Source organism: Prionailurus bengalensis, chromosome B4 (genome assembly GCF_016509475.1).
Source record: "Prionailurus bengalensis isolate Pbe53 chromosome B4, Fcat_Pben_1.1_paternal_pri, whole genome shotgun sequence".
NCBI classification, from domain to species: Eukaryota; Metazoa; Chordata; class Mammalia; order Carnivora; family Felidae; genus Prionailurus; species Prionailurus bengalensis.
In genome coordinates this window covers 42,803,334-42,910,000 of record NC_057358.1, presented here as the reverse complement: position 1 = coordinate 42,910,000, position 106,667 = coordinate 42,803,334, and the positions used below count along the sequence as shown (strand labels likewise).

General features: G+C 44.6%; 3 protein-coding genes and 1 pseudogene across 3 annotated transcripts; 2 read left to right on the top strand and 2 right to left on the bottom strand.

Moving 5' to 3' along the window:
* Positions 1-17,019: 17,019 nt before the first annotated feature.
* On the bottom strand, positions 17,020-41,900 carry APOBEC1 (apolipoprotein B mRNA editing enzyme catalytic subunit 1). The gene is made up of 4 exons (XM_043564244.1): positions 41,856-41,900; positions 19,031-19,478; positions 18,069-18,187; positions 17,020-17,253 (listed from the first exon to the last, which is right to left on the bottom strand). The coding sequence occupies exons 1-4, from the start codon at positions 41,898-41,900 to the stop codon at positions 17,104-17,106; spliced, it is 762 nt and encodes a 253-aa protein (XP_043420179.1). The 3' UTR covers positions 17,020-17,103.
* Positions 41,901-45,487: 3,587 nt separating this feature from the next.
* On the bottom strand, positions 45,488-52,369 carry GDF3 (growth differentiation factor 3). The gene is made up of 2 exons (XM_043563565.1): positions 52,064-52,369; positions 45,488-46,317 (listed from the first exon to the last, which is right to left on the bottom strand). The coding sequence occupies exons 1-2, from the start codon at positions 52,329-52,331 to the stop codon at positions 45,488-45,490; spliced, it is 1,098 nt and encodes a 365-aa protein (XP_043419500.1). The 5' UTR covers positions 52,332-52,369.
* Positions 52,370-64,963: 12,594 nt separating this feature from the next.
* On the top strand, positions 64,964-66,244 carry LOC122473574 (annotated as a pseudogene).
* Positions 66,245-74,242: 7,998 nt separating this feature from the next.
* DPPA3 (developmental pluripotency associated 3) lies at positions 74,243-78,624 on the top strand. The gene is made up of 3 exons (XM_043562395.1): positions 74,243-74,604; positions 77,317-77,579; positions 78,496-78,624. The coding sequence occupies exons 1-3, from the start codon at positions 74,520-74,522 to the stop codon at positions 78,601-78,603; spliced, it is 456 nt and encodes a 151-aa protein (XP_043418330.1). The 5' UTR covers positions 74,243-74,519; the 3' UTR covers positions 78,604-78,624.
* The last annotated feature ends 28,043 nt before the right edge of the window (positions 78,625-106,667 follow it).

Genomic DNA, 106,667 nt, shown 5'->3' with positions numbered 1-106,667 from the left:
CCCGCGTCAGGCTCTGTGCTGACAGCTCGGAGCCTGGAGCCTGCTTCAACTCTGTGTCTCCCCTCTCTGCACCTCCCCCGCTCATACTCTGTCTGTCTCTCAAAAATAGAAACATTAAAAAATATAATTAGGGGCGCCTGGGTGGCGCAGTCGGTTAAGCGTCCGACTTCAGCCAGGTCACGATCTCGCGGTCCGTGAGTTCGAGCCCCGCATCAGGCTCTGAGCTGATGGCTCAGAGCCTGGAGCCTGTTTCCGATTCTGTGTCTCCCTCTCTCTCTACCCCTCCCCCATTCATGCTCTGTCTCTCTCTGTCCCAAAAATAAATAAATGTTGAAAAAAAAATTTTTTTTTAAATAAAAAAATATATATAATTAATAAAACCCCACATGTCACAGTATGTATATGTAAAAAGCAAAAACAAACAAAACTCCTTTTTCCCCCCCAAAAAGCTCCCCCCTGTTCACCTCCCTTATTTTTCTTTAAGATTTTATTTTATTTTTAATTTTTAAAAATGTTGGGGCGCCTGGGTGGCCCAGTCGGTTAAGCGTCCGACTTCAGCCAGGTCACGATCTCGAGGTCCGTGAGTTCGAGCCCCGCGTCGGGCTCTGGGCTGATGGCTCAGAACCTGGAGCCTGTTTCCGATTCTGTGTCTCCCTCTCTCTCTGCCCCTCCCCTGTTCATGCTCTGTCTCTCTCTGTCCCAAAAATAAATAAAAACGTTGAAAAAAAATTTAAAAAAAATGTTTATTTATTTATTTTGAGAGAGAAAAGAGACCGTGGGTAGGGGAAGGGCAGAGAGAGAGGGAGACAGAATCCCAAGCAGGCTCTGAGCTATTGGCACAGAGCCTGACGAGGGGCTCGATCCCACAAATTGTGAGATCATGACCTGAGCTGAAATCAAGAATTGGACGCTCAACGGACTAAGCCACCCAGGCGCCCCTTTAAGATGTTATTTTTAAGTATTCTCTACAGCCAACATTAGGCTCAAACTCACAACCCTGAGATCAAGAGTCTCATGCTCCACCAAATGAGCCGGCCAGGCAGGCATTCCTGTTCAGCTCCCAGCGATGTTTTCAAATTCCCCAAAGAGACACAGTTTAATGGCTTTACCTATCTTTTGGGCCGTTCAAAATACGTTTCAACTGAGTTGGTATCAGTGCAAATTAGAAATGAGAGGCATAAACCAGTTTACAGACTTAGAAGGGAAGAGTGATTAGATATGAACGTTGCAAAGGGGACAGTGAATTAAAAGCAAATCACAGATTTCTACACTGACTGGAGTATCACTCCTTGATGATAGTTGTCTTTGAAAGAAATACGTTGTCTCTGAACCCTTACGTCTCACCCAGTGGCCCCAGTTCTTGCCCAACCAGCTGTCTCTCTATCCCTTGACCCCATAAGCCTGACTTGTGCAGGTACCTCACACTTAAACTCTAAACTCAGAGCCCAAATCACAGCTCGGGTTTCTCGCCATCACCAGGACCCAACTGGGCTTATTTCTGTCCTGTCTATGCTCTAAACTTGGTCTCCTTGAATTACCTCAATTCTTAACTTTTCTTTTTTTATGCTTTATTTATTTCTGAGAAAAAAAGAGACAGAGCATGAGCGGGGGACGGGCAGAGAGAGAGGGAGACACAGAACCCGAAGCAGGCTCCAGGTTCCGAGCTGTCAGCACGGAGCTCGGCGCGGGGCTCGAACCCACGAACTGTGAGATCATGACCTGAGCCGAAGTCGGACACCTAACCCACTGAATTCCCTCAATTCTAATCTCTGTTGCCCTAGGCTTTGAATCTGGTATTTGCACGTGGCTTCTCCTCTACCCAACCCTAGCTTAACTCTTCAGTTTCTAGTAAAAGTTGTTGATTTTGGTGGGAGCAGAATTCTATCTCAAAACTCTAGAATCAAATTCCATTTTCTGGTGACTACAATGGATCGGGCTGGCCACATTTCTTCCAAGCAGAAGGAAAGAAGTCATTTGTCTCTGTATCATCTATCTTCTGAGCACTTATTAGTTTGCCAAACACTGTGGTAGGTCCTCCTGTTACAAGGATAATGAGAAATAGTCTTTCCCTTTAAAAAGCCCCTAGAGGAGGGGCGCCTGGGTGGCACAGTCGGTTAAGTGACTGACTTTGGCCCAGGTCATGATCTCACAATTTGTGATTTTGAGCCCCACGTTGGGCTCTCTGCTCTCAACGCAGTGCCCCCTTTAGATCCTCTGTCTCCCTCTCTACCCCTCCCCAGCTCGTGCTCCCTCTCTCCCTCTCAAAAAAATAAACATAAAAAAGAAAAAGAAAGAAAGAAAAGCCCCTAGAGGAGAGAGAGACCAATAACCCACAACTGCACACAATTTGACACAAGTACACAGACATATGTATGGAGGAGGTTAAGCGCATGAATCACAAGTGACAGTTTGAGGATTTTCAAGAATGTACGACAAACACCAAGATGAAGAAATAGAATGTTACTGGCATTCCAGAAACTCCCCTCACGCCCCCTCCCAGTCCTCTTGCTTACATTAAAAGAAGTTAGGGGGACGCCTGGGTGACTCAATCGGCTAAGCGTCTGACTCTTGATCTTGGCTCAGGTCATGATCTGGCGCAGTTCGTGGCTTCAAGCCCCATGTCAGGCTGTGCACTGACAGCATAGAACCTGCTGGGATCTCTCTCTCCTCCTCTCTCTGCCCCTCCCCTGTTCTCACTCACTCTATCTCAAAATAAGTAAATAAAATACACTTTAAAAAAGTAAGTTAGGAGTGAAAAGTGGTGAGGATACACTTGGCAAGAAGAATAATATGTTTAAAGATTGAAAGGTTTAGGGGCGCCTGGGTGGCTCGGTCGGTTGAGCATCCTGACTTCAGCTCAGGTCATGATCTCGCAGTCTGTGGGTTCGAGCCCCGCGTTGGGTTCTGGGCTGACTGCTCGGAGCCTGGAGCCAGCTTCGGATTCTGTGTCTCCCTCTCTGTCTGTCCCTCCCCTGCTCATGCTCTGTCTCTCTCTCTCTGTCAAAAATAAGTAAACATTTATTAAACAATTTAAAAGATTGAAAGGTTTAAAGTAGTGCAGAAGGGGCGGCCTGGGGGGCTCAGTGGGTTGAATGTCTAACTCTTGATTTTGGCTCAGGTCATGATCTCATGGTTCGTGAAAGCAACCCCACCCCGCATCCGGCTCTGTGCTAACAGTGAGGAGCCTGCTTGGGATTCTCTCCCTTTCTCTGTCCTTCCCCTTTGTGAGCATGCGTGTGTGCGTGCTCTCTCTCTCTCTCTCTCTCTCTTTCAAGATAAATAAATAAACATTTAAAAAATAAATCAGCAAAGTAGTACAGAATGTAGAAGAAGGTGTGACTCATGTGGTGGAAGAAGAAAGTGGTTGGAGATAAAGCTCATCTCCTCCATCAGCAGGAGCCTGATTATGAAAATCCTTTCCATAAGTTGAGGAGTTTAATTTTAAACCTAAAGGCTATGGAGGGTCTCTGGAAAGTTTTCCTCAGGGGAGAAATAACTTGATCCAATTTGCCATTCAGAAACATTCTGGGGGCGCCTGGGTGGCCCCGTTGTTTGAGCCTCTGACGGCGGCTCAGGTCATGATCTCGCGGTTCATGAGTTCGAGCCCCGCGTCGGGCTCTGTGGTGACAGTGCAGAGCCTGGAGCCTGTTTCAGATTCTGTGTCTCCCTCTCTCTGACCCTCCCCCGTTCATGCTCTGTCTGTCTCTGTCTCAAACATAAATAAACATTAAAAAAAATTTAAAAAATAAAATAAAAACACAATTGCCGTTAGGCCTGGATAAAAGGGTTGGAGGCTTTCAGGCAAGACTGGGGTCATGGATAAGGGAGGGAGCTGGCGAATGTTAGGGAGTAGCTTCTGCCTTAGCCAATTAGTCTTGGAAAAGGTTGTAGTTGAGGATAACTGCTAGGTTTCCACTTTGAAGAATGACTTGATGGTGATCCCGTAGCGGAGAGAAAAAATAAAGACAATGGGTTTATGTTGAGACACATGTAAATAAAAGGTGTGGGTTGGAAAAAAAATAGATTTGGTAGTCATCAGCCTTATACTTTCTTTTTTTCTATAAGCTTTTATTTTTCATTTTTGAGAGAAGAGAGAGCAGGGGAGAGGCGGGGAGGGGGTGGGCAGAGCGGACAGAGGATCCAAATCTGGCTCTGCCCTGACCACAGTGAGCCCGACGCGGGGCTCGAACTCCCCGCGTGAAGAGGGGTGAGATCGTGACCCGAGCTGAAGTCAGCTGCTTAACCAACAGAGCTACCTAGGTAACCCTAGCCTTATACTTTTTTAAATGAATTCATGCCTGTGTGTGAGGTCCCCAAGGGGAAAGTATACAAAATGCAAATGAGGACTGGGGAGCACAGACATGTAAGATGCAGAAGGGAAAAGAAGAATCTAAGAATGGGTCTCAGAAGAGACATCCGGAGGAAAAAAGGGGAACCCAAGGGAGGGGTATCCATGGAGGCAAAGGAGTGGGGAGTTTTCAGAAAGGCGTGTTTAGAGGCAGATAAGATCATAAATACTGAACGCATTTAGCAAGATGGAAGTGAACAAGGACTTCAGTGGAATGGCGGACCTTTGGGTGGAAGAACTAAAAGTAAAGAATTAGGGATCAAGAGCAACAATCAGAAACTGTTCTCTCATGGGGCATCTGGGTGGCTCAGTTCGAGCCCCGCCTGGAGTCTGCTTTGGATTCTGTGTCTCCCTCTCTTTGCCCTTCTGCTCTCTCTGTCTCTCTCTCTCAAGAACAAACAAACATTAAAAAATTTTTTAAAAAGAAATTGTTCTTTCGTAAAGTTTGTCTGTGAGGGAGAATTATAGGATTTGTAATTTTTTTTAATTTTTAAATGTTTATTTATTTTTGAGAAAGAGAGAGGGAGACAGAGAATCCCAAGCTGGTTCCACACTGTCAGCACAGAGCCTGATGTGGGGCTCAAATCCACGAACAGTGAGATCATGACCTGAGATCATGAACCAAGATCATAACCTGAGCTGAAATCAAGAGTTAGACGCTTAACTGACTGAGCCACCAGGGGCCCCAGGATTTGTATTATTTTGTCCGATATTGTCTTAGAAGAGTGACTGAAACGCGATACTCCCTTGATGCAAGTTGTTCTGATTGACTGATTGATTGAATGATTGTATCTTACACTGGGCTGTATATAGGTCAAGCTCATCAGCAGATTCTTAACTCTACTCAGATTGCCTGCAACCAGGCTACAACTTCTCTTGCCTGGGAGGCCACAAATAATAAGTATCTGCTGTACTGTGAGAGGGCCGGGTGGTAGCCTTACCTTTTCTAGAGCAGATCAGATCAGGTGATGCCTAGTATCACAGCAGGCCATGGGATTGCACAGTGCATTAATCAAGGGTGAATTTGTCTAGTCTTACTGAGTGGAGGGGTGATAAAATACCCATCAAAAGTTGAGACTGCTGAAGTGCCTGGGTGGCTCAGTCGGTTAAACGTCTGTCTGACTTCGGCTCAGGTCATGATCTCGCAGTTCGTGAGTTCGAGCCCCTCGTCGGGCTCTGTGCTGACGGCTCAGAGCCTGGAGCCTGCTTCGGATCCTGTGTCACCCTCTCTCTCCCCTTCCCCCACTTGTGTTCTGTCTCTCTCTCTCTCTCTCTCAAAAATAAAATAAATATGAAAAAAAAAGTTGAGATTACCGCAACCAATTACTCCTAAAAAATGTGAAGGTAGATTAAGTACATCAGGCGATTTGGCAAACTAGGCTATGGTCTGGATTCTGAGCTACCCTTAGGCCTCATAAACTTTTCAAAGGTCTAAAAACTATCTGAGACCTAAAAGCAAACACCTCTAAAATACCCAGCCATCCATTGCCAAATTCCTGAAAAGCAAAGTAAATAAATATTTAATTAAATACCAACAAAACGGGGCGCCTGGGGGCTCAGTCAGTTAAGCGGCCGACTCTTGACTTTGTCTAGGTCGTGATCTCATGGTTTGTGAGTTCGAGCCCCGCACTGGGCTCTGTGCTCACAGCACGGAGTCTGCTTTGGATCCTTTGTCTCCGTTTCTCTGCCCCTCCCCCACTGGTGCTGGCTTTTTCTCACTCTCAAAAATAAATGTTAAAAAAAGCCTCAAATACTGGGGTGCCTGGGTGGCTCAGTCGGTTAAGTGTCTGGCCTCGGCTCAAGTTCGGGCCCCACGTCGGGGTCTGTGCTGACAGCTCAGAACCGGGAGCCTGCTTTGGATTCTGTGTACTCCCCTTTTCTCTGCCCCTCCCCCACTCGTGCTCTGTCTCCATCTGTCTCTCAAAAATAAATGTTAAAAAAAAATTACAGGGGCACCTGGGTGGCTCAGTCACTTAAGCGCCTGACTTTGGCTCAGGACATGATCTTGCAGTCTGTGAGTTCGAGCCCCGTGCTGGGCTCTGTGCTGACAGCTCAGAGCTTGGAGCCTGTTTCGGATTCTGTGTCTCCCTCTCTCTCTGACCCTCACCCGTTCATGCTCTGTCTCTCTCTGTCTCAAAAATAAATAAACATTAAAAGAAATTTAAAAAAAAAATTACAAAAAAAATGCCATACTCTGGTTTCTCTTGAATTTTTAAAAAATGTTTTATTATTTATTTTGGAGAGAGAGGAACTCACGAACCTTCAGATTATGACCAGAGCCGAAGTCGGATGCTCAACCGATGAGCCACCCACCCAGGCATCCCTGGTTTCTCTTGAGATGGAATAAATCTTTCATCTTTTACTAAAAACAAAACAAAACGAAACAAAACCAAAAACCAAAAACAAAACAGCAAAATCATAGCATGCCAATTGGCCGTTACTTAACTTATACATAAATTTAATGTTACATATAAATACAAGCAACTGATACATAGTAGGGTCCCCTGTGTTGTGCATATCTTAAAACTCTTTTGCGTATTATAATATTTTGATAGCTTAAGAAACCTTTCCGGGGTCTCTTGATCTCAGGGTCACGAGTTTGAGCCCCACATTAAGTGTAGAAATTACTTTTTTTTTTTTTAATTTTTTTTTTTAACGTTTATTTATTTTTGAGACAGAGAGAGACAGAGCATGAACAGGGGAGGGGCAGAGAGAGAGGGAGACACAGAATCCGAAACAGGCTCCAGACTCTGAGCTGTCAGCACAGAGCCCGACGCAGGGCTCGAACTCACGGACCGTGAGATCATGACCTGAGCCGAAGTCGGATGCTTAACCGACCAAGCCACCCAGGCGCCCCTAGAAATTACTTTAAAAAATTTTAAATTAAAACAAAACAGAACAACACTTTCTAGCTGGGAAGAGGCTGTCCCTTCCTGAGGCTTGCCAGTTCTTAGAGATAGCAAGGGCTCAGCATGTCCTTGACATGCAAACTCACAAATCCACAACCACACTTCCTTTATTTGGCCCCTACACCCCAGGAGGCAAAATTCCTCTCTTTCATCCCAGGAATGGTGGGGGGGGTGGGGTGGGGGAGGGGGAACTAGGGACCAGTTCTATAGGTTAGAGCCCAACAAAATTATTCAAACTAGATAGTCCTCAACTGTTTACCCTACCCTGCCTTACCTTTCCCCCTGGAAACTCCAATAAAGGCTCTCCCCTAGGGGTGTCCGGGTAGATCAGGTGGTTAAGCGTCTGACTTAACTGTGACTCAGGTCACGATCTCACAGTTCATGAGTTCAAGCCCCTCATCGGGCTCTGTGGCGATAGCAAAGACCCTGCTTGGGATTCTCCCTCTCCCTCGCTCTCTGCCCCTCCCCCATGTGCTCTCTCTCTCTCTCAAAATAAGTAAAAATAAACTTAAAAAAAAAACAAGACCTAGACCTTCTGTTTCCTGCTATCTTCTTTTTTTTTTTAATTTTTTTTTAATGTTTATTATTTTTGAGACAGAGACAGAGAGCAAGCAGGGAAGGGGCAGAGAGAGAGGGAGACACAGAATCGGAAGCAGGCTCCAGGCTCTGAGCTGTCAGCACAGAGCCCGATGCGGGGCTCAAACTCACAGACCGCCAGATCATGACCTGAGCTGTAATTGGCTGCCCAACCGACTGAGCCACCCAGGCACCACTGTTCCCTCCTATCTTCTGCCTTCTGACCACTCCAATGTTCTTTCACGAGGCCCTTTGTGGCATTCTGTGCCTCCTATCTCTGAAACCTGTTAATATAATAAATTTTTCCTGAGTTTCTCAGTCTCCTCTTGCGGCTGCACTTGACCGATCGTCTCATACAAGAATATAAAGCACCAACAGAGGACTGCCTCAGGCCTACAGATGTTAAAATAGTTCCTAGCGATCCCCTTGATTCATCCCTCATGATTCTGTCTCCTACATGCCTCCTTCCCAAAGCCAAGAGTGCATCTAGTTGGTGATCCTGAAAATGCCCCCACCTCCCACCCAGGTCATACACTGCACTGGGCATTTATTCTCTTCTGCCCCTGACAAGGTCTCTAGTTTTATCAAACATGGAGAGCAGAGTCTTATCATTCTCAGGTTTGACATTCTCCGGTTGAAGGAGAGAGCAGAATACGCCACCCCCAAATATGCCACTTGGGCATATTGATTATTGTGAATCAAAAGGTACCTGAGAAACAGCTGGTGCAAATACACTCTGATCCTCTTGTCCCCCGAAGCAGGAGATAAATCTCTCATATAAAAGGCACCCGTCCCACCAGAGACAGGGAATGTAGGGCCAGGAAGGCTGTATAAACAAAAACTGTTAGTTCTTCAACAATTCACTACCCCGGGCACCTGGTTGGCTCAGTTGGTTAAGCGTCCAACTTCAGCTCAGGTCATGATCTCACAGCTTGTGAGTTCGAGGCCCGAATCAGGCTCTGTGCTGACAGCTCAGAGCCTGGAACCGGCTTCAGATTGTGTGTCTCCCTCTCTCTCTGCCCCTCCCCTGCTCAAACTCTGTCTCTCTCTCTCTCTCTCTCTCTCAAAAATAAATGAACATTAAAAAATTTTTTTTAAGAAAAAAATGCCTTAAAATGATATATAAAGCTTTACTGAAGGCTGAAAAGTTTATTACCTTGTGGTATAAGGATATTTGGAGGAAGCATGTGACTGTCTATGGAAATGTGATTTGGGATAAAGCTAGGAAAACAGTTCAAACATTTCTCTCTTCAGGGATTTGGATGTTCAGGAAGGGGAATTTTCCTTATTATTTTAAGACTCGAGACTATTCTACCTCTATTGGTCACCTGGCCAAATAATCTCTCATAAGCTCTCATTTTATATCATTATTCTACAAAACACTGTGCAAGTCCTCTACTTAATGACCAGTCAGAACCTGGGACAATATCCCTGCCATTGATCTCTCAGGGAATATGATTGACTCACCAACCTTACCTTCACAGAAATCCCATGGAATAATTCACTCCTCCACCAAGAGTATACCATACTGCAGCCGTTATAGCTTCGTCCTAGGAACTTGCTCAAATTACTGTGCACTATCACAAGCCCAGGAAGAGCTACAGATCATCCACCAGCTTTTCTAAGATATTTGATAAGTTGTATCATAAAGTGAAAGTATCAAGTACTAACAGAAAATCCAAGCTAGAGAAACTGACTGGCTTGCTTCTTCGTATGTCTCCCCTCCTTCCAGTCCAAGCTGGAAGACTGCCCACCCCTCTTTTAAAGCAAGTATGGTGATTGAGTTAATAAGCCTCTTAGATTCTCTTCTCCAACAACCCCTTCTCTATTCAGATACACCCTTGCTGAATGTTGTAGCTCACCAACTAGCACCCAGTCTCAATAAAAACGAAAAAGAGTAGATGCTTGAGAAAATACTGGCCTTGGCCATCTCTAACACTTGATACAGTGGGAAAGGCACGTGACCCAAAGAGAGGAGGGATCTGGTTGATTGCACTCCATAGTTGGGTATACAAGAGGCATACGTGGATCCCATTCCATCTGGGCATCCAAGTTGAGGGCTGGTGTCTCCTTTATTTATTTATTAGCAAACTAATACATGCATCCACCTGCTGGTTCACAAAGACAATTCACCCAATATTGCCAATGCCTACAAACCTGGGAAAAGCAAGAAGGTATTTCCCACTGATTTTATAAAAATGCTCAGAACGCTGGCAGCAACAGATATACACTTTAACTATTTACAAGGAGAGAACAGGGCTTAAGGGAGCCAAAAAGAGACAGTGAAGTGTCCTGGGGCTAGTATTGAGAGGCAAGGGCAAGGTGTGATTATCAGGATCTGGACAGGTCAGCTGCGCAGAGGCCAGCTCAGGACAGAACTGGTCCGAAGTCACACACCATCGGAGACAGAGGCACAAGGCCTGGCTAGGCTTATGCATAGCAAGCTGTTCTAATCTTTGGACCATGAAGTCTGTACAGCACAAATAACCACCTCTGAGTGTTAATCAAATAAAATCTGCCCCTAGGGTTTTAAAGCTGTCACGGTCCACGAAATTTGGTTTCTTTTTCCTTCTAATTTAGATCCCACAGGGACTTCACGTACCCTTTATCATAGATGAGATCCAAATCCAAAATGAAGCCCAGAGGTATAGAGAATATTGAAACCAGTGAGCTTACAGAAGTTTGGAAAGGCCTCCATAAAGATTGGTGACGTTGACTTAGAGTCTTAAAAACACAAAACCAATGATGGAATGATAAAATGAGAAAGAACTTGTAGTGATCATCTACTTGGAGTACAAACTCTCACACTTTTTTTTTTCCTCCTAAGAAAGTTATAATATGAGGGGCGCCTGGATGCCTCAGTGGGTAGAGTTTGCAACCCTTGAACTCAGGGTGGTGGGTTCAAGCCCCATGTTAGGCACGGAGCATACTTAAACTTTTTAAAAATTAAAAAGAAGAAGAAGAAGAAGAAGAGGAAGAAGAAAGTTACAATACTATTCCCAACAAAATGTTTTCACACTGGCTCACACAAAGATTTCATAAGTACATACTACAAAATAAATAGGCAATAACTTATATGGCAATGGAAACTTAAGCTTCCATTCTATCCTGTGTCCCAGGATGGCTCAGCTGTCCCATAATTTTAATTTATTCAAGTCACTGTTAACTCTTTCTTTGCCGCAGTGCCTGGTACTCTCAGTGCTCTCATTTAGGCTTCTCTTGACGAGTGTGTATTCTTTTTTTTTTTTTTTTTTTTTTAGAGACAGAGAGCCCACCGGCAAGCAGAGGAGGGGCAGAGGGAAAGGGAGAGAGAGAATCTTAAGCAGGCTTCATGCCCAGACAGAGCCTGACAAGGGGCTGGATCTTCCAACCCATCACGAGACCGTGACCTGAGGCGGAAATCAAGAGACAGACACTTAACCAACTGAGCCACCCAGGTGCCCATATCTAGTGCGTTCTTATATGTACATTTGTACTTAGTCTCTGATGATTTAAGTTTGGGAAACACTGCATTGCCAGTTTCAGAAGACGCCGGTTCTCAGCAAGTATAGGGTGAAGCCAAGTGACTATCGTTAATACAAGAAACATGAATAGCATCCTCCCTATTATATTGTGTAAAAATTATGTACGTTTTTATGGGCAGGTCAAAAATTATTATCTGAGTGTGTAACACAGGTACACACATCTGCGTGTTCTGGGATGAGAAGGTAGTTTTTCAGGAAGTGACTCCCCCAGTTTGTGGGTTCCCTTGTCTCCAGCTTTGACTTCGGTTCCTATGGCGTTTGTTTTCTCTTTAATAATTAGGCGATGAAGCAGGGCTTTCTAAGCACACGGAAATGGTTCTGTCTCGGAAAACTAACTTTACACATTAAAGAGTATATCTTTCATGATAAAGGATCCGATGTTTAGAAATGTTAGATCAAGGGGTGCCTGGGTGGCTCAGTTCGTTAAGCGTCCGACTTTGGCCCAGGTCATGATCTCACGGTTTGTGAGTTCGTTCGAGCTTGGCGCTGGGCTCCGTGCTGACGGTGCAGAGTCTGCTTGGGATTCTGTCTCCCTCTTTCTCTGCCCCTCCTCTGCTCAAAATAAATACATAAACATATATATATATATATATATATATATATATATTAGGTCAAACAATGAGTCACTGTTAGGGTACTGATCTCAGATATAATGAAAGGATATACGGTTATATTAACTAGCAGAGGGATATTTTTGAATTGTAAACTCTGGAAGGAAATAGATCTGATATGTAAAGAAAGCTGTAGGAAATGCTCTTTTTGTCACAAACAACTGCTTCCTGTTTAAGTGAGGCAGCATACTGGCATGATGACAAGGAACTTAAACTCTGGAGGCAGAGTCATTTAAAACGTAGCAGCTATGTGACCATGGTCAAATCATTTGAACTTTTTGTGCTTGTTTTCTCATTTATAAGATGGGAAAAATAATAGTACTTACTTGATGGGACAGTTGCTACATATATTATGTATATGTAAATGAATTCATATATAGAAACAACTTATAACAGTACCTGGTACATGATGAGCCCTCTATATATTTGCTGTTTTTATTATTTTCCCCCATTCAACCCAGTACATATAATCAAATATTTATAAAATTTGTTTGCCCCTACTTATTTACAAAGCTACCTCTACTAATTATACTGAAACTTGTAGGTTTCCCAAACATCCATGGTATAATTGGGGGGGCTGGGGGGAGGGGGAAACACTTAATCTGGAACTTTGAAGCTCAAGGAGAAAAAAGTCAGGATTGGAGGCATAGTTGTAGAATAATGAATAATAATACCTTTTGTCTATTGAGTGCTTATTATAGTCCAGGGTGTTCTAAATGCTTTCCGTGTAAATCTCATTCGATTCTCCTAGTGACCCTCTGATGTAAGTACTTTATTATCCCCATTTGGAGGAGGGAATGGAAGCAAACAGGTGAAGTAACTTGCCCCACGTCACACGGCAGGAAGTAAGACCCAGAATTTGAGCAGTCTGGGGGCTCCAGTTTGTTCTCTTAACTACCAGACATCATGTTATCATGTAAAATTTATATATTATCGTTTGGGCTAATATCCAGTGAACATAACAGTGCAACCAGACTAGCTATCTGAATGGCTGGTGCTCTGTTCTGATTAACTTGGTGCTTGGATGATATCATTTGTTAATATATTATTATGACGATCACTTCTGATTATGGGTGGTGGTTAAAGCCATGGAAATGGATGAGATCTTCGGAGAAGTGTGTTTTTATAGTATGAGAAAACTAATATTTTGAGCACCATGAAAGCAAAGGTAGGCTCTGTTTTAGTCACTACTATGCTCCCTAATTGGTTTTACTCAATCTCTGCAAATATGTAAAGGAAGAAAAAGACCGAAGACCGTCTATCGATGTCCTTAGCGTAGGTTTTCCAAAGGAGTTGAGGAGCAAAAGATAAATAAAGTAAATAAAGTAATAAAGTAAATAAAATAATGAGTATACACTATTATTCCGAGAAACTTGGCTGGGAAGAAATGGACCAGGTGACAGCACCACATGACTGGAAAATAAAAGACGACGTGCCTTTTTTATCTGGCATTTACAGCCTCATTAATGACATTTTGAAAAATTCGAACAGACCTTTAAGAATTTCACAAAATTATTCTAAAGCTCGTCTACCACTCAAAGAAACCTGTGAGAACGCCAAGAAAAGTTCTGAAACCCGTAAGAACACCAACAAAACAGCAAGACAACAATGGGGGCTTACCCCTCAGTTACTTGACCTCCTCCGCCTTTCCACTTTTCTGTTCTGACTCAACCACAGGCTTGCTTGGTCACACCCTCAGCGACATTATCAATTGCAGCTACTCTGCTTTCAAAATAGTTAATCCGTTCGGTGTCTGACCGTCACATACTATTCTTCAAGCTTGATTGTTCAAATACGCCCACGATCCCTATTTAATGATCCTATCGAGATTTCCAGTTGGTTGACCATTCTGACTTTTCCCAACCCGCCAGCCTTCTGCTTAGTTTTCTTTCTCACCCAGCTAACTCAAACTCATCTGAAGCTTTGTGGCCCCTGGCTTTTTATTTATTTATTTATTTATTTATTTTTTACATTTATTTATTTTTGAGAAACAGTGAGACAAAGCGTGAGGGGGGGAGGGGAGACACAGAATCTGAAGCAGGGTCCAGGCTCCGAGCAAGCGGTCAGCACAGAGCCCTATGCGGGGCTCGAACCCACGCACTGTGAGATCACGACCTGAGCCGAAGTCAGTCGCTTAACCAACTGAGCCACCCAGGCGCCCCAACTTTCACAGTAGTTTTAAAAAAAAATGCTTAGACAGGCTTCACTGAGATACCTAATAAGTTCCCAGCCCCTCTTTTGGCCTCCCAAAAGACTGCTTTGTATCTCCACGCCAACACAGGAAGACAAGTGAGCAAGTGACTGAGCCAGTCTGACTCCATTATGAAAACTGGGGAGATCCTCGTTACTGGTGTATCCTGAGTGCTCAAACAAAATGTTTTAAAACTTAAGTAATTTTTTAAAAAAGCACACTGACTTTTAGCCCCACAGTGTTCCTTGTCTGACCCCGGCTAAATTGTATAATATTTCAGCTTCCTAGTCTCTTCACGCGGCAAGCACTTTATATGTTCACAAAACTCCATTTTCTTCTCCTCCTGGACTGTGTTTCTGTCTTTCTTAGAGCTGGGTGGAGCCACACGATTGATTTTTGGTTAGTGGAATTGGGTCAAAAGTGACGTTTGCCATATCCAGTCCTTGATTCTAAAAACACTCTTTCGTGCAGCTTAACGCTCTCTTGTCTCTTCTCTGTCCCCTCCTGTGTATGCTGTCTCCTATGAGATGGCCGAATGTGGAGAATTCTGTAGAGAGTTCCAAGGCCACAGGAGATGGTGGAGTCACCAGACGGAAGGAATCTGGGTCCCTGAGTAACTGCAGGCAGCAAGAACATCCTCAGCCGATTTACATTAGGCTTCAGTGTGAGCAAGAAATACCCCTTTTTTGTGTATAACTGCTCCAAGTTTAAAAGGCTGCTAATTACAACAGTACATCATCCTATAAATTTGGGCTAATAGATTGTCTGTTAAATCTTAGGATGTTCTGAGTCAGAATCAAATAAAAACTTGTTCTTTGTTTCCCTTGAGCATCTTAGAAATTGGCTTCATGAAATTGTCCTAAAAACACACAGCAAAAGTCCCTACCGTTAAAACCCAAGATGGCTTCCAATTATTCTCATCTCCTGGGATCCAAGCCCTTGTGTAGTCCCCTCCCACATTGAATCATGGCTGGCTGGTGTTACCAATAGAAGACTGCAGAAGAAATAGCGTATGATTCCAAGACTCAGGCATTAAAGATACGGCAATTTCCACCTTGGTCTCTCTTAGATGCTTGCTCTGTAGAAAGCCTGGTGTCAGGTCGTGAGGACAGCTGAGCAGCCCTGTGGAGAGGGCTACCTACATGGCAAGGAACAGACCTCCCATCAACCACTAGCCTCTACTTTCCAGCCATGTGAATGTGCCACTCGGGAAGCATATTCTCCGGCCTCAGTCAAGCCTGAAGATGACGGCAGTCCTGGCTGACAGCTTGACAGAAACCTCACGAGAGACCCTGAGCCACATACACACTGATAAGTTGCTCCCGAATTCCTGGTGAAGCTGACATAATAAATACTTACTGTTGCTTTAAGCCACAAAGTACTAGAATAATTTGTGATACAGCAGTGGATGACACAACCTGTGATACTACTGTTTGTTAAAATTCCTAGACTCTTTTATTTTTTAATTTTTTTGTAACGTTTTATTTATTTTTGAGACAGGGAGAGACAGAGCATGAACAGGGGAGGGTCAGAGAGAGGGAGACACAGAATCTGAAACAGGCTCCAGACTCTGAGCTGTCAGCACAGAGCTCGACGTGGGGCTCGAACTCACGGACCGCAAGATCATGACCCGAGCCGAAGTCGGCCGCTTAACAGACTGAGCCACCCAGGCGCCCCCCTAGATTCTTTTTTTAATCTCTTTTTTCCCCTTCAGCATTATTGAGACATAGTAACATACAAGGTTGCGTAAGTTTAAGGTGTACAACATAATAATTTGATATAATATATATTGCAAACTGATTACTACAATAAGGTGAGTAAACGCATTCATCACCTCATAGTTACAGGTGTGTGTGTGTGTGCGTGTGTGTGTGTGTGTGTGTGTGTGTGTATAATACACATCACATCTTCTTTATCCATTCCTGGTGATGGACACTTAGGTTGTTTGCATGTCTTGACTATTGGAGACAATGGTGCAATGAACATGGGGTGCAGATACCTCTTTGAGATAGTGATTTTATTTCCTTCAGATATATACCCAGAAATAACATTGTAGAATCATATGATAGTTTTTTTTTAAGCTTTTATTTTATTTTATTTTATTTTATTTTAGGGGCCCCCGGGTGGTTCCGTCAGTTGGGTGCCCGACTTCAGCTCGGGTCATGATCTCATGGTTCATGAGTTGGAGCCCCGCGTCGGGCTCTGTGCTGACAGCTCAGAGCCTGGAGCCTGCTTAGGATTCTGTCTCCCTCTCTCTGCCCCTCCCCTGCTCACACTCTGTCTCTGTCTCTCTCTCTCTCTCTCTCAAAGATAAATAAACATTTAAAAAAATAACAAAGTTTTTATTTTATTTTATTTTGAGAGTGAGAGAGAGAGAGAGCACACAAACAGGGGAGGGGCAGGGAGAGAGGGAGAGAGAGAGAGAACCCTGAGTAGTCTCCTCACTGTCAGCACAGAGCCCTATGAGGGGCTTGAACTCAGGAGCCGTGAGATCATGACCTGAGCCGAAGTCAGACTCTCACCCTATTTAGCGACCCAAGGACCCCTTAATTATTTGTGATGCTCTTGTGAATGGGATTTAAATTTTTTTCGTTTTTAGATAATTTGTTGGCGGTGTATAGAAACACAAGCTGAAATTTTCTACATTCCAATGGCATTCTCTTTTTCGTGGGGCATCAGTGCCTGCTACTGAAACAGAGTACGCAGGAATCATTCTTTTTTTTTTTTTTTTTAATTTTTGAGAGAGAGAGAGAGACAGACAGAGCATGAGGCAGGGAGGGGCAGAGAGAGGGACACAGAATCGGAAGCAGCTGCCAGGCTCTGAGCTGTCAGCACAGAGCCCCGTGCGGGGCTTGAACTCATGGACTGTGAGATCATGACCTGAGCCGAAGCTGGACGCCCAATCAGCTGAACCACCCAGGCGCCCCACAAGGAATCATTCCATTCATCTCCAAGTCACAGGAAGTTGTATCAACCCTGTAGCTAAAAGGATATGGGGGGGAATCATTTGGTAATGGCAATTTTGAAGAGTAAGTCTGAACAATGTAAGCTGATTCTGACATCTTCTTAAAATCTTTAAGCAGGGAGGGAGACTCTGGAAGGAAAAAAAGAATAATGTTTTTCTTGATACTATTGTAACCACAAACATTTTAAAACATTAGTTGGAAGTTTATTGAGCAACTTTCAAGAGAATACAAATGGGACACCTACATTTCTTCAATGGGATGACACACATCAATATGGGAAAAGAGAATATCTGGAATTCTGTAGAGCCAGCAAGTGTTGTAATAATAATAATAATATCAAGTTAATGTGGAGTCCATGTATATCTTAAACCAGTTTGTCTGTTCCCTTCTCTCATTTATTTCCTACAGAGATTGTCTTGCTCTTCTCGCATTTTCTTTTTTGTTTGTTTTAAGTTTACTTATTTATTTTGAGACAGAGAGGGGGTGGGGGGGAAGGGGCAGAGAGAGAGGAAGAGAGAGAATCCCAAGCAGGCCACACGCTGTCAGTCCAGAGCTGGATGAGGGGCTCGGTCTCACCAACCGTGAGGTCATGACCTGAGCCAAAAGCCAAAATCGGGAGTCTGACTGAACCCCTCAGATGCCCCATTCTCACACTTTCTTAAGGTACGTCAAGAAGTTAAATAACTAAATTTCAATACAAATGACAAAGAGATGGTGAAGAAAGACATATCAATTTATCAGAAAAGAAGTTTGAAGAAGGATGTTTCTTTTGGTATCATAACCTTTGTCCCTTAATGTGACCGACTAGAGCGGCTCCTGGCTGGCTCAGTTGGAGGATCATGCAAGTGTTGATCTCAGGGTCATAGGTTCGAGCCCTGTGTTGGGTGTAGAGATTACTTAAATAAAAAAACCAAATAAAATAAAATAAAATAAAATAACTTACTAGAATTATGCAGTGCAGTTCCAGTGCATACAGCTTCATCCATACAACAGGGTATCTGGGCCAGTGATCTTCTTCCCCAGGTGGGTAGTTGACAAAATTCCTCCAGCAGTGATCATACTCTAAGGAGACACAAATTTTGGTTCATTCAGCTAACAGAGCACAAATTTACTTTAAAGAGAGCCCAGCTTATAGATACACATTATATAAAACCCGTCAACCTATTTGCTGTTGGAGATGGACTAACCTCCCCCCTGAATCCCTAAAAACAACAACATAGTTTATTCCAAGATGGCTGACGGGTCACCATGGCAGGTGCAGGCCTGGAGAAGAGAGCCCTCTTTTTCATATTTTCCTTGCTGTGAATATCAGACCTGGTCCTTTCTCGTGTTATTTTGGACTTTTGCTGCTTCTTCTTCTTATTTTTGTTTTTTTTTTAATTTATTCATTTTTGAGAGATAGAAAGAGACAGAGCGGCAGTGGGGGAAGGGCAGAGATAAGAGAGAAACACAGAATCCACGCTGTCAGGACAGAGTCTGATGCAGGGCTTGAACCCACGAACTGCCAGATCATGACCTGAGCCAAAGTTGGACGCTTAACTGAGCTAGCCAGGCACTCTTTAAAGTTTATTTATTTATTTAGGAGAGAGACAGAGAGAGAGAGGGAGGGAGAGAGCACAGTGGGGGAGGGACAGAGAGAGAGAGAGAGACAGAGAGACAGAGAGACAGAGGATCTGAAGCAGGCTCTGTGCTGACAGCAGAAAGCCCGATGCCGGGCTCGAACTCACGAACTGCTAGATCCTGCCCTGAGCCCAAGTCAGACACTCAACGGACTGAGCCACCCAGGCGCCCCCAGACTTTCACTTCTGAGACTTCCGAAGTGGGATAGTCACTCTTCTGGCCTAGAAACATGCTACCAGCACAGTCTCGCATCAACACTTAAGGTCCTCTGTTTGTTGTTTTTACCTGGGACTCTCATAACCTGGATGGTCACACCACTGTTGGCGAGGTCCCTGAGTCCTTGCCGGTTTTGTTGATCCAGGTGCCAGAAGAGCCGAGATACATAAATAACCAGAGTCACGCTAGGGTGTTGACTCAAAAATCCTCTGATAGCCTTGGAGCATTCCCAACAGGGACTCCAGGACAGGAACCAGGTGATGGAACAGCTGACGGAGGGGCAAAAATGCCTTTCTGAAGTAAATTTTTCTATAAAATTGAGCTCAACGTGGTTGGCGGTGTTTCTGCCCGAGTTTCGCCAGATCCTATGGTTTGTGCCCCACTTAATTTCATAGAGCAGACAGGCCTCTTTGCGGAGTTCTCTGGGGTCAAAGAAGACTTCAAACTCCCAGGGTTCAATTCTTCTCCTGAAACACAAAAAGCGCCCCCATGCTATCAGGCAATCTTTAGAGGGACCCTAGGAATGATTTCGTGTTCCCCTCTCCTATCACACCGATCTCAAACATGACATCTCAGGGGGCGCCTGGGTGGCGCAGTCGGTTAAGCGTCCGACTTCAGCCAGGTCACGATCTCGCGGTCCGTGAGTTCGAGCCCCGCGTCGGGCTCTGGGCTGATGGCTCAGAGCCTGGAGCCTGTTTCCGATTCTGTGTCTCCCTCTCTCTCTGCCCCTCCCCCGTTCATGCTCTGTCTCTCTCTGTCCCAAAAATAAATAAACGTTAAAAAAAAAAATTAAAAAAAAAACATGACATCTCAGGACATTTTCTTTTCTAATCTGTCTCCCAAAGGTATCTAGGTGGGCCCGTCTGAATCATCAGAGTTTCTCTCACAAGCATAGTGAAGAGAGTTTTCCCACCTCACGTCATGGAGTTACCACTCTCTCTATACCGTTGCTTGGTAGTTTTGAATTCAGGCATAAATATGTAGAGACGCCACGTTCCGATCCCTACACCTCACCGTTCCTCAGTGGGACTCTAATTAAATCTTAGGTAGGAGCCTCAAGCTGCCAACAAGACTCTATTGCCAAGTCTGAAGAGAGAAGAAGCCTCAGAATTCCTCGGCATGAAATTCTGCGTACTAATTCCTCATAAGAAAAAAATTCAAATTGCTCCCAATGGCATCTTTATTTATTTATTTTTTAAAGATTTTTGTCTTTAACAGTCTCTACACCCAGTGTGGGGCTCAGACTTACCACACCAAGACCAAGAGTCACATGCTCCACTGACGGAGCCAGCCAGGCGCCCCTCCCAATGACATCTGTAGATTTAATACTTTCCACGTCTCAGAGCTGTAACTCAGGGGAAACTCAAGATCGTGATGAGTACTCTTCTTTGCCATATGGTTGAGTCATCAGCTTATTACATCCCAATATTTCCACTCATCCCTAAAGTATTACATTTATTGACCACACAGATCAGTTCTCCCACCCATCGTGAGATAATTTATTCCCTGACAAAAGTCCCCCTGTTATAATGCTACGTCTGAAAAATGGGAATATAGTATAAAATAAAAAGATGAACTCAAAGTGACAAATGAGTTCTCTGGACCTTTCGCTAATGGCTATCAAGTCATGTGATTTAAACAGAGAAGTATGAAGATAAAACAGTAACAGAACAAAGCTGGAAGGTAATTTATTTAAACAGAAACCAAAAGACATACAAACAAAGATATAGGAAGCAATAATCATAGGGCGCCTGGGTGGCTCAGTCAGCTGAGCATCCAACTCTTGGGCCCACAGCAGGCTCCGCATGGAGCCTGCTTGGGATTCTCTCTGTCTGCCCCCAGCCCCTAGCTCGTGTGTGTGCTCTCTCTCTCTCTCTCTCTCAAAATAAAAAAATAAACTTTTAAAAAAGCAATAGTTATAGAGAATGAAGTTAGAAAAGGCAAAAGGTGGGACGCCTGGGTGGTTCAGTCGGTTGAGCGTCCAACTTCGGCTCAGGTCATGATCTCGTGGTTTGTGGGTTCGAGCCCCGCATTAGGCTCTGTGCTGACAGCTCAGAGCCTGGAGCCTGCTCCGGATTCTGTGTCTCCCTCTCTCTCTCTGCCCCTCCCCTGCTTGTGCTCTGTCTCTCTGTCTCTCTGTCTCTGTCTCTCTCTGTCTCTCTCTCTCTCTCAAAAATAAATAAATAAATGTAAAAAATAAAATTAAAAAAAAAAGAAAGAAAAGGCAAAAGGAAAGAGTGGGAACATGATACAACAAGAAAGGAAAAATATGGAAAGCTATAGTCCTACAGCTCTTAAATCTACTTTTTCTTGCTGAATTAAATGCTCACTATGGTAGTATTCTTTTCTTTTTTTTTAATGTTTATTTATTTTGGAGAGAGGCAGAGAGAGAGCAGAGGAAAGGCAGAGAGAGGAGACACAGAATCCAAAGCAGGCTCCAGGCTCTGAGCGGTCAGTCCAGAGCCTGATGCAGGGCTTGAACTCACCAACTGTGAGATCATTACCTGAACTGCACTCGGATGCTTAACCAACTGAGCCACCCAGGTGCTCCTATGATAATATCAGTCTTACCTCAAGGTGGCATCTCCAGCGGAAGGCCCTGTTGACCAAGAGACGATTATGTCAAATAACACCCACACACATATTTAGCTCAGAAAAATACTCGGTTTTTCTAAACCTGCAAACCATATCAGAAAATGGGGTTAAGGGGCGCCTGGGTGGCTCAGTCGGTTGAGCGTCCGACTTCAGCTCAGGTCACGATCTCACGGTTTGTGAGTTCGAGCCCCCGCGTCGGGCTCTGGGCTGACGGCTCAGAGCCTGGAGCCTGCTTCCGATTCTGTGTCTCCCTCTCTCTGTGCCCCTCCCCCATTCATGCTCTGTCTCTCTCTGTCCCAAAAATGAATAAACATTAAAAAAAAAAAATTAAAAAAAAAAAAAGAAAATGGGGTTAAAAGAGTCTCTCCTATATTAATTGGATTGGACCCTCAAGAAAAGCCACATTTTTAAGGGCTCTGCCAAAAATCTATTTTCCCAATCCCAAACCAGAAAATCCTCCTTCAGGCTCCAGCAAGAGTGATCAAGTGCAATGAGACAGTCATTCCTCAGAGGCTCCTATGTGTAATTTCTACCTGCTTCCATAGCACCCTGTATGTCCTTCGTCACAGCAATTATCATGTTACATATATATATATATATATATATATATATATATATATATATTTTATGGAGCTATTTTTCTTATATTTTATTTATTTTTTAATTTACATCCAAGTTAGTTAACATAGAGTGCCACAATGAGTTCAGGAGTAGATTCCAGTGATTCATCCCCTAGCTATGACACCCAGTTACACCTAGGTATCACTAGGTATAAGGTAGGTATAAGTTATATCTAGGTATAAGCACCCAGTGTTTATCCCAAGTGACTTCCTTAATACCCCTTACCCATTTAGCCCATCCCCCTCCCACAACCCCTCCAGCAACCCTCAGTTTGTTCTCTATATTTAAGAGTCTCTTATGTTTTGTCCCCCTCCCTGTTTTTATATTATTTCTGCTTCCCTTCCCTTATGTTCATCTGGTTTGTCTCATAAAGTCCTCATATGAGTGCAGTCATGTGATTTTTGTCTTTCTCTGACTGACTAATTTCACTTAGCATAATACCCTCCAGTTCCATCCACGTAGTTGCGAATGGCAAGATTTCATTCTTGTTGATTGCTGAGTAATACTCCATTGTATATATATACCACACCTTCTTTATCCATTCATCCATCGATGGACATTTGGGCTCTTTCCATACTTTGGCTATTGTCGATAGTGCTGCTATAAACATGGGGGTGCATGTGCCCCTTTGAAACAGCACCCCTGTATCCCTTGGATAAATCCCTAGTAGTGCAATTGCTGGGTCGTAGGGTAGTTCTATTTTGAATGTTTTGAGGAACCTCCATACTGTTTTCCAGAGTGGCTGCACCAGTTTGCATTCCCATATCATGCTATATTTTGATTGGTATTTACACGACCATAATAACAATGAATTATAAATTATGTGAGATACGGATTATGAATATCTTGTTCTAGACTCTATCATCACACTGCCTGAAACGTGTTGGCAGTAGATATTTATTGAACAACTGACTGAACGAGTCTCACTACTATCAATTATGGGAAACCTAAATATATACACAGAGAAATGAAGAGACAGAAAGAGAACAATATTATGCGGAGAGAGTGGCTCTCTCATACGTTGTTGGTGGGAACGTAAACTGGCACAGCCACTCCAGGAAACAGGCAGTTTCTTAATCGTTAATATTATTTTATTTTTATTTTTAAAGCTTACTTATTTATTTTGAGAGAGGATAGGAGCAGAGAGAGGTCCCAAGGAGGGTCCGTGCTCAGTGAGGAGCCTAATGCAGGGCTCGACCTCACAAATGAGAGATCATGACCTGGGCTGAAATCAAGAGTTGGTTGCTCAACTGACACCCAGGTGTCCCAGAAGTTTCTTAATTGAAAACAACAACCGGGGCGTCTGGGTGGCTCAGTCGGTTAAGCGGCCGACTTCGGCTCGGGTCATGATCTCGCGGTCCGTGAGTTCGAGCCCCGCGTCGGGCTCTGTGCTGACAGCTCAGAGCCTGGAGCCTGTTTCAGATTCTGTGTCTCCCTCTCTCTGACCCTCCCCTGTTCATGCTCTGTCTCAAAAATAAATAAAACGTTAAAAAAATTTTTTTTAATAAAAAAAAAACAACAACCTTAATTCTTTTTCTGTATTAAAAACCTGGGTAGCTCTGTTGGCCCATCCTCTGACTCCTGATTTCAGCTCAGGTAATGATCGCAGGGTTGTGGGAGTCTGCTTCAGACTCCACGCTGAGTGGGGAGCTGGCTTGGGATTCTCTCTTTTCCCCTCTCTCTCAGCCCCCCCCCCCCCACGCTCTCTCTCTAAAATAAAAAAAAAAGAGGGGCGCCTGGGTGGCTCAGTTGGTTAAGCGGCCGACTTTGGCTCGGGTCATGATCTCGCGGTCCGGGAGTTCGAGCCCCGCATCAGGCTCTGTGCTGACAGCTCAGAGCCTGGAGCCTGTTTCAGATTCTGTGTCTCCCTCTCTCTGACCCTCCCCCGTTCATGCTCTGTCTCCTGCTCTGTCTCTCTCTCTCTGTCTCAAAAATAAATAAACGTTAAAAAAATAAAATAAAATAAAGATTAATTAAAAATTAAAAAAAAAATAAAAGCAACAACAATAATTGAAATGCAACTGCCATATAACCCAGCAACTGCACCCTGGGCATTTATCTCAGAGACACGAAAATGTAGACTCCCACAAAGGCTGTATGCAAATGTTTCTATCGCTTTGATTTGTAATATCTAAAGACTGGCATCAACCTAGATGCCCAGATGTTAAACAATCCGTGGCAAATGGAATGGAATTTAGCAATAAAAAGGAACAAACTATTGATACATGTAATAACTTGGATGAATCTCCAAAGAATTATGCTGGGGGAAGGGGGGAGCAATTTCAAAAAGTTGCATTCTGCATGATTCCATTTGTCTAACATTTTGAGTGGCAAAATTTTAGAAGTGAGGACAGATCAGTGGTTCTCAGGAATTAAGAACAGGGGTGGGGCAGGAGGAAGGAGGGTTCGGTTATAAAAGGGCAATAAAGGGCGCCTGGGTGGCGCAGTCGGTTAAGCGTCCGTCTTCAGCCAGGTCACGATCTCATGGTCCGTGAGTTCGAGCCCCGCGTCAGGCTCTGGGCTGACGGCTCAGAGCCTGGAGCCTGTTTCCGATTCTGTGTCTCCCTCTCTCTCTCTGCCCCTCCCCCGTTCATGCTCTGTCTCTCTCTGTTGAAAAACGTTGAAAAAAAAATTTTTAAAAATAAATAAATAAATAAAAGGGCAATAAAATATCTCTGTACTGTTGGAATGATCATGGAGGTGAAAACACAGACCTCTGCAGGTGACAAAATTGCCTACAACTAAATACACACAGAGGCGCCTGGGTGGCTTAGTCGGTTAAGCGGCCGACTTGATTGCAGCTCAGGTCATGATCTCACGGTTTGTGGGTTCGAGCCCCACGTCAGGCTCTGTGCAAACAGCTCAGAGTCTGGAACCCGCTTTGGATTCTGTGTCTCCCTCTCTCTGCGCAACCCCCTCCCCCCCAACTCCTGCTCATGCTCTGTCTCCCTCTCTCTCTCTCTCTAAAATAAATAAACATTTTTTTTAAAATTCAAAACAGGGGCGCCTGGGTGGCGCAGTCGGTTAAGCGCCCGACTTCAGCCAGGTCACGATCTCACGGTCCGTGAGTTTGAGCCCCGCGTCAGGCTCTGGGCGGATGGCTCAGAGCCTGGAGCCTGCTTCTGATTCTGTGTCTCCCTCTCTCTGCCCCTCCCCCGTTCATGCTCTGTCTCTCTCTGTCCCAAAAATAAATAAATGTTGAAAAAAAAATTAAAAAAAAAAATAAAAATAAAATTCAAAACAAAGAAATAAACATTAAAAAAAAGAAAATCACACACATAAATGACTACACGCGCAACTGGAGAAATCTGAATAAAATAGGTGGGTTGTGTCCATGTTAGTATTCTGGTTGTGATATTATTCTACACTTGACCTTAGCCACAGGCTGAGAAGCCATAGGTTGTGAGATTATTCTATAGTTTTGCAAAACGTAACCATTGGGGGGAACTGAGCAAAGTGTATAAGGAACCTCTCTATTATTCTTAAAGCTGCACGTTTTTAAACTTTGATTATCTCAAAATAACTACTTAAGGAGTATTTAGTAGTATGGAGAGAAGCCAGGGCACCACTGGCTTAATATAGATGTACTTTTGGGGTGCCTGGCTGGCTGAGTAGGTAAGGCATGCGCCTTTTTTTTTTTTTAATTCTTGTTTATTTTTGAGAGAGAGACAGAGAGACAGAGACAGAAACAGAGCAGGGGAGGGCAGAGAGACAGGGAGACAAGAATCCGAAGCAGACTCCAGGCTCTGAGCTGTCAGCACAGAGTCTGACGCGGGGCCAGAACTCACAAACTGTGAGATCATGACCCGAGTCAAATTCGGACGCTCAGCCGACTGAGCCACCCAGGCCCCCTATGCGCACATGTACTTTTTAAACCACAAATCAAGAGGAACGAAGAAAGATCTGCATCAGTGAGAGGAGTGAAAAAACATTTGCAAAATACATATGGAAAGATATTCTTTTTTTTTTTTTAAGTTTATTCATTTAGTTTGACAGAGAGTGGGGAGGGGCAGAGAGAGAGGGAGAGAGAATCCCAAGCAGGTTGCATGCTGCCAGCGCTGAGCCTGATGCGGGGCTCAGACTCAAGTACTATGAGATCATGACCTGAGCCGACACCAAGAGTGGGACGTTTCACCAGCTGAGGCACTCAGGTGCCGAGATATGAAAAGATCTTGTTGAACCAGCAGAGGAGAAGCTGACTTCACCTGGAGCCCAGTGGGTACTGAGGGCATTGACGGCAAAATGCTGCCGCACAAAGGATCTCAAAGGTGGCAAAAGTCTCCCTCTGAATCAAGTTAATGCGGAAGGAGGGAGAGAAAGAAGCAACACTCACTGCCCTTAGGAAAAGAAAAGAACAGTAGAGTTAGCAGCAGAATTTGGAGCTAGGATGTAAACTGAGTCAACATGGGGCACGACTCAGTCATCTGAGTTCCCAATGTACAAAGTTTCAGGGAATGGAGATGATCCTTCGGTCAAAAGAAACAGCTAAGAGGGGCATCTGGGCGGCTCAGTCAGTTAAGCATCCGACTTCAGCTCAGGTCGTGATCTCACGATTCGTGGGTCCGAGCCCTGCGTCGGGCTCTGTGCTGACAGCTCAGAGCCTGGAGCCCGCTTCAGATTCTGTGTCTCCCTCTCTCTCTCTCTCTCTCTGCCCCACCCCCCTGCTCATGCTCTTTTTCTGTCTCAAAAATAAACATTAAAAAAAAAGACTTTCTTTTTTTTAACTTCATGTACTTATTTTTTAAATTAATTTTTGACAGAGAGAGAGAGAGAGAGAGAGAGAGAGAATGAATGGGGGAGGGGCAGAGAGAGAAGGAGAGAGAGTATCCTAAACAGGCTCCTTACTGTCAGTGCAGAGCCCGACGTGGAGCTCAATCGCATGAACTGCGAAATCTGAACCTGAGCCCAAATCAAGAGTCAGACACCGACTAGGCCACCCGGGCGCCCCCACTGCTATTTTTCAAACTGTTATTTAACAGTCGTGTTTTTCACTGAACTTTTTATTACGGTGAAACAAGCATCGATTTGGTGTCATTTGATCAAAATCATTTGTGGATGTGAATAGTTAGTATTAAGAATAATAATAGGGGCGCCTGGGTGGCGCAGTCGGTTAAGCGTCCGACTTCAGCCAGGTCACGATCTCGCGGTCCGGGAGTTCGAGCCCCGCGTCGGGCTCTGGGCTGATGGCTCAGAGCCTGGAGCCTGTTTCCGATTCTGTGTCTCCCTCTCTCTCTGCCCCTCCCCTGTTCATGCTCTGTCTCTCTCTGTCCCAAAAATAAATAAACGTTGGAAAAAAAAAAATTTAAAAAAAAAAAATAAATAAATAAATAAAGAATAATAATAAATCCCGTTTAAGAGCCGTATGAATATATTAATACACAGGAAAGTTGAAAAACACTCAAGGACGACACAAGCAAAGGCAGGGCACGCACACACATGCACACACATACACACACACACAGAATATCTGCCCTTTTCATGAATATAGAGCTTGCCAGGCCCCCCGGTCCGTTTTACCTTTGTCAGAAGCCATGGTGCTCTGTCACTGGACTTTTCCCCCCCGGAACCGTATATTGTGCTGATCGCTCTTACCAACAACACGCCTGGACATCATAGGTGTGGCCGCTGATACCTGGCTGGGGCAGCGGATGACTCAGTCCTGAGTCTCAGGCAATTGCTGGGTATCTCGACTGTGCAAACGGTGAGCAGATTAAGAGGGGAGGAGGTGTGGGGAATTCACATCAATTGAATTCACATCAATTTCTTTGATAAGAAAGCTTAGGAGTCTGTAGAGTAAATCACCGGGGATATCTGCATTTCCAAGTTCTTCCCCGGAAACCTCTGAATTTAGGAACGTTTTCCTCTTTTAAAAATGAAGGGTCAGGCAAGACTGATCAATCATTCTTCATTAGAGAGCGCGAAGGAAGAACAAAGAGAAGAGAGAACCGACGGGTTGTAGAATCTGAAGGCTTTCAACGTTACCTGGTGCAGACGCTGAGGATTACTTACTTATTTCTTTACTTGAGCGACCATTTGCTTATATCTTTAGCGATTATTTACTTATTTCTAACTTCCTCTTATTTTGTTCTTTGCCCCCAATCTTGTTGGAACGGGGAGGGGCACCGACAGATGCAAAATCAGGAGGACTTTGGCCTCTGAGTTGGGTAATTAGTGCATCTAATTACGTCTTTGGTGATCCCTCTTCCGTTTTGAAGCTAAGGTTAAGTGTACGGCCAGGTCCACTCCTGCTTTCTCATCCTTCTTGAGGAAGTGAATACTGTGCTCCAGACTGCCGTTGCCTCCTGCTGCCTGAACCCTGGCTCATGCATCTCTGAGGCTCAGCACACACTCGCAGAATTGAGGGCATTTTCAAGACCCAGGGCTCCCTCCCTCTAGGGTCTCATAACTAGAGCTTCTGAACTCTGAATCTCAAGGACCATCCACCCCTATTATACCTAAGCCCCTACATATAAGATCTTCCTTAATTATGAAAGTCAAAGTAGAGCCTCCACAAGATAAAGCAGTTGTTTGAGTGGCGGTTAAAGAGTTATGAAGAAGAGGGGCACCCGGGTGGTTCAGTCGGTTGGGCGTCTGACTCCAGCTCAGGGCACGATCTTGTGGATTGTGAGTTCAAGCCCCCCTGTCAGGCTCTGTGCTGACAGCTCAGAGCCCAGAGCCTGCTTCGGATTCTGTGTCTCCTTTCCTCAATCACATTCTCTCTCTCTCTCTCTCAAAATGAATAAACATTTTAAAAAATCAAAAAAGGAGTTACGAAGAAAGGGCAGAAGTGCCACCTCATAAATGAAGGTCCTTCAGAATCCAAGTGTTTCTTTTTTTTTTTTTGCTTTTAAGTTTTCTTTCTTGATTTTTTTTTTTTTTTTTTTTTGAGAGAGAGACAGAGCATGAGCAGGGGAAGGGATAGAGAACGAGGGAGAGAGAGAGAATCCCAAGCAGACTCTGGGCTGTCAGTGAACAGTCCAAGGCAGGGCTCAAACTCACGAACCGTGAAATCGACCTGAGCTGAAATCAAGAGTCGGATGCTTAACCAACTGAGCCGCCCAGGCGCCCCAGGAGCCAAGTGTTTAAAAGTTATGTGGGTGCTAAGTAGAATACCAACCCCCCCAGAGATGGCCACATCGTAACACCTGGAACCTTATAATATGGTACCTTACAATGGCGTAAGGGACTTTGCAGGTGTGGTTAAGTTAAGGATCTTGAGGTGAAAAGATTATCCCATCCTGTGTGGTCTCAATCTACTCAAAAGTACCCTTATGAGAGTGATGCAAAAGAATCAGTCAGAGAAGGGTGCCTGGTGGCTTAGTCAACTAAGTGTCTATCCAACTCTTGGTTTGGGCTCAGCTCATGATCTCATTTTCAGGGATGGAGCCCCACACTTGGGATCTGCACTGATAGCACAGAGCCTACTTGGGATTCTCTCTCCCTCTCTCTCTGCCTCTCCCCTGCTCACACTTTATCTCTCTCTCAAAATAAGTAAATATTAAAAAAAAAAAAAAAAAAAAAGACGCCTGAGGCGCCTAGGTGGCTCCATTAGTTAAATGTCCGACTTCAGCTCAGGTCACGATCTCGTGGTTTGTGGGTTTGAGCCCTGCGTCGGGCTCTGTGCTGACAGCTCGGAGCCCGGAGCCCGCTTCAAATTCTGTGTCTCCCTCTCTCTCTGACCCTCCCCCACTCACACTCTGTCTCTCTCTCTCTCTTCAAGAATAACTAAACACTTAAAAAAAAAAAAAGAATCTGGCAGTTGAATTGCTGGATCAAGTAGGTAAAAGCATATATTTAACTCAAGAAAATGCCGAATGTTTATACCAGTTCACATTCCCACCGAGAGGGTGCAAGAGTTTCAGCCTTTGGGAGTGTCAGCTCTTAAAGTAGCAATCATTTTTGTGGGTATGGTAGTATCTAATTGTGATTTTTACTAGCATTGTCCTGATGTTGACCATCCTTTCACGTGCTCATTAGTTATTTACATATCTTCTTTTCTAAAGTCTGAGCATTTTATCCATTTCTGACGGGTTGTTTGTCTTCTGAGTTATAAGAGTTCTTTATACATTGTGGATACACTTCCTTTGTTATATATGTAAACACACTTGCCTTTTCATTTCCTTAATGGTGTCTCTTCTGAAGAAAAGAAGTTCTCCACTTTGACGAAACTCAATTTGTCAATTTTTTTTTTTTTTTGTGGTTAGTGTTTTGTGGATCGTGTCTGTAAAATTAGTGCCTACTCGAAGGACAGGAAAATAGTTTCAGTTTTTAGCTTTCTGGGTTTTTGAAGATTTTTCTTTTTAAGTATTTTAAAATAACTTAAGAGTAATTTTTAAGTCACTTGAAAGTAAGTTTTAAGTAATCCCCACTCTCAACGTGCGGCTTGAACTCACAACCCCAGGATTGAGAGTTGCACCCTCAACCGCCTGAGCTAGCCAGGTGCCCCACTTTTATATTCGTTCTATAATCTGTTTCTTTCAGTTAATTTTTGCCTATGGTATAATATAAGGGTCAGGGTTCCTTTTTGTCCATGTGGATATTATTAGCTAGAGCTGTCGTAACAAAATACCACAGACTGGGTTGCTTAAACAACCGAAGTTTCTTTTCTCACAGTTCTGGAGGCTAGGAGTCCAAGATCAAGGTTCCAACCAATTTGGTTTCTGGTGAGAACTCTCTTCCTGGCTTGTAGACACTGCTTTCTTGCTATGTTTTCACGTGACCTTTCCTTGTGTTCGCAAGTTCAGAGGGCTCAGACCGTTAGTAGGTAGCTTGTGTAGGTCTCTTCTTATAAGGACGTTGATCCTGTTAGATCAGGACCCCATTTGACTTTAATTACTTCCTTAAAGGCTCCTCTCCACATGGGGAGGATTAAGACTTTAACAGGGGTTAAATGTGGGGGGGGGTCGGGGACACAAACATTCAGTTCAAAGTAGATTTTTTATATCATCTCCCCCCACATGGATGCTTGGTTTTTAGCACTATTTGTTGAAAGGTCTGTACCTTTCCTACGGAATTACCTTGGCACCTTTACTGAAAAACCAGTCAATCATACAGTGTGGAATCAAATCTCTCTTTCATTCCATTGATCTATATGCCTATCATTCTGCTTATACCACACTGTTATAATTATTGTAGATTTATAATAAGTCTTAATATTAGTAGTATAAATTTTTATTTTCCCAATGTTTCCAAGTTGCTTTGGCTATATAGGGGTGCCTGGGTGGCTCAGTCAGTTACGCTTCTGACTTTGGCTCAGGTCATGATCTTGCCGTCCATGAGTTCGATCCCGCATCGGGCTCTGTGCTGATGGCTCAGAGCCTGGAGCCTGCTTCAGATTCTGTGTCTCCCTCTCTCTCTCTGCCCCTCCCCTGCTCACCCTCTGTCTCCCTCTCTCTCAAAAATAAGTGAACATTAAAAAAAAAATGTAATAAACTAAAATAAATAAATTGCTTTGGCTATATAAATTTAAGTCTGTCGATTTTTACAAACATTCCTCCTGGGATTTGGATTGGTATTGTGTTGAGTTTCTAGATGTACTTGAATAGAACTGAAACATTAAAATATTGGGTATCCAGAGACACCTGGTGGTTCAGTCCGGTAGGTGTCTGACTCTGGATTTTGGCTCAGGCCATGATTTCACGGTTCATGCCTTCAGAGCCCAGCATCGGGCTGAGCATAGAGCCTACTTGAGGTTCTCTCTCTCCCTCTCTCTCTCTCTTTCCCTCTCTGTCTGTCCCTGTCCCCAGCTCATACTCTATCTCTAAAATAAAAAATTTTTTTTTAATTTACAAAAATATTGGGTATTCCAAATCACAAACATGGCTTATTTTTTCGGTTATTTAGGTCTTGAACTCCGCTCAGCAATGTTTTGTAATTGTTAGTAACATGTTGTACAGTTTATGAAACGTATCCCTTAAAAATGTAATGTTTTTCATTGGATGGTAAATGGTATTCGTTTTTCAATTTTATCTTCTAACTCTTCATTGACAGTGTTGTTGAAGGAAATTTCTGGATCACGATGGAGCTGCGGCCGCCCTCTCTGTCATGTCAGCAGACCAAACTGTAGGTACCTTCTGTGACCCAGTAAATGCTCCCCTTGCCAGAAACACAGCATATCCAGAGCAGCCGATCTCCAAACCCCAAGCCCACTCTGTGCCTTCTCACCCCAATGTGGACTATGTGGCCCCAAGCAATCAGATGTTTTCATTTTTTTTTTCCTTGTTCTTTATCCTCTAAAAGCTTCCTGCTTTCTGCCCCATTTTGCAATTCCCCAAAAGGAGACCATTTGCTTCATCAAGGTGTTAAAGTTTGTTTGCATCACTCTAAACAGTCTTCTTTAATCATTTTTTAAGAGGTTATAGAGGGGCACCTTGGTGGCTTACTCGGTTAAGCGTCGGACTCTTGATTTCGGCTCAGGTCGTGATCTCGAGGTTCGTGGGTTGGAGCCCCACGTTGGTCTCCGTGCTGACAGTGAGGAGGCTGCTTGGGATTCTCTCTCCCTCTCTCTCTGCCCCTCCCACATGCTCTCTGTCTCTCTCAAAATAAATAAACAAACTTAAGAAAAACGCAGGGGGCACCTGGGTGCCTCAGTCGGTTAAGCATCTGACTTCCGCTCAGGTCACGATCTCATGGTTCATGGGTTCGAGCTGGCGTCAGGCTCTGTGCTGACAGCTCAGAGCCCAGAGCCTGCTTCGGATTCTGTCTCCCCCTGCCTCTGCCCCTCCGCTGTTTGTGCTCAGTCTCTCAAAATTAAATAAATGTTTAAACAAATTATTAATGAAAATAAATAAATAAATAACAGTATACGGAAGTAGAATTGATTCATTTGTAGCTTCTAACCTTGTCAGCTTGTTAAATTCACTTACTTCTAATGGTTTTATGGGGCGTGTTTGTAGATTCCTTAGGATTTCCCAGGCACATAATCATGTTATCTACAAACAAACAGTTTTACTCCTTCTTTTCCAACATTTGTGCCTTTTCATTTCTTCTTACTGCCTTACTGGGATGGCTAAAGGTTCTAATAAATGTTCAATACAGAAGATAAGAATGAGTATTCCAAACTTGTTCAAGATCTTTGGAGAAACGCATTCAGTTATTCATTAGTTGTAGGTTTTTTACAGCTGCCCTTTATGGGGCTAAAGAAGTTCCTTTCTAGCTTGTTGAGAATTTTTCCCACAAATGGCCATGAACTTTGCCATATTATTCTTTTGCATCTTTGGGGATGATTATGATTTTTCTCTTTATTCTGTTAATGTCAAACTGCCACCTAATATTGTCTTATATTTTTATAATTGTCTTATATAATTGTTTTATAATTTTAATATTGTCTTATATTGTCTTATAGTTTTATAATTTTATTCACATCTGTGGTTTTTATTGCCTTTCCTTTAAACTTGATTTTTTTTTTGTTTTTCTCTCTTTTTATCCCTTGACCAGTGGGAGGCAAAAAATTTCCCTCTACCCTTTCACATTCTTGGCTGAGACCCCTGTAACAAAAAAAACAGATTAACGGGAGGATATGTACGTACATACAGGAACCCCACAAAGATATGAGACTCAAAGAAGTGACTGTTATGCCCAGAATTCGTGATCCCCAAAGCCCACTAGGGAGCCGAGTCCGATGCAAAAGCAAAGAGCCTTTATTCGAGCTAGCTCGAGCTCAATCCCCTACCTGCACCGACGCAGCGGTAAGATACCAGGGAAAGAGAGCGAGTTTCAAAAGCATAAAGGTTTTATAGGGGTCTAGGGGCAGCCGATTGGCTGGGGAAGTGGCGTGTTTTGATCAGGAAGCTTGAATGGGTGAGCGGGACGTCACTCAAAGGGAGGAGGCGTGGTCTAGGTGAAGGACACAGAACAAGATGGAGTCGGCTGGCGTAGGCCCGCCCTTTCAGTGACCAAGGCAGGGGACTTTCATACCTATTTCGCAAAGAAACAATAAATTTGTGAAGAATTGACAAATTGACGAGACAAAGGAATTTTTTCTGAAATGCCACTGACTCATTACTTTATATATTTTTTTAATTTTTAATTTTATTTTAGAGAGAGAGAAAGGGTGAGCAGAGGAGAGGGGCAGAGCAGGGAGAGGGGGTAGGGAGAGAGAGAAAGAGAGAGAGGTAATCGTAAGCAGGCTCCACGCCCTCCTGGGGCCCGATCCCGCGACCCTGGGACCATGACCTGAGCCATAATCAAGAGTCAGATGCTCAACTGACTGAGCAATCCAAGTGCCCCTAGACAAAGGGGTTTGAGCTTTAGATAGTGAAATGCTGAAGAGGTAACAAGACTTGTTTATACAGCCTTCTCAACCCGAAACTGCCTGTCTCTGCTTTCCACCCTCCTGGTACAGCAGGGCACTGTTCACATGAGAGATTTATCTCCTACTTTCAGGGGCACAAAGGAGGGTCAGAGTGTCCTTGTGCCCACCGTTTCTCAAGTACCTTCGACTCAGGATAATCAATATGCCTAAGTGGCATATTTGGGGAAGACATTTTCTGAACCCCTATAGAAACATATGCAAGATCTACCACAGAAATAAATCCATACATCTAGAGTGTGGGTAAAATTGATTTTACTCTTTTTTAAATTTTTAATTGGGTTAAAACCCACATAACATAAAATGTTGTATTTGAAGAGGAGGGATAGTAGGTGAGAGCAACACTATCAAACTCTTAGGAAGAAAATGTAGGCGGGGCCCCCGGCTGGCTCAGTCAGAAGAGCATGTGACTCTTGATCCCAGGGTCTAGAGTTCAAGTTGTACATTGGGCATAGGGATTAAGTAAATCAACAAACTTCTAAAAAATTTTAATTTTGGGGACGCCTGGGTGGCTCAGTCGGTTAAGCGGCCAACTTCGGCTCAGGTCACGATCTCAGGGTCAGTGAGTTCAAGCCTCGTGTCGGGCTCTGTGCTGACAGCTCAGAGCCTGGAGCCTGCTTCAGATTCTGTGTCTCCCTCTCTCTGACCCTCCCCTGTTCACGCTCTGTCTCTCTCTGTCTCAAAAATAAATAAACGTTAAAAAAATTTTTTTTTAATTCTAAAAATTTTTAATTTTTTTAATGTTTATTTTTGAGAGAGACAGAGAGACAGAGTGTGAGCAGGGGAGGGGCAGAGAGAGAGGGAGACAGAATCTGAAGCAGGCTCCAGGCTCTGAGCTGTCAGCACAGAGCTCGACGCGGGGCTCGAACCCACAAACCGTGAGATCGTGACCTGAGCCGAAGTCGGAGGCTTAACCGACTGAGCCACCCAGGAGCCCCTAAACAAATTTTTTTAGAAGTAGGCACACAAGGGGCGCAGTCCGGGAGTTCGAGCCCCGCGTCGGGCTCTGGGCTGATGGCTCAGAGCCTGGAGCCTGTTTCCGAGTCTGTGTCTCCCTCTCTCTCTGCCCCTCCCCCGTTCATGCTCTGTCTCTCTCTGTCCCAAAAATAAATAAACGTTGAAAAAAAAATTAAAAAAAAAAAAAAGAAGTAGGCACACAAGTTCATGACTTTGGATTAGGCAACAGCTTATTTTAAACACGATACCAAATGCACAAAGAACAACAGCAGAATAGATCATTTGGACTTCATCACATTAAAAGAGGACACTATCAAGAAAGTGAAGAGACAGCTCAGAATGAGAGAAAATATTTGCAGGTTATATATCTAATAAGGATCTAGTATCACAATTATTGCAGCTCAACCATAAAAAAAATCAAATAACCCAATTAAAATGGGTGAAGGAGTTGAATAGACATTTCTCCAAAGGTAGAGAAATAGCAAATAAGCACACGAGAAGACGTTCAACATCATTAATCATTAGGAAAATCCAAGTCAAAATCACAACAAGATGCCCCTTCATAACCACTAGGATGGCTTTAATCAAAAAATTTGAGGGGTGCCTGAGTGGCTCAGTCGGTTCAGTGCCCGACTCTTGGTTCAGGCTCAGGTTATGAGATCGAGCCCCGTGTCAGGTTCTGTGCTAAGCACGCAGCTTGCTCAAGAGTCTCTGTCTGTCTCTCTCTCTCTTTCTCCCTCTGCCCCCTCCCAGCTCACATGTGCTCTCTCTCTCTCACTCGCTAAAATTAAATCATTAAAATTACAAAAAAATTGACAATAGCAAGGGGTAGTGAGGCTATGGAAAACTTGAACTCTCATGCGTTGCTGTTAGTAATGTAAAATGGTGGGTACGACCACTGTGGAAAACAGCATGGCAGTCCCTCAAAACATTAAACGTAAAGTAGCCATAGGATTTGACACTTCTAAAAGAATTAAAAGCACATGTTCACACAAAAACTTGTATGTGAACATTCATAACGGTGTTACTCATAATAGCCAGAAGGTACACACAATTCAAATGTCCATCAACGGATGAATGGATAAATAAGTTGTGGTATATCCATACAGTGAAATATTATTCAGCTCTAAAAAGGAAGGACTGACACATGTTACAACACAGATGAAGCTTGAGAACATTGTCCTCAGTGAGAGAACCCAGTCACAAAAGGCCATATATTACATTAGCGGGGCACCTGGGTGGCTCACTTTGTTAGGTGTCCGACTTCGGCTCAGGTCATGAGCTCACATTCGTGAGTTCGAGCCCTGCGTTGGGCGCTGTGCTGACAGCTCAGAGCCTGGAGCCTGCTTCGGATTCTGTGTCTCCCTCTTTCTCTGCCCTTCCCCCACTCACTCTCTCTCTCTCAAAAATAAATAAACATTAAAAACATTTTTTTAAGTTAATTGGAGAAAGGCAAACAAAAGGGAGAGGAGTTTTCCAAGTAGTGTCAGGGCATTGTCATGTCTAAGGCAAGACAGAACTCAGTACCACAAGGAAGTGACATGAACAGAATTGGGTTTTAGAGGTCCCACTGTAGCTGAAGTGTGGAGAATGGTTGAAGGGGCAGTTATAATAATAAACGTACCATAAAGATGTGAATGCAAAAAGAAAGAAATGATGTAAGAAATATGTCCCTTAAAAGAAATGAAGTATTACAAAAGAGTTCATGTGTACTTCTCTCTCACACACACAGGGTCATGAAGAGACAGACAGAAAAAGAGAGAGAGAGAGGAAGGTTGTGAGGGAGGAAGGAAGGAAAGAAAGAAGGAAAGAAGGAAGAAAGGAAAGAGGGAAAGAAGAAAGGAAGGAAAGAAGGAAGGAAAGAAAGAAGGAAAGAGGGAAGGAAGGAAAGAAGGAAAAAGGAAAGAAGGAAAGAAGGAAAAAAGGAAAGAAGGAAGGAAGGAAGGAAGGAAAGAAGGAAGGAGCGAAAGAAGGAAGAAGGAAAGAAGGAAAAAAGGAAAGAAGGAAGGAAGGAAGGAAAGAAGGAAGAAAGGAAAGAGGGAAAGAAGGAAGGAAGGAAAGAAGGAAGAAAGGAAAGAGGGAAAGAAGGAAGGAAGGAAAGAAGGAAGGAAAGAGGGAAAAAAGGAAAGGAGGAAGGAAAGAAAGAAGGAAGGAAGGAAAGAAGGAAGGAAGGAAAGAGGGAAGGAAGGAAAGAAGGAAAAAGGAAAGAAGGAAAAAAGGAAAGAAGGAAGGAAAGAAGGAAAAAAGGAAAGAAGGAAAGAAGGAAGGAAAGAGGGAAAAAAGGAAAGGAGGAAGGAAAGAAAGAAGGAAGGAAGGAAGGAAGGAAGGAAAGAGGGAAGGAAGAAAGGAAGGAAAGAAGGAAAGAAGGAAGGAAAGAAAAAAGGAAAGAAGGAAGGAAGGAAGGAAGGAAGGAAGGAAGGAAGGAAAGAAGGAAGGAAAGAAAGAAGGAAGAAAGGAAAGAGGGAAAGAAGAAAGGAAAGAAAGAAGGAAGAAAGGAAAGAGGGAAAGAAGGAAGGAAGGAAAGAAGGAAAAAAGGAAAGAAGGAAAGAAGGAAAGAAGGAAGGAAGGAGGGAAAGAAGGAAGGAAAGAAGGAAGGAAGGAAAGAAGGAAAAAAGGAAAAAAGGAAAGAAGGAAAGAAGGAAAGAAGGAAGGAAGGAAAGAAGGAAGGAAAGAAAGAAGGAAGAAAGGAAAGAAGGAAAAAGGAAAGAAGGAAAAAAGGAAAGAAGGAAGGAAGGAAAGAAGAAAGAAAGGAAAGAAGGAAGAAAGGAAAGAGGGAAAGAGGGAAGGAAGGAAAGAAGGAAAGAAGGAAGGAAGGAAAGAAGGAAGGAAGGAAAGAAGGAAAAAAGGAAAGAAGGAAAGAAGGAAGGAAAGAGGGAAAAAAAGGAAAGAAGGAAGGAAAGAAAGAAGGAAGGACGGAAGGAAAGAAGGAAGGAAGGAAAGAAGGAAAGAGGGAAGGAAGGAAAGAAGGAAAAAAGGAAAGAAGGAAAGAAGGAAAGAAGGAAGGAAAGAGGGAAAAAAGGAAAGGAGGAAGGAAGGAAAGAAGGAAGGAAGGAAAGAAGGAAAGAAGGAAGGAAGGAAAGAGGGAAGGAAGAAAGGAAGGAAAGAAGGAAAGAAGGAAGGAAAGAAAGAAGGAAGGAAAGAAGGAAAAAAGGAAAGGAGGAAGGAAGGAAAGAAAGAAGGAAAGAAGGAAGGAAGGAGGGAGGAAGATATCTGACTTAAGAAGAATGTTTTCTCACAATCCTATAGTCTATGGCAGGGATTCCATGAAGCAACTGAAATTGTTTGCAAAATATTGTGTGTTTATATGTATTATATTCTGGGGAAAGTCTACATGTTTTATCAGGTTCTTGGCCTCACCCTTGATCCTCCAGATGGAAGGAACTATAGATTTTAATAGATTTGCTCTTCCTTCTTTTAATCGCCAGAGGGCAGAAAAAGCCATACCCTATAAATAAGTCCTCAGTTTCTGCCATCTATTTCCTGCCTTTGCTATAGCTTTCTTTTTCTTTCTTTCTTTCTTTCTTTCTTTCTTTCTAAATAAGCTCTACGCCCAACGTGTGGTTTGAACTCACAACTCCTCTATCAACGTGATCTACCAAATGAGCCAGCCAGGCACTCCTTTCTAGGCTAAAATTCCCTACCTGCCAGCCCCCTTCTTCATCTATCAAAACCCTACTGTCTCCGACTGCCCATATCAAAAGCAGCCCTTCTTGGTTGATTTAGATGGATTCGCTCCTTCCTTTCAGTTTCTACTTGCATTCTCCATGTCTATGGTAGTTATCATACGCTTCCTTTCAAAACAGCTCTTTATTTAATTACTGTTCAGGAGACCTTGGGCAATTACCCGCATTAATCACTGCATAATTATTCTTTTTTTGAAAAATGGAAATACGGATTGTAGGTAAACCCATCACTCTCAAGTCACTTTCCAAAACATCTGTACGCATCTTTCTCAGAAAGGTAAATTTTACATTTGCTGCAACACGGCAAAGGTAATGGTTGTCAAATACGTGATAAATATTGGCCCCAGAATAATTGTACCAACTTCCTGTTTAATATTGCTAAGCAAACAATTGAACAAAAAGAGTAAGAGAAGGGGTGCCTGGCTGCCTGGCTGGCTGGGTCAGTGGAACATGCAACTCTTGATCTCTGGGTTGTGCGTTCGAGCCCCATGTAGGGTATAGACATACTTAAACGATTAGAAAAAAAAAAAAAAAAAAGTAAGAGAGGGCAGTACCCCCCGTGGTCCCACGGACCTGTCTCTTGCTCCAACAATGTGTGGATGGAACAGACCCAGGGATGCCCCTTCCACCAGTCTCTGACCAACCTCCAAACTTTTTTCCAGTTGAAACCTTCAGAGCTATCTTCTTCGCAGTCACCCTCTGCCTCTGGGACCAGCCAACACCCTACTTTTTAGCTACTCCAAGTATTCTACGCACAAACACAGCACAGAAAACTCTGTGACAATAATTGAGTGTTTAATGTTGTTTTGAAGGGAGAAACAATTGGTGAGAAAATAACCCTCGAATAACCCTGGGGGTCCTGATACTCATGCCTCATTTCTTATTTCATTTTTTTTTTTTTTAAGTTTATTTCTTTTTGAGAGAGAGAGAGAGAGAGAGAGAGAGCGTGAGCAGGGGAGGGGCAGAGAGAGAGAGGGAGACAGAGGATCTGAAGCGGGCTCCGCGCTGTCTGGCTGAACCACCCAGGCTCGCCTCACTTCTTATTTTAAAACAAACAGGGGCGGGGCGCCTGGGTGGCTCAGTCGGTTAAGCGGCCGACTTCGGCTCAGGTCACGATCTCGAGGTCCGTGAGTTCGAGCCCCGCGTCAGGCTCTGTGCTGACAGCTCAGAGCCTGGAGCCTGTTTTGGATTCTGTGTCTCCCTCTTTCTGACCCTTCCCCGTTCATGCTCTGTCTCTCTCTGTCTCAAAAATAAATAAACGTTAAAAAAAATTTTTTTTTAAATAAAATAAACAGGGGCACCTGGGTGGCTCAGTTGGTTAAGCATTCGACTCTTGATTTCAGCTCAGGTCCTGATCTCACGGTTTGCGCGTTCGAGGCCTACATCAGGCTTTGTGCTGTCAGATTCTCGAAGATTCTCTGTCTTCCTCTCTCTCTCTGCCCCTTCCCTGCTTGCTCTCCTCTCTTTCTCTCTCTCTAAAAATAAATAAACTAAAAAAAATTCATGAAAAATAAAAATAAAATAAACAAAAGTTAGGCCTGACCTGATTTTGGAATGCCTCGTTTTATGGCAGACTATCCAAAGACAGAAACTATGCCTTTCAAGGCATTCATTAAACGTCAAAACAGAAGTGAAATGGATTAAGCTGACAGTGAAATTTCAAACCCAAGTGGCCTGTGAGTGAGTGGACAGGCCTGCCAATAAATAAGACCACTCAGTCTTGAAATGCTCTGAGATAGCGGTGTCTGTAACACAAGCCTACTTGTAGACTAACTGCACATTTGTTGTTCCAGTAGAGACGGAAGGCAGTGTGTGTCCCAAAGCCACGAAGCCAGCGCTCTTGTTCATTTCTAGCCGTAGGCATAATGGCCTCAGGAGAAAACTCGATTAACTCAGGAGTGAACAAAGCTGCCGACGTCCGAACTGCAAGCAGTAGGACATAGCTGCTCTCCTTTTAATAATTGCAGATACCTTTTCCAAATAATATAATTGGGGGCACCTGGGTGGCTCAGTCAGTGGCGAGGCCGGCTTCGGCTCAGGTCATGATCTCCTGGAGTCTGCTTTGGATTCAGCGTCTCCCTCTCTCTCTCTGCCCCCGCCCTTCAAAAATAAATAAACATTAAAAAAAAAAAAAAAAACAGAACCTGTATTTATTTTATCTGAAAGTAACACTTTAGGGGCGCCTGGGTGGCTCAGTTGGCCAAGTGTCTGATTTTGGTGTGACTCTTGATTTTGGCTCAGGTCGTGATCTCATAGTTCGTGAGTTCAAGCCCCACATAGGGGTCTTACGCTGTCAATGTAGAACCTCCTTGGGATTCTCTCTCTCTTCCTCTTTCTCTGTCTCTCCCCTGCTCTCTCTCTCTCTCTCTCTCAAAATAAACTTAAATAAGAGTAAAACCTTAATATGAGTATTTTCACATATGCGCAATAGAATAATACAATAGTTAACACATGTAAGTTGTGAATAGTTAAATACTCATATCCTGGGGTATATGCTGATATTTTTCGCTTGTACGTATTCAAATACATTTTAGCCACATATGCTAAATTCGAAGCTCTGTGAAAAAAGTGACCATCTATCTTTATTTCCCAGGACCTAGTGCAGTAATTGGTGTGTAATAGACAGTCACTGACGGTCGGTTCTGGAGGGCAGGGGGCGGAAGCAGGCGTGGCCCAAGGAGCCGGTGCAGAGTCACCAGCAGAGCGCGGTGTGGCCTTCCACACCAACCTCGACTACACGACTACGCGTAGCTGCCCCTGCTGGAACATGCATTGCCGTGGCCGCCGTGGCCAAGGTGCCATGTGACCAAGTGCTCGGTACCCATGGCCGTCTGGGCGTCCTCTACCTGAGAAAGGATGATGGATTCGGGGACCTGAAACAGAAATTCTGGAATACATGTAAGAGGTCCCGGCTTTTTGTGCAGTTGTCAGCCTTGTTCCTGTTCACTGGGAAACAGCTCTCACTAGACTCTGGTTTTCTGTGGGCCACTCTCCTTCCTCTGCTTTTCCAGAGCAATGGTGAGGGCACACGGACGTCAACGTTCACCTCCCTATGTATAAAGCAGGCCAAGAGAGGCACCTGGGTGGCTCAGTCAGGAAAGTGTCTGCCTCGTGATTGCAGTTCAGGTCATGATCTCATGGTTCGTGAGTTCAAGCCCCACATGGAGCATTCTGCTGTCAGCACAGAGCCTTCTTGGTATTCTGTGTCCCCTCTCTCTCTGCTCCTCCCCCCACGTACGCTTGCTCCCCCCCCCAAAAATAGAATAAACATGAAAAAAAAAAAAAAAAAGCAGGCCAAGAGAGTTGAAAGGCCCCAGAGAGATGAGAAGTCAAATTCTGAAAGTGATTGAATTTTGTCCCTTAAATACAGAGGCTTGTCTGCAGATAAAGACTGCTTAGTTATGTGCTCCATATTGAAGAATTACTAGAACATAGAGCCAATGGTTTCTTTTTTATTTTTTTTTAATTAAAAAAAAATTTTTTTTTAACGTTTATTTATTTTTGAGACAGAGAGAGACAGAGCATGAACGGGGGAGGGGCAGAGAGAGAGGGAGACACAGAATTGGAGGCAGGCTCCAGGCTCTGAGCCATCAGCCCAGAGCCCGATGCAGGGCTCGAACTCACAGACTCACGGACCACGAGATCTTGACCTGAGCTGAAGTCGGACGCTTAACCGACTGAGCCACCCAGGTGCCCCTCATTTTTATTTTTTTAAAGATTTTATTCTGGGGGCTCCTGGCTGACTCAATCGACTGAGTATCCAACTCTTGATTTCGGCTCAGGTCATGATCCCAAGATCAGGGATCGAGCCTCCCCTTGGGCTCTGCACTGAGCATGGGGCCTCCTTAAGATTCTCTCTCTCCCTCTGTCCCTCTCCCCTGCTTGCTTGCTGTCTCTGAAATTAAAAAAAAAATTTTCTTTAACATTTTATTTATTTATTTATTTTTTAATGTTTTCTTTGTTTTGTGTTGTTTTGCTTTTTACGTTTATTATTGACAGAGAGAGGCAGAGCATGGGCACGGGAGGGGCAGAGAGAGAGGGAGACACAGAATCCGAAGGAGGCTCCAGGCTCCGAGCTGTCAGCACAGAGCCAGACGTGGGGCTCAAACTCACAAACTGCGAGATCATGACCTGAGCTGAAGTCAGATGCTTAACCAACTGAGCCACCCAGGCGCCCCAAGATTTTATTTTTAAATAATCTGTACACCTGGGGCACCTGGGTGGCTCAGTAGGTTGAGCGTCCGACTTCAGCTCAGGTCACGATCTCGCGGTCCGTGAGTTCGAGCCCTGCGTCGGGCTCTGGGCTGACAGCTCGGAGCCTGGAGCCTGCTTCGGATTCTGTGTCTCCCTCTCTCTCTGCCCCTCCCGTGCTCATGCTCTGTCTCTCTCTGTCTCAAAAATAAATAAAAAAACATTTAAAAAAATTAAAAAAAAAAAAGAGTCGAAGCCTGCTTTAAAAAAAAAATAAATGAAAATAAAAGCTAAAGAATCTGTACACCCAAAATGGGGCTCAAACTCACAACTCCAGGGTCAAGAGTCACATGCTTTTCTGACTGAGTCACCCAGGCGCCCACACCTGGTTTTTCTTAATTATCAATGAGCACTTGAAGTTTTATTCAAACCTCCATTTTTTTTCATTCTAGTCTGAAAGTATTACTTTTCTAATATTTTCACTTCTCGAACACTTTGGTTATTAACTAACCACAGTGGGGCACGGGGGTGGCTCGGTCGGGTGAGTCAGATGACTCTTTTGGCTCAGGTCATGATCCCAGGGTCTGTGGGTTGCTCGGAGCCCCCAGTCTGACTCTGCACTGACCGCATGGAGTCTACTTGGGATTCTCTGTCTTCCTCTCTCTCTGCCCTGCCCCTGCGTGTGCACTTGTGCTCTCTTTCTCTCTCAAAATAAATAAGTAAATATTTTGAAAACACCACCAAGAGCAGCATAATGACATTTTATTATTATTACTATTTCTATTCTGATATTTTATTTTATTTTAGAGAGAAAGAAGTGTGAGGGGGGAGAGGGGCAGAGGGAGAGAGAGAGAGAGAGAGAGAGAGAGAGAGAATCTCAAGCAGGCTCCAGGCTCAGCATCGAGCCTAACCTGGGGTTCGATCCATGACCCTGGGATCGTGGCCTGAGCTGAAGCCAAGATTCAGTTGCTCGACTGAGCCACACAGGCCCTCCTCTATTTTAATATTTCAATGCCAGCTGGTTTAAGGAACCTGTTTTGATTGTACACACTTCCCTTCTAAAATCTCACATTATCTCCTAAACACCTTTGGTCAGATTACTTTTTTTTTTTTTTTAATATTTTTAATGTTTATTTTCAAGGAGGAGAGAGAGCCAAGTGCGAGCGGAGAAGGGGCAGAGAGAGGGAGACACAGAATCCAAAGTAGATTCCAGGCTCTGAGCTGTCAGCACAGAGCCCCACACGGGGCTCGAAGCCACGAACCGTGAGATCATGACCTGAGCCGAAGTCAGATACTCAACTGACTGAACCACTCAGGTGCCCCACCTGTTTTCTTCTTTTTTTAAGTTTACTAATTTGGGGGGGAGGGGGAGGGAGGGAGAGAGAAAGTGGGGAAGGGGCAGAGAGAGAGGAAAAGAATCCTAAGCAGGCTCTTCTCTGTCCGAGCAACTGAGCCACCCAGGAGCCCCCTCAAAATGATTTTTTTAAGTGACCTTGTTAGCCTATGAGATCTGCCAGGGAAAGTTGATGACTTTAAGGAAACGTATTGTTCGGCTGCTCTATCTATGAAGTATAAACCGTAAGAACAGTAAGGCCCACTTCAAGAAACAGTGAAATAGGGGCGCCTGGGTGGCGCAGTCGGTTAAGCGTCCGACTTCAGCCAGGTCACGATCTCGCGGTCCGTGAGTTCGAGCCCCGCGTCGGGCTCTGGGCTGATGGCTCAGAGCCTGGAGCCTGTTTTGGATTCTGTGTCTCCCTCTCTCTCTGCCCCTCGCCCGTTCATGCTCTGTCTCTCTCTGTCCCAAAAATAAATAAAAACGTTGAAAAAAAAAATTAAAAAAAAAAAGAAAGAAACAGTGAAATAATGTTTATAGGTAACATGTAGAATAATGCCTGCCATTAGACCACCAATAAATGCCAGTTTTCTTATATCCAGTGTCTAATATACTGTCAATCGCATCATGCCTATGTTAGATCATTAGGGCTAAGTGTGTGTGTGTGTGTGTGTGTGTGTGTGTAATTAAGGGTATCATCAGTTATGACGGATTTTCCAAGAAGACAAATTGTAAACATAAATACATTGATATTTCAGATCCAAGAAGTCATAGACCAAGTCGCGAGTTTTATTAGATTTACCCTAAGAACACTCCTATTTTCTATTTCTGACAGCCTACCCACAGCCACATTCATCAACCGCCATCTCTTCGTAGTGTCGTAAAATCACGTTGTCATCATTGTCCTGATACAGCATGGAAATGGGGGACAGCTTGGTGGGGATACAGACCGCCTGGGGGATCTCTGGGTCAACTGCATGCATCAGGGCTTGCATGAAAGCATAATTGGAGCTGTTGAGGGAGGTGGTCAGAGAGAAAGGACAATCTCCGTGGCAATAGTTCGCCATGAACCCTTTGGGAGCGATAATCCACTTGTGCCAACCTAAGTCCCGGAAGTTGATGAATAGCTGATGACGATGGCAGAGGTTCCCGCAAGGAGCCTTCGGGGCGGGGATGGCTTCCCTCCTTTTTCGGGACGAAGGGTGACACTGCTCAGGGTGGAGAGTCACCACCAGCAGGGAGGCACGAAGGGACTGTCTCAGTCTGGCACAGGCGTCCTGAAGCTGAAAAGTCACCCCGATGTCTCTGTTTCCTTTGACCAGTATCTCTAGCAACAAACCCAAGTTCTTCTGGGGGTCGTTATTCCAATCCTTAGCCACATCCAGCAGGTTGAAGTGAACGACGCCTTGAGGCCGTGGTACTGACTGTAACACAAGCATTCTACCCGGTTTAGGGATGGGCTGGTCCCCCACCTGAGGCTCCTGAACCAGGAACAGAGCCAAGTCCAGTTCTGGTCCCAGCTTATAGTAAGTGTTGGGCCCCAAATCCAGGCCCAGTTGGGCCATTGTTAACTGTTCCTTCTCTTTAATGGCAGACAGGTTAAAGTAGAGGAACTTCTGGAGGCAAGAGGAGGCCTGGGAAAGTTTCCTGGAGTAAAGAAAGAGACCTAGATGGGAACAGAGATGTAAGAGTCACCATAACATAGTTGACTTCGTATCCGCCATTATGATATAAATATCAAATGTTATATGATAGTCACATATACCAAACAAGGGCAGGAAATGATCGGTTAGATTCGAACCCTACCATTGGGAGGATTTGTTTCTCCCACTCCTCATTCACGGCCAGAGGTTCTTATCTTCGCATCCGCGGGTCCCCAAGGGGTCCTGGATAGAATTTAGAAGGCCCATGAACTTGGATGGGAAAAAGAATGATATCTTTATTTCAGTGGAACTCCAAATGAAATTTGGCCTTTCTTTCAATTGTGAACATAGGCAACAAACAAATCCTAATAGGACCTATGACACTGTTACCAGTAAAAAATCATAGGTACGTTCGTAGATTAAATTGTTGCTAACATCTTGAAATAAATTTATGCTCATACTACTTTCCTTTTTTTTTTTTAATTATTTACCCATTTTGAGAGAGAGAGAGAGAGAGAGTGCCAGCAGGGGAGGGAAAGAGAGAGAATCTTAGGCAGTTTCTGTGCTGTCAACGCAGAGCCTAATGTAGGGCTCGATCTCGTGAACCCTGAGATCACGACCTGAGCTGAAGTCAAGAGTCGGACACTTAACTGACTGAGCTCCCCAGGAGCCCCCCATTACTTTCAATTTAAGGTAAATATAGTTCCCTTCCCTAGATCGTTTTATTGATTGCATTAATAAAGGACCCATGCTAGATTACTATACACACATTTGGTTTAAAATATTTTGATAAACGTATCTCAATATTTAATTGATTTCTTTGGAAATCCTAAATAGTTTTAAGCATATAAATCATTACTCTGAGAAGGGGTCCATTAGCTTCAACAGAACGGCCCAAGGGACCCATGGCACAAAAACGTTTAAGAACATCGTAGGCTGTCAGGCGTCGCTGGCCCAAATCTAACTACTCAGATTGGCTTCAAAACAACTTTCTACCATCTAGCCAAGACTGACCCTCCCGAAATCCCTTATGTTTCATCTTTAGATGATTCTTTATCTAAAGCCCACAGTTGTCAGTGTCAACAATTCCTAGTCTGGGGTCTCTGAAGACATCATGTCCCACTGCACTGAAAGTTGGGGTGCAGTGTGATGTCTCCAGTTTCTCCACAAGCGACCCTCCCGTCTCTGTTATCTTTGGCAATTGTACATGTACTCTCCCTGTTTTCAAAGCTGACTTCTCTGCCTGGATTTTCAAACCTTACCTATTCCTTTAGAGAAAGGTCAATACTTTTATCCCCCCCCCCTCTTTTATCCCTTCATCTTCAGTTTTCCCCTCTCTGCAAATAACCTCTTTGGCCTAATGCCACCCTATTGTTAGGTAGGGTGGCTTCACCCTAAGTAGGTATTTTCTAAGGCCATCGGCTTATGGAGAAATTACAACAGAAACCCAAACATGCTAACCATTCCTCCTTCATTCTCAAGTCTCATTGAAAAAACAACAAAATCGGGGCGCCTGGGTGGCACAGTCGGTTAAGCGTCCGACTTCAGCCAGGTCACGATCTCGCGGTCCGTGGGTTCGAGCCCCGCATCGGGCTCTGGGCTGATGGCTCAGAGCCTGGAGCCTGTTTCCGATTCTGTGTCTCCCTCTCTCTCTGCCCCTCCCCCGTTCATGCTCTGTCTCTCTCTGTCCCAAAAATAAATTAAAAAATGTTGAAAAAACAACAAAATCACAAAATCAGGGTGCCTGGGTGGCTCAGTTGGTTGAGCATCCGACTCTTGATTTTAGGCTTAGGTCATGATCCAGGGATCCAGGGGCTTAAGATTCTCTCTCTCTGCCCCTCTCCCCCCGCCCCCGCCCCGCACTCTCTCTCTCTAAAACTACAACAACCAAAAATTACTAAGCATTTGAAATTATCCAGTCTCCTCTTCAAGCCTACCATATCACCTTTCCCTTTCTTCTCATTGGCCATCTTTTTACAAAGGTGGGTCTATGTACGCTGTCTCTGCCTCTTACTTGGTAGTTTTCTGTTAGTTTCCAATTCTTCTACCCTTACTACTCCACTGGGACACCTTTCTTAAACGTTGGCTGTCCAATACAGAGATGTCTTCACAGAACTTACCCTCTCCACTTGTCTGAAAAGTTGACCTCTCCTGTTCCAGGCTAGAACTCTAACCTGCCAGTCTCCCTTCCTCTTCCTGTCGCTAAATCAGATTCCTTAAGCATAAAAGAAAAGCCAAAGCCAGAATGGAAAGGATGGACAGATTGGAGAGCATGAAAATAAAAGGGGGCGCTTGGGTGGCTCAGTGGGTTAAACGTCCGACTTCAGCTTGGGTCATGATCTCATGGTCTGTGAGTTCGAGCCCCTCGTCGGGCTCTGTGCTGACAGCTCAGAGCCCGGAGCCTGTTTCAGATTCTGTGTCTCCCTCTCCCTCTGCCCCTCCCCTGTTCATGCTCTGTCTCTCTCTGTCTCAAAGATGGATAAACGTTAAAAAAAAAATTTTTTTTTTAAAAAGAAAGAAAAGAAAAAAAAACTTCTATATTCAAAAGACATCATTAACAAAATTAAAACCACAAAGAACAACCAAGAATACTCGTAATACGCATGGGTGAAAATTCACAATTAGAAAGAACTTTTACAAATGATTAAGAGGACTTAGAAATCATTAAGAAAAAGAAGACTCCTCAATAGAAAATGGCCAGAATGGATAAATACGCAATGATTTGAAAAAAGTAAAAATGAATGATTCATTATCCATTTGAAAACGCATTCCTCCTGGGGCGCCTGGGTGGCTCAGTCGGTTAAGTGTCCGACTTCAGGTCAGGTTATGCTCTCAGTTCGTGGGTTCGAACCAGGCGTAGGGCTCTGGGCTGACAGCTCGGAGCCTGCTTTGGATTCTGTGTCTGTATTTCTCTCTCTTTCTGCCCCTCCCCCACTTGTTCTCGTGCTCCCTCTCTCTCTCTCTCTCTCTCTCTCTCAAAGATAAATAAACGTTAAAAGAAATTTTTTTTAAAGAAAATGCATGCCACCTTTCTAAAGAAATAAAAATCAAAACAGCGAGATCATGTTTTCCTGCCAGTTAAACAAAAATTAAAAGCTAGAAGAGTATTGTTACTCAATGCCTTCCAGGGTAGCACACATAAGTACATTGTAATATATTCAGAGAATGAAATACTGTAAGCAATGAGAATGAACTAAAAATACACACACCAGGGATAAATCTCACAAACAGAATGTTGAGAGAAAGAAGCCAGACAGAAAAAAGGACACATTTTACATTTCCGTTTACGTGAAGTTGAAGTTGGGAAACAGGCAAAACTAATACAGAATGTTAGACGGCAGGAGAAAAGTTACTCTTGCTGAAGAGTCGGATTAACCAGAAGGGGGCGTGAGGGTCCTCTGGGGTAACCGTCTGTTCTGTTTCTTTTTTTTTTTTTTTTAACTTTTTTTTTTTTTTAACGTTTATTTTTTTTTGAGACAGGGAGAGACAGAGCATGAACGGGGAGGGTCAGAGAGAGAGGGAGACACAGAATCCGAAACAGGCTCCAGGCTCTGAGCTGTCAGCACAGAGCCCGACTCGGGGCTCGAACTCACGGACCGTGAGATCATGACCTGAGCCGAAGTCAGACTCTTAACCGGCTGAGCCGCCCAGGCGCCCCCGTCCGTTCTGTTTCTTAATCTGGGCGCTGGTTATTCTGTGAAAATTCACTGCGCTGTTCTCAATGATTTGCACACCTTCTGTATTATGTGACAGTTCAGTAAGTTTCTATTACATTTCTATAAGGATTCCTGTCAAATTTTGGGAAAGTGAGAAATTCTTAGACACTCATGGTACCAGAAAAATGATTGTAAAGCTGTTCTTTTTTAGATTATGTCCACATTTGTCAACAGAGTACCAGTTACACAGATGATAGTATGTCTATACAATGGAATATCACGTAATCCTTACAATGAGATCATCGTGACTTTTAGTTCTGATTTGTACGAGATATTCATACTTGAGTGATGTATAGTATGATCTCATTAATTTAAAAAATACAAGTTTCGGGGGGGAGGGCGGGGAGGGTGGGTGATGGGTATTGAGGAGGGCACCTTTTGGGATGAGCACTGGGTGTTGTATGGAAACCAATTTGACAATAAATTTCACATATTGGGAAAAAAATAAATAAATAAAAATAAATAAAAATTAGAATCAAATAAAAATAAAAAAAAAATTTTTAAATAAAAAAGAAATAAAAAATACAAGTTTCTATTATGAAGAAAAGTCTGGAAGAATATATATGTCAACTATTAATGGTGATTTTCCCTAGGTGGAGGTTAGGGAGCGATGATGGGGAGATCATGTCCTTTTCCTGTGTCATTTGAGAGGATTATGGTCACCATAAAAACCAACGTTTTTTCCCTGGGGGAGGAAAGGAAGTATCTTCAGCTCTTTTCTACTTTCCATGGAAAGCTCTTCAAACTAGCTTCCCACACCCCTTAACCTTCCCCCAGGAATTTTCCCTGAACCCCCACCCCCAAGGCCCTGAGTCATTTACATAATAATACTTAGCATAAAGTATGGAAGTTATATGTTTTCTATTTCCCTACTATGACCTTTTTTTTCCCTTTGACCTTCTATAAACTCTTAAAGGGCAGACTTTACCTTTAATTTCTATATTCTCATAGCCATGGACAGTTCCCAGCACCTAGTAGGTCTCCAACAAATGCTTCTTGGACAAATAAGTATTCAAATTTTATCTCCAGTTACTATAAAACTAACCAATCAGGGCTCTCAATTCCTCTTCTGATCTGCGCCCGCCCCCCACCACCATGGAGGCTATACAGAAATGCAGATTACAACACCCATCTCTGACTTTGAATAAGACTTGAATAAGAATTGGGAGAGTGAGGGCAGGAACCGGGCTGGAGAGTCAACTTCTAACAACTGACCTAGGTCATTTGGGTGGGTGGTCAGTTTGACAAATTACTGAATGGCATTCACTCAGATCCTCATAGAAACGGTGTGACAATGGCATATGTTATTATTCTGTACTCACAAATCATTTGTCAGTGTTTATTTATTTTTCAGAGAAAGAGAGAGTGGAGAAGGGACAGAGAGAGAGAGAGAGAGACAGAGGATCTGAAGCGGGCTCTATACTGACAGCAGAGAGCCCGATGCGGGCTTGAACTGATGAAAGGTGAGATCATGACCTGAGCCGAAGTCGGACGCTTAACCGACTGAGCCACCCAGGCGCCCCTGTGCTCACAAATCAATAGCCTTTTCCATCCAACAAAAGTAATGAATGGGGGGAGAGGGGTGCGGAGAAGGGAAGCAAGAGTCCCGGGCAAACTGAACTCCCCGTGGTCGCCTCCTTGCTTGCCATGTCATAGGCACCAGAATGCATCAATAGTGGCCAGAAGAGTGAAGCCTGGGCCCTAACTCCACCCCACTCCTCCCACCTTAACCGTAGCACAAAAGCGTTGATTCTGAACAAACCGAATCTGAATCCTGAGTTGGTTCACGCACTGCTAGCTGTATGATCTTGGGTAGCTTCCAGATTGTCTACTGTCTGAGACTTAATTTCCTTATCGGTAAAAAGCAGATAAGAATACCTGGCTTCTGAACGTGAGGGTGTAGTGGGGAGTAAAGGGAATACAATACGTAAAATGCCAGCACAAGGCCTCCTACAAACCCTTCAGTAAGTGGTACTGCCCCCCTTCTTTCCTTTCTTCATTGTCACCCGCTGCCCGGCTTTTCTCGAGAAAGCACCCTCCCTCATTTCCTTACCTTGATCCGGGAGAAGTCGGAGTACGTTCCCGCGGACACCAAAATCCTTTATGTAGCAGAAATCTCGGGAGTCCGCACTTGTTGCTGCTGCCTCACGATCCTGGAAAATCTTCTTCAAGATGTAAGGCACAGGTTGGAACCTCTGGGGCGAAGGCACTTTGTCTAAGCCCAGAAACTGGAGAAAGACATATTCCTGAAATTGGACCGTCTGGGCCAAAGCCACGGTTAACAGGAGGCCAACAGCCAAGAGGGGCAGGGAAGGAATCATGGTCTCTGAGCTGAGACAGAGCTGGCGGGTCAGGCTGGAGAGAGGACTGCCTAGCAATTCAGAGGCTGCAAACTTACCTGATGTAAGATAATCAGGTGTGAATTGCTCTCTTCCCAGCTCCTCAAAGGCAATTGGATGTGAAAGGACACGGAATTTTTTTCTCTTCCCTTGCCTTACTCTTCCTCCCCAAAAGTTCACAGAACAAAGACTACCAATGCCTGGACCGGACTCCAAAACTCTCAGGTTTGTCAGCGGCGGATAGAATGGAAAGGAGACAGGCATGTATTCATTTGACCAACATTTATTTAAATTTTTTTTTTCAACGTTTATTTATTTTTGGGACAGAGAGAGACAGAGCATGAACGGGGGAGGGGCAGAGAGAGAGGGAGACACAGAATCGGAAACAGGCTCCAGGCTCCGAGCCATCAGCCCAGAGCCCGACGCGGGGCTCGAACCCACGGACCGCGAGATCGTGTCCTGGCTGAAGTCGGACGCTTAACCGACTGCGCCACCCAGACGCCCCTTGACCAACATTTATTACACATCTATTATGGGCAAGGCTCTGAGGTAGGTGCTAGAATGGTAATGAAAAATGGTCACGACAAAAGTCTTGTCACTCGTGGTCTATTTAGACAAATACACAGGGAGATTTCTGTTAGACTCTATCTACAGCGATGGGGGAAGCCAAACCAGGAAGAGAGAACTCTACCCAAGAAAGGTGATCTACGCTCTGTTTTCAGCTCTAAGAGGGACTGAAGTTTATTCATCTAACCTTGCTCTTCCCCTTTTTTTTTTTTTTTATATAACTTTTACTTATTTAAGTAATCTCTACACCCAACGTGGGGCTTAAACTCATGACCCTTACCTAGATCAAGAGTCGAGGGTCCTCAGACTAAGCCAGCCAACTTTGCCCTTCCTGTTAAAAATCAGACTGACTGGGTTAATTCTGATTCGACTAATTTTTAGTTACATGCCATTGGGTATGCTGCTTAACCTTTTGTAGTTTTTGTTTTCTCAACTGAAAAGAAAAACTGACTTTCTAATATGCCATATGAATCTGATAAGATGATGTATTTTTTTTTATTTTTTATTTCTTTTTTTTAGATGATGTATTTTTAAATCTTTTTTTAAATTTTATTTTTCAGAGACAGAATGTGCAATGGGGGAGGGGGGCAAAGGGAGAGAGAGAGAAAGAGCGAGAGAGAGAGAGAGAGAGAGGGAGAATCTCGAACAGGCTCTACGCTCAGTGTGGAGCCTGACGAGAGGCTTGATCCCACGACCCTGGGATCACGACCTAAGCCGAAACCAAGAGTCGGATGCTCGAGTGAATGAGCCACCCAGGCGCCCCAAGATGATGTACTTAAAGTGCTCTGCACAATGCCTGCCAAATGGTAAGGACAAACAAAGTGGTCACGCAGGGGAACGATTTAAAGTTGAAGTAGACATTTTCTAGTAAGACGATCATGCATTCAAAACTGAAGGAATTACATGTGGAAAGGCACGGAGGTTATCGAGACATTGAGGTTTGGCAGTATAGATCAATTCCTGGTTTTGTGTTTTGTTGTTTTATCAGACTACCGGTAGATTGTCAAACGCCATAGAAGAATTAGCTGGTTTATTGCCAAACTAATTTTCGTGCTTTTTGAGAACAGGGACTTTTTCATTTTACACGATTTTATACCACCCATTCTAAGAACTTGGTTTCCCCTAAAGGAAGAACAAAATGCTATCTTTACTATATAATCGTTTCCTATCACCTACAGGATAAAATCAAAACTTTTTAGTTTGGCATTTAAAACCTTTATTGATCTCGCACCGTATCACTAGCCTCATTTCCTACCACCCACCATCACCAGTGTTAACACCCTTGTAAGGATATTGACCTATTTGTAGATCTCCTATGACCTCATTGCATCTGAGAGTCTTTGCACGGACCAAGTTCAAAGGTTACTTCCACTCAAAGACGTCTCGGCTCAATAAATATATTTAGATGTTTCTTCTTTCTCCCACTGAGCTTTGAGTGAGCCCTCATGAGAGCACTCACCGCAGCGCATTTCACTGTGTCTTTTGTCCAGGTCCCTCCCAGGCAATGTACTTCTTGGGAATCAGACTCGTGTGTTTTCATCTAAGTATCTCCACTGTGTATTTTCCTCTAAGTATCTCCACGAGCCAGGAAAGTGTCTGGCAGGTAGCAGACATTCAGTCGATATCCGTGCAAGAAATAAATGAACAAATGAATTGGTGCTGTTTTCAGAGGTCTCTCTCTTCTAGATAACCAAATTTTCTCCATTCCCATGTCTCCTATCTCCTCTTGCCTGCATCCTAAAAAGTTAAAAGTTAACACTCTGAAATTAATCTGTAATCTCCACCTGTTTTCAACAGTAAGTGTGGATTGCATTTTGTTTTTCACTATTTAACGTTTATGACTTAAAGTCAGAATCAGACAAACGGCCTTAAATTCAGGTTCCACCACTTATTCGTTGTGTGATCAATGAATGACCAAGTCACTCAAATGTAAACTAAGAACAAACATTCTTTGCTAAGGTACTGAGGAAATCTTATGCGATGATGATGCGTATGCCATGCTCAGGGCAATATCTACCAGTGAAGCACTTGATAAAGTTAATTAGTTTGTTGAACCCACAAGATGGAGACCACCCCATTGGCCTGGTGCCCATGTCACAAACCTAAACCTAAGTTAGCCTGCATTTATGGAAACACCGATCAGGGAAATTTAACATACACCAATCACAATCCTCCAACTCAGCTTTAGCTAGCTCACCTTTCCCTGGAAAACGGGACTTGCTAGCCTTCTAACGAACTCTCCAACCTCCTGGCAGATCATGCCCTGTGTTCATGTTGCCCCTTCTAATGTTCTATAAAACTCCCATGTGCGCTAAATCTCTTGGGAACAGTGCCCCTTTGCTGTGAAGCACCGTATTTAACCAATCCATGGTTGTTTTCTCTTAAATGCTTTTTTTTTTCCACATTAAAAAAAATTTTTATGTTCTTTCATTTTTTAAGTAGGCTCAATACCCATTGTGGGGCTTGAACTCACGATCCCAAGATCAAGAGTCACATGCTCTACCAGCTGAGCCAGCCAGGCACCTCCATAGTTGTTTTCTCTTAAGTAAAGAACATCAAACTTGTTACTAAATTGTTGACATGCTCAACAAAAGTTAGTGGATATTAATTATTATCATTTTTATTTATTAAAGGGGAGTTTGATCAAGGGAAGGAACATAATTGAGAGTGTGCAATATAGCAATATATATATCGCAAGAAAAAGCACCAAATCCAGCAGGAGTCAGAAGATCTAAGTTAATCGCAGATCCTCCCAAGACCGTGTAATCTTGGTCATTTCACTCAGTGTCTCAGTGTCGGTGTTTTATGAAACATACCCAGACATGGAAATTTTTTTAAATAGAAAGATTCAAATGGTCTGAGATGTCGTAAAGGGTTAGCCTACCTGGGCCTCACTTTCTTTACCTATACAGTCACCAGGTTAAATTTGATGGTCTTCGAGGATTCTCCAAACAAAAACATCCCGATTCTGGATTTTCAGCTTAAATCAGAAATTCAAAAGCGAGGCAGTGTGGCTAAATAGCACAGAACTGCTTCTGAAGTCAGGGACTTAGATTAAAACCCCAGTTCTATCAGTTTGTCCTGGGCAAATTGTTTCTCTGGCTTTTGGTTTTCTTATCAATAAAGTGAAAAAGATATCAGGCCAACAGAATTATTGCGATTGTAAGCATAAAAGATATTCGACCTCACTAGTAAAAAAATAGAAAAGCAGAATAAAGCAATGAGATGTCTATCAATTAGCAAGATGAGAAAAGAATAGCAGAGCGCGTGGCTGGCTCAGTTGGTAGAGCATGTGACTCTTGATCTTTGGGTCATGAGTTCAAGCCCCATGTTGCGTATAGAGCTTACTTAAAACACACACACACACACACACACACACACACACACAAAGAACAATAGCTTGTGTAGGTAAAGAAGCAAGGAAACACAGCATTATACTCAACTCTGGGGTATACATTTTTTTATTGAAAATTTTTTTTTAATTTGAGAGAGGAGAGAGGGAGCAGGAGAGAGGGACAGGGCGAAAAAGGGAGAGAATTTTCAGCTCTACACTCATTGCAGAGCCTGACTTGGGACTTGATCCCTTGACCTGGGATCACGACCCAAGTTGAAATCAAGAGTCAGACACTCAACCGACTGAGCCACCCAGGCGCCCTGGGCTATAAATTAATAACACTTCTCTGGAGGAAACATCTGCAATGTATATTAAAAGCTTTGAAACTACTCAAGGCCTTCCTATATGAGGTACTTAAAGTAGTCAAATCTTAGAGACAGGAAGCAGAATGGTGGTTGCCAAGGCTCGTGGGAGGAGAGAACGGGGAATGGGGCATTAATGTTTAATAGATACAGAGTTTATGGTTTCTTTTTCTTGTTCTGTTTGTTTGTTTGTTTTTAGTAATCCCTACACCCAATATGGGGCCAGAACTCACAACCCTGGAGATCAAGAGTTGCATTCTCTTCTGACCCAGCCAGCCAGGCACCCCGCCCCCCCCCACCCCAACCATCCAGAATTTCTGTTTTGTAAGAGGAAAGAAGTTCTGCAAAGGTGGTGATGGTAGCCCAGTGTGAATTTGTTTGATATCATTGAACTGTACATTTAAGAATTATTAACACGAGGGACACCTGGGTGACTCAGCTAGTTAAGCATCCAACTCTTGGTTTTGGTCAAGGTCATGCTCTCACGGTTCATGAGTCCGAGCCCCCAGTCCGGCTCTTCGCTGACAGTGCAGAGCCTGCTTGGGATTCTCTCTCTCCCTCTCTCTCTGCCCCTCCCTGCTTGCTCTCTCTCTTTCTCTCTCAAAATAAATACATACACATTGAAAAACCAGAATTAAAAAAAAAAGAATGGTTAAGATGATAAACTGTGTTATGCGCATTTTACCACAGTCAAAAAAAATACTCATGTCCTTTGATCAGCTATTCCAACTATAGAATATCATTCTAACCCACTAGAATATAAGCTAGGGGCATCTGGGTGGCCCTGTCGGTTAAGCGTCTGACTTTGGCTCAGGTCATGATCTCGCGGTTCGTGAGTTTCAGCCCTGTGTCGGGTTATGTGCTGACAGCTCAGAGCCTGGAGCCCCCTTCGGATTCTGTGTCTCCCTCTCTCTCTCTGCCCCTCCCTCACTCGCACTCCCTCTTTCTCTCAAAAATAAATAAACACTAAAATAATAATAATAAAATTGTAAAAAACAACCAGGTCAAAGGACTAAGGGTATGGAAGCACCAAAACAAAGTCCTATAGGTAAAGAATTGGATACAGTGACATTAAGAACTAAGGAGAACTTCAAATATAGAATGAAGCTTCTCCAACCCTAACACACTAATCCCACTCATACCCTCCTACTAATATATTTATGAGCCCCTTTTCCTGTAATAAAAAGACACTGAAACTTTTTCTTTTTTTTTACATTTATTTACTTTTGAGAGACAGAGAGAGACAGGGCACAAGCGGGGGAGGGGCAGAGACAGAAGACAGAGACTCCAAAGCAGGCTCCAGGCTCTGAGCTGTGAGCACAGAGCCCGACTCGGGGCTCGAACTCACAAACCCTGAGAGCATGACCTGAGCTGAAGTCGGATGCCTAACCGACTGAGCCACCCAGGCACCCCAACACTGAAACATTTTTTAAATGTTTATTTATTTTTTATTTTTGAGAAGGTCAGGAGGGGCAGAGAGAACGAGAGAGAGAGGGAGAGAGAATCCCAAGTAGGCTTTGCACTGTCAGTGCAGAGCCCTACTCGGCTCTTGATCTCAACACCCTGGGATTATGACCTGAGCTGAAATCAAGAGTCAGATGCTTAACCAACTGAGCCACCCAGATGCTCCTCAACTTCTTTTTGATAAAGCTACCACGAGTTATCCCCTCCCTTAGTATTGTTCTCTGCATTCATTATGATTCTTTTTATATTTTTAATATTTTTTAGTAAGGTTATTTATTTATTTTGAGATAGAGTGAGTGCACACAAGGAAGCTGAGGAGAGGCAGACTCCAAGCTGTCAGCATGGAGCCTAACTCAGAGCTCGAACTCACCAACTGTGAGATCATGACCTAAGGTGAAATTAAGACTTGGATGCTTAATCAACTGAGCCACTCAGGTGCCCCATGTTTCTTTTTAGTTTAAAGTTTTTATTTTTTAGGGGGCACCTGGGTGGCTTAGTTAAGCGTCTGACTTCAACTCAGGTCATGATCTCACAGTTTGTGAGTTCGAGCCCCGCAACAGGCTCTGTGCTGACAGCTCAGAGCCTGGAGCCTGCTTCAGATTCTGTGCGTCCCTCTCTCTCTCTGTCCCTTCCCTGCTCATGCTCTGTCTCTCTCTGACTCTCAAAAAGTAAATAAACATTAAAAAAATTTTTTTCAAAGAGAAGAAATTAGGTCTATTTAACCTCATCAATGAAATTGCTACCTTAAATCCATAAATTTACACACTTAGAAGATTTTTGAAATTTGAATGGCCTACCTCAAAGTATTAGGCATGGGTAAAAATTAGAATTTTGGAATTGGAATGAAAAATTGGAATTAAAATAAACATAAACATATAGCAATAGTCAATTATACATTTTAGACAGGATAAATATAATTATAAAATAAAATAAACATTTAACTCAGAGTTGAATAACTTTATAAATTAAAATTAGGGGCGCCTGGGTGGCGCAGTCGGTTGAGCGTCCGACTTCAGCCAGGTGACGATCTCGCGGTCCGTGAGTTCGAGCCCCGCGTCGGGCTCTGGGCTGATGGCTCAGAGCCTGGAGCCTGTTTCCGATTCTGTGTCTCCCTCTCTCTCTGCCCCTCCCCCGTTCATGCTCTGTCTCTCTCTGTCCCAAAAATAAATAAACGTTGAAAAAAAAAATTTATAAATTAAAATTAGGTGAAAGCTTATATAATATTTCATTATAAAACTTTATATTTGGGGCACCCGGGTGGCTCAGTTGGTTAAGCATCTGACTTCGGCTCAGGTCATGATCTTGCGGTTCATGCGTTCCAGCCCTGCGACGGGCTCTGTGCTGACAGCTGAGAGCCTGGAGTTTGCTTCGGATTCTGTATCTCATTCTGTCTCTGTCCCTCCCTGCCTGCATTCTGTCTCTCACTCTCAAAAATGAATGAACATTAAAAAAAAAATTAAAAATGAAATATTTTAAAAACCTTTATATTTAATATTAAGAAATTGCTTGAATGGCAATTTAAAATTTAGATAAATGTTTGTGAACAACTTCTGGGTAACAGCTAGTGAATCTCTTTGGTTTCTACAAAGCCAAGGAAAATAAAATATTAATGCTACGTCTAAATTGTCTATCTTATCTAAAGCAGAACCCTAAATGTCTGGGCACAGAGCAAGGAAAACAAAAAATAGACCTCCTTCCCTCCAAGGGTATATATGTACATTTGTAGTTGATAAGGATTGATGGAGTCATTTTTATTGCCTTGGATAACAATGTTTTGTAAGCCTTGCATTCTTAGATAACAAATTCTTAAAAGTGTTCTTGCTTAAGAGAGTCAGAAGACAATAGAAAAGATGTTGCTTTTGACCTTTACCCTTAGGATTAACCTCTTTAACCTCTGCTGAGATTCAGGAGCTCTAAGTTTATTCCTGCCTTTTCAATAATAGTGGCAGAATTTCCAAATTTTAAGGGAGAGGAAAAAAGAACAAAAATCAAAACAACCTTGAAAACAAATGTACTCATTCTGTGAATACTTGTGACTTACTTATATATGAGTGTGAAATATACATGTCCATTGATTTAACAATGAATGAACGAATGATTAAACAGATATTACGATGTCTTAATTTTGTCCCAGGCCCTGCCCTAGATGAGTGTTCTTCAAGCTTTGTTTTGAGTCATTAATGAATAGTGAAATGAAAAAAAAAAAAAAAGTAAAAAACAAAAACAAAAACAAAAACAAAAACGTAGACAATATCAGAGTGCATTATACACTGGCTAAAAATTCTGTTAACGTTGTTAATATTTATCTGGATCTGTTACTGGGTATATTTCTTTTCTCTTGTTTGGGGTGGGGGGGGCTTTAAATTTATTTTATTTTTAAAATTTTATATTGGGTAGGGGCGCCTGGGTGGCGCAGTCGGTTAAGCGTCCGACTTCAGCCACGTCACGATCTCGCGGTCCGTGAGTTCGAGCCCCGCATCAGGCTCTGGGCTGATGGCTCAGAGCCTGGAGCCTGTTTCCGATTCTGTGTCTCCCTCTCTCTCTGCCCCTGCCCCGTTCATGCTCTGTCTCTCTCTGTCCCAAAAATAAATAAACGTTGAAAAAAAAAATTTTTTTTAATTTTATATTGGGTATATTTCTCCTTTCTTTATGCCACCATACTAATGACATTCTTGAACAGCTCCTTTCTTTCATGAAGTTTATACTCTGGTAAGGTGACTGAAAAGGAAACTAACAGTGATGATGCGATAGGGTGAGTACAGCATCCTGAGGCAGCAGTGTGAAAAGCACTTCACCTAGAAATGAGGCTTCCGGGCTGCTTCCTGGAAGAAGTGACATTTCAGTAAAGACTAGAGGAGCAGCTAAGAACACGTATTCTGAAGACGGATTGCCCGGATCCTACCGGGGCTCCAACATTATTTCTCGTCTGACTTTGTGCAAGTTACGTAACCTCTATGTCCTAGTTTTTTATTTTATTTTTATTTTATTTTATTTTATTTTATTTTATTTTATTTTTATGCCCTAGTTTTTTAATCTGAAAAACGTTCCTATAGGAACGCTGCAAAGATTAACTGACATCATAAAAGTAAGGCACTCAGCCTGACCCAGTCTTAACAAATGTTTGCCATTAATATCACAGGATTGGGGATGGGCAGGAGTGAGAAGTGCCCACGTGCCCCCTGGTGTGAGGCCTGCTGGCACATAGGACTTACGATGAGGTTAAGAATAGAGCAGGGGGTGCCTGGGTGACTCAGTTAAGTGTCTGACTCTTGGTTTCAGCTCTGGTCATGATCTCGCAGTTCATGAGTTTGAGCCCTGCTTCAGTCTCAGCTAAGAGCCAGGAGCCTGCTTCTGATTCTGTGTCTCTGTCTCTCTCTACCCCTTCCCCACTCGCGCTCTGTCTCTGTCTCTCAAAAATAAATAAACATTATTATATATAATTTTCTTTGAATCTGTTTTTGTTTGTTGTTTTATTTTTTAAAAAATTTTAGGTTTATTTACTTTGAGAGAGAGAGAGCACAAGTGGGGGAGGAACAGGGAGAGAGAGAGAGAGAGAGAGAGAGAGAGAGGGAATCCCAAGCAGGCTCCACACTATCAGTGCAGAGCCCGATGAGGGGCTCGAGCTCACAAACTGTGAGATCATGACCTGATCCGAAATCAAGTTCAACGTTTAACCAACTGAGCCACCCAGGCACCCTAGTGCATATATGTTTTTTAAAGCCTTCCTCCCCGGAGAGTGTTTTAGATGCACCTTCTTCTGGACTAATAGACCTCCATTGTAGGGCACGGGCTGGATTTCCCCATCACCTTTCTGCAAAATATACCCTCGATGAGAAAAGAAATGGAGGGACGCCTGAATGGGTCAGTTGGTTAGGCAACCAACTCTTGGTTTCGGCTGTCAGGGTTCGTGCAGAGCCTGCTTGGGATTCTCTCTCTCCCCTCTCTGCCCCTAACCCACTTGTGCTGTATCTCTCTCAAAAGAAATAAACTGGAAAAAAAAAAAAATTTAGAAAAAAGAAATGGATTGCAGAGGACTAGATAATACAAGGAGGTTAGCCAGGAGACTGTCTCAGTGATTCAGACTGCCAATAATGCTGGCAATGAGGATTGAAGAGAGAAACATGAATATGTAGAATTAAGTAGAATTGGTAATTGAATATCTAGGCTGAAGAAAGTGAGGGATCGTATAAAAAAAAATTGTTTTAATGTTTGTTTATTCTTGAGGGAGAGAGAGACAGAGTGTGAGTGGGGGGGAGACACAGAATCTGAAGCAGGCTCCGGGCTCTGAGCTGTCAGCACAGAGCCCGACGCAGGGCTCAAAGTCACGAACCACGAGATCATGACCTGAGCCGAAGTCGGATGCTTAACTGACTGAGCCACCCAGGTGCCCCTCTGTCTCTCCTTTCTGCCGCTTCTTCACTTGTGCTCTGTCTCTCTCTCTCAAAATAAATAAAAAAAATTTTTAAAATTGATAGCACTGCTTCACATATATGCTCAGCTTTTGTGTGAGGGGTATAAAATATGCATATAATATAATAATTGTTAATTTCTTCTTTTAATTTGTAAAAATTAAAAAAAATTTTTTAGAGAGCAAGAGAGTGCACAATTGAGGGAAGAGGGGCTGAGGGAGAGAGAGAAAGAATCTCAAGCAGGCTTCGTGCCCAGCAGTGGAACTGGACCCAGGGCTTGATCCCAACACCCTGGGATCATGACCTGAGTCAAAAATCAAGAGTTGAACACTTAACTGGGGTGCCTGGTGGCTCAGTCAGTTACGTGTCTGATTCTTGATTTTGGCTCAGGTCATGATCTCAAGGTTCCTGAGTTCAAGCCTCGAGTTAGGCTCTGAGATCACAGCAGAGCCTGCTTGGGATTCTCTTGTCTCCCTCTCTCTCTGGCCCTCCCCTGCTCATGTTTTCTCTCTCTCTCTCTCTCAAAATAAATAAACATAAAAAAAAAAAAAGGGGGGGGGGCGCCTGGGTGGCTCAGTCGGTTAAGCGGCCGACTTCGGCTCAGGTCACGATCTCACGGTCCGTGAGTTCGAGCCCCGCATCGGGCTCTGGGCTGATGGCTCAGAGCCTGGAGCCTGTTTCCGATTCTGTGTCTCCCTCTCTCTGACCCTCCCCCATTCATGCTCTCTCTCTGTCTCAAAAATAAATAAAACGTTAAAAAAAAAAATTAGAAAAAAAAAATTCAAACACCTTACTGACTGAGCCACCCACCCAGGCGCCCCTCATCTCAATTTACTGATGTTAGAATTCGATAACATTTGCAGCCCCTGAGTCCTAATGCTTCTTCTTGCAGCCAATAAATAAAATGCAACAATGGCAAATTGAAGTCAGAAAAGCTTTCAAATTATATAGCTAGCTTACAAAATGAGGATAATGACATGGGAACGACAAAGCTGCAGGGAAAAGACAAGGGGCTCATGGACATTATAATATGAGGAGTTGAAAAGCATAGGTGTCCAAACTTCTTGCCCTGTTGTCCTTCCCGTAGAAGGGATGGGAGCTCGGTACCAGGGCTGAGGCCCTCTGCCAGCATTTCTGAGGAGCAGGAGGCTGCTGAAAGCAAAGCACGTAAGGACTATTAGGGTGAACAGCATCCTCTGAAAGTAGCTTGTCCCTCCCAAATTAGACACCCTCTTTAACAAGTGAACAGAGGACTGCCTGGAAGTTCTTCAGGGGGAGAAAAAGGAAAGACCCGGAGACTTTGTGTCTGGGTTTCTTCTCTCAAAAAAAAAAAAAAAAAAAAAAAAAAAAAAAAAAAAGCCAAAGGGGCGCCTGGGTGGCTCAGTCGGCTAAGGGTCCGACTTCTGCTCAGGTCATGATCTCACAGGTTTGTGAGTTCCAGTCCCACATCAGACTCTCGGCTGATCCCTTCAGATCCTTGGTCTCCTTCTCTCTCTGCCCCTCCCCCATTCCCACTCTGGGGGATAGTCTCAAAGATAACTAAGCATTTATAAAAAATAAATAAAAATAAAAAAGAGAAGGGGCACCTGGGTGGCTCAGTCAGTTAAGCGTCCGACTTCGACGCTCAGGTCATGATCTCATAGTTCGTGGGTTCGAGCCCCACGTCAGGCTCTGTGCTGACAGCTCAAAGTCTGCAGCCTGCCTCGGATTCTGTGTCTCCCTCTCTCTCTGCCCCTCTCCTGCTCACACTCTGTCTCTCTCAAAAATAAATAAACATTAAAACGATTTTTTTAAATTAATAAATAATAAAAAAGAGAAGCCAAGGCAGAAGGTTAATGAAACAGGGGCAAAGGCACAAGGCATTCCTCTGATCTCTGGACTGGGTTTCCAAAGCTGAAATAGAAAGTTCCACTCGGGCTGTGCCTCTCACCAGCATTATCTACTGCGTGTTCTGCCGAGCCTTACCAAAAAAAGGAAAGCCTTTCCTGAAACCTCACCTTTTAGCAAACCTGGGAATGCTGACAATATTTGCTACTCTCCTCTGATCGGCCTGATTGACTAGTTAACCAGTTACCTCCTTGGTTCCAGTATCTTCATTCAAACCTCCAATGTTGGAAATTCACCGGCCAATCCTGAGCTCTTCCCATCAGAACCCCGTCCCGCACGCCGCTCTTCAGTGGGCTCTCACATTCTCAAAGTCATTCAGCGTTTTCCACTAAGCTGTCCAATAACTGCTCGCAGACGCAGGATTCGACCCCTGGGAGCATGGATTCTCCGCTGTGCAATTTCAAGAACTAAGGTGGAAAGGAAGGCAAGCGCAGGCGGTGCGGGGAGAGACGGGGCAAAGCGAGGGGCAGTTCCGCGCACAGGCGCGGGGGCCGCAGCGACCACTGGTCCCCAGGCCGTTGCTGGTCCCAGGTGCCAGGCAGCTCGTCCCCCACCCTGCTCATCGGGCCTCCAGGCCCGAATCCGGGGCAGATGGCCTGGGACGCGGTGGAAACACTTCTCGACCCAAGGCGCCGTCGAGAACTGAGTGGGCGCAAAGGGGGACAACACCTGCGGGGCTGGGAGGCCGGGGTGGGGCCGGCGGGTGAGCCAGGCAGCGGAGGGAGTCCATTAATTGTGTTTGGGAGGATTTCGACAACAGCCGCCTTCCCCTCTCCTTTACCAGGTTTGGCCTGTCTTTGGAAAACTTTTCACGACCCACCCTGTATTTTGGATCTCTGGTTTGTCGTCCCTACCCGCCAGAATATTTGCTCCCTGAGGGCAACACGTTTATTTTGCCTGCGGCTCTGTTGCCCAGCCCGAAACCAACCTGGCACAGTTGGATGGAAAACATTTTCAAACGGGAGAACCCACCCGGGGGGGGGGGGGGGGAAACGTGGGCTCCACAGATTAAAAAAAAAAAAAAAAAAAAGTAGAGCCAAGATTCTGACACCATCCGTTCACACCCCCGGGGCAGATTAGACTCATCCGATTTTAAAGACTTTCCTCCTCCTCCGGCCTCCAGCAGATTAAGCCATTGCGCTAGCATTCCCCTATGCAGAAATGAGTCTAGGGACTGGGGGGTTCTGGGCTGTTAAGAGATTAATTTATGCAGGCGGTCCGTGTGGGGAGGCGGCTGGGACGCTGCTGTGGCGCAGGGTGGCAGCAGGTGCCTGGCGGGGCTTGGGATGCTGGCCCCTGGCGCCTGAAGGAGGGACCAGCGCTCGGCCCGGCCTGCCTGACTCCTGGACTCCGGCGCGACGTCCACCGCGGCGCGTGGCCGAGGGGCAGCGGGCGTCCGGCGCCTGGAGTCAGGCCCGGCAGATCGTTCTGGCCCCAAGTTAGACATCGATATGCTGGTTTCACTTTTGAGGCTAGAAAATGCAAGAGACGTTTGTGTGATTAAGGTTCCTCCAGAAGTGAAACATACAGATTCCTCTGTGACTGATAGTGGAACTTGCTTGCACGAGACGCTCACATGCCATCGCCGACTACGTGGTGAAAATGTAAAATACCCGAGACGTAAAAGTGGACCTCCTGTTAAGATAGAAAGGAAGGACGATGATGACTGGCTCTGTGTGGACTTTGGCAGCATGGTGATTCACTGGAGGCCTCCAGAAAGCAGAAACCTGTGAATTAGAGAAATCAGGGACCCTACCTTCTTATGATGACCGCTTAGCTCAGATAGCCCTTGGGACGTTACCTGAAGACCTCATTCTTGGGATGAAAGATGACACTTCATCCCTGACTCCAGTGGAGTTCAAATGTGAATAAAATTATATGGACTGCTTTAGGAAAAACAAAAACAAAAACACGTCGTGAACTTAGGCATATTAAAACGTGTCAAGAGTTTATTTGAGCAAAATCAATTCGAATAGGCCAGCATCCAATCTAGCAGATAGAAAGAAGCTCCAAGGGGCTGTACAACATGAAAGATTTTTAAGGCAGAAAGGAGCGGGAACTAAGCCATTATGTGGGCAAAAAGCAGGCTGGTTATGGCAAGGTTACGTCACTTTAGGGGATGGCAGGGGTGGATCAGATTATCTAACTAGTGCTGATCAGGTGATCCCTGAATGACTGGTTTAAGATTCCATTTCTAGGAGAGCCAAACTGTAATTCATTCTTGGTTTGGTGATGTGGGGCTTAGCAAAGGAATTCCACTTGGGGACTGTTACCTTGTTTTTAAGAATGCAATGTCGACAGAGTTTAACAATGCAGCTCTCCCTTATAGACTTTCCCTTCGCTTTCCTGTCTTGCCCCCGGAGGGTCCCACCCTCCTGCCTCTTCTGGTTTGAGGAACTTTGCTTAATTACATTTCTCCTTCGAAGCTCAGTTGGGTGGCTCAGTTGGTTAAGCCTCCCACTTCTGCTGATAGCACCAAGCCTGCTTCGGATCCTCTGTCCCCCTCACTCCCTGCCTCTCCCCAGCTTGCACTTCTCTGTCTCAAAAATAAATAAACAGGGGCGCCTGGGTGGCGCAGTCGGTGAAGCGTCCGACTTCAGCCAGGTCACGATCTCGCGGTCCGGGAGTTCGAGCCCCGCGTCGGGCTCTGGGCGGATGGCTCAGAGCCTGGAGCCTGTTTCCGATTCTGTGTCTCCCTCTCTCTCTGCCCCTCCCCCGTTCATGCTCTGTCTCTCTCTGTCCCAAAAATAAATAAACATTGAAAAAAAAATTTTTTTAATAAAAAAAATAAAAAATAAATAAATAAACAATAAAAAAAATTATATTGCCTCTTCAAAGGCTGGAAATTAATACAAAGGATCTGAAATTTCCTCTTATCAAGAAAGGGGAAAACAAAAGGGGGTTACTTGGCCTGTCTTCCTGTTAATTTTCTCCCCTGGTCTTGGGTGAATACTCTAGTTCAGGGTAAACTTCTGTGGTCAGTCCGTGGAGCTCTAGCCACAGCTTGAAGTTTCCTCCTAGATCTCTGAGTCTGGAAAGAAAGGTGACATTTAAGGCTTCCAAATGGCTTTAAGAGGATCTGAAAAGAAATTCAGATCAATTAGAGCCAGACTTCCAATAAAATGGGAGGTGGAACTGACTTGGAAAGTCAATGCTTACCTCCTTTGAGCCTATCAAATAAGCCTATCTGGCAGCCATTTAAAAATCAATGAACCATTGACGGAGAGAATCAGGTGGGTGGTACCGAAATTGAATTAGAACAGATATGCTTCCAATTTCAATTCTCTCACAAAAACTACAGCTTCTACAATTTTCCTGGAAAATCTAAAGAGCCTGTCTTTTCTAGTGGTACCTCTTCAGGCTTGCCTAAAAACCTCCCTGCTGTGCAAGCTAGACCTGAGTGTTGGAGGACAGAAGGAAAAATAATGGCAGTCTTCCCCAACACATAGAAAAAGTTTGAGCTCCTTGGACTGTTTCCTTAAAGGTTTTCCTGTCAACCACTCTGTCCACCTCCTGGGTCCGTCCTCCTTTGTCTTCTACTGACGGTAGCAGAGAACAACATGAAGAAACAAGTACAAAGCACTAAGGTACTAGAAGAGGAAATCATGTGCAGCTTATATGTGAGTTCTCGAGTTCTGATGCACAAAACAGTGATTATAGTATTATAATCTTCAACATACAAAGTATATAATCTTTGTATTATAAACTTCAAAAGTTGCTAAGAGACTAGATCTTTTTTTAAATGTTTATTTATTTTTGAGAGAGAGAGGGGGCGGGGAGGAGCCAAGGGGGGGGGGGGAGAGAGAGAGAGAGAGAGAGAGAGAGAGAGAGAGAGAGAGAAGGAAACACACTCCAGGCTCCCAGCTGCCAGCACAGAGCCCAACACGGGGCTTGAACTCACGAACTGCAAGATCATGACCTGAGCCAGTTAGATGTTTAAGCGACTGAGTCACCCAGGCACCCCGTTTGTCTCCTCATTTCAAAATAGCAAGCTTACAATGATACTTCTTTATTTTTATTTTTGTTTTTTGGTGTTAGGCATTAGTATCGAATTCCGACACACAGATTTAGTCCTTTCTTCTCCCGTACCTCACACTCACATATTTCCAATCTCCTCATTCTTCTGATTCGGTTATTTTCTGTTTTAGTTAGATCAACATTCCTGTTAAAAGGTACAACATGCATTTGAAGTGTTATTTGAGAATATTCGATTCTGCAATAGAGGGAGAGAAGAAATAGGATGGAGATACTCTTAAATGTTAAGCCCGGCTGCAAGTTAGTACTTAGGAGATAACTCATAGTTAAGTGTGGATACTCACTAAATAAGTAGCACATGAGGTATTCGTAGAGTTCATTGGGTGTTTAAATACACAGTAAGTTATTATTTTTGTAATATATTTTTGATTTTTAATGTTTATTAAAAAAAATTTTTTTTTAACGTTTATTTATTTTTGGGACAGAGAGAGAGAGCATGAACTGGGAAGGGGCAGAGAGAGAGGGAGACACAGAATCGGAAGCAGGCTCCAGGCTCCGAGCCATCAGCCCAGAGCCCGACGCGGGGCTCGAACTCACGGACCATGAGATCGTGACCTGAGCTGAAGTCGGACGCTTAACCGACTGAGCCACCCAGGCGCCCTGTTTATTTATTTTTGAGAGACAGGGGATTTATTTACTCTGCGAGCAGGGGAGGGGCAGAGAGAGAGAGAGAGGGTGACACAGAATCCAAAGCAGGCTCCAGGCTCTAAGCTGTCGGCACAGAGCCCAACGCAGGGCTCGAAGTCACCAACAGCGAGATCATGACCCAAGCGGAAGTCGGTGGCCCAACCCACCGAGCCACCCAGGTGCCCCCAAATATACAGTAAGTTAAAATATAAATATATACAGTAAGTCAAATAGCAACCAATAAGATTTAAAAAAACAGTTATTACTTGCAGAAAGAAAAGTAGGGAAAGAACAAGCTATGATCATATCACCTGCGGACTGGCAACTGCCTGATCCCTAAATCAGCCACCGGTTAGTGGCACCCACTTTTATCCCGTTGCGGTCTGCCTTTAAAATGCAAATAAAATTCATGATTGCTCACCAGGCTACTCGGCAAGCTATAGCTATGGCCAGGCCTATTTCACTGGTGGAATCAGTGTACGTTATTGGTACCTAGCACCTGCTCCTTCGGCACTTTCCTCAAACCTCCACTCTGGTTCTCATGACCACCCCGTCAAAGCGGAAGGAGGAGCGGTAGAGAGACAAACATATAAACACGGTGTGGGGAACGAAGCAGCTTTCCTTGACCCCGTGAAGGTCCCTGGCTGGGTCTCAAAATTAAACTGACCAAGGCAGATTAGCAGGAGAAAAGCACACACATTTACTCATCGCAAGTTTTCCTTACAGGAGCCTCCAGGAGGAAATGAAGACCTGAACGAAGAGTTAAACCTGAGCGTTTTTATGCTAGGTTTGAGGAAGAGGAGACGGTCGTGGAAGGATATCGTAGGTTAAGGAGTAGCGGAGGGGGGGGGGGGGCATTTAGCAGGCGATGAAGACGTTCCCTTCCAGGTATGGGAAGAGCACCTCTCAGCTTGAAATAGTCAATATGCCAAGACGTCATATTTTATGTGTTCATTTTTTTAAGTTTATTTATTTTATTTTTTTAAAGTTTATTCATTTTTGAGAGACAGAGCGTGAGCGGGGAAGGGGCAGAGAGAGAGGGAGACACAGAATCTGAAGGAGGCTCCAGGATCCGAGCTGTAAGCACAGAGGTGGGTGGGGGGCGGTGGTTGGGGCTTCAAACTCAGGAACCACGAGATCACCACGTGAGCCGAAGTCAGATGGTTACACCGACTGAGCCACTCAGGCACCCCTAAAGTTTATTTATTTATTTTGAGAGAGAGAGAGAGAGAGACAGCGCATGGGGGGGGGGGGGGGGAGGCAGAAAGAGTTGGGGAGAGACAATTCCAAGCAGGCTCTGCACTGCCAGCGCGAGCCCAACGTGGGGCTCTAACTCCCAAACTCACATAGGTGGCTTAACCAGCTGGGCCACCCAGGAGCCCCAAGATGTCATATTTTAGGGGAGCGTGTATGAACCCTATCAACTGCATATCCCATAACTTCGGAATTAAGAACCATTCATCTAGATTGTATCCTATTTCTAAAAAACAAAATTCAGGGGAGTAAATTTTAAAGATCTTATTGGCTTTGTTCAACGATTCATGCATTGGGCAGCATCCAGTATAGCAAATAGAAGGAAATTCTAAAGAGCTACACAAGAAAAGAGAGTTTATAGGCAGAAAGGAGCAGGATTCAGGAGGTTGTTCTAGGCAAGAAAGCAGATTGGTTATTGCAAGGGTACTTTCCTTTAGGGCATGGCAGGGGTCTATTAGTTGCACAGATTACCTAACTAGTATTGATGTGGAGATTCTGATTAACTGGTTTCAAATTGCATGCTGGGAGAGCCAACATTGTAATTCAATTCAATTTCAATTTGGTGACATGGGGCTTAGCATGAGCGACTCCATTTTGGGCCTATCGTCTTGTTTTTAACGTTCTGTCTGCCCCCTTCCTTTTGCTTTGCTCTTTGCTGTGCTCGTTAAATTGACTTAAAAAAACTGGCAAGATAGGAGTGTTTTGATTTTTAATTAAAAAAAAATTTAATGAGCTTTTTAGTATGGTCTGTGGGCCTGTTTCATGACCTTAGGAATACTTACCTGGTAGTGTTCTCATATCAAGTTACTTTGCCACAAGACTAAGGAAACTATGCCAGTGGTGACATTTTTTGAGAACCTGAATGTTTGAGGATGTTCCACACTGGCTCAGTCGTTTGACTAATGCAGAATTCTAGGTTGGAAAGCATTTTCCTTCAGAATTTGGAAGGGATTTCTCCACTATCCTCTAGCCTTCGGTGTTGTTGTTGAAGAATCTGAAGCCATTATACTTCCTGATCTTAAATTTTCATTTTCTTATATCTCTTCTCCTATTTTGCATCTGTTTGTGGTTCTGCTTTAATTATTGAGGGAATATCTTCGATTTCTTCTTCAAACCATGGTTTTTTTTACTTTTTTTTTTTCAACGTTTATTTATTTTTTTGGGACAGAGAGAGACAGAGCATGAACGGGGGAGGGGCAGAGAGAGAGGGAGACAGAATCGGAAACAGGCTCCAGGCTCTGAGCCATCAGCCCAGAGCGTGACGCGGGGGCTCGAACTCGCGGACCGCGAGATCGTGACCTGGCTGAAGTCGGACGCTTAACCGACTGCGCCACCCAGGCGCCCCTAAACCATGGTTTTTTTTAGTTTCTAACATCAAATTTCTCATTTCCAGGTATTCTATTTTTCGCTGTTTTCCTTCTTTAAAAAGGGCATCCTGTTTATATGTTATATAGCAGTATATGTTATATGATTTTTTAAAAATTATTTTTAAGTAATCTCTACAGCCAGTGTGGGGCTTGACCTCACAACCCTGTGATCAAGAGCTACATACTCTTCTAAGCCAGCCAGATGCCCCTGTTATATGATTTCTTATCTCTGGAGAAATTAGGGATAGTTTCCTTGATGTATGCTTTTACAGTCTTTTTTTATTCTCCAAGTTGCTTTAGTCTGTTTGGCTTTTTACCTCATCTTTCATACTATAAAGAAAAAAAAAACATGTTAAATAGAAATGTGTCATAATTTTGAAAGATTTTTTTTTTTAATGTTTATTTATTTTTGAGAGAGAGGCAGAGAGTGAGCAAGGGAAGGGCAGAGAGAGGGAGACACAGAATCCAAAGCAGGCTCCAGGCTCTGAGCTGTCAGCACAGAGCCTGACATGGGACTCGAACTCATGAGCCATGAGATCATGACCTGAGCTGAACTCGGTCGTTTAACCAACTGAGCCACCCAGGTGCCCCCTGAAAGATTTTTTTAATCTCGGGGCACCTGGGTGGCTCAGTTGGTTAAGCATCTGACTCTTGGTTTTGGCTCAGGTCATGATCTCAGGGTTTGTGAGTTCAAGCCCCATAATGGGCTCTGCACTAACAGTGAGAGTCTGCTTGGGATTCTCTCTCTTCCTCTCTCTCTGTCTCTCCCCTTCTCAGGCTCGTGCCTTCTCTCTCTCTCTCTCTCTCTCTCTCTCTCTCTCTCTCTCTCATAAATAAATAAGACTTTTTAAAAAAAAATCTGATTGTTTAAAGCATATTTTGGGAGGGTGTTTCCCCAACTATCCCGTCTCTCCGTATTTTTACTTTCCTTTGCTTTTGTCTCAGCTTCTGTCATGTTGAAGCAAACTGAACCTCCACCATTCATATCCTGCACCTTCTTGCAGCCAAGGCTCTCTCCCCTTTGTCCTAAACCTGGATTTCTTGGGAGTCTATACCGGCCTTTTTCACTGTCTTCTGAATCTTATACCTCTTGTAATCTGATTTTTGCCCTCACCTCTCCCACCGGAATTTTGAGAGACTGCCATGGGACCAGTAGCCAGGGCAAGGGAGGAAACAGCCGAGAACAACAGGCGTGGAGAGTCAAGAATGCCATTAAGCAGAGCTTCTTAAACGTTAGCACACCTCAGAATCACTACATCGATGATGGCTGGGCCGTGGTCTTTGATTCAGTAGATGTGGGTTGGAGCTCGGTGCTTTCTAATCATATCTAACAAGTTACCAGGCGCTGTTGATGCTGGCTATCTGGAGGCTGCACTTTTCCAGAAACGCCTGAATCAAGTATTGTGACCTAACATGTACTTAGGGCTGTTCCTCATCTCCTATACAAATATTTCTTGATCAGAACCTCGACTTGCTTTTTTACTAAAAACAAGCAAGATTGCTTTTGAGTATTTTCTCATGATTTCCAGCTAAAAGGGGAGTGGAGGAAGCTGCACATTGAGGGGGATGGGGAGAGGGTGGGACAGCTGGGGACTCGATCTCCCACCTCCAGCAGAAAATCAGCAGTTAATATTGGTGCTCTTGGCCAGAGTTCAGCACAAATGGGGGGAGGCAGGAAGGGGATTTATAAATTTAGTTAATTTCAGCTGCTCACAAATGTTAAATGTGATTCAACTAATAGCCTATAAAACAAAGTAAAATTACAGGGACCCCTGGGTGACTCAGTAGGTTGAGTGTCTGACTTTGGCTCAGGTCACGATCTGACTGTTCGTGAGTTCGAGCCCCAATTCAGGGTTGCCTTTGTCAGTGCAGAGTTCTCTTGGATCCGCTACCTGCCCCCCCCACCGCCCCTCCCCTGCTTGCGTGCTCAGGCTCTCTCTCTACCTCTCTCAAAAATAAACAAACAGGGGCGCCTGGGTGGCTCAGTCAGTTAGGCGTCCGACTTCAGCTCAGGTCACGATCTCACACTCCGTGAGTTCGAGCCCCGCATCGGGCTCTGGGCTGATGGCTCAGAGCCTAGAGCCTGCTTCCAGTTCTGTGTCTCCCTCTCTCTGCCCTCCCCGCCCCGCCCCCGTTCATGCTCTGTCTCTCTCTGTCTCAAAAATAAATAAACGTTAAAAAAAATAATAAACAAACAAAAAAAGCGATCCAAGATACACATCCATAAAATATCAAGCTAGTAAAGTGTTTATAACAGACACTTTATTTCTCCTCTACTTTCCCTTACCAGCAACCCCAGGTTTAAGATGCGAGGCAAGGAAAACTTTAAGGAAACTTCCTCAGTCAGTTTAATTGGGAATTAATCAGCGGTTGGGAGGAGAACCACCCTTCACCTCTCTGCACGAGAATACCTTAAAGCCCAGTTCACAAACCAGGAGCCATCTCCCGAAGTAGTTTGAAAAAAACAAACAAACAAAGATTTTTAAGGCAACCTTAGGGAGACACAACCTGAGATTCTGGTACAAATTTCCAGCCTACAAGACAGAGTATGATTGTTTTAATGCAGAGCAGATGAAGAATTATCCTCTCATTCCGCTAATAGGATGACGCCCACTCACCTTACCCTTTAACCATTAGCATTTACATTAAAATAGGCTCGCTGATTGGCTTATCTGTAGTTTTAAGAGGAAACCAGATCGAAACTTTGAGGTTTGTTCTTTTTCTCTCGCCACGGTTTGTTGGAGCCTCAGTTTTTCTCGCCCTTTCTGGGCCATCTCGTTCTTTCCAGGCTACTTGGCAGCTAGTTGAGCCCATTGCTTTCCACTGGAACCCAAAGGTCTAGAAGGACTGAGACTTGGCTTTCGATGGATTCGCCAACGAAGCTTTACCCATCCTGTGGCCCAGAACCTTCTCAGATGGCCAGTGAAGAAAATTCCCAGGGAGGCTCAGGTAAGCCAGATAGTGCCTTTTCGGAACACACAGGAATGCAGAGAAGTAAACCACCTCCCTGCGGGAGGGCCACGTTGTGTATGTAGGTCCCTCTGGTGAAGACACGGGAAGAGCTAGAAGCTGGGAAAGGGGGAGAACTGCATTGCTTGCTTACTGGGCTCAGGAATACTTCAATCCTTTCTGCCCAGTTTCTGGGCAAAAGCAATCCAGAATCCTCCTAGGCCGTGCCTGAAAATGTCTGCCTATCCTCAATACGTGTTAGGAATGGTAAAAAGGAAAGGGAAAAAAAAAAAAAAAAACACGCAAACATTAGAAGCCTAAACTCCCAAGGTAACCTATGGGCTTTTTGAATCTCCCCAACCTTTTCTGAATTGGTTTTCCAGCTAAATTTCCCCTTTAGGAATGTTAATAAACAGGGAAATGGCCTGGCGGAGGAAATTGAAGGAGGGGGCCCATCGTTAAAAGCCAGTGAGTGTAATGTAAATTAGTAGGATGCATTCTGGAGGGCTTTCTTGGGAACGCTGCTCCAGGCATAGTGCTAATTAGGCCCTCTCCTTCCTGGGTTCTTCTCCAGAGAAGCTCTTGGAGCTCCACCCAATCCCAGGGTTGGCCTTGGAGAACCAGACCCTTGGGATTTGAAACCTTAATACCCTAACGGTGGGGCTGGATGGCGTAGGCTGATGGTGGTAGGTGGGCCCCAGCTGGAAGGGAAGCCTGACATTTTATATTCTGCTACCATCAACATCCCCTGCCAGGCACCAGTCTCCTCCCCGCCCCCTCACCAGTCCACACCGCCACCCCACCCTGCGTCTTTGAGGGAAGAGCCTGAGTGGACATATACAAGGGGTGAAATTCATGAAGACATTTGTAAGGTCTATTCGATCGGATCTTTGCTTTTCCTCAAATCTGCTATAGACCCTGACGGTTCTGCAGCTAGGGATCTTTATTTACATGTGCACAAGTCCCTAGAAGTCAGATGGAAACTGACTTTTATATTTAATGCTTTCACACAGGAAAGATTAAGGTTAACTGCCTTCTATGAGATGGGAGTGCGTGTGGGGTATGCATCATGGTTCGGAAAGAGGCAAGTGAGTGGCTGATTTCCCAAAACAAATGAGTTTGAGTGGAGAGAACACCACGAAAAGGCTGGGTAGGAGTGAAGGGGGGAACAGCCAGTTGACTTCTAGTTCTGCTTAAGGAGAGAGACTGTTACATTTCGGGTTACTTTGTCTATTTCACTGGGTGAGTGTTTTCTCCTACCCACCCTCCCCTAGGAAAATTTAAGAGGTTTTTTTATAATTATCAAGGTGAACTGCTGAAACTTGTTTGCTAATTTTGACTTGCCTTAATACTTTGCTTCCCCTCCCCACCCCGCTATTAAAAATTCACACACATGAAAATAGGAGAACTGCCAATACCTGATTTCTGTCCCATATTTTTTTCCCAGTTGGAATCCTATACATAAGGTATCTTTTGACACTGGGGGAAAAAAATCTAACCTCAGAACTGCCGATAAGAGGAAGAGGGGGAAATTCTGAGAATGAACCCTTTTCCATTATAGTGGGTTCTTATTTATTTAATTTTTAGCTTTTAAAAAAATTTTTTTTTTTAATTTTTTTTTTCAACGTTTTTATTTTTGGGACAGAGAGAGACAGAGCATGAATGGGGGAGGGGCAGAGAGAGAGGGAGACACAGAATCGGAAACAGGCTCCAGGCTCTGAGCCATCAGCCCAGAGCCTGACGTGGGGCTCGAACTCCCGGACCGCGAGATCGTGACCTGGCTGAAGTCGGATGCTTAACCGACTGCGCCACCCAGGCGCCCCTAAAATTTTTTTTTTTTAACGTTTATTTATTTTTGAGACAGAGAGAGACAGAGCATGAACGGGGGAGGGGCAGAGAGAGAGGGAGACACAGATTCGGAAGCAGGCTTCAGGCTCTGAGCCATCAGCCCAGAGCCCGACACGGGGCTCGAACTCACGGACTGCAAGATCGTGACCTGAGCCGAAGTCGGCCGCCCAACCGACTGAGCCACCCAGGTGCCCCAATTTTTAGCTTTTTTAAGTTGATTTATTTCAAGAGGCAGAGGGAGCAGGGGAGGGGCAGAGGAGAGCAAGAATCCCAAGCAGGCTCCCCACTGTTAGCACAGAACCCAACGTAGGGCTCAAATTCCACGGAACTTGAGATCACGACCTGAGCCGAAACCAACTCTTGGAATCAGATGCTTAATTTACTGAGCTACCCAGGTGCCCTCTATCACAGTGGATTCTTTTTCATTTTTGTTTGTTTAACATTTATTCATTTTTGAAAGGCAGAGAGAGAGCACGAATGGGAAGGGGCAGAGAGTGAGGGAGACACAGAAACAGAAGCAGGCTCCAGGCTCCGAGCTATCAGCACAGAGCCCGATGCGGGGCTCAAACTCACGGACCGAGAGATCATGACCTGAGCCAAAGTCGGTCACTTAACCGACTGAGCCACCCAGGCACCCCTATCACAGTGGATTCTTAAGCACATTTTCAAATGTATGCTCTCACCATTTGAAGTGTGTTACACTAACACAGTAGGTAATGTCTATGTGTGATCTTAACCCTGAAGAACCTCCCAGTGTTTATTGTTAACCTGTTTTAACAGGCACACCTACTTTGAGCAAGAGACAAGTGACTTCTGGATATTGCAATTCACCCTAATGGATCTTAACTTTCTTTTGTCTTTCAGCTGCCTCTCAAACCATCTCCGAAGTATTAATAAAGAACCTTAGTCAATTGACTCTCGACCCTAGTATCAAACTTCCTTCCCCTCTACCAGAATATCCACCCCAACAGCAGGACACAGAGACGAAACCACAGGGACTTGTGGACCGAATACTCAGCAACAGGAGGAGGGGTGGAGTAAGGACTTTGTTAACTGCTCGGAAAGAAAGGATGGAAAGGCTGATGTGGTTTATTAAAAATCATCGCTACTTCAACCAGCGTTCCACGGTAGGTTCATGTGATTTGGGCTGACAGCGCTGCCTAACTCTGGGAACCCAATGTCAATTAGGATGTTTTAAGAATGATGAGCAGCGGTCACTCCTGAGTGCAGGATGTGAATAACACCTGTGTTTTTAAGATTCTTTAACTTTTAGATCACCTGGGTGGCTCAGTGGGTTAAGCATCTTGACTCTTGATTTCGGCTCGGGTCCTGAGTTCGAGCCCCACATTGGGCTCTACGCTGACCAGCCTAGAGCCTGCTTGGGATTCTGCCTCTCTTTCTGCCCCTCAGCCACTCGCTCTCTCAAAAATATTTTAATTTTATTTTTATTATTTATTTATTTTGTGTAATGTTAATTTATTTTTGAGACAGAGAGAGAGACAGAGCATGAACGGGGGAGGGTCCGAGAGAGGGAGACAGAGAATCCGAAACAGGCTCCAGGCTCTGAGCTGTCAGCACAGAGCCCGACACGGGGCTCGAACTCACGGACCGCGAGATCATGACCCGAGCCAAAGTCGGCCGCTCAACCAACTGAGCCACCCAGGTGCCCCTCAAAAATATTTTTAAAAACTAAGATTCTCCAACTTTTATCTTATGGTAGATGTACAATGTACTCTGTAGTAAGAGAGCAATAACACGAGTACAGAATCTAGGAGGACTTAACATTTAAGGCATTCAGAGAATGACCTTAGAATATATTTTTGACGCTCAGATGTTACCATTACAAAATGATCTGCAATCTGGCATTCTTTAGTACCCATACATTTCAATCTTGCCTCCTCTTTGCCCCACAAGTGTATTTCAAAGGCTATTCTAATAACCAGTCCTAGATTTGAGGGTTGTTACAGTTCAATTAGTGGTGCAATTAATCCATTTTATTTAAATTAATGCAATTCATCTCTCTCTCTTTTTTTTTTTTTCCAGGATGAATCCAGAGTAGAAAGATTTAGATGTAGATGTCATTATTGCCTGTATCATAGACCTCCCGAGGATACCAGCATGGAGAATAATTATGACATGGAGTCTATGTAAACATAAACGTTATTATATGGTGTTTTCCTTGCTAGTAATTTTAGAATCATTATGCAGCACCTTGGGAAGGCTGCTCTATTATAGACAAAGTATAATATTTTGATAATCTATATTAGCTCTGTCTTTTCTACCTTGATAACAATAATTTGTGAGGAATCCGGTGTTTTGCATTTGAGTGACCTCAATCTACTTTAGTTCCACTTTTTGATATGACCCAAGGAAGCACTAGTGGGTTTTGAGTGTAGCCTGGGTGTTTGAGAAACCTGAAGTCATGAAGATCGGTTAACCTAACATGGGGCTCCTGGGTGGCTCAGTTGGGTTAAGCATCCGACTAGAGCTCTGTAGAGTAGGGTTCTGTGCTGGCAGCTGGGAGGCTGGAGCCTGCTTCAGATTGTGTGTGTGTGTGTGTGTGTGTGTGTGTGTGTGTGTGTGTGTGTTTCTCTCTCTGCCCTTCCCTCACTCATGCTCTCGAATAAAAACATTAAAAAAAAACCCTAACATCAAATTGGAAGCCACGTAACTTGTGCAGGGAGGAATACATAGAGAATATTGGGTGGTTTGGCTGGAGAGCATAATTATAATTATGGCAGGGTGCATAGGCTAGGTTTTCTGGTTTTCAAAAATTAGAGTTGTAATAAGTTTTTTGTGGTAGTTCAATTTTCAGTAGCAAATGTGTATGCAGAGGATCTTATTAAAATTGAGGCTTATTTGAATATGTTTCAAAGAGTCTTGTTTTTTTTAATGTGTTTTTGCCAGCTGTGTGTTCAGTGAACGATGACATTCCTAGAATGTCCACACTTGGCATTCTAATAATGTGTGATACTGTCTTGGGAAGGAACTTCACACATTTGGGTGAGGTTAGGAAGCAAGGACACATACTTGTACATCCAACTTCTGGAAGAGATCTCAAAGAAATGGGAGGGAGCTGGAAGGGAAGTGTGGAGCATGTGTTCCAAATGCTTTGTTCACTGAAATGAATTAGGTACCTAAGCGAAGCTACTAGAGACCTGGGGTGAAGAAATCTATGCCATGCTGATAAGTACACAGGTAAGGAACAATAATCTGGTCTTCAGTATGGAGTGGAGGCAGAAACGAAGCATAAACTTGGGAGGATTGGTGGTAACATGGCAAGTTCAACAGTGGTAAGAGAGGGATATTAAATATTAACATCTCACTGCCAAATTAGGTCTTCAGAAATTACTCTTAAGAACTAGTCAAACTATCATAGCCTACCAACATGGATAAGTGTGGGCTGTCTTGAAGTTTTATCAAACTTGTGATAAAATTAAGCATGTTTTAGTACCTTTTTTTTTTTTTAACGTTTTATTATTGAGAGAGCATGAGCATGGGAGGGGCAGAGAGAGGTGGAGACAGGGAATCTGAAGATGGTTCCGGGGTCTGAGCTGTCAGCACAGAACCTGACGCGGGGCTTGAACCCACAGACCGCAAGATCGTGACCTGAGCCAAAGTCGGATGCTCAACAAACTGAGCCACCCAGGTGCCCCCAGGTTTGAATAGCTTTACAGTCTCAACTACATAGGGGTCAATTCTATCTCTTCTCATGGTATCCCTTCTTCCTCTCAACTTTTTCATTGTCATTTCTACGTGATTCGATTAACACTGCTTTTTCTCTTACTCTTTTCTGTGCCCTTTTTAAAGTATTTTTTTCCCTACAGTTCCATATATGTAATGCTCATCACCATCTCTCTTCTGTAGTGAATAAAGTTACTTCTCACCTGACTTGTTCTGTTCTCTAGTGCTTTCTTCAGAAAGAACTCTATGCCCCGAGTTCTTTCATGCCCAGAATTGTTCTCTTATTTCTCGAAAGACTGCTTGTCTTAACTCCTTTTGCTCAAGGATGTTAAAAGTATTGTTCTGGCTCAGTCAGTTAAGCGGCTGACTTTGGTCATGATCTCATGGTTTTGGTCGTGATCTCACGGTTCGTGAGTTTGAGCCCCTCATCGGGTTCACTGCTGTGAGCACAGCCTGCCTCCCATCCTCTGTTCTCTCTCTCTTCTGTTCCTCCCCTGCTTGTGCTTTTCTCAAAAATAAACATTAAAGGGGCGCCTGGGTGGCGCAGTCGGTTAAGCGTCCAGGTCACGATCTCGCGGTCTGTGAGTTCGAGCCCCGCATCAGGCTCTGGGCTGATGGCTCAGAGCCTGGAGCCTGTTTCCGATTCTGTGTCTCCCTCTCTCTCTGCCCCTCCCCCGTTCATGCTCTGTCTCTCTCTGTCCCAAAAATAAATAAACGTTGAAAAAAAATTAAAAAAAAAAAAAACATTGAAGTATCCTACTGTTGCAAATGCTGAATGTTAATGAGAACTGAGGCCAGCTTGATTTCCCCCCCCCTCCCCGCCCCACCCAGCACCCCCCTCCCTAACCCCTTGTCCTTCTCCCTGACTTTAAAAGGGCCTTTTATCTTTGAAGATAGCTCTTCAAATAGCTCTCTGTTTTGACCATTCTGGATCACCATTTCCTCTTGAACATGGTGTGTGCTCTCAGTTTCATTTAGTATTCTTGTGAAATGTTCTGTTCCATTATTTTTGTTTTCTCTGGGGAGACCAGTTCTGTGTATTTTGAATGGCCTTTGCTTACCTTCTCTGTATCTTTCTAGACTCCTTTTTAAATAATTATTTCAATTTGTATAATTACTTCCAATCCTATAAATTATAATTTATATAATTAACTTTCTTTGTTATTCCACTTTCTATCTTCCACTTACAGGCATACCTCAGAGATCTTGTGGGTTTGGTTCCAGACCACCTCAATGAAGTAAAGATCACAGCAGAGGGAATCAACTGAATTTTTTGGTTTCCCAGTACCCACAAAAGTTAGGTTTATACTATACTGTAGTTTATTACACCTGATCTTAGCCAAAAGGCCAAGCAGCGATTCTATACTGTAGTTTATTAAGTGTGCAAAACCATTATGTCTAAAAAATGTAGATGCCTTAATACTTGATTGCTAGAAAATACTAAGCATCATCTTTTTTTTTTTTTTTCAACGTTTATTTATTTTTTGGGACGGAGAGAGACAGAGCATGAACAGGGGAGGGGCAGAGAGAGAGGGAGACACAGAATCAGAAACAGGCTCCAGGCTCCGAGCCATCAGCCCAGAGCCCGACGCGGGGCTCGAACTCACGGACCATGAGATCGTGACCTGGCTGAAGTCGGACGCTTAACCGACTGCACCACCCAGGCGCCCCTAAGCATCATCTTTTTACGGGTGGAGGGTCTGGCTTCCCTGTTGATGGCTGCCGACTGATGAGGGTAGTGGTTGCTGAAGGCTGGTGTGGCTGGGGCAGTTTCTTTAAGACAACAATGACAGTTTGTGCTGCATTGACTGCTTCCTTGCAAGGACAATTTCTGTGCAACATGCATCAGTGCTGTTTGGTATTTTACCTGCAGTAGAATTTCTTTCTAAACTGGAGTCCATCCTCTCAAACGCTACTGCTGCTTTATCAACTAAGATCATGGAATATTCTGAGTGTTTTTCATGTTTATTTTATTTTTTTGTGTGTGTGGTTTTTTTTTTCGTTTTGTTTTTTTTTTTTAATTTTTTTTTTCAACGTTTATTTATTTTTGGGACAGAGAGAGACAGAGCATGAACGGGGGAGGGGCAGAGAGAGAGGGAGACACAGAATCGGAAACAGGCTCCAGGCTCTGAGCCATCAGCCCAGAGCCAGACGCGGGGCTCGAACTCACGGACCGTGAGATCGTGACCTGGCTGAAGTCGGACGCTTAACCGACTGCGCCACCCAGGCGCCCTTTCATGTTTATTTTTGAGAGAGAGAGCATGAGCTGGGAAGGGGCGGAGAGACAGGGGGACAGAGGATCAGAAGTAGGTTCTGTACTGACAGCCGATAGCCCAATACGGGGCCCGAACCCATGAATCGTGAGATCATGACCTAAGCTGAAGTTGGACGCTTAACTGACTGAACCACCCAGGTGCCCCAAGATTATGTAAAATTTCACATCCTTTGTTGTCATTTCAACAGTCTTCATGGCATGGTCGCCAGCACTAGATTGCCGTTTCAATAAACCACTTTCTTTGCTCATCTGTAAGAAGAAACTCGTCATCCATTCAAATGTTATCATGAGATTGTAGCCATTCAGTCACATCTTCAGGCTCCGCATCTAATTCTCATTCTCTTGCTATTGCAGCCACATCTACAGTGACTTTCTCTACTGAGGTCTTGAACCCCTAGAAGTCCTCCATGAGGGTTGGAGTCCACTTCTTCCAAACTTCTGTTAATGTTGCTATGTTGACCTCTTACCTTGAAGAATAGTGGCATCTAGAATAGCAAATCCTTTCCAGAGGTTTTCAATGTACCTTGCCCAGATCTATCAGAAATCACAAACAATGGCAGCTATACAGCCTTACAAAAGGTCTTTCTTAAGACTTAAAAACCCTAAAGTAAGACTTAAAGTTGAAATTACTCCTTGCTCCATGAGCTTCAGAATGGCTATTGTGTTAGCAGACACGAAAACAGCATGAATCTTGTTGGACATCTCCATCAGAGCTCTTGGGTGACCAGGTGCAGGGTCAATGAACAGTCATAGTTTGGAAGAAATCTTCTGCGCAGTAGGTCTCAACGGTGGGTTTAAAATATTCAGTTAACCATATAAACAGTTAATTCTGTCATCCAGGCTTTGTTGTTCCATTTATAGAGCACAGGCAGAGTAGATTGAAAAGTTCTTGAGGGCCCTAGGGTTTTCAGAATGGTAAATGAAGATTGGCTTCAAATTGGTTACCAGCTGCATTAGCCTGTCCTTTGAAGCATGACTTCCCTCCAGCTACGAAAGTCCTAGATGGCATCTTCCAGTAGAGGCCTATTTCACCTGCATTGAAAATACGTGGTTTGAAAGTATTTTTCCCCATTCTCGTTTTTTTTTTTTTTATTCTCCTAACAAGGCTTTTCATGGAGTAATAGTTCTTGATTTTAACGAGATCCAATTTATGGATCCATTTATGGATCATGCTTATAGTGTCAACTCTTAAGAACTCTTTGCCTAGCTCTACAGCCTGAAGATTTTTCTTCCGTTGCTTAGTTTTCTGTTTTAAATGTAAGTCCATGATTCATTTTCAGTTAGTTTTTCTATTAGGTCTGAAACTTACGTAGAGGTTCATTTTTTAGCCTGTAGAAAGCCAACTTCTCTAGCAGCATTCAAAAAGTGATCCTTCCTCCACCGAATTCCATACCTTAGTCAAATCCACCCCACTCCTTGTTTTATTACTGTGGTCAAAATACCATAAAGTTTACCATTTTAACCATTTTTAGTTACACAGTTCACTGTCATAAAGTAGTTTCACAGTGCTGTGCAGAAATCTCCATATTCTACCTACTTCCTTTTTTTTTATTTTTTAAATTTTTTTAACGTTTATTGATTTTTGAGACAGACAGAGACAGAGCATGAACGGGGGAGGGGCAGAGAGAGAGGAAGACACAGAATCGGAAACAGGCTCCAGGCTCCGAGCTGTCAGCACAGAGCCCAACACGGGGCTCGAACTCACGGACCGCGAGATCGTGACCTGAGCCGAAGTCGGCCGCCCAACCGACTGAGCCACCCAGGCGCCCCTCTACCTGCTTCCTATAAGTGCAATCATATATTTGTCTCTTTGCGTCTGGAGTATCTCATTCAGGATGTTTTCCAGCCCCTCCATGTTGTAGGAGTATGGACCACAATTTGTTTATCCATTAATCCATCCATCGATCCATTCCTTTTAAAGACCCTTTTGGGAAGCCTCTTACAACAACACACCTGCTTGTCCCTCTTTAGCTGGGGCTTAATCCCACGGCCGTACCTGACCATACGAGTGGTTTGGAAATGTACGTAGTTAGCTGAGCAGTAATAGGCCCAGCTAAAAATCAGAGTCTATTACTAAGGAAGACAAAACTGATTTGAGACGCAGCTATTAGTCTCCATATTTGGGTGATCTCAAAAGGAGTTACCTGGTCTTCAGAATAGAATTCAGTGCTCAGGGTAGTGAATTCTGGAATTGTTTTCCTTTTCTTCGGTATTTACTCCACTTTTTTTAAGTGTTACATTTTTAGGTAGTCTCTACACCCAACGTGGGGCTCAAATTCATGATCCCAAGATCAAGAATCCCATGTTCTGGGGTGTCTGGGTGGCTCAGTTGGCTAAGCATCTGACTCTTTTTTTTTTTTTTTTAATTTTTTTTTCAACGTTATTTTTGGGACAGAGAGAGACAGAGCATGAACGGGGGAGGGGCAGAGAGAGGGGGAGACACAGAATCAGAAGCAGGCTCCAGGCTCTGAGCCATCAGCCCAGAGCCTGACATGGGGCTCGAACTCCCGGACCGCGAGATCGTCACCTGGCTGAAGTCGGACGCTTAACCGACTGCGCCACCCAGGCGCCCCTAAGCATCTGACTCTTGATTGCAGCTCAGGCCCGGGTCCCAGTGTTGTGGGATTGAGCCTCCTATCTGGCTCTGTGCTGAGCATGGAGCCTGATTGGGATCCTATCCTATCCCTTCCCCTCCCCTCCCCTCCCCTCCTCTTCTCCTCCCCCTCCCCTCCCCTTCTCCTCCGCCTCCCCTCCCCCTCCTGTCCCCATCCCCACCCTTCCTTCTTTCCTTCTTTCCTTCCTTCCTTCCTCTCTCACTCTCTCTCCCTCTCTTTCCCTCCCTCCCTCTCCCACTGCCCTTCTCCCATGCTCACACTCTTTCTCCAAAAAATAAGATAATAGTGTAAGGCTCTTTCCACTATTTAGAAGCCCTGGAGGCCTGCCGGTGACAGGACCTCTAAACCAAATGTCTGGAAGGCTCCGGGCTAAGGCCAATTTTGCTGGTTATAAGTAGTGTCTCTGAAACCAAAGGGCCCACACAGCTCTTCTTAAAATTGAAGGTAAAAAAAATAAAAAGGTATATTTGTTCAAGATGAAACAATTCTGTCAAAGCGAGACACAGGCTTATGTGTGCAAGGCAGAGAACACCAGAGTAATTTGAGAAAGGTAACTGGGGCCCAAAGAAACAGCGGCAGGGTTCATGCCTAATTCCTGCGAAGGCCATCGGACACAGAATCCAGGTGATGCTGTAAGTCTCAAGGCTTAAACATTTAAAAAGTAAGTAATTTCACAGTATGGATTTGTCAAAGAAAACTGAGATAACAATATGATAAAAATTACATTTATTAATAACCTCCTGTTTCAATTTGCTACCAGAAAAAATTTTAATTTTCTTGAGGAACTATTAAGTTCTCTTATGAAACTACCTAATGAATATGTCACTGTTTCCCTTTTTGCCCTGCAGACAGGGAAGACGGGTGCTAAATTTAATGTTTAAGCCTAGTTACTAGAGATAGAGCCACTAGTTAGTGGTTAGCTCTTTTCTCTTTTTCAAGGTAAGATATTCTCTTTCTACCTAAACTGGTTTATTGTAAATACATGTCTTATTTTAAGCCACCCGAAATCCAATTTGGAAACTGATTTCAATGATTAATATTTTTCTTACATTTTGAAGATTGGGCCGGGCGTCTTCCACAGGGCAAGAAATCTCCCGCAGGGACCTAGAGAGGGCCTTTCCCGAGGCTTGTCAGGGTCCAAAGAAGTGAGCCCACAGCCCAATCCAACAAATGCGTGTTGGCTTTTCTTGCTGCGGCCAAGGGGACATCCCGATAAAGCCTTTGCCCTGATAGGCACTGCCGGTGTTTCTCAGCCCGGATCTGGAACCTCCCACCGGCTGCAGAGTAAGTGAGCCCTAGACGAGGCGGGAGGCCAGCCCAGAAGGTCCCTCTGTCCCGACGGCTCAGACGGAGCCCTCTAAGCCTAGGGGCGCAGGGAGGCGTGGCCTCTCCCAGGGCAGGTTGCTCGGCGGCTTGCACCTTAAACCTCTGCCAATCGGAGGCTCCTGTGCCGGCGCAGAAGCTATCAGTGAGCGCCTCCAATTCGCCGGGCTGGCTGTTGCAAGAGTTTGTGGTGGCAGAAGCATGTGCTCCATGCTCTAATTTCCAGGCAAACCACGACCCCCGCCCCGAGTGTGGTTCCACAGGGTATGTGGAGAAAATTACATGCAGCTCATCAAAGAGGAATGAATTGAAAAGCTGCCGCTCTGCTCTGGTGGAACATCACTCACTTCTGGAAATCTGAAGGGTCTGTCGTGGGTGTGGCTTTGGTCTTCACTTGGCTTGCCATCGTTTGGGACAGCGGGGCAGAAAAACTCCGGAAGGGGCCCAGAGACAAATCGAGTCCCTGTAGCTACTTTCTACCCTTGCATAAGAGCCTTGGGGATTGTACCTCAGACAGACAGTAGGATGAATGGACTTATGCCCCCTGGCTCTTGGGGACTTGTGGCTGCCCCTCCATCTCCTGTATAGATCCCCAGCGAGCAAAATAAAGAGTAGAATAGTTCCCTCCCCTTTTGTAATTTGGTTTGGGACAGGAATTTGGTTTGGAATGTGGCGGCAGGCATGGGAATGGGGTAGCGACTCTAGGCCTCAGTTTACCTATCATGCCTTTCTGCTGCTTACTTAAAACTTTGAGGATATACTTTCAGCAAAAAAGTTTATTTCTCAGCCCAAACATCTGTTTCCCCCTCAATACTAACCCCCAAGAAGAAATAACATTGCAGATGTACAACTAGAATACATAAAGATCTCCCACTTTAGATACTAAACATCTCCCACTTTAGGTACTTAGAAAGAAATCCAAACTTGTCTGTATTCAGACGAGACGCATCCATATTTCAGATACTTGAAGCTGCCGGAAAAACCATTCTTTTCATTTTTTTTCCCCCTGAAAATCATCCTTCGCCCGAACAAGTTTTATCCATGCGAAAAGCATGGGAAACATAATCATTGTTTGCTATCAGTGTTCCATCACACTCCTAGATCAGTGGTTCTCAACTCAGGTTGCCATTAGACTCACCCGTGGCACTTTTAAATTTTTTTTTTCAACGTTTTTATTATTTATTTTTGGGACAGAGAGAGACAGAGCATGAACGGGGGAGGGGCAGAGAGAGAGGGAGACACAGAATCAGAAACAGGCTCCAGGCTCTGAGCCATCAGCCCAGAGCCCGATGCGGGGCTCGAACTCACGGACCGCGAGATCGTGACCTGGCTGAAGTCGGACGCTTAACCGACTGCGCAACCCAGGCGCCCCCCCGTGGCACTTTTAAACAATACCTAATCTGGGCCCATCTCCAGACCTATTAAATCTCAGTTTTCCAGGGCAGGGTTGAGGCAGAGGCAGAGGCAGATAAATATATACATATATATATACACACATATATGTGTGTGTATATATATATATGTATATTTCTCCCCCTCCCCCCCCCCCCCCAGCTGATTCTAACATGCGGTCAAGTTTGGGAACTACTGCTCTTGAGTCTCTGCCAGTATCTGTAAAGACATCCCTGCCTGAAGTTTCCCATCTGAATTTCCTTCTCACGAAAGGAACCGCGATTGTAGGGGAAACCGCCTATGTAGGTCGCATATCTCAATCCCTTGGACCTTATAGTCTTTAAACTTTTTTTACTCCCCAAATCTCTCCAACTGAGAAGGTAGAATCAGTATGGCGTTGAGAACCGCACGCAGTAAAGCTCAAGACGGATGATAAACACCGTAAATAGTTCTCAACTGGGGGCATTCCCTTCTCCCCCTCCCCCCCCCCCCCCCCCCCGCCACCCCCCCCCCCCCCCAATCCCATCTGGCACGGGCTGGAGTGTTTGGAGGCATTTTATTGGCTGACTCCAACTAAGGGAGTGCTGCTGACACCTAGTGGGTAAAGGTCGGAGATGCTGCAATGCAGAGCTCCCTAAAACAAAGAATTATCTAACACAAAATGTCAACAATGATTGTATTCATCGGTGTCCTTAAGTCCAGAATGTTGTACAACTTCATGTTCCCTGGGGAAATAAAGCCTGACACTTCCCATACTCTGTTTTTACACATTTAATAGTGTGATTAGAAAGTGAATAATCACTAAAAAAATTAGAAAAGTGAATCATCACTAAGGATTAAATTTAGGAATGATAAGGCGGGGGGGAAGCTTATTTATCCATCACTGATGGATACTGATACACTGTTGTACTCTGATATATATAATCCAGAGTTGTTTTTACATATTTACTGAGTTTACGGTAGCAGAGAAATAGAAATCTCCTAAATAAAAAAGCAGAGGAATAGGACTTACCATGTTCATGTCCTGATTTATTCACTCATTTAGGGAAAACAGTATGATTTCAAAAACTTAAAGGGGGCGCCTGGGTGACTCAGCTGGTTAAACATCTGCCTTCGGCCCAGGTTCTGATCTCACGGTTGGTGAGTTCCGTGAGTTCGAGCCGTAGGGGGGCTCTCTGCTCTCAGTGAAGAGCCCACTTTGGATCCTCTGTCTCCTCTCTCTCCCCCGCGCCCTTGCTCTCTCTGAAAAATAAACGTTAACAAAGAAAAAGACTTCTGAGTCTGACTTCTCTAAAACCTGAGCCCGATGTGACAATTTGGGAAAATCGAGATTTTTTCAAGGAACGGGTTTTCCTGTTCAGCCTTAACCCAGAGGGGGCGACCCTGGCGCCATAGCAGAGTTCCAGTCTAACTGATTTATGAGTTCCTCCGGGCTCCAAGTTGAAAGCCTCCACAGCAAGCTTTAGGTAAGCCAAATGCCTGCCTTAAATGCCTGACAGTAGTGTTTCTCAGATTTTAATGTGCACACAAATCCCCTGAGGATCTTGCTAAAGTACAGGTTATGATTCAACAGGTCTGACTTTGGGTCTGCTCCCACGTTATATCGATGCTGCTGATTGATGGTAGAGCACATTTTGACTGGCCTAGAGGAAAAAAAAAAAGGGTAGGGCCAGAAGGGGTCCTGCTGAGTCGCCGTCCTGGCAATAACCCAAAATGTCTGAAGAGCTCGTTAAAAAGTGTCTTTCCGGGGCGCCTGGGTGGCGCAGTCAGTTAAGCGTCCGACTTCAGCCAGGTCACGATCTCGCGGTCCGGGAGTTCGAGCCCCGCGTCGGGCTCTGGGCTGATGGCTCAGAGCCTGGAGCCTGTTTCCGATTCTGTGTCTCCCTCTCTCTCTGCCCCTCCGCCGTTCATGCTCTGTCTCTCTCTGTCCCAAAAATAAAAATAAACGTTGAAAAAAAAATTAAAAAAAAAAAAAGTGTCCTTCCAAGACTGTTCTGCACTAGAAGATGGGGTCCTCCAGCGGGACTACACGATGGGGCAAAGGGATAGAAATCCAGGGGTGAGAACTGGGCCATATGTCCCCTACTGGAAAGAATACTCCATTACTCCTTGAACGTAATTGGGAAGAATGATCTTTCTCTCCTTAGGTTGGTGTTCAGGCCAATACACTGTCACAGTCTCATCAACCTTTCCTTATCAGCAATAAGGCCAGGATGATGGAAATGTTCATAATTCAAGGTCTATAGAAGTCTAACTAACCCAGAAGTCTCAGAAAGAATCCCAAGCAGGCTCTGCACTGTCAGCACAAAGCTCAACGTGGGGCTCAATCTCACAAACTGTGAGATCATGACCTGAGCCGAAATCAAGAGTCAGATGCTTAACCCACTGAGCCACCCAGTCGCCCCTATCAAAAACATTCTTTTTTCAAGTTTATTTACTTATTTTTAAGAGAGAGAGTGTCAGTGGGGCAGGGGCGGGGGGAGGGGGTGGGCAGAGGATCTGAGACGGGCCCTGAGATGTCAGCAGAGAACCTGATGTGGGGCTAGAACTCACGAACGTGAGATCATGACCTGAGCTGAAGGCAGATGCTTAACCGGCTGAGACAACCAGGTACCCCACTAATCAGCTGTTTTAAAATCATCCTGGATTATCTGGGTGGCCCAATAGAATCAGAAGGGTTTTTAAACATGGAAGAGGGAAGCGGAAAAGAGTTTGCTAGAAGGAGATGTGAGAAGGACCCAACCCACTGTGGTTGCTTGCTTTGAAGACAAAGGAAGGGGGCCAGGAGCCAAGGAATGCCAGTAGCTGCTACCGGTTGGAGAAGACAAGGAAAGGGATTCTTCCCTAGAGCTTTTAGAAGGGAAACCCAGCCCTGCCAGCACTTTGATTTTAGCCAGCAAGAGCTGGCTATAGAATGGCTATTTTGACCTATAGAATGAACTGCAAGATAATAAATTCATGGTGTTTTCAAGCCACTAAGTTTGTGGTGATTTGTCGCAGCGACAATAGAGCAATAACACAGGGGGAGGAGACAATAGGAATAACTCTTGGTTTTCAACCTGGGACAATTTTGTCCCCCAACGTAGTAATGTCTGGAGACATTTTTGCTTGTCATGACTGAAAGCAGGGGGTACAACCAGCATCTATTGGGTAGAGGTCAAGAATGCTGGTAAATGTTCTGTAATGCACAGGGCAGCCCCTCAACAAAGAATTATCTGGCTCAAGATGTTACTAATGCTGCTATTAAGAAACCTGAGAGAGGGGCGCCTGGGTGGCTCGGTCAGTTAAGCGTCCGACTTCGGCTCAGGTCATGATCTCACGGTCCGTGAGTTCGAGCCCCGCATCAGGCTCTGTGCTGATAGCTCGGAGCCTGGAGCCTGCTTCCGATTCTGTGTCTCCCTCTCTCTCTGCCCCTCCCCTGCTCATGCTCTGTCTCTCTCTGTCTCAAAAATAAATAAATGTTAAAAAAAAAAAAAAAAAGAAACCTGAGAGAGGGGCGCCTGGGTGGCTCAGTTGGTTGGGCGTCTCACTTCGGCTCAGGTCATGATCTCGCGGTCCATGAGTTCGAGCCCTGCGTCGGGCTCTGTGCTGACAGCTCAGAGCCCAGAGCCTGCTTCGGATTCTGTGTCCCCCCCTCTCCCTGCCCCTCCCCTGCTCATGCTCTGTCTCTCTCTGTCAAAAATAGGCAAACATTAAAAAAAATTTTTTTAAGAAATCTGGGAGAAATGTAGATTACTGTCAAGGTCCCGGCATTTGTTTTGAACGCTGGTTTCATGAGTGCCCCTTGAATTATTAAAACTAATGACAGAGCTGATTATAAATAAATAAATAAATAAAGGCCATTTGTAGACTAACAAGGGCATGGCTCGAATTGTCACAAACCAAGGTTTATGATTAATCCATAAGTGTGTACCCCAGATTCCGGGAGAAAATAACAATGAAACAGATAAATAAAAGAAGCCATGGGAAAGTTTTCCGGTTAGCTCACCATGTTCTCACTACCAGGTTATAAGGAAAGTCTGCTTCAGACCAAATACCGAGGTATACTCAGACATTCGGCATTTATTCATTAGTAAGGATACACAAAACATTTCGTACAAACTGTTCTATAGACCCAGTGGTGTTTCAGCTTTCGGTCTTTTTAGGTCCCTGAACTAATACCTCTCATGAAAGGTTCATGCCAGGCAGATGTGACAACATTCCAGAGGCAACTACAAATTCTGTCAAACAGGGAAAGTTAGTATTCAAGCCACAAAGGCCTCAGGCCTTACAAAATTCTTCCTTTGTTTTTTTTTTTAAGTTTATTTCATTTTCCAGAGAGAGAAAGAGAGAGAGAGAGAGCATGAGTGCTTGTGGTGGAGGGGCAGAGAGAGAGAGAGGGAGACCCAGAATCCGAAGCAGGCTCCACCCTCTGAGCTGTCAGCACAGAGCCCCATGCGGGGCTCGAACCCATGGACCGCGAGATCATGACCTGAGCCGAAGTCAGACACTTAACCAACTGAGCCACCCAGACGCCCTTCTTGCAGAATTCTTATTCCTTCTTCATGCAAGAAAGGAAAAGTCTCTAAAATATTTTTATCAATGCACGTATCTTAAATACCTTTATTTTCAACTGGGTCCACTTCTAACAAGTCTCCAATGTCACCAATAAAAACACAACTTGTCATAGTCACTTTGGAAATTCACCAAGTCTTGGGTTCTAATCAAGATAAGGATATCAGAAGCATTTTTTCATAGGTGTCTCTAGAATGTGGCTTTTCTTACATAAACTGGATTGTCACTAAAGTACGGATACTGAATTAAGGCAGCTAACTACCCCTGAAGTTTAAACAAACTAGGACATACAACATACAACATCTGGCCAAAGCCAGATGCTCAACCAACTGAGCCACCCAGGTGCCCTGAATCACCAGAGCTTTTAAATGTCATTCTGGCCACTCTAGGCCAGAGACAAGCCTAGAGAGGTGTGTCCAGTCTTATATCGAGAGACTTCTAAGGCTCGGTTCAAATTACCAGCAATGGCAATGATTCCATGAAGGAATTCTCTATGGGCCTTGCCATATCCTGGGAAGTCTCTTTAAAAACAGGCATGGTTTTTGAGGTGCCTGGGTGGCACAGTCGGTTAAGCATCCGACTTTAGCTCAGGTCATGATCTCACAGTCCATGGGTTTGAGCCCCGCATCGGGCTCTGTGCTGACAGCTCAGAGCCTGGAGCCTGCTTCGGATTCTGGGTCTCCCTCTCTCTCTCTCTGCCCGCCCCCCCCCCCCCCCGCCCCCTGCTTGTGCTCTGTCTCTCTCTCTCTCTCAAGAATAAATAAACATTAAAACAAATTTTTTTTCAACATTTATTTATTTTTGGGACAGAGAGAGACAGAGCATGAACGGGGGAGGGGCAGAGAGAGAGGGAGACACAGAATCGGAAACAGGCTCCAGGCTCCGAGCCATCAGCCCAGAGCCTGACGCGGGGCTCGAACTCCCGGACCGCGAGATCGTGACCTGGCTGAAGTCGGACGCTTAACCGACTGTGCCACCCAGGCGCCCCAACACACTGAGCCTTTAAGATAAGGGCTAAAAAGTACCTGTGGGACTTCATGATGTGAAGATAACCATCGGTGATGTGAAGTTGAGCAGTTTCTATGGAGTTGTAGGAAACTGAGGCAACAAAATTAACACTCCTTTGAGTATTATGGATGATAGGAGGATGCAAGGTATTTGCCAAGTTTTGGATTTCGGTTGCCGGTGGTGTTCTAAGAGAAGGAACTGGAGCACGTTACTAGAAAAAAGGAACTCGCGCTGCCTGGGTGGCCTCCGTCGGTGAAGCGTCTGACTTCAGCTCAGCTCACGATCTCAGGGTTTTCAGGTTCGATTTCCGCATCAGGCGCGCTGTTATCAGCCTGTCAGTGCAGAGCCTAGAGCCTGCTTCAGATTCTGTGTCTCCCTCTCTTTTTAGCCCTCTCTGATTTGTGCTCTGTCTCTCTCTGTCTCTCAAAAATGAATCAACATTATGGGGCGCCTGGGTGGCTCAGTCGGTTGAGCGGCCGACTTCGGCTCAGGTCATGATCTCGCGGTTTGTGAGTTCAAGCCTGGCATTGGGCTCTGAGCTGACGGCCTGAGCCTGCTTCAGATTCGGTGTCTCCTCCTCTCTCTGCCTTTCACCTGCTCATGCTCTGTCTCTCTCTGTCTCTCAATAATAAATAAATGTTAAAAAAATAATGAATCAACATTAAACAAAATTTAAAAAAAGAAAAAGGAAAGGAAAGGAAGAAGGAATTCACAAGTCTTTGCTATTTTGTTTTATTTATTTATTTGTTTTTACTTTAGAGGGAGAGGGCATGAGCAGGGGAGAGGGGCAGAGAGGGGATCTCAAGAAGGCTCCCCTATCAGTGTGGAGCCCAAAGCAGGGCTCAATCCCACCATCCTGGGATCATGACCTGAGCCAAAATCAAGAGTCGATTGCTCAACCAACTGAGCCACGCAGGCAACCCAGGACTTCACGTCTTTGGACCATGGGGAAGGAACATCAGAGCTGTGGTGACTGCTTGGCCCCAAAGGAGGATAAGAAAAGGTAGAGGGTCTCAGCCTTGAGATTTGAGAGCAGGAGTTGGGATACACGGGAGCAGAGAGGACTTTCTTTCTTTCTTGTTGTTTTTCTTAATTTTTTTTAACGTTTATTAATTTTTGAGACAGGGAGAGACAGCATGAACGGGGGAGGGTCAGAGAGAGAGGGAGACACAAAATCTGAAACAGGCTCCAGGCTCTGAGCCATCAGCACAGAGCCCGACGCGGGGCTCAAACTCACGGACCACGAGATCATGACCTGAGCCGAAGTCGGATGCTTAACCGACTGAGCCACCCAGGCGCCCCAGAGAGGACTTTATTAACAAGAGGAAAATACATTACGTGGAATCACACAACGGCCCGTTTCTCAGTGAGGTGGAAGAAAGGTCATCTGCTTGAGAGTGAGGGAGACAGCAATTCTGTGGCTGACATTAGAAGTGTTGGGTAATCACAGTAATAATCCTTGCTAATTAATAGTTATACAGTGTTACTGGGTACCAAGCCCTATGCTAGGTGCTATACGCACATTTTCACATTTACTCATCGCCACAGCCCTTTGCGGTAGAAACTCTTACCATTCCCATCACACATACGAGGACCGGAGATAAGTTGCTTGCCCAAGTTCGCACAGGGAGTCCTTGTGTGGAGTCCTTGATTGTTTCAGGTTGGAGAATGAATCTGGTCCCTGTTACTCCATCTTGGCCAAAAGTCCTTGTAGTATGTCTTGATTTGTTTGTTTTTGTTTTTAAAATTTTTTTAATGTTTGTTTTTTGAGAAAGAGAGAGAGAGAGAGAGAGAGAGACAGAGCATGAGTGGGGGAGGGGCAGAGAGAGAGGGAGACACAGAATCCAAAGCAAGCTCCAGGCTCTGAGCTGTCAGCACAGAGCCAGATGCAGGGCTCCAACTCATGAACCGCGAGATCGTGACCTGAGCCAAAGTTGGATGCTTAACCAACTGACCCAGGTACCCCTGGTATATCTTAATTTGAGGGAGCATATTTCTTTTTTTTTAATTGATATTTATATGTAATTTATATTAGAATTCTTTTTTTTAATTTTATTTTTTAATTTACATTCAAATTAGTTAGCATATAGTGCAACCATGATTTCAGGAGTAGATTCCTTAGTGCCCCTTACCCATTGAGCCCATCCCCCCTCTTACAACCCCTCCAGTCACCCTCTGGTTGTTCTCCATACTTATGAGTCTCTTACGCCTTGTCCTCCCTGTTTTTATATTATTTTTGTTTCCTTTCCCTTATGTTCATCTGTTTTGTCTCTTAAAATCCTCATATGAGTGAGGTCATATGATATCTGTCTTTCCCTGACTAATTTTGCTTAGCATCATACCCTCTAGTTCCATCCACATTGTTGTGAATGGCAAGATTTCATTCTTTTTGATTGCCGAGTAATACTCCATTGTGTGTGTGTGTGTGTGTGTGTGTGTGTGTGTGTGTGTGTATACCACATCTTCTTTATCCATGCATCCATCAATGGACATTTGGGCTCTTTCTATACTTTGGCTTTTGTTGATAGTGCTGCGATAAACACTGGGGTGCATGTGCCCCTTCGAAACAGCATACCTGTATCCCTTGGATAAATACCTAGTAGTGCAATTGCTGGGTCGTAGGGTAGTTCTGTTTTTAGTTTTTTGAGGAACCTGCATACTGTTTTCCAGAGGGGCTGCACCAGCTTGAATTCCCATTTTCTTTAAATAGTTGTTTTATTTTTTTAATTTTTTTTTTCAACGTTTATTTATTTTTGGGACAGAGAGAGACAGAGCATGAATGGGGGAGGGGCAGAGAAAGAGGGAGGCACAGAATCGGAAACAGGCTCCAGGCTCTGAGCCATCAGCCCAGAGCCTGACGCGGGGCTCGAACTCACGGACCGCGAGATCGTGACCTGGCTGAAGTCGAACGCTTAACCGACTGCGCCACCCAGGTGCCCCTAAATAGTTGTTTTAAATATTTATTCATTGGGGGGAGATAGAGAGACAGAGTGAGGGAGGGGCATAGAGAGAGATTCACAGAATCTGCAGCAGGCTCCAGGCTCTGAGCTGTCAGCGCAGAGCCCGATGCAGGACTCAAACCCACGAAGCGCAGGATCGTGACCTGGGCCGAAGTCAGACACTCAACCGACTGAGCCACCCAGGCGCCCCTAAGTGAGCATCTTTCGAGTACCCAGTAGTGATATGTGGCTAATGGCTACCCTAGTGGACAGTGTGGGACTAGAAGGTCTGAGAATCTAGATGAAGTTGAAAGCCATGAACTGATAGTAAAATACATCTTCAGTGTGATGTGACTTTCTCTGCGAGTTCTAAACTGAACAGTGTGAGGCAGGTGGGACGGAAAGACTGAGATGCGGAATAAGCAATGCTTCAAGTAAAAGGTTCAGATGTGCAACTCTGGGATCCAGACCAGTTGAGGAAGGAAGAGAGACTGGGAGGGTCCCGTGGTCTGGAAGACATGAGGTGATAAGGAACTGAGGGTGGAAGGGGTCTCAGGAGGACCGTGGACCATCCTGAATTTGGGGGTGGCACCCTTCGAGGGTTCAGCTCCAGGATGCCGAGATTCACGAGGCACAGCATTTCTGGGTCCGCCTATGCCGATACTCAAGGATAACACCCATCGACATATGAAATAGAAATCTAGAAGGTTTAGCGAGAGTCTTAGAAACAGTAAATAAACACGGGCGCCTGAGTAGTTCAGTCCGTTGAGCATCTGACTCTCGATTTCCGCTCAGGTCATGATCCCAGAGTCACAGGATCCCAGCTCTGCTCAGCGCAAAGCCTGCTTGAGATTCTCCCTCTCCCCCACTCTGCCCCTCTCCCCTGCTGGTGCACACACACACACACACTCTCTCTCTCTTAAAAAAAAAAAATTAAAGAAAAAGAAGCAACAAACACATCATTTTTCGACACTGATTGGCAACATGGAGAAAAGGTGTCTCCGAACGTTTTCTAATCGAAGCAAAATCTTGCCAAATGCTGATACCCCGTTTGCTGAATTTCCCCAGAGACACATTGATCTGGAGAATGAATCTGCTCCCTACCAATCTAGTAAGTGTGTCAGATCAGTGGGGAGACATAGAGGTTTTTGAGTATGTGCCAGAGTCCGGCCCCAGCAGGTCCAGGGGTTCCCGAAGGATGAATGGCGTCGGCGAAAGAGTGAAAATAAAATAAAACAAAAATAAAAATGGACGCGGACAACAGCAGTGTGTTGGACTGGCCGCTTTATTGTGGCAAACGTGGCATTATATTTGCTAGCAATTTCCTTATGCTAGCAAATTCCTCTATGTTTTCTGGCATTCCCTAATTCTAAAAATGTTCCTATGTGTGATCACCCTTTAAGGAATAACATGGTTATTTTCTCATAACGTTCCCTCCTGCCCCTTGCTGATTGATTAATTTCTTACATTATTTTCATTATGTATCTACGTTTATCTATAAAGCATTTGCTTTGCTGTTTTCACGAAAGGTCAGCTATCTCTCAACACCTCAGGTGGAACAGTTACAGGGACATGACCTCTTAGTTGTTTCCCTGAACCACTTGCGGTTTAAGGAACAAAAGTGTTCGCCTCGGTCCGAGGTGCCAGGAGGGGGCCCAGAGGGCCTTAGGAACCCACGCCTTTTGCCTTCTCAGAGGCACCTAGGAACCAATGCACCTAGGAACCAATGAACCATTCTGTTTACCTTAACTGACTAGGTTCGATCATCATCTGGAATGCCTCCTGGGGGCCAAGCGGGCCTAGGGGTCAGAGTAACTTGTGCCCATAGACACACTCCTTTGTTGCCGGAGTGGGGCTTTCAAATCCATCTGTTCCTTCCCTGGCTGGGGAAATGTATGGGGCTATCCTTCCTTTCGGTAGAGGAGTCTTTATAGGGGGTGGCAAGGGCTAAATGCAGGGCCGCACAATTTCCTTGCGGAACCTTATTTCTTTCCCCAACAGTTCTTTTTCCCCAGGGGGCCTGTGGAGGGTGATGCCCCAACAGACAATCCCCCAGGTACTTTTATTAAGGCCAAATTACATAAAAGCGGGAGAAGCTTCACTGTCCGTGGGCCGCCTTGCAGTCCCGATCCGTCCACCCCCTGGGCCCTGCCCTCAGGCTGGTTGGATAGCTCGGCTTCCGGCAAGTATGTTTCCCTTCCTTTGTCTTTCTTTTAGTAGCAAAGACAGTATAATAAGGGAATAGACTTAATAGCATGCGGTGTGCTAATACTGATCTTTCCCAGCCTGTTTCTCCACACTCCGTCTCACGTCCCAATAGGAGTTATGTAAATGGATAGGCTGTTTAGGGTAAGTGAGTCATGCTTGGTTGAGAAGGCTCTACTTATGGGGCGCCTGGGTAGCTCAGCCGGTTGGGCATCCGACTTCGGTTCAGGTCATGATCTCACAGCTCGTGAGTTCGGGCCCTGCGTCGGGCTCTGTGCTGATGGCTCGGAGCCTGGAGCCTGCTTCAGATTCTGTGTCTGCCTCCCTCTCTGCCCTTCTCCTGCTCATGCTCTGACTCTCTCTCTCTCAAAAATAAACAAACATTAAAAAAAAAAAATTCCTTCAAAAGGCTCTACTTAGGAGAGCGACGTGATGCCCCTAGCAGAAGCCACAGAGAGCATATCTGCACCTAGAACGCAATAGAACCGTAACCTTCAGGAGCAACACCAGTCGAATGGAATGCACGGATAGCGGGGACTATGCTAATGTGAATTGTCAGTGTTTGTAAAGTTTAGGTTTTAATTATTTATTTCATAGAGATTTACAGAGCACTTGTCATGTACCAGGCATTGTTTTAGGAACTTATGACACAAGCAAAATACAAGTGCCCCAAATCCCTACATTCCGGTGAACACGGGGTTTTTCCTGTGTTTGAATGTTCTGAAAAAAACCATAGCACGTTGCTAGAATTAGACAAATCTAGGGGCACCTGGCTGCCTCGGACGGTGGAGCATGTGACTCTTGATCTCAGGGTTGAGAGTTCAAGCCCCACACTGGGTGTGGAGATTACTTAAAAATAAAACCTCAGCCTTCCATGCCGACAGTGTTCTCGCAGCCATGGTGGACGTTCCTAAAACCCAGCCGACTTTCGGCAAGAAGTGTGGCAACCACCAACCCCACAAAGTGACACAGTACAAGGAAGGCAAAGATTCTCTTTGTGCCCAGGGAAAGCGGCGTTATGCGAGGAAGCAGAGGGGCTATGGTGGGCAGACTAAGCCGATTTTCTGGAAAAAGGCTAAAACTGCAGAGAAGATTGTGCTGAGGTTTGAATGGGTTGAGCCCAACTGCAGATCTAAGAGAATGCTAGCTATTAAGAGATGCAAGCATTTTGAACTGGGAGGAGAGATAAGAAGAGAAAAAGCCAAGGATCCAGTTCAAAGCTTCATATTTGGTTACATTATGAAGACAATAAAATCTTTTTTTTTAACTTTTTTTTTTTTTTAACATTTATTTATTATTGAGAGACAGGGAGACACAGAGAGTGAGCAGGGGAGGGGTAGAGAGAGGGGGAGACACAGAATCCGAAGCAGGCTCCAGGGGCACCTGGGTGGCTCAGTTGGTTGGGCATCCGACTTCAGCTCAGGTCATGATCTCGTGGTCCGTGAGTTCGAGCCCCGTGTCGGGCTCTGTGCTGACAGCTCAGAGCCTGGAGCCCGTTTCAGATTCTGTGTCTCCCTCTCTCTCTGACCCTCCCCTGTTCATGCTCTGTCTCTCTCTGTCTCAAAAATAAATAAATGTTGAAAAAAAATTTTTTTTTAAAGAAGCAGAAACACTGCTTCCCTTAAAAGCAGAAACACTGATGACATGTTTTCACATCGGCTGGTGAAAAGTGCCCGGTGTTATAGATGCTGGGAGCTTCTGTTTGAGGAATTACTACAACCTGAATCCCCTGAGATCATTTTTTTTTTTTTTTTTTTTTTAAGGAATCTCTATGCCCAACGTGGGCTCGAACCTATAACCTCACATGCTCTACTGACTAAACCAGCCAGGTGCACTCGCTGAGACTATTCTAAAGAGAGACTAACTCGGGTGGTTTGATGACCCCGGGCTATTCCCAGTGGAGAAGGAAAATTTTGTAATAGCTTCAATCCAAGGTCTGAATGTGGAAAGGAGAAAAAGTCTTTCGGGAACTCATTCACTGTTGAAATTGCCTCACGTAGTTTCCTGAGAAAACTCCCCGTGTTAGTAACGGGAGAGGCATTGGGTTACTGGACCAAATGCAAAATGCACGGCTCTACCGATACATGAGGACAACGCATAATTCTCCTTGACTCTGGAACATATCCTTTAAAAAAAAAAAACAACAAGGGCGCCTGGGTGGCTCAGTCGGTTAAGCGTTTGACTTCCGCTCAGGTCACGATCTCGCGGTTCGCGAGTTCGAGCCCCGCGTCGGGCTCTGGGCTGATGGCTCGGAGCCTGGAGCCTGCTTCCGATTCTGTGTCTCCCTCTCTCTCTGCCCCTCCCCTGCTCATGCTCTGTCTCTCTCTGTCTCAAAAATAAATAAACGTTAAAAAAAATTAAAAACAACAACAACAAAAAAGGTATTCATTTATTTATTGGCGGCGGGGGGGTGGGGGGGTGGGGGCAGGGAGGAAGGAGGGCAGAGAGAGAAGAAGACAGAATTCCAAGTAGGTTCCAGGCTGTCAGGGCAAAGCCTGATGAGGGACTTGAGCTCATGAACCGTGAGATCGTGACGCGAGCCGAAATCAGGAGTCGGGAGCTTAACTGACCCTGGAGCCACCCAGGCATCTGTGGAGCGCATCCTTTTTGGTTAGAACTGGGTGGTGCTGGGGCGCCTGGGTGGCTCAGTTGGTTGAGTGTCCGACTTCGGCTCAGGTCATGATCTCACGGTTCGTGAGTTCGAGCCCCGCGTCGGGCTCTGTGCTGACAGCCTAGAGCCTGCTTCGGATTCTGTGTGTGTCTCTCTCTCTGCCCTCTCCCCACTCGTACTCTGTATCTCTCTCAAAAATAAATAAACATTAAAAAAATTAAAAAAAAAAAAGACTGGATGGTGTGGCTCAGTGGTTCTGAAGGTGAAGTTTCTGCTTGACCAGCAGCATCAGTTCCTTGGGAACCGGTCAGGCGTGCAAATTCTCAGGCCTCATCCCAGGCTTAACACTCGGCGGGGGTGGGAGTGGAACCCAGCGATCTGTAGGTTAGCAAGCCCTCCAGGTGCTGCTACCTAGATGTGTCAAATGCACCTGACGGAGTATCAGCTATTTCTCTACGGCACCCCTGATGATCCCAAAATGCATGAGGCCATGCAAGCATCATTCACATATACTATATACTATATACTAAGATGAAATGTTTGTTCTTTTTAATTTTTTTAATGTTTATTTATCATTGAGAGACAGAGAGAGACAGAGCATGAGCGGGGGAGGGACAGAGAGAGGGAGACGCAGAATCTGAAGCAGGCTCCAGGCTCTGAGCCGTCCGCACAGAGCCCGACGCAGGGCTCGAACCCACGAACCGCGAGAGCATGGCCTGAGCCGAAGTCGGACGCTTAACCGACGGAGCCGCCCAGGTGCCTCCTGCTCTTTTCTAATAAGAAACTTTTTTTTTTTTAACTTGTGCCAGTCCAAGAATTTCCCCCCTAGCAGTGTGTTACCAATGGCCCCCACCATCCTTCTCAATCATGGTCTCAGTTCTGAAAGCCGACACAAGAGAACTACAGTTCTACACCACTATTTCTAGCTGTGGTATCCAGGTGGCTCTGGTCTGCTTTGAAGACTCTATTTTTTTGCACAGTAAATGCTTTGAGCCCCAGGGACAGTCGACTAAGAGCACCGAGGGGGCACCAAGAGGCAGGGGCCGGGCGGGCAGTGGCTCCCCTCTGCCTCACCGCAACAGCCTATCTGCTGCCGAGATCCGGGTATGAGCTTTAACCACAGCAACTTTAATATCCTCTGTTCGAGCTAGAATTACCGTGGCTGCTGGCACCAGACCTGTCCTCCAAGAGGGCCTCGTTAAAGGACGTACAGTGGATTCATTCCAGTTACAAGACCTTCAAAGACTCTCGGATGGTTGGTTTCAGTCCCTCCCACCCCCAGTCTGGACTGGGTCATCTGCACACCTGCTTGCGTCCTTTGGCCTTGGCAGTTCTTTGTCAGACTCCCTCTCCTGGAAGCAGCTCTGCTTCCCCATCACCTGTGGTCACGTGGTAGGAGAGAATTTTTTTTTTTAACCTTTTAAGTGTTTATTTTTTTTTTAATTTTTTTTTCAACGTTTATTTATTTTTGGGGGGGACAGAGAGAGACAGAGCATGAACGGGGGAGGGGCAGAGAGAGAGGGAGACACAGAATCGGAAACAGGCTCCAGGCTCTGAGCCCTCAGCCCAGAGCCTGACGCGGGGCTCAAACTCCCGGACCGCGAGATCGTGACCTGGTTGAAGTCGGTCGCTTAACCGACTGCGCCACCTAGGCGCCCCTATTTATTTATTTTTGAGAGACAGAGACAGAGACAGAGAACAAGTGGGGGAGGGGCAGAGATGAGCGACAGAATCCCAAGCAGGCCCCACCCCATCAGCACAGAGCCCGATGCCGGGGCTCGAACCCACAAACCGTGAGATTGTGACCTGAGCCGAGATCAAGAGTCAGGCGCTCAATTCACTGCACCACCCAGGAGCCCTAAGAGAGAGGATTTTTAAAGGGCTGGAGGAAAAAACATCCACAGTAACTCATTTCCTGCGGTGGGATTTTTATTTTATTTATTTATTGTTATTTTCTTCTTCATTCTTTTTATATGTTTTTAAATTTTTCCGCGGTTACATGAAATGCATTTACTTCAAGGGGAAGGCAAAGTTTATGTCGAAGGCATTTGTTACATGTTGATTTGCTACCGCTGGTAGGACAGGGTTTTTTGCTCCCCAGTGAGAGTGTATTTATTAAAAACAAGGCAGGGGCGCCTGGCTGGCTCAGTTCATGGAGCGTGCACCTCTTGATCTCGGGGTTGTAGGTTCGAGCCCCGCACTGGGTGTAGAAATTACTTGGAAAAAAAAACCAGAAAATCTTTATAAAAACGAAAACAAGGCGCAGGGTTGTTACCACAACAAAAATAAATACCCTGCAAGTTCCCTGTGATTGGGATGGGAGGAAGGTAACAGGAGGAAGGAAAAACACATAAATGTGATTTTTCAGCATCCGTGGACTCACTGATTCGCATCAGTGGTCCTTGGGGGCATTATGCTAAGTGAGATCAGTCAGAGAAAGACACATACTATATGATCGCATGTGTGGCAACCAAGTAGAATGGTGTTTGCCAGGGGCTGGGGGTGGGGAGAGAAATGGGGAGATGTCGGTCAAAGGGTAGAAACTTTCAGTCGTAAGTTCCAGGGATCTAATGCACAACATTATGTATGGTTAACGATACCGTATTGTATCCTTGAAATACAGTATTGCTGTATTGAAATCCTTGCTCTAAGAGTAGAATTTTAATGTTCCCACCATAGCGACAACAACAATGAAGCGATAATAATGTGAGGTGAGAGATGTCATCATCATAACCTCATTGTCATAAACATTTTGCAATATATACAATGTAGCCAATCATCCCCATGTACACCTTAAGCTTACATGATGTTATATGACAGTTAAAGCTCAATAAAGCTGAAAAAAAATAAGAGATTCTGTAAATCCTTACCCTGATAAACTTGAAACGTATATAAAAATGAAAGTTTTCCTACAAAATCACAACATACCAATAATATCTGAAGAAGGAAAAAAATATGGAGAGTTCTATATGTATTTTTAGACAACTCGGAGTAAAACCTTGTCACAAAGGAAAAAACAGGTTGGAGAACTATTTTTTTTTTAATGTTTATTTCTGAGAGAGAGACAGAGCACAAGCAGGGGAGGGACAGAGAGAGAGGGAGACAGAATCCAAAGCAGGCTCCAGGCTCTGAACTGTTAGCACAGAGCTCCACGCAGGGCTTGAACCCACAAACCGTGAGATCATGACCTGAGCCAACGTCGGTCGCTTAACCGACTGAGCTACCCAGGGGCCCCTGGAGTACTATTAATATAACAGCAGTTGCAGACTTAAAATATAAACAAACACTGAGCCATAAACGTTACTCAGTCCTCAATCCGGGAAGATTCTGATAAAACAGACCGAGAAGGAGGCACAAGGCTCCCAATCGCCACTTTTAAGGATGAAGTAATGTTCCTCTTTCTGACAGCAGATGGAGCCAGTGAGACACGTACAACTTAACAGTGGCAAACCGCTAAACGCACTTTATTCTCTTAGGATTTAAGAGATGAAGGCAAGGGGCTTTTCATGTTTGAAAGCGGCAGAGTTCCTGACTCTAATGTGTCAAACCTGGTAGGAATTTTCAATCCTGGTAAGTCCAGCTCCCAGGCACACAAAAGCTGGGGTACATTGCACATACTGCGGAGAAGCAAGGGGGTTTATTTAGGTTTCTAAATAAGAGAGAACTTAGGGCGCCCGGGGGATTCAGTCGGTTGAGCGTCTCACTTCAGCTCAAGTCATGATCTCACGGTTCGTGAGTTCGAGCCCCACATCGGTCTCTGTGCTGACAGCTCAGAGCCTGGAGCCTGCTTCAGATTCTATGTTTCCCTCTCTCTCTGTTCCTCCCCCGCTTGCACTCTCTCTCTCTCTCTCTCTCAAAAATAAATAAAGATTTTTAAAAAATTAAATAAGAGAGACTTGAAAGTGAAGAAAACCACCTCTGATCAAAAGAGCTGGGTCTGAGTTGGTCAGATTTCAAGATATATGTTCGAGAGGATACATTCAGATTTTATTTTGTTTTGTTCTCATTTTCCTTTTTAAAATCCATTCTGTCTCTTCATTCATTATTAACAGAATAGTGGTATGTGATCTGAATTTAGGAACACCCTTACTCAACACACACACACTATTGGTAAACGTTAAGCATTACTTTATGATGATGCCATCATTCTCTGGTACTGACTGGAACCACAATATTCACAGCTTACATTTTATTTTTTATTTTTGGAAGAGTCCTTTGATGTTGAACACATTCTAGTGGTGAGTCCAGAAAAGTTTTTAAAATTAGATCACTTCTGGGGCGCCTGGGTGGCTCAGTCGGTTAAGTGTCCAGCTTCGGCTCAGGTCAATGATCTCACGGCTCATTAGTTCGAGCCCCGAGTTGGGCTCTGTGCTGACGGCTCAGAGCCTGGAGGCTGCTTCAGATTCTGTGTCTCTCTCTCTCTCTTTGCCCCTCCCCTGCTCACACTCTCTGTCTCTCTCAAAAATAAACATTAGGGGCGCCTGGGTGGCTCAGTCGGTTAAGCGTCCGACTTCAGCTCAGGTCATGATCTTGCAGTCCGTGGGTTCGAGCCCCGCATCGGGTTCTGTGCTGATGGCTCAGAGCCTGGAGCCCGTTTCAGATTCTGTGTCTCCCTCTTTCTCTGACCCTCCCCTGTTCATGTTTTCTCTCTCTGTCTCAACAATAAATAAATGTTAAAAATAAAAATAAAAAATATAAAGAAACATTAAATTTTTTTTTAAAAAGCTGAAAAGATCTGACCCTTCTCTAAAAAGCAAATTAAAAAAAAATTAGATCACTTCTCCTATGCAATACTTTGTGCAGTAAATATCACCATGCCCATTATACAGATGTGCACCTGAAGATTAAGTCTTAGAAAACCTGAACGTTTGGGGGTGCTTGGGTGGCTCAGTCTGTTAAGCGTCTGTCTCTTGTTTTCCGCTCAGGTCATGATCTCACGGTTCAGTTTGTGAGATCAAGCCAGGCATCGGGCTCCACAATGACAGCACAGAGCCTGTTGGGGATTCTCTCTCTTCTGTCTCTGCCCCTCCCTAGCTTGTTCTCTCTCTTTCTCTCTCTCTCAAAATAAATAAATAAATAAGCTTAAAAAAAAGAAAAAGAAAAAGAAAAAAGAAAACCGGAACATTTGCCTTAAGTCACATAGCTAGGAAGTAGAAAAACTAAAACCAGATCTGATTGTTAAAAAAGATTAAGCTACACAAATTCATTCTCTGAGACAACCTCTAAAATATGTGTTTGGAAGTCAGGAGATGGGTTGTGCAGACACTATCTTGTCCAGATTGGGTACGTGATACCACACAATCTCATCGCAACTGTTTCTGTGATTAGGAGGCTCTGCTACGAATTCTTCTTCTTGGAAATTAAAAGGGTTTGTCCATTCTTCAGACGCCATCTTCCAGCAGCTGAGAAACGTATCCACCTTTTCTAATCCTGGGACCAAATAGAGAGGCAGTTTCCAGTGATAAGAACCTGGATGATCTGAACGAAAGGGAGGCTTAGAGGGGACTGTTGAGGGAAACAGAATTCCAGAGACAGACTCGGGTACAGTGTGAGCCAGGAAAGTGATATCTAATACCATTAGAGAGTGCTTCTCAACTAGGGCAGGTCCC

Excerpts from the sequence above, each read along its gene's own strand:
- APOBEC1 (XM_043564244.1), bottom strand. The coding sequence starts at position 41,900 with ATGCATGTTCCAGCAGGGGCAGCTACGCGTAGTCGTGTAGTCGAG. Across the intron at positions 18,188-19,030 it reads CCAGGTTATGAGAGTCCCAG|AGTATGATCACTGCTGGAGG; the intron begins GTAAAAACAACA and ends GTGTCTCCTTAG. Across the intron at positions 17,254-18,068 it reads AACTGCACTGCATAATTCTA|AGTCTCCCTCCCTGCTTAAA; the intron begins GTAAGTTATTTT and ends TTTTCCTTCCAG.
- DPPA3 (XM_043562395.1), top strand. The coding sequence starts at position 74,520 with ATGGATTCGCCAACGAAGCTTTACCCATCCTGTGGCCCAGAACCTTCT. Across the intron at positions 74,605-77,316 it reads AAATTCCCAGGGAGGCTCAG|CTGCCTCTCAAACCATCTCC; the intron begins GTAAGCCAGATA and ends TTTGTCTTTCAG. Across the intron at positions 77,580-78,495 it reads ACTTCAACCAGCGTTCCACG|GATGAATCCAGAGTAGAAAG; the intron begins GTAGGTTCATGT and ends TTTTTTTTCCAG.
- GDF3 (XM_043563565.1), bottom strand. The coding sequence starts at position 52,331 with ATGATTCCTTCCCTGCCCCTCTTGGCTGTTGGCCTCCTGTTAACCGTG. Across the intron at positions 46,318-52,063 it reads CCGACTTCTCCCGGATCAAG|GTCTCTTTCTTTACTCCAGG; the intron begins GTAAGGAAATGA and ends GTTCCCATCTAG.